We start from the raw sequence: 138,292 nt of genomic DNA on the forward strand, positions 1-138,292 counted from the left end.
TTTCACGCGACCAGAAGCTTCCCCAAACAAGGTGGTGATGCCTCTGGGAGGCCTGCCTCCTTGTGTCCTCCGGGTCCCACTGTGTGCCGAGGGGACCGTGAAACCTGACGTTCCCGGGTGGGGAGAAGCAGCAGAAACCGGCCTCACGGTGCCTTGAAGGGAGAGAGAAAAGCGACGCCCGCGCTTCTCTAGCCCGCGCACCGAGGTTACTCCGCCGTAGGTGCTTAAATATATGAATTCTCCACATGCACTCAGCACCCTAAAGTAGACGTCATTTGCATTTTGTAGGTGAGGAAACACACTCAGGGAGGTTAAGTAGTTTTCCCAAAGTCGCTCAGCCAGGAAACGGCAGGGAAGCGATATAAGCAGCTGTCTCACCCTCACAGGCCCGCTCCTTCCGCTGGATCGGCCGCCGTGGCGGCTGGGAGGGGTCACCCCCGGGGCTGCAGAGTCCGGGGCTCCCCCTCGGGCAGCACGCGCCCTGGTGCAGGCCTCCCCGTGACCTGCATCCTGCCGAGCACCTCCCGGTGCAGGTGCCCTGGGAGACCGATGGGGTGCCCCCCCCCACCCCCCACCCCCGCTGCAGCCCCCACTCAGCCAACAAGCCTGAGAGTTTCGAAAGGGCAGAGAGGCCCCAGCTGAATTAGCATAAAAGCCATTACCAAGCTGTCAGGTCACAGTGGAGGCCCAGGCGTGTCGACAACTATCAAGACATCTCTTTAAAATATTTAATTCCACTTGTATCATTCCAGCTGGGGCATCAGGCTACTTCTGCTTAGTTAGAGATGTTCTTCGGGGGGGAAAAAGCATTAACAGGGCCAAAGGTGTTTATTTTTTCCACATGATGAGCAAACACACGCGCGCAGTGGAGACGCCTGCGTAGACGCTCGTGCAGATGGATCCTGTGGCATCTGCTCAGTTATCCGGAGGATTCCTCTTGGTTCCTCGTGCGCGAGTTCGAGGTGGTGCCGTGCGCAGTAGACATGCTACTGGACAAAGGGTTCTTACCCAGGTCTCCAAAGACATGAACTTTAAATAAGTAAGTGTAAGATTTAAAATGCATCACACCCAAGTCTCTCAGGTAATTTACAGCACTTGCTGCCTGTAGATTTACTGCCGTGACACCCCAGGATCTCCCTTTCACCCCAAAACCTCTGAATGACTGTGGGCAGGCAGCCGCCAGCCCTGCCGCTTCCAGGGGAGCAGCCGCCGGCGACGCTTTCCCAGCATGTCCCTCCGACAGCGTTCCCGAGGTACCTCTTTCTTTCTTTTAAAAAAAATACAAACGGAGTCATACCGTATGCAGCCTTTGGGGACTGATTCTTCTTTTAACGCCTTTCTCTCCCGCTACTTGGTCTCAGCTGTCTGACCCGGGGGGAGAATACAAGGGCTGGCTGGAGCTGGGCCACCGTGGGACTAGGATGTGCTCCCCAGATCTCCTGGAATGCTCCAGGTTAGCTTTGCCTTTTGCACCACTACCTGTGAATTTTTCAGCGGGCACAATCTACCACGAAATATCTGAGGCTCGCTAAAAGCAAGGCAAAAAGAAGGGTGCTGTCAATTTTCTAAACTCTTTTATTTGTTTATATTTTATTCACATTACCTCCCTCCCCCCCTGCCCCACAGCCACCAACTTGTTCTCTAAATCTATGGATCTGTCCATTATGTTTTGTTTCTTTCTTTCTTTCTTTTTTTATTCTACGTATAAGTGAAATTATATGGCATTTGTCTTTCTCGGTCTGATTTATTTTACTTGGCGTGATACCCTTTAGGTCCAACCATGTTTTTGCAAACGGCAAGATCTGGTTGTTCACTGCGGAGTAGCGCTCCATCGTATATACGTGCCGCATCTTCTTTATCCACTCCCCGTTGGCGGACATCTAGGCTGCTTCCATATCTTGGCTATTGCTAGAAATGCTGCAATGAACACAGGGCGCATATATCTTTTCCAGTTAGTGTTTTTGTTTTCTTTGGATAAATGCCTAGAAGTGGAATTGCTGGAGCCCATGGCAGTTATATTTTTAATTTTTTGAGGAAACTCCATATTGTTTTCCATAGTGGCTGCACCAATTTACAATCCCATCAACAACGTATGAGGGGTCCCTTTCTCCACAGTCCCGCCAACATTTGTTGTTTGCTGATGTGCTGATGGTGGCCGTTCTGACAGGGGTGAGGCGATAGCTCACTGTGGTTTCGACCTGCATCTCCTGATGGCTAGTGACGTTGAGCATCTTTTCCCATGCCTGTTGGCCATCTATGTGTCCTCCTTGGAGAAATGTCTCTTCAGGTCCTCTGCCCATTTTTTGACTGAATTGTTTGTTTTTTGGTGTGTCCAGGGTCTCTCTTTCTGATAACACGTTCCGGCCAGGCTCATGCAGGCACCGTCTTCTCCTAGAGCCTGCTTCTAAATGGCAATAAACTTCTCAGTTCAAAGAGCCTTTTCCAGTCCAGCCCAGCCACGGTGTCTCCCGAAATGACCTTGAAGACAGCACTGGCCAGTTACTTTCAAGTTTGGGTGCTCTCTGTCTTCAAGTCTTTCCAAGAGTGGACATAGATACAGATATTTTCCCGAGCGTTGGACATTAAGAAAACCTTCCTAGTTCCTTGTCTAAAGCAAGTATATCATTTGAGCCCGATAAAGACAGTACAGATATAAGAAAACTACGGACCAGTGTCGCTCATGAATATCTATGCAAAAGTGCTACATAAAATATTAGCCTGCAGAACCCAATACCACGTTAAGAAAATATTTAAGAAATGAACAAGTAGACTTCATTCCAGCAATGCAATATTTATAACACATGTGTCTACACAAATCAACCACAGGGCTCCTTCCTACAGGGTTTGCCAAGGCATCGTGATATAGTAGAAAACCAACTTGTCAAATGAAAGGATGACTATAAATGAAATACCTCAACAGCCACCCAGACAGGGCGCAAAGCTTTTAGAAGGAGATGATGTGTGTTAAAATTGAATTAGTGGAAACACTTGTACAGTCAAAAGCACTTTTAAGGCAGGACACCTTTGTCCCCATGTTAGCCCTGCCTCCCTCTCCGGGCTGTGTTGAGATAATAGACGTGGTTGTGGTGGCTGTCTGCCCACAAGGGCAGGGTCCAGCCATCCGAAGGTGTGCTCGCGGCAGCTGCCCTTCCAGGCCCTGGCCTCCTGCGATCTGGACTCGGCGGCCTCTGCCTGTAGCCTGAGCTACCCTAGTAGGCTTGGTGGGTGCCCATCCCTCCTGGCCCCTCTCTCATCAGGCTCACCCTGGTTCAAAGGAAAACGGCATGGGGGCAGTGGGAAGAGGCCAGAGGCTTATTCCAGGCCCAGCTGTGCCACTGAGCAGGTGTGAGACTTAGCCAAGCCACCGAATGCCTTCCCACCTCCGCCTCCGCCTCCTCGCCCATAACTGGGCCTTCGCCCTTCGTTCACAGGGCTGTCAGGAGGACTCGCCGACCCGGCCCTTTTCAAGGAAGGAGGGGCCCGTCGCGTGGGGCCGGCTGAGCAAGGGAAGCAAACGTGTGGTCTCCGTGCGAGACTGTGGCCAGGGAATCTGTCAGTTATTACAGTTCCATCAAGGATACATCCCAGTTTCCCCCCAAAACCTAAATTTACAATTTCACAATAGCTGCTTCACCCAGGAACCTGCGAGTGCTTTCATTCAATCAAGTCAAATGAATGTCTCATTTCACTCATCCTTTCAAGCAGACACGGTCCCTGTGAAAAACCACAGGGTGCAAACGTGAGAGAGACACCCCTCGGTGACTAATCCTGTGGAATAACTGTCTTTCTCCTCCCGGGCTGCTGAACGATCTGCCCACTGAGAACAAAGCCCACTGGTGCTCTCCCGCCCACGCAGAGAATTCACAGGCTCGTTCCCAAAGCCCGAACACCCACCAGCTCTCCAACAAACAAGGGCCTGACATTTGTGCAGGTGCTTTTTTTTTTTTAAGGTCAAAATCCCAAATAAAGATCAAAGAAATTTGAATTTTAAATATAAAAAAACCTTGCTATTTTCAACCAGGGTCTCCACGGGGACCGTGAAGGAACAGTCAGGTCCTCGGAAGCACATCTGTAGGAAAAGTCCTTGTCGAGAGGTTCTGTATGAGGCGGGCCCATTCCTGTCCTGGAGGTTGGCTGGATGACACAAAATCTCCTCAACGACTTAGTCATTTGTTCAAAAAGTTCACTGAGTTCCTATTTCGTGTCAGTCATGGAGCTGTGTGCCAAGAGCCCCGTGCAGACCACACAGATGAGATTGCTGCCGGCTGAGATCTGACAGTCAGGCATTAGTCAGATAATCACACAGACACGTTTTTGCAAACTGTGATGTCAGGGAAGGAAAAGACCAGGACCAGCTCTGTCTCAGGGTGAGGTTGTCACAGAAGGTGTCACTGCCACCAGCCCAGGGCCTTGCATGTAATACGTGTTCAATAAATGCAGTGGACTAAGTGCTCATGTCCCCCCAAATTTATAGGTTGAAATCCTAATTCTCAATGGATGGTATTAGGAAGTGGGGCCTTTGGGGCTCCACCTCATGAGTGGGGACCCCAGAGAGCTCTCTCGTCCTCTTTGTCCATGTGCGAGGAATGGCACGAAGACCACCACCCCTGAACCAGGAGAACTCTCGTCTCGTTCCCAGAACCAAGCACTGACCGGGAGCTCTGTCAGTTCGCCCCGTTTTGATCAGCTCCACCAACACATCTTCACTCTTCGGGTACAGGTGTTGGAAACTAACAGATCAGCGAGACTCGGCTGCCCTCCAGGGTTCCCCCCCTTGTGAACAGCAGCTTTCTTCAAAATGCACAGCAAGTAGAAAATTCCTGGACAGAGGTACCAGGCATAATATTGGCACAAATAAACGCCAACTGTAGGAATAAAATACGATCGTTTGAGCGCCACTCTATACATACCCGCTGCTATTTACGTGGTAGCATCCTTGACAAAATGCCCCTGGCCTACAGCACTTCCCAGCCCTGCTGAGTTTCTCAGGCCAGCATTACCCCGAACCCCGAAAGGACACAGACTAAACTTACAAGGGGAGCATCTCGCAAGGCCTTCATCCAGGTACAAACATTCTAGGCCACGCACCTCTGTTAGCAGAGAAATACATGGCAGAGGGGTTCTCCCCTCTGGAGAGGGGGCGGCGATGCTGTTACACCCCCAGACAGCCCAAGCGGGGTAAGGGGGTTCAGAGTCACTGACTGTGAGAGCTGAGAGGGACCCCAAAGAGAGTGTTCTTCCAACCTTCCTTCCCATGGATGAAAAGACCAAGGCCCGAGAAGGCAAGCGCCCCTCACAAGCTCACTCATGAAGTTAGTGGAAAGAGGGGCCTACACTGTAGTCCGGTGCTCCCTCCATATCACCACACTCGCTCCTGGTATGAATATAGGCAACATGGTGGGTTCGAGGGGAAGACACCTGAGCTGGCCTCTCTGGCCTTTTTGTGTCGTCATTAATTACAGACTTCCCTTCCTCCCCTGTAAGTCAGTGACCTCCTGACTTTGAAGCTCCCCGTGTGACATTACTACATGCACAAAGACCCAGGAAGAAGAGAGATGTGGAGGGATCTATTTTTAAGTCATTTTCTTCTCTATCAGTGGGGATGCCGTCAGTAGCAGAAAGAAAAAAAAATGAGTATCTTACCTAATAAAACTTTCCAAGGAAAGATGAGCCCAGAATTGGTTAACTCAGTGACTCGATAACATCTCCAAACACCCCAATTATTTCCGCCTCCCCCCTTTGGCACACTCAGCAGCCGAGCTGTCTCCAGGCTAGCTCTCCTCACGGTTGCAAGACGGCTGCAGCTGTCTAAGCATCACATCCAAACCAAACAGGCTCTCATTGCCCAGCGTTGTTTCTCAGACCTGTACCCTAAACCGATCATGAGCAAGGAGAATGACACCCCAGTGACTGACCTTGGCCTCCCCTGAGTCCTGTGGGTGGACGGGACATTTGGACAAAATCAGCCAAGATGAAAGAGAGATGGATTTGAAATGAGGAGCCAGCAGCCCACTGTCCCCTACTGGGTTCCAAGCATCTCTTTTTCCCTCTGTGCCATTTCCTTTTTAGTCACTGTCAGCGAGGAGTTAGAACCCAACAGCACAGGCTTCACAAAGGAATTCTGCTGCACCGAGACACTCGGCATGCCCTGTGCAGGTTATGGTAATGGATTTAAATTCCAGTTCATTCTGTTGAAAAGTCATATTCAAAACTCACATTTTCCTCCCCTCCAGGGGCCTCCGCTGTTCAGATTCCTACTACCAGGGGCACCACTAAAAGCCTGTCGGATCATATAAATGGAAATGAGAACAAGAGAGCTTTCTGTGCTATTTGTCCTTAGTATCCTGGGGCAGGACTGGGATTTATTTGTTTGGAGCAATATCGTGGCTTGCAAAGCGTATGCCAACTCCCAGTACTGTAAAAATAACTGACAAATGCATCTCTCACATGCAAAATTCTTGCAGGAATTGAGTTTCTTTGTTACTCGGTAGCTTTAAAAAAACTAACAAATAAAAATAATGGGCTGCCTCTAACTTGACAGCATCGGATGGCCTCAGTGTCGGTGCCATAGTCTAAGATGCTGTTTCACAAAATTTGCAAAAACGGTGACATCTGCCCACTTCATAAGAGCACTTCGTGTGTGTGTGGAAATACACAATATCCACCCTGGTCGGGTGGTGCAGTTGGTTGGGGCGTCGTCCTGTCCACCAAAAGGTTGCAGGTTCAATCCCCAGTCAGGGCACAAACCTAGGTTGCAGGTTCCATCACTGGTCGGGGCGCCAATGGGAGGCAACCAATCGCTGTTTCTCTCTCTCTCCCCACCTCTTCTCTCTCTAAAATCAATAAAGACATGTCCTTGGGTGAAGGTTAAAAACAAAACACATTATCCAAGGAGGCTCTGACCTCTCCTCCTATTTATAGTGTTGGCTTTAATTGACTGTAAACACCCCTCCCTGGTTCCCATCCTGTTCTCGGTGACGCCCCCGGGCCCCCCTCCCACCCTCCCACCTTGTTGGCCAGAGTCCGACGTGCTTCTCCGGACTGTATCTTCCCTCCTGCCTGTTCCTTCGCATAGATTCCCCTCTGTCTAGAATACCCTCCCCACCGCCCCCTTTGCCTGCATGATCGAGGCTAATGAAAGACTGGCTCCCGGAGCCCAGCGGCTGCCGCCAGGTCCTCGGCACCCGCAAACGGCAGGCTTGAGGGGTTGCCTTGGGCCTCAAAGCGACAGCAACAGGGCTCGCGGCCTCACGGCCTCTTCAAAGAGTTGGCCTGTCAGGATAATCCGAGCGGCTGGACATTTTCCACATTTAAGAAAGAGCCTGGCAACAGCCCTTAGAATGCAGGTGCCCCCATCTGCGGTGGAATCGCGCTGGCAAAGAGAACGTGGCATTTCTGCAGCCGTCTGCTTCTGAGGCAATAATAGGCCATTACAAGAGGAAAAGGCCCCCATTCCATTACCACCTCTTTAACGCAAGAGCACAAAAAAGCTTTTCAAGCTTCAAGAGCGAACACACGAATTTTCTCTCAAAAAAAAGTCCCCAAATGAATGCTCTGCCTTTAGAATGGTCCCCAGATGATGGCTTTTTTGCCATTAATTCCGCAGGCGTCATGCATCAGCCTGCTCTCCACGGTTCCTCCAGTAAAGCTCGCGCACAGACACGTCTGTCCCGAGATGACTTGGGAGATGGGACCTGCTTTCAGGGGTGGCTACCGCCCTCCCCCAGAATCGCTGCTTCTTTCCGGCAGAAGGAGCTCCGGACTCGCCCAGTTGCCTCCTTGTCTCCGACTCCTGCCGGCCGATAGCCCCCATCCTGAATTCCAAGCACATAGCACCCCTCTCTACATTATTTTGTAAAATGCACTTTTCCCTTGGACTTTCCTTCCTAGATACCCTGATTTCCTGTCACCCTGGTATTTCTGTGGAGCAAAGGAAGGGTCCCCATTATTAAATTTCAGCTCTCAACCTAAAGATATTTTTGGGTCTACCAGTTCTCTGCCCTAAAAGCAACCAGTGTCACCCTTTCCTGGGTGTCCCTCCAGAGAGACTCTGCATGGATAAACAGGCCTGGGTACATAGATACTTCTTAAACACGATGTTTACAAACTATATAGCATCTTATCAGCGTTTCACAGGATCCGGGAAATAACCTGTTCTTGGTTTCTTCCGTATTTTCCCCAAGGTTCCCTCGTAAATCTAGAGTCAAAGAGGTGGGCCAGTAAACATTCGCTATGTCCTCAGGGCTAAGACAGCAGAGAGGCCTGGCCTTAAGGCCAAGGGCGATGGCCACCCAGGCCTGAGCAGGGACAAGTGCGATGACCAGCACAGTGAGCAGGGCTGCCTGGGCCCTTCCCAAAACCAGCCCAGTGTAAATACAGGACTTGGTGGACTATTATACAGCTATGAAAAGGAATGGAATTTTGATATATGCTACAGTGAGCACGGACCTTGAAAACATGGTGAGTAAAAGAAACCAGACACGGACAAATACCGCATGATACCACTTCTATGAGGGACTTAGAGTTGGCAAAGTTATAGAAACAGAAAGCGGAGTAGAGGTCGCCAGGGGCTGGGGGGAGGGAAGGGAGAGTTGGCGTTCAGTGGGTACAGGTTCTATGGGGGGACGACAAAAACGTTTGAGGTGTAGATAGTGGTGATAGTTGCACAACACTGCATGTGTTCACTGCCATTGAATTGTACATGTACAAACGGTTAAATTCAGAAATATCATGTTATGTATATTTTACCCCAATTAAAAAAACACAACCTACTGGGCCAGGAATGGGCGCTTGTTCCTGGCATCAGAAGTGAGGCGAGGGGTGGGAGGGAGCAGTTTGCTGGGAGCGGGAAGGTCAAGCCTGGGCTTAGCACACAGTCAGGCACAGACCTAGGCCGGGCCAGGGTGCGAGGAGACCTGGAGAGGCAATGCCCTGGGCGTTGCTGCGACTAGACGTAGCCCCCAGGTGCCTGCAGCACTGCTGGGAGTACACCGCTCGCCCTGACAGTCATCTTTCTCTTAGCAGATCAGGCAAATAGGCAGTGCCAGCCGGTGCCTCTGCCACCAGCAGGTGACAAATGATCACCATCAAGGACAAAAGCACGATCCATTTGTCATGTTGACACTGGGAGTCCAGAAGGTCTTGTTGAGCTTGGAGCTCCCTCCCCACTGGCTGTGACAGGCCACTTACAGAGCCAGCAGCCAGCACCGAGGTCTTTTATAGTCAATTTACACGCAGCAAGCACAGCTTGGGGGATTGAAGCGATGTAATTTTAACACTTAATTACTCTGCTTCCTCATTGACGAGACAGCTGCATCCGATGCAATTTGTCATTTCATTAGGCAATAAATATTGCAAACAGCAAACAAACCAACGTGTGCGAGCAGAGCTCTGGCCCGGGGGCAGCTGCCTGAGCTGGTGCAGGGGGACCAGGGCCACCCGCAGCCTCACCCCTCGCCCCTTCCTCGAGAGTTCATGCTGCATTAGCCACCACATTCCCAGTCCACAGGCACACAGGCGATGAGACACCAAACCGCTGGTCCTTGGTTATAAAGACATGGAGCCCCCCTTCCTCGTGTCCCTGGAAGACAGCCCGCTCAGAAAGCAGAATTGTCTCCCTGACTCCCTGTTTGCAGGCTGTGGAGGTCCTCACCTGGTGTGGGAGGCAGGACAGAGTGGCCAATGGGGGTAGAGCCTGGGGGATTCGGGACAGGGAACGCAATGATACTGGTGCGGCCAAGGAGCCCCGGGCTGGGAAACTTGGTAGGACTGGGAGGGAGTGGCGGGGGATGGAAGGTCACTCCAGACCAGGGGAACAGTGACTTGACAAGGATGCACAGCGTGGCCCTGGGACAGTGAGGAGACCCGCAGACCAGAGCAGAGTGACTGCTGGGGGCCAGGCTGTGCGAGAAGGTGGGCAGGATTAGGCAGGGCCTTGAAGCCAGCCGAGGACCAAGGCTGGACCTGCCTGTGGAGAGAGCCCGCTGAGCACCCCCTGCAGACAGGTGGTCAGTAAGAGGGGTGACCCAGAATTCACCTCGCTCTCAGGCGCCCATCTAGCCTCCACGTGACGTCAGCTGTTAGCACTCACTGTGCATGGACCGTGCCCTGAGCACCGCGTACAGGCTCCACAAGCCCCCCCGCCCCTCTCAGCTGGTTGGGGTGACTGAGGCAGAAACAGTGCCAGGCAGACCCCTGCCGCGTTCTTGCCACTCACGCTCTGTGCCGCGAGTGGTGCCTAAAATCTGAAAACTCAACCAAATAAACCCTGCTTGGGAAGTATTTCGCAGAGCTGACTCCCTAAAGGGAATCCACAGTGAAACGTATGAAAAGCCCAAGAGGCACCCAGCGATCTCTCTGTGGGAGAAAATGCTTATTGCAGGGCTTGTGGCATCCTGGGCCCTCCCGGTTCAGCCATCTGAAGCAATGAACGATTGCTAATCACATACTGAGTGGCAGGCGCCACGCTTGTTCGATCATTCACTCGACATCCACCCACCCGCAGCAGACAATGGTCCAGACAGGCCCTGCCCTCCAAGAGCTCACCCCTGTACCCAAATAACCACCAGGTGGTGACCACAGTGCCAGTCATGCCCAAGCTCTGCAGGTAGCCGACATCGCCCCCATCTCGAGGGTGGTCAGACAGGTTTCTCAGAAGTGTGGCATCTCAAGCCCTGGTCGGAGACCTGCTCAGAACCTGGAACTAACCAGATCCCCAGCTGATTCCTATGGGCCTGAGGGCTGGAGCAGCACTGGCCTGAACTCTGACTTCCGTTAGGTCTCGTGTACAGTGTGGCATCACTGCCGGCAGTGCCTCTGGACACCTCACATGAGCACGAGCACGGGTTCCATCTGCCACACAGAGGCCGTCTCGAACACACTGCCTCCCAGGGCTGTCGGGATCGACGATCTGTGAAGACCTGAGATTCATCGAGTACTTACTCAGCACCAGGCACTGGGCGAGGGGCTCTCCCACCCATCACTCCCCTGGTCCCCACGCAGCATCTGAGCAGGGGCTCTCCCACCCATCACTCCCCTGGTCCCCACGCAGCATCTGAGCAGGGGCTCTCTCACCCATCACTCCCCTGGTCCCCATGCAGGCATCTGAGCAGGGGCTCTCCCACCCATCACTCCCCTGGTCCCCACACAGCATCTGAGCAAGGGCTCTCCCACCCATCACTCCCCTGGTCCCCACACAGCATCTGAGCAAGGGCTCTCCCACCCATCACTCCCCTGGTCCCCACACAGCATCTGAGCAAGGGCTCTCCCACCCATCACCTCCCCTGGTCCCCACGCAGCATCTGAGCAAGGGCTCTCCCACCCATCACTCCCCTGGTCCCCACGCAGCATCTGAGCAGGGGCTCTCCCACCCATCACTCCCCTGGTCCCCACGCAGCATCTGAGCAGGGGCTCTCCCACCCATCACTCCCCTGGTCCCCACACAGGCATCTGAGCAGGGGCTCTCCCACCCATCACTCCCCTGGTCCCCACGCAGCATCTGAGCAGGGGCTCTCCCACCCATCACTCCCCTGGTCCCCACACAGCATCTGAGCAGGGGCTCTCCCACCCATCACTCCCCTGGTCCCCACGCAGCATCTGAGCAGGGGCTCTCCCACCCATCACTCCCCTGGTCCCCACACAGCATCTGAGCAGGGGCTCTCCCACTCATCACTCCCCTGGTCCCCACGCAGCATCTGAGCAGGGGCTCTCCCACCCATCACCTCCCCTGGTCCCCACGCAGGCATCTGAGCAGGGGCTCTCCCACCCATCACCTCCCCTGGTCCCCACGCAGCATCTGAGCAGGGGCTCTCCCACCCATCACTCCCCTGGTCCCCACGCAGCATCTGAACAGGCCGCTGTTAGTCTGGATTCCAATGGCTGCAAGTCCCTGAACAAACAGTGGCACTTAAGGGGTCTAATGGCTCATGAGCGACTGAGGAGCCAGGAGAAAAGAAAATTCAATTAAGCCAATGGGCGATTTTCCTTCATAATTAAGGTATTTCTTTTAAAATCCACCTAATTGGAATTTATCCACTGCAGCTGGAGCATGGATGGCAGTTTTTTTCCCCTAATGTAATAAGGACAAGCATGTCTGTTGTTTCTGGTGAGTGAAGAAGCTCATGTCCCTCGCGGTCTTTGTGAATAAACATGTCCTGAGTCTCTTGGTTTCTACTTAAAAGGTAATTCGTCCAGGCCCCACATGTGGCCTCCTCTGCCCAAGAGCTGAGCAGAGCCACCCGTGACAATCCAGGGACAGACACCTGTTCCCCGCAGTGTCGTCGGAGGCTGGCTTCAAGACTGTGCACCTTCTTGGTTACTGCACTAGATAAGAGGGTGTCATTGCCAAATGAGGACATACACGATCCCCAACCCCTGAGCCCAGGGGAGGGTGCACGACCCTCTTTTCCTGGTCAGCAACCTGCAGAGGGAGCAAGTTGAACAAAGGAGCCCTGATGTCGCCCAGCATCCCAGCCCCGGAGCCCTGGTGGAGGAGGGACAGCATCTGGGTGCTCTCAGCCAAGTCTCACATCTCGGGGCTCCTGGCACCAGCCAGTGCCAGATGGTCACAGAGACAGCTCCCCATCTCCGGCCCCATGCCAGGCACTGTCTTAGCTCGTAGCCCTCCAGAGCCACCATGGGGAACGTCGGTGTTCTCAGACACCCATGTCCCCTAGATTCTCCTAACACCCAGGTTGTTGGGCCCTGGCCCAGACATGGCCACAGACTTAGCAAATAAACATACAGGACACCCAGTTCCATTAGAATTTCAGAGAAGGGCAACTAATGTTTTAACGTAACTGGTCCCAGGGGTTGCATGGGTAGTTTCCATCGTGTGAGATTCAAATGTACCTGGGTGTCCTGTCATTTACCTGGCAACCCGCCCTCAGGGATTCTGAAGCAGCAGGTCTGGGGTGGGGCTGGTGGACCTGCACGTCCTGTAAGTGAGGATGTTCTGGCCCAAGGGCCTCGCTTTGAGAACTACTGAGGAAGGTAACTCTATTATCCCCATTGTACAGGCGAGTAAAATGGGGCACAGAGAGCTTCAGCATCTTGTCCAGGACACACAGCCGTGGTTGGGATCCAGCAGCCTGCTCCAGGCTGGCTCATCGCCTCGGTGCCACATCTCCCCAACAAGACCATGTATCCAAAGAAGTGCAGCGGCCTCCCCTGCCAGGCTGTCTCCTTACACACTTGCCCCCTCCCCAACCTATTCCCCACACAAAGCCAGGATGAAGCCGAGTCACATCGCTCCTCTGCTCAAGCCCCTGAGAGGGCCCCCATCTTCCTCAGGGTAAAATCTGCAATGTGGCCCTCAAGTCCATCTGATCTGGCCCTGGCTTCCTCTCCAATCTTATTTCCTCACCCCCTCCCCCATTCACTCTGCTCCAGGACACTGGCCTTCTTGCTGGTCTTCGGACCCTCCAGACAGACTCCTGCCTCAGGGCCTTTGCACTTGCTGTTCCCATTCCTGAAGGTTCTTTCTCTACACATGACATCACTCCCTCATTTCATTCAGGTCTGTCCTGCAGTGTCACTTCCTCAGACCCCTCCCCATCACCCTACCTAAGACGGCACCCTCCATCACTCCCGATCCCCCGGTCCTGACATATTTATTGGCAGCCCTTCTCACCACCTGGCATTTTGTGTGTATTAGGCACTTAGGGATATACCTGTTTATTGTTTGTCTTATTTGTCTGCACCCACTAAAAACTAAGCTTTGTAAAAGCAAGTATCTGCATATTCAGTGCCTAGAACAGTGCTGGCATAGAGAGAGCACTTGAGAAAAAGCATTAAATGAACGGATTATGTATCCATCCTGCCATCACCCCGCACTGCGAGTGAGCGATGCCAACCTGTTATACGAATAGAGTTGGAAATGTTATACAAAATCACCAAAGTAACGGTCAGAAATGCCTGAGAAATACCAGTCACCATGTTAGCCCGGCCCTGGGAAGTAAACACAGAGTCGAAATATGGGGAGTACGTCCCAGCCTCACTTACAAAAATTGGTGTCAGTTCTACACTGCCGACCGCGTGCTCAGCACCTCATGTGTTAACACACAGGGGCTGCTCCCTAGCAGCAGCTCAGCGTTCGGGCAGAGGCCTGGAATTAAAGCGTCTCCACTTTCCTTTGGCCAAATGGTGGCTCTAATTATAGCACAGGCTGGCATGCATATTTATTTACTCATCGCTGGCCTGGCTGATGATTGAAAGTTAGTGCAGTCTACCTAGGAAACGGTGACAAATGATGACAGTGAGTTCTGGGGCTGGATGTGATCAGAGAAGGGGGTTAAGGACACCTGGGGTGTCACCTTCTCCTATAACCATGCCATCATGTCACATTTAACGTGCATGCCCAGCACCCAGGCACACGTGCGGGGAATGAACCTGCCAGTCTACATTCCATGGAACAGAAAGCTGGGTGGTCTGTGGAACACTGAGGACAGGAGCCAGGAGTCTTCAGTTCTGGCCCCGCTGAGCCCTAACTGGCTGGTGACCCCAGAGGAGCCAGTTAGCATCTGGCTGGGGAGCTCATGACACCCCCTTCATGAGCCTTTGTCTGGCCTTTGGCATAGCAAATAGCAGGTGCTCACTAAACAGTAAAAGGAAGAGAGTGTGTGACTAAATGCATGCCAACCTGTTATACAAATAAAGGTGGAAATGTTATGCAAAATCGCCAAAGTAACTGTCAGAAATGCATGAGAAATACTAATCACCACTTTAGCCTGGCCCCGGGAAGTAAACATAGAGCCGAAATGCGGGGAGTACGAAAGGCACTTGGCCCCACTGTGAATTTTCATCGCTGACAGCGTGTCCCTTACTGACACTGCCCGCGGTGGTGACATCCCTGGGAGGGAGGCAGAGAACATTCTCTCTGGGCCAACTGCAGAGGACAGCTTAGGGGCACGGGCCTGCGAGAGGCCATGCAAGTCACAGGCACCTGTCCTGCTCCCAGGGCTGGGCACTGAGGGGTAAGCCCAGCGCTTTCCTCTCCTGCTGAGCCTGCACCCAGCCTGTGTGAAGGGGAGCACCCCGGGCGTGGGGTTGGGTGAGGACGGAGAGCTCCATGGGCCACCAGGTGGGGAGGGGGCCTGGCTTACTCTGCCAGGCATCTGTTGGAGAAATGCTATCCACGTACCCCATGTGAGCTGGGACACCCCTGTGAGGTGGAGGGCGGGTGCAGGTAGGGTGCTGGGAGATCAGCCCCTGCCAGGGGTGAGGGTGCAGGGTGGGCAGGTCAGGAAGCAGGTGGCCTCAGCTAGAATCCCTGGAGGCTGGGGTTGGGGCGCCTGCATATGGTCCTGAGCGCAGGCAGCTGGCCGGGCGCCCCAGACCACAGCAATCAGTGCAGCGGGCGGCCCCTGGGAGGGCTTGAGCTTGGGCCTGGCCTGTGATTCCCAGGGATGTCACCAGATGCCAGCCACCAGCAGGCGGCATTCCTAGCAGGGTGGGTGGGGGGCTGAGTGACTCGTCTAGATTGGGGGAAGGGGAACTAGGAAGGCTCCTCGGTGATGGTGACAGGTGAGTCCTGCAGAATAAGGCTCATTATGGGAAGGTGACACCCCAGGCACTCGGGCACATCTTGGAAAGGACACCTGGGTTGGTGCTGCTGGAGCAAAAGGAGGCCAGGTGAGAAGCAGGAAGGAGGTGAAAAGTGGGGGGCCGGTGCCAAATGTGAAGGGTGAAGTGCAAGCCGAGGGGTGGGCAGAGGGGCCAGGGGCCACAGGCTGGGGTTGGGGTGGCTCCCTGGATGCTGGGCCCTGGGTGGTGGTGGCGGTGAGTGAATGGGTCTCCGAGGGCAATGAAGAGACTGGAGCCTTGGAGGAAGAAGCTGCACCCCCAGACCTGGGGCAGACTCCGACCACGGGCCTCAAGCCGCCCTGGGGGCCCCTCGCAGTGAAGGCGCCATCAGAAGCAGCCCGGAGGCCGTTCTGGGAGGGCACAGTGCCCTCGGGAGCCCTCCACCGCATTGCTTCACAGCCGCCGCCACGCTCCTGAGCCAGAGCACGTCCCGTCTGCGAGCAGTGGAGGGGATTCCACGCGCAAACGTGGCGCAGACCGTCAGCCGCGGCCGCTCACGGGCCTGAGCAGTGAGCGCCAACCGCTGTCCGCGTTCCCGGCTGAAGTATGCAAAGAAATACTTTTGTGCTGTGGAATTTCAGTCTCTGCTTTGCCAGGATCTTGCTGTAATTGCAACAAATTTCTGGGGAAGGCTAGGAACCGGCCCAGGCGGCGAGTTCGGGGAGGGAGCAGGGCAGCCTCACCGACTCGCACCATCAGCCGCTGCCCCGGCCGGGGCTGCCTCCTGTCCTCACGCTCGGCCGTAAGGCCTCCCGCGCAGCCTAAAGGAGGGCGCGGACAGAGCCGGACGGACGCCCGGGCACCAGCCACCGCAGCAGCCGCCTCCGCGGCCGGGCCTGGCCTCCCGCCTCACGGCCGCTGGAATCGTAACCCTGGTCGGGGGCCCTGGGGTCCCAGTCAGCCAACCCTCACCTCGTTCTACAGGGGCAAAGACATGGTGCTTTGTGCATAGCGAGCAATAAAAATAAACTGTTGTTAAAAGGCGGGTGAGTGCAAGATGGCGAATATGTAATTACATTCCGCGGGTTAAAAGGCTATGGAAGGAGAAACAAGATGGCGGCGCGGGTAAGAGCTGCGCCCCGCCTCCCGCAGCACCTCACAATCACAACTAAAGCACAGAGCCAGCCTCCTCAGAGCCTCCTGGGGGCCGGCTGCACAGAAGCCCCGCAGCCGGGGAGCTGAAGCACCGAGACCGAGGAGGGGCGGAGATGCGGCCTGGTCGGGGCTGGATCCTGGAGAGGCAGCCTCGGCCCCACCCGGTGCCGCGGGGTAAACCCGGGAGGGAATCTCGGCGGCGGCGGGGGTTTCCCGGAGGAGGGAGGGGTCCCAGCCCCACGTCATCCCCCAGCCCAGGGCTCCAGGCCGGGAAGAGACGTCCCCACAACTCCGGGCTGTGAACCCAGCGGGGACTGTCCCTGAGGGTCGCGGAGGCCGCGGGAGCCCCAGCAGCTCCTCTAAAGGGCCCGGCGCGGACTCACTCGGACGCTCCCTCTGAGCCCAGCGCCGGGAGCAGCCGGAAAGGACCCGGGACACTCGGGGGGAACTAACCTGCCTGGGATCCGGGCGAGAGGCGGAGGGCGGCTTCCTCCAGGCAGAAGGGCTGGCGGAGGCCATGGCTCCTGTGGCGAGTCCTCCCCGCACAGCCGGCAGGCAGGTGCCATGTTTAAGTCGCCAGCACCTGACTCACGCCTCTGGCCCCGCCCCGTGATTCCCGGAGGCCCCGCCCCCCACCTGCAGCTCATCCGGGCCATTTCCAGGGGCTTTTCTGTGCACGTGGCCTCTCGAGCCTCATGCTTAGGACTTTCCTAAAATCTCTCAAACAATCAGGAGCTGCCCCATATGGCTTGATAAGTGGCCCTGGGCCTGGCACTAGCGGCAGCTGCATTGGCTCATAGCTGGGCCTCTCCTGGGCACCTCCAAGCCCAGCACAAGGAGCAGCCAACTACGGTTTGCTGAGTAGCTCATGCTGGGTGGCCCTGGGCAAGGCACTGGCACAGGCTGACTTTGCACCTCCCGGGAGGCCCCAGAGACAGTGCACCTGGTGGTGAGACTCGACCACGCTGGATTACAGCCCTACCACATCCACGAGTGACACTCAAGGGGCGCACTTGGTGAACATCAAAGCCCCACTGAAGTAAATCCTGCTCCATAGGGGTGTCTCCAGCACAGCAGCTCTTTGGCTATAGTTCAGCTGGTCCTCACAGCCGATTGGCCTGGGGGTCAGTTCCTCCCAGGGACACCAACAGCAACCAAGGCTCAACTACAGCAGGACAGTGCACACAGCCCACACAGGGGAGCACCCAGAAGGCCCAGCTCAGGTGACTGGGGAGGCTGAGCCGCTGGACCCTACGGGACACCTACTACACAAAGCCACTCTACAAATTCCAGGAGACATAGCAGGTCTACCTAATACATAGAAACAAACACCTGGAAGCAGCCAAAATGTGGAGGCAAAGAAACAAGTCACAAAGGAAAGAACAGAAGAAATCTCTAGAAGAGGAACTAAATGAAATAGATCCAAGCAAGCTAACAGATACAGAGTTCAGAATTTTGTTTATAAGGATGTTTAAGCAGACTATTAGGGAAATAACTGAGAAAATCGATAACATAATAAAGTACCAATTTGAAATGAAGGCTACACAAACTGAAATAAAGAATTATTTACAGGGAATCAACAGTCGAGTAGAGGACGCTGAGAATCAAATCAGCAATTTGGAACATGAGGAAACAAAAAACACCCAACTAGAAGAGCAAAGAGAAAAAAGAATCCAGAAATATGAAGATAGTATAAGGAGCCTCTGGGACAACTTTAAGAGGCCCAACATTGGTATTATTGTGGTGCCAGAAGGGGAAGAAAGAGACCAAGAAATTGAAAACCTATTTGAAAAAATAATTACAGAAAACTTCCCCTACCTGGGGAAAGAAATAGACTTACAAGTCCAGGAAGCACAGAGGGTCCCAAACAAGAGGAACTCAAAGAGGCCCACAGCAAGACACATCGTAATTAAAATGCCAAAGGTTAAAGACAAAGAGAGAATCTTAAAAGCAGCAAGAGAAAAGCAGTTACTTACCTACAAGGGAGCACCCATATGACTGTCAGCTGATTTCTCAACAGAAACTTTGCAGGCCAGAAGGGAGTTGCAAGAAATATTCAAAGTGATGAAAAACATGGAACTACAACCAAGATTGCTCTACCCAGCAAAGCTGTCATTTAGAACTGAAGGTCAGATAAAGAGCTTCTCAGACAAGGAAAAGCTAAAGGGGTTCATCACCACCAGACCAGCACTACAGGAAATGTTGAAGGGTCTTCTTTAAGAAGAAGCTAATGAACAAAAGAATCTGATGAACTAAATGGATCCAGAGACATTGACGCAGGCAACAGATGATCATATTTCAGAGAGAAGAGAGAAGGGGGTGGAGGGTGGGAAGAGATTAACCAAAGAAGTTATATGCATATATGCATAACCCATGGACACAGACAATGATGGGGTGAAGGCCTGGGGAGGGGGTGGGAGCAAAGTGGAGGGGGTCAATTGGGGGGGGGAAATGGGACACTGTAATACTCTCAACAATAAAGATAAATTAAAAAAATAAAAACAAGCAAACAAACAAAAAAAGACTAGCTGGAGGCAGCCGTCCCCAGTCCTGCTCAGGCTAAACTACATGCCAGAGGCTGCTGCTGGCAGCTGTGGGATTTGTGGGAGGGTCAGGCATGTGACCTGAGAAAGGAGGGAGCTGAGAGCTTACAGTCCCTTCCCCTTCTCTCCCTCCCCTCTCCTGGTCTGGAGATTTCACCTGAAACCTATTTAGTTGGGGGTGGGGCTCCTTTCTTCCACGAGCTCAGTCCTTACCCTTGCCTGGCTGACCTGACCCATCCACTGATGGAAATACAAAGGGTACACCCCCAGCCCTGGCCTGTGCCCCCACCAGGCTGAGAGAGCTCGTGCCCTTAGGGGCTCTCAAGGTGTGCACTGCTGTAAGCAGGTGTCCTCACCTCGACCAAAGCCATCAGGCACCTGCACCCCCAAAACACTTCAGTCGGACCTGCCAGTCAGGTCACCGTGACCAGCCTTTCTGCCCACTCCAGCCTCACCTAAGGGCCGGGCAGGCAAGGCCAGGCTGCCTCCTGCCCCGGCAGGACAGGGCAGCGCAAAGGTGGGCTCCCACCCGAGGTCTCCTGGTTGCTGGGGCCTCCCCTGCTTCTCCTGCCTGCCTGGCCTCAGAACCATGCGGCACGTAGGCAGTGGGCCAGGCCTGGGGGTCCCCGTAAAAGACAGAAGTACAGGAAACTACAGCCAGGTTACAAGTCTGCAGGTGAGGGTCTCCTCAGAACTGCAAACTGAGAGCGGCTGAGCCAGAGGAAGGAGGGCCTCGCCTCCGCAGCTCAGAGGAGGGGAACCTGCCCCCGGGCCTTGAAGAATGTGAACACCTGAACTTCCCCCTGCCCGCTGCAGTCCCAGAGACCCGCCTCCTCTGCCCAGTTAACCCCTCCTGGCTCCGCCCTCTGTCACTCACCCCAGCGCCCCACGCTGGCCATCAGGGGCTGGTTCTCCCTGACTGCGCCCAGCTCCTTGAGCTCTGTGGCCGGCCTGGCTTCAGCCAGCGACCACCTGGGAGGCCCCTGACCTCTGCCACGGCCACAACCAGCTGAGCCAGCTCTGCTCTCAAGGGCTCAGCCCCATCTGCTGTTTAACATTTAAAACGTCCCCTGCCCAGATCCACTGTTACCTGAGGGCCTTGGGCAGCACCAGTCTCCCCGGGCCCTGCTGGCTTCCTCCATGGACACCTTCTCCAGACGTTACACTCATTTTCTGTCTTAGATCGGAAGTGGCCATAGTAAGTCAAAGTGCCTCAGGTCTTCGAGGCGCCTCAGGTCTTCGAGGCGCCTGGCTCCTTTGGGTGCCCCCAGGGGGAGAGTTAACTGCCAATTCCAGACCAGAGGGCGGGTGCAAAGCTACAGGCTGCCCCCTGCTGCCCCACACATGCGTTGCAGTCGCTCCCGATTCCACCTCTTTCCTAAAACGCTTTCGGCTACAGAACAAAGATAAAAAAGATGAGCCCGGAACGTTTTCCCCAAAGCTTAAAGTGGCCCCGACCCAGGAATCCAGAGTCTTCAGAACGTAACTGTTGAGTGTGTATTTTCCACAGCCAACATAAAACCGCTCATGTGCGATGCTATTCCTCTGCAAACGGCATCTTAAGAAGAGGCCAGGAACGGCAGGGGGTCTGGTCCTGACCCGGCGTTTCCTGCCCGTGTGACTGGTGAGAGGGTCGTGGTTTCCTGAGCCCCCAGGTTTTGCACTCGAATCCAGATATGACCCCCCACCCCCACCCCAGGGCTGTGAGATCCCACTGAGAAATGCAGGTGGCACACTCTCGAACTTGAAATGCAATTCAACTTCTATTTTTAATGTAGTGCCTATCAGGGAAGATTTAAATGATCCTCCGGAGGCTAGATTGGTATAGAAAATGTGGGATCTAATTGCTGGAAGTGATCGAGGCAGCTCCAGGGGAATGAAGGGAAGGGGGGATGTGTCAGGCAGCTGAGGCACAGCCCTGGCCTTGGCGGAGAGCACAGGCCCCGGACGTGAGACCTGAGTGGGCTCCACGGCTGGCCCTCCGCTCGCTGCCTCTGTCCTTGGACAAGTCACTCGGCCTCCTGGAGCTTTTGTTTTCTCATCCGTGAAATGAAACCGACACCCTTCACCTGCTGAGACGGGGCGACAAAGGAAGCCAGTGCAGAAGATGCCCGGCACACAGCAGGACTGAACATAGATAGTTTTATACATAATACATCCCAGAAGGAGCCTGAATCTGTATAATCTGTGGGTTGAATCATGTCCACCCAAAATCCATATTCTGAAGGCCTAACCCCCCGGGCCCCAGAATGTGACCTTCCTTGGAAATAGGGTCCTTGTAGATGCAGTTAGTTCAGGTGAGGTTATACTGGGGTCGGGTGGGCCCTACCAGTGCACCTCTAAAAAGATGGCCATGTGGAGATAAAGAACCGGGGGAGGCCTTGTGATGGTGGAGGCAGAGGTCGGTGGGTGCAACTGCCGACCAGGGGACCCCGGGGCTGCCAGCAGCCACCAGCGCCAGGAAGGGGCAGGAAACCTGCATGTTTCAGAGGGACCCTGGCCCTGCAGACACCTTGATTCCAGGGGTGAAAGCAGCCAGTTTCCAGGCAGCTTTCTCCAGTGAGCCCTTAACCTTTAATTTTGGACAGACCCCTGCTACCGATGGCATCTCCACTCCGTGGCTGGGGCAGTGTCCCTCGGGTCAGGTGGCCTGTCCTTGCTGTACTGGGGCACAGACACCTGGGCCCAGGTTCCCACACGTCATCATTACTGGGAAAAGGTCCGAGTCACTGAAAGCCAGCCGGTCTCAGCCCAACCCTGGGAGGCGGAACAGAGGAGAGAAGAGAGTCCCAGCCCCACAGCTCCTGTCCTTAGACTAATGTCCCAGGAGGTCATAGTCACTCCGCCCCTTCCTCATGCCAGCGCCGAAAGACAGAGCCAGCACCTCCACCCCCGTGCCCCCCATATCTTCTGCCCCCTCCTGCTCTCCAGTGATGTGCTGAGGTCTCCAGCCAGGGGGCCAGGCACAGCTGAGGGGCAGCTGAGCTGGGAGAGACACAGACCCAGGGACCCTCCCCACCCCACCCTGGGGCTCAGACCTACCACACACACACACACACACACACACACACACACACACACACACACACACACACACACGGTGCCGCTTCCTGGGCACCCTGGGGAGCTGCCCTGTTCCCAGGGCAACAGTCAACACAAGGGGGAGCTCGAAACACAGCCAGGCTCAACTGCTCTCCCAGCCACTCTGAGCTCGGGGTCCAGGGGGCAGTGAGGGGGACCCCTGCAGGCTCTGCTGGTATTAGGAGGGAGGGGGCGTCCAGAAGAGGTCCAGGCAGGAATTCCCCCCCAACACACACATACACTCTGTGCCCATGGGAAGCCACCCCATCTCTGGGCCCCAGAAAACCACACCAGCTGGTTACCGACGGCCCGCCACCAGGCCCCCAGTTCTAGTCTCTCCACCTGCCAGGGGTGGCCTTGTCTCAGGCAGGGGCCTCGCTGGTGGCCGGGCCCCGAGGGCGGAGCAGGCGGCCCTGGCAGCCGACAGAGTGCAGCAGGACCAGCTATGGAGGGAGCTCCTGGAGGCGGAGAAGCGGGGCCAGCGGCTCTGGTGAGTGCCCCCCTCCTCCCCTACCTGGCCTGACTCAGGGTCCAGGAAGCTTCTGGAGAGAGAGACCGAGAGGCGGAGAGGGAAGCCAGGTCACGGGCACTGATGGCAAAGGGCTGGGGCCAAGGGGGTTAGGGGGGCAGCCCAGAGAGTGGGAGGGAGAGCAGGGGGGCCAGGTAACTCAGCCAGTGCAGCCCCCCGGGGTCACGCTGGGGGCCCATCAGTCCCTCGGGAAAACCCTGCAGCTGGACCTGGCAGGACAGAGTGGGGGGGGGGAGCGGGAGCCCAGACAGCCGTCGGGGAGTGATGCCGGCAGGCAGACCCGCAGGGAAGGTGTCCCTTAGAGCATTCGCTGAATCCGACAGCTCCTAGGAGAGCTGCTCAGCCAGCTGCTTGGGGACAGGCCGGGCCTGGCTGGGCGGAGCCCCATCCCCAGGACAGGGGCCCAGAGCAAGGGCAGAAACAGCTGGAAGACAGGCCGGACTCCAGCCCATGGGGCTCGGGGCTGTGAGGACTGGGGCGGAGAGGACTATTGTTATTATGTGTCTTATGGAACTGTGTGACTTTTACAGAATAGATTAAAATAAGAATTAAATTTCAGCAGGTGACGGTCCCCTCGAGGTCGCTCTCTCTCCTCGCCACGCCCCTGGAAGGTTACAAAGGTTTGGGGACGTGAAAACCAGTTTTCCTCACAAAATACTGAGGACTGCCCAGTGGCCTGGGGACCAGGCAGTCGCTCGCGGCCAACTGTCCTCACAATCCTGTCCCCTAGAGTCCCAGTTTCCACGCCAGGAAACGCCACTGCCCACGGACACGTGTTCCTTTCCTAAGATACGTCCTACACACTTGGTTGAAACATGGCGTTTGTCTCGCTTAAAAATTATTTCCATCCCTCCATGAGGTAATGAGCGCGTCCGTGACACCGAGTGACAGACCTGACACAGCAAAAGTCACCTGTGAAAGTGTCACCGGGGGCACTCACGCAGCCAACGTGTCTCTGTTCCAGGGCTCAGAACTGGAGCTTCCTGAGCGACTATGACCCCATGGTAAGAAAGCCTGTTCCCGTCGGGCAGACTCGCACTTGGGACATTTATGGGGACTTTCCGAGTGCCAGATGTTGGGCTGTACAGAGACACATAAAACCCAGTCTCGTTCCATGAACCCCGGAGTCTGGTGGGAAAGGAAATACGTACGTGGCACGTTTAGAAAGTAATTTTTCCCAGTGTTTCCTGATTTTATTAAGATGAACCAACTGGGAATGGTGGGCATCTCCTGCTGAACTTTTCCCCCCGGTCAAGGATGTCAGCGGTGTATGGGGACGAGTGACGTGCCCCACGCACCCCACATGGACCATGAGTGGGGGTGGAGATACTTCGTAAATTAATTCCAGCCTCTAGGAACACTGCCTCCATCTAGCCTACTTGAGTAATTTTCCTAAACTGCAGGCCTGACCATATCTCTCCCCAGCTTAAAATCCTTCAAGGAGTCTGCTTTTCTCAGACTTACTGAGGATTTTAATCCTGCCTCCCTTGCTCACCCCACCCGGAACACCCCTCACTCTCTCATCCATGCCTTTGTGCATGCTGTTCCCTGCCTGAAATGCCCTTCCCACCTTGTCAGCCTGACGGACTCTTATTCATCCTTCAAGAGCCCGCTCAAGTGCCTCCTCTCCCGGGAAGTCTCCCTTCCTGAGGGGCTTGGCCAGTCCACCGTTCTTTCCTGCGCAGCACACCTGACACATTCCCTGGCTGTAGCGCGTCACGTTGCAGCGATCGGTTTCACCAGGCTGCGGGCTCCCTGAGAGAGGACGAAGATGACTTCATTCCCGTACCCCACACGCGGCCCCCAGTAACCGGACACCCAGCTGTGCTGGAAGAATGGGCGAGTGGGGGAAGGAATCGGCCGCAAGAAGAGCAGTCAGGGAACTGCCTGGAAGAAGAGCAGCAGTGAGGCAGCCAAGGCGGTGGCCACGCTGACAGGGACCTCGAGAGGCCTAGGGAAGGTTTCCCATCTGCGTGGCTGGCCTTGCTGGGCTTCTGTCTGTCCCGGGATAGAACATTTAGTTCACGGGACCTGAAGTCCTACCCTGAGCTCCTTTTCCAGGCTTCCAGCCCACAGAGTCTCTCCATCCTGCGGGCCGAGTAGCAACCTGACCACCGAGACCCGCATCACGCCCAGCGGTGCGGCCACCCGGGCCCGGCTTTCCCAGGTGAAAGCCAGGATCTCATTACACGGCTGGTCCTGTCACTTCACCGAAGAAGCACAGCGTTAACCGCAGACAGGGGCCGGGAGGCCGAGGGCTTTGCCCCCCTCGTCGGATTATTCGGGATCCCCATGTGTGTTCGTGGAGTCGTCCCTCAGTTAGAGGTCCCGGAACGCACGTGCGCGAATGCTCAGAGCGCGCTCCTCCTAGGGCCCCAAACAGCAACAACGCAAATGCAGACGGGTAACCGGAGGAACCTTCTGACAGGGCGCACAACAGAATGCCCTACGCGGGGGGAACGCGGGGCCGCCACCCGCACAAAACACTCACCAGACCTCCAGATGTTCCTGAGTGAGAGAAGCCAGGCACAATGCCATTTAGATCAAGTTCAAAACCAGGCCAAACCCACCCACAGAGTTAGCGACGAGATCAGCGGCCTGGGGGCGGAGACAGAGGTGAGGGGTTAGAGGAGGCTGGAGGCCAGGTGGCCTGGGGGCGGAGACAGAGGTCAGGGGTTAGAGGAGGCTGGAGGCCAGGTGGCCTGGGGGCGGAGACAGAGGTGAGGGGTTAGAGGAGGCTGGAGGCCAGGTGGCCTGGGGGCGGAGACAGAGGTGAGGGGTTAGAGGAGGCTGGAGGCCAGGTGGCCTGGGGGTGGAGACAGAGGTGAGGGGTTAGAGGAGGCTGGAGGCCAGGTGGCCTGGGGGTGGAGACAGAGGTGAGGGGTTAGAGGAGGCTGGAGGCCAGGTGGCCTGGGGGTGGAGACAGAGGTCAGGGGTTAGAGGAGGCATCTGGAGGTCCTACCTCCTGGTCTGGGTGGGGCAAAACAGGCCTGCACACCTGTGCAAGTTCGGGGAGCTGTACACTTATGATTTATATACTCTTCTGTGTGTTTGTTAAACTTCAAGTAAAAATTCACCGAAAAATAAGACCAACCCCCATGGCTGCCCAGCTCAGCGCTCCAGCGAGCATTAAAGACTGGTCTTTCCGTGCTCTCCCGCTCAGAGCGGGCACTGTTTAAATGGAAAAACGGGTGGGTTGTTTACTTTTCTTGGAAAAGTGGTTTTCAGTGTTCTGCTTGAGGCTCGGGTGCTCCTGTTTGCACTTGTGAACAGTAATCGCCGTCACTCTGATGATCCACGTCAGATGGTGCGCACTGCCGCAACAACGCCGAGGAAACGCCTCTTTCTTTAAAAACCAAAACCCCAAAACACAGTGGCACGGCCACCATGTGGAAGCAGTGTCTTAGGTGGCCCCCTTGTGACAGGACTGTCCCCTCTCCTCAGGGCAACAAGAAGGAGCCCTCAAAGCTGCCGGAGCACGTGCCTCTCTTTTCCAACGCTGTCCCGATTTCCACCAACCGGGCGGTGGGCAGCCGGGTGGACACGCCTCTGGGGAAGACCCTCGCCCGCCTGGACCTCTTCTTTGTGGAAGGAGTTCGGAAGAAGAAGCTGGAGGAGGAGCTGCTGCCGGTCTAGGAGGAGGGCTCCAGCCTGCACCAGGTGGGGGGGGGACTCTGCAGCTGGCCTGGCCCCAGGGCCCTGTCACCGTCCTGAAGGGTCCTTCCACGTGAAGAGCTATCCCAGGGGTGTGCACTGCAGACCCCCACCTGGCTCTCCTCACCCCCTGAGGATACAGACGAGCCAACCCACCGCAGGCCACTGGGGTGTCCCAGCTGGGCTGTGGGAGCTGGGACACCTTCCCGCAGGGCCCGTGCCTGGCACCCCCTGGAGGAACCCACCCCCACAGCTTCAGGAGCAAAGCCAGTGCCCACAAATCTGTACCTGGTAGGGAAGTGGCATATACTGAGCACCCATCGTGTGCCTCTCAGTAACTTAACGGGGTGGGTGTGATTATCTCCGTTTTAAACAGTAGAAACAGGCCTGGGGAAGGTAAGGGCTTGCCCAAGACCATGCAGCCTGCAAGGGCCAATGCCGGGGGGGCCACAGAGGCTGCGTGACACCCGAGTCCCACTCCCCACATGAGGCACATCCCGGCTCACACAAAGCAGCCAGGGCAGGGAGAGGCTGGTAGCAGGTGAAAATCCTTGCCCTGCAGCCCGGCCTCAGCCGCTGGCCCCGGGCAGGCAGCTCCTGTCCTTGGCCCGTCAGGGGTCAGCGTTTGTTCCACACCAGGGAAGGAGGCCCCTTCATCACAGAGGCCCCATAACGGGAAGGGCAGCGGGTCCTGGGGCCCGGGTCCTGGCCACCCCTAGAATAAACAGAGCCCAGGACAGATGGGCAGGGAGAAGGGGGAGCCCCCGCCCTGTGTCTGGACCAGGGACTTCCAACCAGGACCACGTCGAATTAGGAACAGCCTCCCCGCCTTGACGGAAAACCAAAATGACGTAATGAGAGGAACACCTGACCCGCAGCAGGCACCGCAGTTTCTAGACGCTTCGGTAGTTGTCACTGCTGCTGCTGCTAAGCCCTCTGCACCCGTAAGAAAGCTCTTGCCTCCCTCTCTGCCTTTTCCCGGGAGCAGTAACTGTCCGCTGATTCGCAATCTAACCAGGGCGCAGGCCGGTGCGGCTTTCACCACGCAGCTCACGCCAGAATCATAGTACCTGAGAATCGGCTGATTTTACTGAAGCCCTGGGGGACACTCACGTCAACTGTCTAGATTCCCCTTGCAAATAAAGCCTGAAACTACACCTCCACGTACCCGAGACTCAGCCCAGGGGGAGCAGCAGTGCTCCGCTGTGCTCCCGACCAGTTGGCTCAGCTCTCCTGCCTCCGTGACTTTCTTCCTAAAAGGCCAAGGCAGCTCTCCGGGCAGCCTGCTTCCCTGTGTGCTTTCGCGTCGCTGGCTAAATAAACTTCCTCTCGTGCGAGAGTTCCTGGCTCTGAATTCTTTCTTTGCCAAACTCAAGAACCGAGAGCCGACATGGCTGGTAACACTGGTGGGTGATTCAGCGCACTGCCTAATGCCCTCGGTAATAATTCATAAGCTTACTAAAGGAGACTGTATGGTCTGTAATCGAACTCTCACCAATGCAGTCTTGGCAGAGATCTTTCTGACCCCCCTTCGTTCCAGAACATTCCACTGTCTCTTGGGACCCTGTCCAGGCGGCTCACCCAGGACTCATTTCGAATTTACCATAGCGAGTAAGCTCCCAAGCATGCACATCTGTGACCCAAAGAAGAGTGGTGTTGACCCTTCGGTTCCCAAGGGCTGTGCTGAAAGTGGGCGGCCTGCTCTTGAGGCCACTCAATTTTTATATGATGATGCAATAGGGTCTCAGCGCAGCCAACTGTAAGGAAGACACTCCTGCACTCGGGCACTTGGCTGTCCCTGCCAATTAGGTGCATTTTAAATCACTGCCAGGGAGTGGCATTTCAAAATCACTGCGGTCCATTATACAGAAGGCAAGTCTGGCCAAGAGAATCAGTATTGATGAAAGGGTCCCGTAGGGACTGCAGTCCTGCTCCTCAACTTGGTGTGCATGCAAAGCGGGAGTTTTGTTGAAAGGAAGATTCTAGGCCCAGCTGGTGTGGCTCAGTGGTTGAGCCTTGACCCATGAACCAAGAGGTAACTGGTAGGATTCCCAGTCGGGGCACATGCCGGGTTGCAGCCGGTTCCCCAGTAAGGGGTGTGCAGGAGGCAGCCAATTGATGTCTCTCTCACCGATGTTTCTATCCTGCCCTTCCTCTCTCTCAATAAAAACATATTTTTTATTTTTATTTATTTATTTATTTTAAAATATGTCTTTATTCATTTCAGAGAGAGGAAGGGAGAGGGGGAGAGAGATAGAAACATCAATGATGAGAGTCATTGATCGGCTGCCCCCTGCCTGCCTCCAACTGGGGATCGAGCCCACAACCCGGGCATGTGCCCCGACTATGAATCGAACCCGATCGCCTGGATCCTAGGTCGACGCTCAACCGCTGAGCCACGCCCAGCCGGGCAAAACATATTTTTTAAAAAGGATGAATCTGGGCCAGCATGTGTGTGTGATATACATCATATACATGATGTATGTGAGGAGGTGCAGAAAATGTGTGTGCCTATATATGTGTATGTATATACGTGTGTATGTATATGTGTATATACCTGTGTATGCATGCACGTGTGTGTACGTGTGTATGTACATATGTATGTATGTATGTATGTATATATGTGACTGAATCATGTCCCCATATTATTATCGTAACCAACTTCAAAAATGATCACCTCTCACTAATCTTGTTTCATTTACAGCCCCACCGTCCCACCCAAACCCCCAATATTTTAAGGCAAATTCCAGACACCATACTATTTCACCTGTGACTATTTCAGGACGTCTAGGAGGTAAGGAATCAGCACATCACAGAAGCGGAACCCGATTTCCTCTTAAGTTTCCTTGTAAACATCCTGGTCTCCTTGAGCTTCCGAGGGAGGACTCGGCACCCCACCCGCGTTCCTTTCCAGAGGGGGGGTGAGGGCTGGGGAGTGGGCGAGGGGGAGGGGCTGGGGATCGGAGCACAGGACCAGCCCCCGGCTCTGGGGGGACCAGGTGAGGGCGGGGAGGGGGGAGGGCCTGGGGATCGCAGCACACAACCAGCCCCCCGGCCCTGGGGGGACCAGGTGAGGGCGGGGGGGGGGGCCTGGGGATCGCAGCACACGACCAGCCCCCGGCCCTGGGGGGACCAGGTGAGGGCGGGGAGGGGGGAGGGGGGTAGGGAGGCTTGGGGATCGGAGCACACGACCAGCCCCCCGGCCCTGGGGGGACCAGGTGAGGGCGGGGAGGGGGCAGGGCCTGGGGATCGCAGCACACGACCAGCCCCCGGCCCTGGGGGGACCAGGTGAGGGCGGGGGGGGGGCCTGGGGATCGCAGCACACGACCAGCCCCCGGCTCTGGGGGGACCAGGTGAGGGCGGGGAGGGGGCAGGGCCTGGGGATCGCAGCACACGACCAGCCCCCGGCCCTGGGGGGACCAGGTGAGGGCGGGGAGGGGGGAGGGGGGTGGGGAGGCTTGGGGATCGCAGCACACGACCAGCCCCCGGCTCTGGGGGGACCAGGTGAGGGCAGGGAGGGGGGGGAGCGGGGGGGGGGAGGGCCTGGGGATCGCAGCACACGACCAGCCCCCGGCCCTGGCGCCGCACTGGGGGGTTTTCTGCTTCACAGCCTCAACACCCACGCGAGTGTGAAAACTGCACCCACCCCCTCACTTTGTGCGTCCAAGTTGCCCCTCTTATGGATAGAAGCCTGTTACCTCCCTAAGAAAAGCGCCCGCTCTGGGTGCTGAGCGCGAGGCGCGGGCGGGCGGGACGGGCTTCGGTCCAAGGCCCGGCCCCCAGCGAGGAAGCCTCGGGTTGGGGGCCCGCAGGAGCCGTCCCCCAGGGCAGCGGCGAGCCCTCCGCCCCGCCTGCGAGGGAGGGGACGCGCGCGGACGCAGGCGGGCGGTCAGGGCCTTTGCCGCCCCTTTCCTCTCTGAGACGCTTAGCGAGGAAACAAAGAAAAACACTTCTAGGGGCTGAAAAATCCCAACAAAGTGGCCCGCCCCGCGAGGGGCGCCCGGGTGCCCTCCCAGGGTTCCGCTTCTGCCCGGCCGGCCCGGGGAGGCGGGGCCGTGGGTGTGGGGGGCGGTCTCCGGGGGGCTCAGGACCCGCGGGTCCGCGGGGCGCGCAGGAGGGAGCGGGGGGTTTGGGGCCCCGGGCGGGGCTGACTCACTGCGGGCCTGGGAGGGGCGGGGCCGTGGGCGGGGCTATCGGAGAGGGGCGGGGCGAGCAGGGGAGGGGTGGGGCTACCCAGGGCGAGGTGGACGCGGATTCGACCATGAGGCCGGGGGCGGGGCGGACCGGACCAATTGGGTCCCAGGGTGGACGGGACCAGTCGCGGGGGGCGGGGCCGGGCGGGGCCGGGCGGGAGGCGGGGACCTGGGCTGGGCCGGGGGCGGAGACCCGGGCGGAGGCGGGGAGCCGGGCTGGGCGGACCCCGGCTGGGCGGACCCCGGCAGGAAGGGCTGGGGCGCGGCGGCCGCGGGCTCGGGGAAGGCGGAAGGACTGGGCGAGCCCGGCGTCCGAGGGCTGAGCGGCGGGATCCGCGGAGCCCGAGCCCCGAGCGCCCCGATCCTCGAGCCCCGACGCCGAGCGGCGGCGCCATGGCCTCGGGGCTGCTGTGGTTCTGCAACTGGAGCACGCTGGCCGCGAGCGCGGCCGTCAAGCTGCCGCAGATCTCCGCCCTGCTGGCGGCGCGCAGCGCGCGGGGCCTCAGCCTCCCGAGTCTGCTCCTGGAGCTGGCGGGGTAAGGGCCTGGCGGCCGCGCCCCTCCCTGCCGCGGGCGTAACGGGGGGGGCGCGGGGCCCACAGCCCCTGACCGCGGGGGGGCGCTTCCCGGGGCCGCTCCCCGCGCTCCGCGTTGGCCGCCCCGCGGCGCGGGTGGTGAGGAAGTGACCGCGCACGCCCACCTTGCGGACGAGCGACCGGCGCCCCGCGCCCCCCCCCCCGTGGGTGACGGGACCGGCCGCCTGGCTTGAGCGGGGCCGTCCGCGCCCGGAGACCCGCACACTCCGTCCCCTGGCGCACCGCGGCGTGGAGGTCCGCAGGGGACCGCGAACCCCACGGTGGCCCCATAAGATTAAGGTGGAGCGGAGCCGTTTGCCGCCTAGCGAGTGGCCTCGTGGCCGCGGTCGCGTCTTAGGCGGCCGCGTCGCTCGCGCGTTCGTGGGGAGGGGGGCGCGAGCGAACCTGCCGCGGGGCCGTGGGAGCGCGCCCCGCCCGCCCGCCCCGCCTCGGGGCGCTCCGGGCCCAGCGGGCGGACCTGCGCGGCCATGACGCCCCTAGAGGGGCGTGTTCATCACCCCCGAGCCCCCCCAGCCTCAGGCCTCGGTTTCTCGCCTGTAACACGAGGGGCTGGGCTCTCTGAGGCCCCCGAGGCTCGTTAAAGCGGGACCTTGGGGGCGGGGCGGGCGGAGTGGAGGAGGGGCGCTCGGCGGGCCCTGCGGGCGCGGGAGGCCGGCAGAGGCGGGTCCTGGGGACGGCGCGCCCACCAGAAGCCCCGCGCGGGCGCCCTGGGCGGTGCCGACGGCCTCACGCCGCGCCCCGCGGCGGCTCCTGCTGGGCGGACCCAGGTTAGCGGCGAGACCTAGCGGTCCGGGCCCGGCCTGTGGCTGCGCGGGGCCCCCCGCCCCGAGCCCCCCGTGGGAGGCCCGCCCTGCGGGGCTGGCCCGGGACGGGAAGGAGGGAGGCGGGGGGCCCCGGCGGTCAGGGCGCAGCCTGGCCTGGAGAGGGTCAGGGGCCCTGCGCGGGGACACGGGCGCAGAGCGGCCTTAGCGCTGTTGGGGCGTGGGGAGGCGAGGGGCGGAGGGCCTGCGGGGCGGGGGGCCGGGGAGGGCCCTGAGCTGGGGAAGGCGAGTGTGAGCCGGGCACGTGGGGGGAAGGCGGGCGGACGCCGGAGCTGGGAGCCCGGCCGCAGCCGCCCCGCCCCCCGGAGGGAAAGAGGTGAGGGCTGGGCCTGTACGCAGCCTGGCACCCGGCACCGTACCGACAGTCACTTAGCAGACGGGCCCCTGGCGGTGAGACCCAGCCCCTCGGGACCGAGCGCCTGAGGGTGCGGCGCGGGCGGCCCTCCGAGGGCCTGGGGGGCTGGCACGCACCGCGCCCGCGGCGCAGGGATGCCGCTGAGAGGCAGGGGCCGGCAGGGGTGCGGGGGCTGGGGGTCGGGCCCCCGGAGGCGGCTGCTGTCAGTTTTGCTCTTACTGGAACCGCCACAGGGCAGGTTTCCTCCCGGCTCTGGGGACAGGCAGACCTGTCTCCAGTCCTGGCTGTCGGATTGCCCTCTGCAAAGTCGTTTGTAAGCGACCATCCTAAGGGACTGGACACCCGTGGGCTGCACCACCAGTCCCAAGGCTTTAGGAAGGAGCCTGTGCCCTTGGGTGTGCGGGCCTCCCTGTCCGCAGCCGGAGCTCAGGGGCGCCCCTCCCTGTCCCCAGGTTCCTGGTGTTTCTCCGGTACCAGTGTTACTACGAGTACCCGCTGCTGACCTACCTGGAGTACCCCATCCTCATCGCACAAGGTACCCGAGCCCGCGTGCCCGAGCCCCCGTGCCCAGTGCCCCGGCCCTCCTCCGGCTCACTGGGCGCCTTTCCCTCCAGACATCGTCCTCCTGCTCTGCGTGTTCCACTTCCACGGGAACGTGTACCGGGCCGCGCCCTACATCGCCCTGTATCCTTGTGGCTGGGACCTGGAGAGGGAGGGGGGGTCTCGGAGCCGGGCCGGGCGCTGCCCTGGCACCATGCATTCTTCAGCAGCCCTTTACCAACACAGGCCGTTTGGTTAAACTAGAAAGCAGCCCGAATGCGGGACTGCACGTGAGCGATCGTGTCTCCGAGGCCCAGAGGTGGCCCAGAGGTGCCCTCCCGAGTCCCCTGCGCAGTGATGTCCCCGGGCCAGGGCGACTGTGGGGCCGCGGGGCACATGGGCTGTAGGTCCAGACCTCACTGCTGGGCGTGCTGAGCGACACTGCCGGCCTCATGAGGGCAGGGAGACGTCCCCTCCCTTCCCCGAAGTATCCCCAGTGTTCAGGCACAGTGGTGAGAACGCCTGACGTTTGGCGCAGTGCCGCCACACCCGGTCCCCTGGCCTGTCCGCGGCTGGGGTGGGCTCGTGACAGCTGAGTCACATCCCTCCTGAAGACGTTCGGAGGGTCTCCGTGGGGGTGCGGGCATCACACAGACATGGCCCCGCTCACGGTGTCGCCCGTGAACGAGATCCTGGCTTTCAGTTCAACTCTGTGAAAACTCAGTTACCCTCCTGTTGAATGTCACGCTCCTCAAAAGGCAGGGGCGCCCTCAGTGAGTCAGCGAAGCTGTCACCCCTGTGACTCCACCTGCCACGGAGAGGAAAGGGAGGTGCCGCAGGCCTGTCTGCCCCAGCCCTGGAGGCCCCCCCAGCCCAGGCCACGAGCCTCACGGTCTGCGAAGTGGGCTGACGCCTCTTCAGGGTCACTGAGGGAACCAGGGAGTCCCAGGAGCACAGGACAAGCTGAGGACGTGGCACGGTCACGGTGGCTGTTCTTCTAGAAGCCTGTGCAGAGGAGCTGGGTGCGCGCTCCGTCCTGACCTCCTGCCTTTCTGGTGACGGCCAGGTTGCTGGTAGTCAGTCTGCTGACTTTCGCACAGAGCGCTATTCCGGTCCTTCCTTTAAACTTGTTCATCACACTCACAGCAGCCTGCTGGGCCCCTACAGTGAGCCGCAGGCACTGAGTGGGGAGGCGGGGAAGGACCGTTAAGTCCGTTTTGCAGATAAGCAAACCAAGGTCGAAGATGGAAATGAGCTTGCCCCGTCACAGCAGAGGTGCAGGGTGTCCCTCGCTGCCTGGCCCCTTCCCCTCCTGGGTGTCAGCTTCCCTGGCTGCCCTCTATCCCTCAGCATCACCCGAGTCCAGCATCAGCCCTCCCGTCCGCTTGGCTTCGCTGCTCTCTGTATGCTTTTCGCACTGGAGTCAGTGCAAAAGGGGGAAATCGGTAAAGAGTTTCACGTGACAGGTTTTGCAGGACATGCCTACCTTGTAACGTCGGCCCCCGGGTAAGACCCGACTTGTGACATTTCATGGGCGACATCTACATGGCAGGGAATTAAGCCAGGAGTGAAATCGGGGCATTTCCCAACCCTGGGAACAGTCCGTGCGCACAGGGCTCTGTCACCATCTCCCATAACCTGCTTCTGTTCTCTCAGACGCCTGGCGCGTGTGCACTTGAAACCGGTTTTGTCTTTTCCAAGTCTGACAAGTCCTAGCAGAGCCACCCCAGTCCCACACTTGGCTCCAAGGAGGAACCGCTGTGGTCTGGGTGTTCCATGGGCTCGGGGCGCAGGTTGCTGAGGCCGCCAGCCCAGCCGCTTCCTTAACGCTTGGGAAGATTTGTGGCGTCTTGGTTTGTCCTTGCCCTGCAGAGGTGGATCATGGACCTGGCCATGGTGAGTGCCTGTTGCTCCCACCCCTCCCTGCTGCCTGCCGCGCAAGGAACTTGCACTCGTTACTCGCCCAGCAGTGGCGCTGGCGGGTCGTTATAAACAGGTGTCTCTCGGCTGCATTTTTTCACTAAATTGGGTTTTGCCCTCGTACAGGTGGGTTATTTGTTGACTTAAGACTTTGGCTTCAAAGGCGCTTTCAGTCTCTGGTGCTCCTTTTTAACGACGGGTCTCCTAACGTTCTCCCGCTTTATCTGCGAACAGAATTTGTGCACTTTCATCAGTGCGGCCAGTAAGTTTGCGCAGCTGCAGTACCTGTGGAAGACCCGGGACTCGGGGGCTGTGAGCACTCTGACCTGGGTCCTCGCGTCCTACACCTGCGTCAGTAAGAGCAAAACTCCGAGGGCGGGGAGTCCTCTCTACCCAGAGGTGGCGGTCACTGGGGGTCCAAGTGTCACAGCCCCCCAAGCTTCAGTCCTTTGCAGACAGCTGTTCAGATAGGACCTCCTCGTGGGCCCCTGGGTACAAGGCTGGCTCGGTGCAGACTGCTCTCCACTTCCTGCAAGAGCCAGGCTCCAGGGGCTGGGGTAGAATTCAGTGATTTAACATGGTTTTTAGTTAGTGGGAGCCTTTCTTTCAATGGAATCTTATCCAAAGCTCCGTATGTAAATGGGATTTTCAAAAGCCGATTTCTGGGGCGGGGGAGTGTGGGTGGGCACAGAGTGGAAGGGGAGCTCGGCCTCTGCCGGGGGCTTCTGCCCACGAGAAGCCTCAGGCCACTAGCGGGCAGCAGGCTGGCCTGGCTGCTTTATGAAGTCCAGTACTGTTTAGCGTTCTGTACTACCAACGTCCTTCATGAACAGTCAGCATATAGTCCTGTATTTAAAATGGAGGCATTAGCAAAAAACCAAAATGTCTGAGTTGATATTGCTAAATATTTTCTTTTACAGCAAGAATAATAACAACCTTAATGACCACCAATGATCTTACAAGTAAGCAAAATATTTTCCTGCCCACGTCTTTGCAAATGTTGTGCCATTCTGCCTCCTTTGTTTGTAAACATTTTAGGGTTTAACAGATTCACTTGGCTGCACTGGATAAATTTAGGGGCCAGTCCTGGTTACCACTGGTCACCGTTTTGTACTGAGCATCTTTTTTTTTTTTTAAATCCTCACCAGAGAATATTTTTTGCACTGCTTTTCAGAGAGAGTGGAAGGGGAGAGAGAGACACATCGATTGTCTGCCTCCCACACATGCCCCAACTGGGGCGGAGCCTGTAATTGAGGTATGTGCCTTTGGCCAGAATCGAACCTGGGACCCTTGTCTGTGGGCCGACGCTCTAACCACTGAGCCAAACTGGCCAGGGCCAGCATCTCCTTTTGTGGTACCTGATAGTCGATTCCTACCTTCGTGGAGCTCCCACACCACCAGTGGAAATGGATAGTAAAACAATCAACTAGCTATTGAAAACCATTGTGCTTTGAAAGGGACAGGGTGAGCGCGAGCGGGAACCTGACCTAGCTGGGGGGAGCTGGGGAGACTGTCACAAGGGCAGCGCGTGAAGGTCAGGAGCAAGGAGGATGCCCGCCCAGCGTCCGAGGGCGCACCTGGAGGGTGGGATAGCGCACGGGGAGCCGGAGAAGGGGCGGCAAGGAGGCGTCTGGCCACAGGGCCCAGCGCCTCAGAGGACAGCCCACAGGCAGCAGGCCTTGTGCAAGCCTCAGTGTAAACCAGGCTTTGACATTTGTGCACTTTTCAGAATTATCTTAACAGTGCTCTTTCCTTAACATGCTGTGTTTTGAGACACCACTTACTGCCTTCAAGAGTTTAAAATGACTAAAGGGGGTTTAAAAAGTTATAATATTTCTTATCAGCCAGAGCCAGATTCCTCCAATTCAAACATTGAAGATGATAAAATTATCAAAGTCAATGGTAGTCATGGGGGGGGAGGTCATTTTCCCAGAAATATCTGGAACCATATTTGGAACCCAGGTTGTTCAACAGTGATCATGATCTATATAGTTCTTTCATTATTTAGGGTGGGGTGGGATGGGGTGAGGCTTTATTTAGGCTCCTGGAGCAGCATGATTTTGCTCTATGATGTGAAGACAGCATTTAACATGTACCTTTTCTCTTTCCGACTGGCCTCAGTCCTTGTGCGTTTCGTGGTCATGCTGGCGTTAAACCTGTGGGTGACAGCTACAGTCCTTCGCTACAGGAAGACGGTTGTCAAGGCTGAATGACGGACACGTGGTTCTTACACAAAGTGCATTATGAGAAATGAACCAGAGGAGAGCTTGTTGCTAAATCAAGTTCTTTTATAAATGTAGTCAATCGCTTCCGAAACTTTTGAGGCCAAAGGTATTTTAGACTTGAAAGAGCCATTTGAACACGTGCTTAAAAATTATTCCTCCCCCCTCCCCCCACTTTATTAGGCCAAGTTAGGGCTTAGACATCTGCAGTGTTGAGAAAGTTGGTGGTTATTGAAAATCATCCAAGAACCCATTTGGAGATCACTTTGACTCTTAAATCTTAAAAGTCATGATTAAGGTCTCTCCAAAGAGCTGACGACATCTATTTTCAGCTTTTGGAATCTTTTTAGAAATAAGCCCTCTCCACAGCACAGAAGAGCATGGGGCGGGATTGTGCTCTGTCAGAAGTAGAACTGTAATAAATTACCAGGGTTCACTTTCTGGGACTAATGTCTGACTGTAACAGGATGGCCTTCTTGTATCATAATACTTACTTACAGTATAATACTTACTTAGTTATAAGCAAGTCTACCAGGGCAAGCAAAAATGTAACCTGTAACCAGCTTGAGTTCATACACCAAAGTAGTCCTTTACCTTCACACGTGCCTTTAAGTAATTACTAACAGAAGGTACTACGGGATGCAATCTCTATGATAAAGCCATTCACAGTGATTTGAGCACTGTGCTGTCATTTTATTTTTACTTTTTGAAAGATTTTTTTTTTTTAATTATATCTTTATTGATTTTAGAGAGAGGAAGGGAGAGGGAGAGAGTTGAAACATCAATGATGAGAGAGTCATTGATCGGCTGTGAGCCCGCAACCCAGGCATGCGCCCTGACCAGGAATCGAACCTCGATCTCCTGCATCCTAGGTCGATGCTCGACCGCTCAGCCACGCCCGGCCGGGCGCCACATCCATACAACTAACCATTATTAGAATTTAGTACAATATACAGCTCACCCCGACCGGGTTTTGTGTATTAAAAATATATGCAGTAAAGGGTATTGCTGGGTTCTGCCAAGTTCTTACAGATTTTATTCTCATTACGGCATCATATTCTAAACATCACAAGATTATTGTACGTGGCATTTTTCTGTAAAATTTTATAAACCCTAAGATTTAAAACTCTCTTTCCCCTTATAATTGAATGGCATTATGCTGGTGTGTATATATACGCAGGAAGTAAATGATGCTCACTAGATGTTTTGGTTTCCTGTGTAAAATAAACTTACATATTTTGATCTCTGCTGAGTCTTAAAACTGCTTTAATGCAATTAGTTTTTAGTTATGTAAAGTGCCATTTAAAAAATATAAACTGTGGTTAATCCTTCAAGAACTACTGCTTGGGACCAGCAACATGGTATCTAAAAGGAAATCGTTCATTCTATAGTTTTTAAAATCATAGTTGTCACTTTAAAAAAAATCCAAGTAAATCTTTTCTCATATGCAGTTACAACTGATTAGTATAAATAGAGATTATGTGACTTTAGTCCAACAAACATTTAAATATGCTTTTTTGAACTGGCACTTTTTGCCATTGTTTAAAGTAACTCCCTTAAGGATGTTCTACCTCAAGTGAAGAGATCTCCATCTTTTCCCTTTGGGAGGGAAGGGAACAAACGGCTAAACCATTCCAGATACTCCACAAGCTTCCTAGTTAATCCCACAACCACCCCACGAGTGAACAATCTCCATTTTACAGAGGAAAGCACTCAGGCTCAGTGAATGACCTGTCCGAGATCAGATACCCAAGAAATGTCCTCGAAAGAACCCACTGAGTACCAAAGAAATGCTTTTTAGAACACCTCTTGCCCACACACCACTTCTGACAACAAAGGCACCTGCCCCTTTGCTTTACCCTTGGCCCAACACGCAGGTTTGCACCCCTTAAAATCCAACATCAAGTCAGACAGACTCCTGGTTGAAATTCTGTGTTTTGTATTTCTCCGTGTGTTAACTGACAGGGCCAAGGTTCACAAGTCTGTGAGCTTAGTTGTGACTTGTTGGCTATACCCACCTTTTATACCCATCTTTTAGGGAAAGCAAATTTTGGGGATAAATTTTAGGTTGCAGCTTTCCAGGAGTGTTTCACAGGAAAAGTAGGAAAATGCTTATGTCTTAATTATTTATTTTTTTAATATAAAAAGCAGGCATAAAATACAATTACATTACTACAAAGATGCAACAAATTTTAAAAAAAGGAAAATCGGGGGATATGATTTTTGTTCAAAGGGGACAGCTGATCAAACATTTATGATTATCTAAACCATGCAGTTCATAACTTATTACAACTTCAAACAAAACCCATCATGGGGAAGGGAATGAAGGAGCGGACAGTCCCCCCAGCATAATATTCGGCACTGTCACACAGCACCTGTCTTCAAAGTGCTTTATGAATCAGCCACGGTGTCTTCCCAACCTGGGGAAACTGAGGCCTTATCCCAGGAAGGACAGGTGAGTCAGTAGCAGTGTCCACACAGACTAAGAAACAGATGTGACCTCCTCTCATCAGAATTTTAAAACCATGTTCCTTAAAGCTTCTGCAAGGTAACAGTGCCTAAGTTCCCTGTCTCACCACCAGAAACCCAGGAGAGCAGATCAGCAGCAGCATAACTTCCTAAACTGTGGCTGGCAACCTAGAGCACTTCTCCTCAGGACCTGCCGACAGACAGAGGAAGGAGATCCTGCAGAGCCAGATTCCTGTAGCTCTAAGTGCAGGTTAGCTTTAAAAACACTAACCTGCATTTTAGATTTATTGGTACACATATCCTTTAGCTGTGGCATTTTAAATGTTCAGATAGGTTTTTAAAAAATTCTTGCTTCTAGATAGCATTTTTTAAATACTTTTCAAAAATACACTAATTTTCAACAGTAATACCAATTTTACTTCTACTCGTCTAGCTATCCCCGCGAAAGTACAAAAATCCAACTAAGAAAATCCCAGTTTTCACTACTTCTTAGTTCTCAGTAGGAGGTATTTATGGCTCTAGGAGAAATAAGGTGTGAGGAAAGAGGCCTCTTTTGGTCTTATATTTATTGTGGAAGCTTTAGAGCCTCAAGAAAGAGAAGCTGGCACAAAATTTGGTTGTTTAACCAAGTCAGAATCACATTTAATGAGTACTGGAAAGAGAACATTTGGGTGAGTGCAGGCATCATTCATGTATGTACATGAAACCAGCAACAGGGTAAAAAGCAAATTCTTACCCAAGGTCAGAATCCTTTACATTCCCACTGTTGGACAAACAACCTTATAAATCCTTATGTCAAGCCACATAATGTGAATAATCTCCATGGGAGAGATTTTTTTCACCCCTTAGAATATCCCCTCCCCCGGAATCACACTGATCTTCCTCTATAGTTGCATCACACCATGATTCTCCACATTCTCTAATATATACAGCTTCAAAATTTAAACTTTTGCCATTTTTACTCAAATATGTCAATTACTCATGTGTAAACTTCAAATTATTTCACCTTAATAAAGTTTATTAAAAATATATATATATACTCTCCAATTCAGAATAATATGATAGAACCTCCCATAGTGTAACAAAATCTTTATATAAAATATTAATTCAGTCTCCTTTTAACAAGTCTAATGAATGGAAATATTTATTCTATATAAATTTTATATATTTTTCATTTTTAAATCTTACTTTAAAAAAAAAAATCTGTGCCCCCAAACCGGAACTGCAGAATACCCCTGCGAGGGACCGCCCACATCTCGTCTCAGCACAGACAGTGTGAGAGAGTGCAGGCTGGACCCTGGAAGCATAGTGAGAGGCAGTTTCAGCATTAGGAGCCACAGGCCACTCCTCAGTTTCCACAACAGGATCTGTAACTGGGAACCTAACTTTAAACATCTCCACACTGACCGCCGAGGGAACAATGAAAAATGTCTCAGTTCCTTCACTGAAATATCAGATGATGTATTTCAGTATCACACCAAACTGTGTATGTGTTGTATGTATACAGAGACCGATAAAAGACTACACAATTTTTTTACTCGATGCTTCTCATGATGCATACTGTCGCAGCATAGGATATACATCTCTGTGGGATGAGAAATACAGCAGGAATGGTCCTGCACACGCTGTAACTTCCACAGCATTTCAAGAATTAAAAAGTTAAGTGCCTCTGAGGCCACTTCCCAGTCACCAGTTTTCAAACCCAACACTGAAATATTGCCATACACAATTGTGTGTTTAAGGGCTCACATTTAAATACTTAAAATATATCTAGAGTATATTTTAGTTTTCTTTATATTTGAGATAATTTTTGAATGCTGAGTGTGAAATGTAAAAACAGTCACAAATGTACTTACCAGGAATAAAAACGTATCTAGGGCTGTCAGCAAATTCCAAGCAAAGGAAACATTTCATAGTCACGCACTAATACTGAGGTCTGTAAAAAGGCTTGGATGAATAATATACATAAAAGATATATTAGTTCTAATACTATCCATTATTGTTTCTATCACCAATACTTTAAAAAATTCTGTTATACAATCAAAATAGGCTGACACTGATAACTATTACGTGTAAAAATAGTGCACTATTTTCTTCTGCAAAGCAAATTTGCATCCTAAGAGCTGGTAAACACTTGTTCTTTAATACAGAAAAGGGCTAAGACTGAAAAAAATTAAATTAAGGCATTCAACATGGGTAAAGTTGCCTATCATGAAGCATTAGGAAACTGATATAATTGTTCAAACTTTGTTACAATAACATGAACATGCAGCTCCATCAGGAACACATATAAGTGATATGAACCCCAATGTTATGGCTTTATACAAGTGCATAGTTGCAACTGTAGTAATGATAGCTGATTAATGAGTATAAAAAAATAAAGTGGGAAGTTTAAAAAACCCTCTTGCCGTATTACAGTACTATATATGTGAGTGTACATGTATACACACACACACACATATACACACACACAGTATAATGGTCACTTCTCAAAGATGCAGTCTGTATCACTGTAGTGAAATCCGTCCCCGATTCTTACGGTGAGTATGCTGGTGAAACCTCTCTGTTGAAGCTGAAAAGGTGATTTCTTGAACTCTCCTGAATCCTTCTGTGCAATGTAGTGTGAGTGACTGCCAAGAGAGCTTTATGGAACAAGTTTGGAAGAGCCGCATATGATGTCCCTATACTATTAACAAGTCACTGTTAGTTCAACCTGTTGCTCCAAAGGAGCCTAGAAAAATCTCTCCCAAGATTTATAATTTATGTTGCAGGAATAAAGGGAATATGTATGTGTGTGTATCAGTCTCTCAGGAAAATACAGCTTCTCAATAAATTTTGGGCCATCATATTTCAGTCTTGTTTTAACTGGAAGAACAGGATCACCTTGAATAATGGATGCGTTCATAGAAGGCAGTTAGCTGGAAAGGAAGGAAAAATAAAGTTAGTTGAGACAGTGAAATAATTTAAGATATTGTTAAATTCTTTGAAAGGCATTCCATGTACGCCACTAAACTATATAGTCTTCCAACTCCAATATTTTTAACACCTAAATCATGCATAAAACATATTTACTATGCTACTTTTCTTATTTTTAGGTACATGCAATTGTAGTCTTTCTCGTATATTCCCATACTGGTTATAAACATGACACAGTTTTAATGTTAACTCACTATCAGGGTTAGACAGTATGTCACTGAATAATTCATGTGAACGTAAGTTGGACTTGGAGTTTAACTGCTAGCTGCCTCATGTAGCTGAAGGAACAGTGGACTTATGGATCAGGTTCTATCTTAAAATCTATGAAATGGGAACATAACCACTGTTGTAGAAAATATATGTAAAAATACTCTGTATATCCTGGTTATAAACCCATCCCCAATATTACATGATTTAAGTATGTTTTGCAGTGTGCTTATTTAGGTTAAGATAGACCTTCCTTTAAATCCATTCCATGCAAAACATTTAACTCATGAGGTTCAATTTTCATTGAAATCGACTTCAGCCACTATTAACCAAACTATTTTACATGTTCTAAAAGCACAAGAACTTTCACACCACATCACCGGCATTCTTCAGCAGGAGAAACGTTACATTTACAAAAAGCAAACATTCCACAGCATCACAAAGAAAACCAGATCAGAAAGCACTATTCCACAGCACTTATTAGACTTACAAAGTTTTAACTGTTTCAGTTCTTGCAAGTCAGAAAGAAGCAAAGAGGAGGGAGGAAGGGAGGGAAGGAGAGGAGGATGGCGGGAGAAAGGAGTCTCATGCTATGTTCACAAACTAATACAGTTGTAGGAACTTAAAAACACTGCAAATTGTACTTCTATGAATATGGCTTCTGTAGAATAAACAGAAAGTGCCATATTTAGCTCTTTTTGTTATTTCTACATTTTTCATTCCTTAGAAAATTATAATTCCAACTGTATTGAAAAATATATAGCCAATAAAGAATCTGAACATAGCATTTCACACTTCTAATTAACATAAAAATTTTAGTTAGAAACTTTTCTAAAAACTACTTTTCAAATACATACTATTAAAAACTTAATAAAATTTCAAAACTAGTCAGAAATAATGAAACCCAAGTACAAACCACATGCGCTACTTGGAAGTACTAAAATAACTGTTTTCACTTTTAGATTTACCCCATTTCTTCAGAAATCAAAAACATCGTCATCATCATCACCACCATCAACATCATCAAATGACCAATCCCAGTCTTTAAATGCCAAATCAAGCAATCTGCAATAGGAGGTTTGCACATTTATACTCTCAGAACACTCTTCAGCAACAGCAGTTTAATAAGCTACGATCTAGAAATCACACTTTGAATGTGCTGTAAGCATGTTTACTTTTCCCTCCATCGATAAAAACATGATGAAATTAAGATGGAAAGAGACAGGAAATCTTCTTTCTCTGTATATATAAATGCATGTAACCATGCTGGTGAGATATGCCTTCCAGAATACCAGAGAACTGAGGACAAAGTTGATATTTGGTGGTAAGATGCAATCGTCTCTCCACCAGTCCCAGATGAAGAGAGAACCATTCTGATGACGTCTGATTTGAGAACTATGAAAGCTCAAAATTTGTCAACATTCCCTTCACACAAGTGCCCAGATCATCAGCTCAGTTTTCTAGAATAGCACCATGAGCCCTAGTAAAAAAGGGAAGTAGTATTAAGCATGTAGCTTTCTCCACTCCCGCAGGACCCTACTTGCTCAATGGGTCACCAACAGTTATGTGCTCCATGAAAAATTACGGATGAGGGAAAATCCACAAGTATATAAACAGCGTTAGCAACTTATCTTGGCTAAATAAAATGGACTCCGAGCAGAGGCATATCTGGTCTTCTTTCCAATCCAATCCAATCATCTAATATTGCAATTATCTTTATTTTAAAAATAGGAATAATTTTTTCATGGTTCATAACTGTGATGTTCATGAATCGACTTATGCTAAGGAACTCATCTGGTCCCTAAAGTCTCATCTGTGATCACTGTCATTGGTTCTTAAATTTTAGTATATATGGTTTTCCCAATGCTATTTATAATGTGTATTCCCAGAACACATCCCAAGAGATTCTGATATAATTGGACTGAAGAAAAGGAGGGCAAGTATTTGCATTTTAAATAAAACCCCGAGATAAATTCTGATGCAGCTGTTGGCTCCAAGAATCACTGACAGAGTAGGCGGAAGGATGATCATCCTAATTTAAAAGTAAACAAACCAACTCAAATTACTCTATTTCAAAATGTGGGAATGCATAACAATATCTGAAAAAATATACAAACTCAGAGATAATTATTTAATCATTTAACATGTATCACAACCTAGTATATACTAATTTTTCTAGGCTTACATATAAAGTAAATTTTAGCTATGGTTTCGACTCTCCTGCTCGAGAGATTGAGATCAGTAGGCTTTCCTGGGTGTCCAAACCCCAATTTTAGCCTATGTTATGAAAAATCTGCATTTCAAATCCTTCCAAACCTCTGAAGTATGTGCAAAGTATGTATCTTTCAAATTGTAAAAGTCTTATCACTAGTTCTTAGAGCAACGCATGACAAGGCTTCCCTTAAAACCTCTCCCTCATCCCCTCCCAGTCATGTAATTCTTGTCATTTCAACTTAAGAAATCTTTCTTTAACTTGGTTTCTTCCACTGTCAGTTCTTTAGAGCAGGACTTCATCAAGTCTAAACATACCAATCTCCTGTTGAAAGACTTCATCTGAAGAACAAAATAAAAACTCCTACAGCATAATGTACACGGTCCCTTTTCAACCCGGCTCAGGGCTTCCTCTCCTGCGCCACCCTCCACCACTCCAGTCCTTGTCCTCCCCACCCTCACCCAATAAAAGACTACAAACACTAAGCAGTTCTGACAAGCTGGTCTCTCTGTACATCACATTTTGCCTGGAACTCTTTTCCCAGAAAATTAATGACACTCCATTTTTGGGACACCTTTCTTGATGCCTTCAGGCAGAATTCCCCATGCTTCCCTTCGGCCTCCATAACACTCAGTCATGAATCTATTATAAACATTTAAATAGTACTGTAAACATTTTAAACATCTGTTTAATTGTCTATCTCCTGCATTTAATCAGTCAGCTCAGGTCTGTGAAATGTACTGCTTCAGAAAGGGTACAGTTTAATTCTGAGTTCTACTAGCAGAACATGAGAGTGCCCACTTCCTTATATCCTGTCAATACTACGTTTCTTGCCTGTACCAGTTTGGCAGGTGAGAATGATTTTAACATTATAGTTTTAATTTCTCTGCTTAATAATTAGGTTGATCACTTTTTCACAATCTGAAGAACAAAATAATGCCTGAACATTTCACACTAATTTTTATATTGGGAAGAGGAAATCTCCTTTTTCTTAATGATTTCTTTGAGAACTCTAGATAAAAGATACTCTATTGCAAATATATGGTGTTTTTTAAATTTACGAGGCTTCACTTTTGGTTAGGCAATCCCTGGCTTTTCTTTGTTTTTATTCTTAGGAAGTTCTCCAATCCAAGATCAGATATATATTTTCTTCTATACAATTTTTTTTTGACACTTCAACTTGTGTATAACCTATTAGCTTTTCCCAAATAATTACTCTATTAATGTTCTGCTATTTAGAAAAAGAAAAGAAGAACGATGACATAATAGCTGCCTTCACTCCTAGTTCAAACTGTATTGGCAATGCCTCACTTCTTGAAACTGGATAAATGAGGATGTTTTGCATTTCTGCTTTATGCTTTTCTACTTGGCTTAAATATTGCATTAAAAAAAAAGATCTTGCCCTGGACGGTTTGGTTCGGCAATTAGAGCATCAGCCCTCGGATGAAAGGGTCCTGGGATTCGATTCCAGCCAAGGGCACGTACCTCGGTTGCAGGCTCAATCCCTGGCACTGGTTGGGGCTCATGCAGGGGGCAACCAATCTATGTGTCTCTGTCACATCAATGTTTCTCCCCCACCCCACCCCCCTCTGAAAAGCAATGGAAAAAATATCCTCGGGTGAGGTTTGAAAAAAAAACAAAAACTAAAAAAAAAGATCTTTGGAGGGGGTGAAGGAGGCCTAATATATGGTGACGAAAGATTTGACTTGGGTGGTGGGGACACAGTGCAATATACAAATCTTGTATCATAGAAGTCTACACCTGAAACCTACATGAGCCTACTAACCAATGTCACCCAATAAATTAATGTTAAAAAAAAAGATCTTCAAAAGAAAAGTAATTACAGAGAAATAAGCCTCAGCAGAGACCACTATTTTGTGCCTGGCATTAGAACAAATTGAGGATCTCCCCAAACTGTCTTCATCAAAAGTCAGCATTTTATTCACAAATTTCCTAATTTTCCAACACAGTATTTCAATTTTAATTCAAAATTACCAAGAAAACATTTATCTGGAATAGCATTTCTACACGTTTTATAAACTATCAATTTGTTTCTCCTCACGTGACTGTGAGGCAGGGGTGCACTGCAGGTGACAAGGTGGAATCGGGAACTAGACTAGAGTGTGCATCTGAACTCATGGCCCTGCCACTCATCAGCTGTGTGACCCTGGGCACACAATGCTCTGTGTCTCGGTATCCTCATCTGTTAAATGGAGACATTAATAGCTAAATCACAGGCTGGTGTTGAGGATAAATAAGTACAGTTAAAGAAGAGTGCCTAGCATAAAATATGCCCTTGAAAATGTTAATGATCATAATAGCTAACACTTATTTAACTATTAAACAATTCACCATAGAAAAAGTGTTGCAAAGATAGTTAACAGGAGGATCAGAACCAGGAATGCTGCAGAAGCCAAAGAGGAAAATGTAATGGTGCAGTTGTTAACAAAACAGACACTGAGAAAAAGTTTTTTTAAAGAAGATTAGGTGTGTCCTGGCGGATGTGGCTCAGTTGGTTGGGCGCCATCCTATGCATGGAAAGGTTGCCTGTTGACTCCCGGTCAGGACATGGGCCCAGGTTGTGGGCTTGATCCCTGGTAGGGGGTGTGCAGGAGGCAGCCAATCAATATCTCGCTCTCACACAGATGTTTCTCTCTCTCCCTCTCTCTTCCTTTCTCTCTCAAAAAATTAATTAAAAAATCTTAAAAAAAAAAAAGATTAGGGGTATTGTTTTAGTGTATGATGATATCTAACAAAGTTAAACATCTGTTTTAAAAAAGACACCACATAAATTAGTTGAATTAAAGCTAGATTGACTAGTGCCAAGACTATTATTAAGTAAACATGCATAAAGAGCTAGATATTAAATTACTGCTGAGATACACCAGAAATTCTGTTCCTAAGTTTTCTTGGATGATCTTTTAACAGCTCTCCCCACCTTTCTATAGGAATATGCTGTAAATTAGTAGAATATTAAAGGCTATCTAGTCAATGCTTGACTAGTTCATGGAGCCATGCTGCTCAATGTCAGGCTGCACACATAACAAAATGAGAGCACTGCACCCCTCAGTGTTACCAAGCAGCAGCTAAATCAGGTACACACCTGTGGTGACAGGACACTCTCTCTTCTAGAGAAGCCAATTCTTCCCATTTTAGAACTTCTGATTGCCTGACAGCTTTCCCTTCCTGAGTTAAAAATGTCCCTCTCTGCTTGGTTCTTGTTCTAATACATATTCTAAAGAAGGTACTTTATACTTAACATCTTTATTGTTGTTTATGATCGCCCATCCTTTCAAATAATTTCTTCAGAAGACTAAATATCCTTAGTTTCTTCACTTGCTACATGTATAATACTTTCAAATGACCCACTACTACCTCAGTGATTCTCTTTGTACACCCTCCAATTTGTGCTACTTAAAATGTGACACCCCAAAATGAGTGCAAATTGTAGTTATTCACGTAAGACAGACACAGATACAATTTTATGAGTCAATGAAGTGATGGAGGCATAGATGTTAAAAACAATGGAAATAGTTGCAGAGGCATAATAAAATACAAAATTATATTTTTAATGTGCCCATTTTTACATTTAAAATTTCAGAGTATATTAAAAATTTTTCACAAAAATATCCTATACATTTTATAGTCAGTTTTGCTATTAGTTTTATCTACCACACATAGCTGTGAGAGAAAGAAATCCCTATTACTTACTGTTGGCTATGCAAAATGTATTTTTTTAAAAATCAATGAAGAATGATTCAAAGGGCAGGGCCAGAACTAAAACAAAACAAAAAGTAACAAAAATCACAAGTAAATATGCTTTCAAATAGACCATGATGCTGAACTGGGGGAGGAGAAGGAAAGTCGGTAAACATGAAATGATTATGTAAGTGAAATATGCCTCACTGTGTCTGAAAATTGCTTCTTTATATAAACTAATTCTATGTGTTATCATATGTAGTAAAATCATTACCTTGTCAAACGAGACAAAAAAATAAAATATATTAAAAAGACTAACATTCTTATAGTCCCGAAACTGAACAAATTATTTGCCCTTCTAGAGTCTGAATCAAAAAGAAAGAGAATACCAAATCTACTCCACAGGAGTATTTTAAAGATCCAATAAGAGAATATCTAAAACAGTTAAATTATATTCGGAAGCACCTCAGAAGCCGTAAAGCACTATATATTGTGAAGTATTAAAATGGCATTTATGCATTAATAGTTCTACAATATTAATACTAGAAACTTAATAATTTTTAGATGTTTGGCACATGGCACATGGAATGACCTTGAGTGTCTCGGAGTTCTTTAAGTTTCTTCAGCCTAATTATTATCACATAATTACTAATTTTATAATATTTTTAGCATACCTCACAAAAATTCAACATTTTCACTGCTGAAACACCAGTTCTACCTTTGTCATTCTAAATTATTTCCTTGAGATATTAGTTTCAAGAAAAGTTTCATATAAGATGTTTGTGGTTAGAATGAAAAGATTTCTGATAACACAGCCAATACACATCATCATTCATACACTGAAGGTCCCGTGTTAGGGAACAAAAAGGATATCTGAAATTAGATCCCTGATCTAAGTATATACTTCACCCTTTAGCTAACCAAATCTTCATGTTCATTTTAATGAACAGCAATGCTTGTAAGTGCTGTAGTGTCCAGTAAGACAAGAAGTGGTTGATTCTGAATGAAGAACTACGTTACTATAATGCAGCTGTATTAAAATGGCTCCCCCAAAGTATTTTTGTGCATTAGTGATCCTCTCTGAACATATTCCATATTCCCAACTCCACCTCAATTACAAGGAATGTCCACTTTACCTCTTAGTTAATATCTGCATTTTTAAAGCTGATCTATATTGCTCTTTAAATCAAAGACAAATTCTTATTTTAAACTTAGAAATTTGAATTAAGAATGAGGATTTCAGTCCTGCCTCTCAAGTCCTCTAACATAAAAGAGGTTTAAGAAGTCTGTTGTATCAAACAATGTGTGTACCTGACCCTCAGAGATCTGTGTGTGCATCCTGTCTACTAAATCACTGAGTCAGTCAATGTGCTTATATAATCCTAAATGTTATGATTATATACATAAACATGACAAAAATGAGCCCTTTATATATTTTTGGTTGAGTGTAATATGTGTGATTTAGTTAAATTAATATTACATTCACCTAAATCAATAAATGAGACATGAAAGCTTAAATAGTTTCAAACATTTGGTTTCCATAGTTCATTAAAATATTAAGGGAAAGAAAACTGTAATTAGAAAAATTTGTAGTTTAAATATGAAGAGTAAGATATTTCTAAAAACACTTTAACCTTTACCACATGTTTAGTCATTACCTTGGTTTATTTGGGGCAAGCTGTCGACTTGGCCGTCTAACAGACTGGTTTTGCTGTATCTTCATTGAAGTTCTAGGAGACGACCGTGCAAAAGGGTCTGGAGCTGGAGGCTTTTTAGGTATCTTTTTCACCAACCGACTAACCCACTTTTGCTGCTCTTCTGTAGAATTTGCTAATATCAACAGATTCTTTGCCGTTGAAATATCATAATACACTACAAAAAATATTTGAAAAAAAATTAATGTGTTTAAAATGACATGAACATAAATAATATTGATGGAGCAAGTAATTTAGTATTTACCTTTGCAAGGAGCTATAATCTCCTCCTTTTTGTCCATGTGGTCTTTATGACATTTAATATGGCAGCGACGGCACTCCAAAGCAGGAGGAGGTTTGAACATATGCCACAAGGGCTTCATACAAGCCTCACAGTTGGTTGGGAAATGATAGAGAGTAGGAATAAATTCATGTCCTTTGTGGCAAATATAATTTGACTTTTCTCCCACTGGCTCCACTGGAAATTCTTGTTCCTTCTTACTTTCTCCTTCATTGGCATACAGAATCTATAAATACCAAAAAGCACAATGAGTGGTTTCTAAACATAAGTTATTTTTTACATAGTAATAATTCCTATAGTACAAATAAAATAAATCTGAACTATTCATTAAGGAGAAAATGCACGAGATGCTCAAATTTCAGTAGGTTCTGTCTCATTAAGAGCTTCTATGAGAAGTCTTTATACAGTCACTTTGGTTCATTTCAAAAGAATCCTGTTCAAATAGTGCCTCCTTTCTCCCTCCATGATATCTATGTTCCAGCAGAACAGGCTAGCAAAAGGTAAGTTTGCACCTGATGGGTGTTAGAAAGTTCTTCTGGGAGGGAGTGTTCAAAATAATCACCTGAAGAGATATGACAATTATATGCCTTGATGCTTTATGATTCTCAAAAACAGACAACTGGTGATAAATGCAAAAACAGCTATAACTGATAAGACTTTTGTTTAGAGAGTTGAGGAAGAAAGAGAGGAAAAGATGTAGAATATACTCCAAATAGACATGATAAGCACCAGAAAATAATTTCCCCATAGTACAGCAAGTACAATGGTTTTTACATAGAAGGAGTTCAATAACTAATTGTTGGTTTGACTTATTTTAAAATGGAAGTGGTATAAAGAAAAATTTGGCTTCACTTTAAATCAGAAGGAAAGGGCTATTGGGTGCAAAATTTAACTTCACAAGCAACTTTTTTTATTTTCTAGGGAACTGAGCATAAAACCAAAAACAGGAGGAGAAAGTTTATGCTTAAAAAAATGTCATAAGCAACCTTAAACAAAAGGATTACTACCCAGAAACATGATATAAATACACAACAGACTTTAAAATGTAAAATGGAGAGAGGAATGAAGATATAGCCAAAAAGAACAGGCACAGAATTCACAAAAGAATAAACCACCTTTAAATGGCACAACAACTGAAATGTAATCTGAAGATAGCCCAAGAATAAAAAAATTTGATATGTCACGCCACTCTTAGAATCTCTAAAGGTGAACGCAAAAAAAACCCCCAAAAAACAAACAACCCCCAAAACAACAATAAACAACCACCAACCAAAACAAAACTATATTTACCTGAAATATCCTTGGAATTTCTTTAGCATCTGCTCTGTATACATCTGTCTGTGTAACTGGTCGGACATGAAACAATTTGCTAGAAAAGATTTTTAATAAGAAATAAAATATTACCCAAAGATCAAATTACATTAGTTATCTTATACTAGTCATAAGTTAAAACTGACTACTTCGATCCATGTCAGAAGGTCAGATAATATCTTGCTCTATTACATCAATCACTCCTAAAGATTTGGAGAAATTCTCAGTAAGTCAGAAAATTTTTTAATTAGTTTCAGAAAACAACATAGTAAAGACCCATGAAATAAAAATGCTTTAGCTAGCTGAATATCCCAGACTTCCATATGTATGAAGCAAATATAAGAAAATGTAACGAGAGTACAGCAGGAGCTATACTGTATGAGTAAATATATGTACCATGTGACCAATATATTGCACTCGCTTGACAAAAAATGTCATGTTACTCTATTACACATTGAAAACTGAAGTTCCTAAAAGAGAAAGAACTCACTGAGACAGATAACAGTGTGGTGACTGTGGGGGCGGGTGGAGGTGGAAGAGGGTATAGGGAGTATAAATGGTGATGTAAAAGAAAATAAAGTTAAATTAAGTTTTAAAAAACTGAAGTTCCTAAATATTCTAATAAAAACACTTACTCTATATCTAAAACCATGTAAGGATTAGAATGTTCTTTATCCTGTTCACTGTCATAGAAAAGAATCTTCTTACTGCTGACGATCACATACTGTTAAAAAAAGGAAGGGAGGAAATTAAACAATGATTAAAGTTGATATATATCTTATTTATTTTCTTGGAAAGTAAATTCTCTATCAACAATAAAAATCACATAAAATACCTAAGTTAAATAACTAAAACATTCTTAATATACCCTTAGAAAAAGTCTTCCTTAAAATAGTAAGAAACTTTGTTTGTATGTAATTTAATTAAGCAAACTGAAAACAAATTCAAAGTTTTTGGATTGATTTAGCTTAAGATCCAACAGCATCGGTTAACCTATTGCTATGGTTTGAATGCTTATGTTCCCCCCAAATTCATATGTTAGATCCTAACACCTAACAGATGGTATGAGGAGGAGGGGCCTCTGGAAGGTGATTAGGTCATGAGAGCAAAGCCCTCATGAATGGAATTAATGGTCTTATAAAAGGGGTTCTGGAGAGATGCCTAGCCCCTTCTACCATGTGAGCACATAGCGGGGAGTCTGAAACCTGAAAGAGGGCCTTTAAAGCCGGCACTCTGGACTTCCAGCCTCCAGAACTGTGAGAAATAAGTTGGTTTTTCATAAGCTACAGAGTCTGTAATATTTTGTTATAGTGACCTGAATGAACTAAGACACATCAAAAATGAACATAGCCTGGCCGGGCGTGGCTCAGAGGTTGAGCGTCGACCTAGGATCCAGGTGATCGGGGCTCGATTCCTGGTCAGGGCACATGCCCGGGTTGCAGGCTCCATCCCCAGTTGGGGGCGTGCAGGCGGCAGCCAATCAATGACTCTCTCATCATTGATGTTTCTGTCTCTCTCTCCCTCTCCCTTTCTCTCTCTGAAATCAATAAAGATATACTAAAAACAAAAACAAAAACAAAAAAAGAACATAGCATCAATAATCATAGTAACACAGGAAAAGAAAGAAATGGGTTGTTCTGTCATATCCAGGATTGTTTTCCCACCAAAAAAGCAAAAGCACCAAGGTCCACGGGTTTCTATTTTCCTAATACCAAAACTTGTTTTATTTTCAATACATTAATGATAACAGTTATTTTTTACAAAGATATATAAAATCATGTCATTCCAAATCAGAAAGTGCAAAAGAGTTTTATGTGTCTCAATGTCCTAGTTATATGTATCTTACACCTACAAAAGTAAAACGGCTGCAGGTAGCTAAACAAACTAAAAGCGAAGCAGAAGAACCATATTCAAATGTGCCATTTACCTTTCTAACCCACCCAAACTTCTTAGTGTTGTTTCTCACAGGCAATGAGAGCCATCCCTCTAGTCTTGACTCTATAAAGAAACATATGAGGATAAACATAACAATTCTAAGAAAATGAGGAATTTAATAAAATTTGAATATAGAAGTCACAAATCAAATCAATTATGGCCTTCAGAATTTACCACTGCACATTATCTAGGCTATTGTAACAACGCAGGATCAATATAAGCAAGTTACAGGACGCAAAACAAAATCCAGGTTATATCACATTGGAAATATACCTTATATAGTTTATAAAGTCAAATACCACTGATTAAGTTCATGCATTTGCAGACTTCAGCAGAAAAGTTGCAAAAAAGAGAAGCAGCTCTTTATTCTCACTATTACACCTGTGTTGGAATCCTTTGTTTTTCCTTTGGAAGGAGCCCTAACTATAAATATACTGCACATTTTCTTTGAAGAGAAAACTTATTTTTAAATAATTGCATGTTCAGAAAAAATGAACTTTCAGAATGGCTATAATAAAATAAAACTATGTAAATTACAGGTAAAATTTGATTAATGAGTAGCAATATAACCAAAATATTTCTAAATTCCAAAACATCAAAATCAAATAAAATTCTAGTAAAGGAAATTGAATCCTTAGAATTTGTTCTACTGGCATTTGATCAGCATCTTTAAATGAAATCATTTAAGTAAAACAGGCATTTTTTGGACATTATTCTAATAATAAAAGTAGCTATCACTTGTTTCACATCTACTAAATGTCCGAATGGTGCTGGATGCTTTACCTAAACCTAGTTTAATCCTCACTGTCCACAGAAAGGTCATAAAGGGACAAGTTTCTGACCCCAGCACCTATACACTCTCTCACATCAACCTTCTGAACTGTCTGAACAGAATTGCTGTCATTACAAACAGCCCACCTGCTCACCTGTCTGGACATGGTCCTATACCAGTTCAAGGGACTAAATCAGATGACCTCTAACACTATGCATAAGACTGAAATAGCCCAGCGCGTGGCTCAGCGGTTGAGCATCGACCTAGGATCTGGGAGATCGTGGTTTGATCCCGGTCAGGGCACATGCCCGGGTTGTGGGCTCGATCCCCAGTCAGGGTCGTGCAGGAGGCAGCTGATTAATGACTCTCTCATCACTGATGTTTCTCTCTCTCCTCCCCCCTTCCTCTCTCTGAAATCAATAAAGATATATTAAAAAAAAAGACTGAAATAATTTTATTGCTAAGCTCTAAAACGACTTCAATACAATCACTTATGATTTATATTATATACTGATATACATACACCTGGGAAATGTGGTGACAATGTAAGTAACTATAGTTACTTTACTTTGATTTCAATTCATAAAAGACTAAATTTTACCTTACATTCAACTGGTCATACACTAATTTCCTGTGGCATTTACATTACGTTTTTTGTATTTATACTAACTTTGTGTTGAACATAATTTTATGTTTTTTCTATCCGGTTCTTCATTTCAATTGTAAGGGCAAGGATCAGGTCAAATTGTCTTGAACTCTCTTCTAAGACCTAGCAAAATGTTGCCTAGGTAAGTACTCAATGAAAACTCAAACACATCCTCTGAAACAGTCTATATGCTTTTTCTGTACTGTCACTCTTGATATGAAACTTCAGTTTCTTCTTGGTTGAAAATGTCTAAAACAGGTAGTGAAACCATATCCTCCTAAATGATACAAAGTACTGCCTCTTGTAAGCTGACAAAATAAATCTATCAATTGTAATAGCAAAGCCATGTGCAAATACCCTAAAAACAAACTCTTTGTTCATGCAGCAGTCTCTCTCTAGAGACTAGAACAACTTGCTAGAGTTAGTGAGTATTAGTTAATGTTATAAAAGTTTTTCACAAGGACTAAAATTAAAGATAGTGAGAAAAACCCCAAAGGTGAAAGATTTTCAGGATATCACCTGTATCACTAGGTTCCGATGAAATAGGTAAGTAAGGCAAAGATTCTTCTTCTGAGTCAGAATCAGAGCCAAGAAGCACATGAGAGCTGGAAGGCTTAGTGGCAATACTGAGAGAGGCAGAGGAACGTTGGTAGGTGAATGACATGGATTCCATAGTGTGTGACTGAGTGATATGAACTAAACACCCGACATAAAGGAAGTAAGAATGCAGAAAAGAGTTAAGAGAAAATAAAACGAAAGCTTAAAAAGAGAGCTAACTATAATATATAATGAGTTAATTTAAATAACTAAATATGTGGAATTTTCTTTTGCATTTTTATGAAAAATGTTGTCAAAGGTCACTAAATAAAATAAGTTTAAACTGTTGTCTGAATCCCTACTCCAAGGAGTAGGTTTTTCCGTTAAAGAAATGACAAACATTTTTCTTCACGAACAGTCACAGGGCTTAAACAATCCACAGATTTATATTTAAGACAAAAGGCTTCTAGTAAAAATAAACACAAGGGCTGAAAACAAGTCTGTACCTGGGAAGCCATCATCTGCCTCAGCGTCCCCTGGTCCACTGCCTATGCTGGAACTGTCCATACCCATGTGTAAGGCCTGGAGCTGTGACCGCAGCTGCTCAATGTCACTGTCCTTGCTGTCCAGTGTCATCTGTAGTTCAATTCGAATCTGGCTCTCTTCAGCTATTTGCTATGAGGAATTAAATTATATTAAATTAATTGGATGCCATATGTCTCATAATTTTGCTTCTTAGTTCAATAATTATTAATAGAAATGTTCTATAACCAATAAAGTATATATAGACATGAAAATAATTCTACTTCTTAAAAAAGAAGTTTTAATCTAGAGTTCAAAACATATTCTTACAGCCTGCATTTCATTCAGTTCTTTCTGATATTTGATCATCTGCTGGGTCAATTTTTCACGTTCAGATTTAAGCTCCATATGTAGCTTTCTATTCTCCTTCTCTTTTCTCCGCACATCTGTGTCACTACCACGCTTGATAGGTTCTTTTCGATTCATGATCTCAGCCAACTTATTCACAGCCTTAAAAACATAAAAATAAGTATATAAATAAATGAAATACATTATATTGATGGTTTCTTGGTAACTCACCAATAGCAAGTTATATAAGCACTAATAATCTCCTTTCCTACACATACAGGGCTACAAAGAAACATCTTATGTATTAAGTAACATACCTCCTATATTCTATTCGTTTTTCACTCATGTTTTCTGAGAACTGTGATTTTAAATGTTTATAGGTTTAGCCTGGCCAGCGTGGCTCAGAGGTTGAGCATCGACCTATGATCCGGGAGATCAAGGTTCGACTCCCGGTCAGGGCACATGCCAGGGTTGCAGGCTCCATCCCCACTAGGGGGCACGCAGGAGGCAGCCAATCGATGACTCATCATTGATGTTTCTCTCTCCTTTCCTCTCTCTGAAATCAATAAAGACATGTGGTTTTTGTTTTGTTTTTAAATGTTTATAGGTTTGATCTGATGTCACCTCCTACCACTTTGAGTTTTTAGTTTCAAGAGAGACTTTTACTGGGCAGATCTTTTATCCTGAAGAGAATTTTGCAGTAGTATCACATTAATAAAATACATGTCAAACCACAGAGCAGAGCATCTGGGACCCACAAGTATTGGTGCAGTAGATATAACCATGAGAGTTGGCAGAAGGATGGTCAATAATCACAGGTATCTTCAAACTGACCCTTTTTCAGGATGTCAGCAAATGATCATTCCCTACAGTTTCTTAAAAAGCAGAAAAACTTTATCAGATTACAATAAAAAATTAGGAGGGAATGTGATTCCATATGAAAAAATTAACAACAACAAAAATTTAATAAACACTGAACTAGACAAGGTTAATCCAATCTAGCCTCTACTAACCTGACAAAAATCAGGTTACTGTGACTATTCATAAATACTGACACAGTCACTGACAGCTGTGGCCAATCTGTAACACCAGAAGTCAACTGTAAAAGACAAACTAAAATAATTTCAAAATCCTATTGAGAGTTTATTATACGTACTTGAGTTTTGAGTGTTCTCTCTGTTAGTAGCTGCTTCTCAAATTGTGCTTTAATAGCTGCTGCGCTTATCTCTTCGTCTTTCAACCTTGATAGTTCTGTAGCACAGAAAAATGTCAACATTATTATTGATTAACTAAGCTACTGCCCACCATAAGGTATATTTAAAATCAACTTTTTTTTTTGTTAATACATACGTTCTTGGGCATCTTTCAATTTGTTATTTAATTCTTCTTTCTCATTTGCAAGATTGGCAACATCACTAGTTAGTGTCCTGTTAGTTTCTTCAAGCTAAGGAATTAAAGTGGAATAAATATCATATCCCAACTTACAAATGTTAAGTTATCAAGCAAGAATTCAAAATGAATATATCCTAGAATGTTGCTTAAACTCCTGTTTTTCTAAGTACATCTCTCTCTACACTTTGTCTTTGTGCTACCTACCAAACTTCACTCTTATAAAGAAAATTTCATTAACCATAAGAGACTTCAAATGCACGCCAGGAAGCCAAAAAAGTGCCCTTCTCTCAAATATCCTCAGCAGTATTTTTAATGGGAAAAACATTTAATAAACTAAAAAAAAAAGAGCAAATACTGTAACAAAGCTCTGCATTCCATCATGCAGAATAAACAAAATTTAAACTGCAGTAATTCTTTCAGAACATTATTTTAAAACAGAAAATAAAATTTTACTAAAGAAACTGATGTCCTTTTGTATTCTCTCAAAATCCTAATCTCCCTTCCTGAAGGAATTTTTACTGTGAACTTTGGATTCTTCCTTTCCATTCATGATAGCAAACTCTTATGACATACACATAAAATAATATATAGTGGAGTTTTTATGTCTGTCCACAAATAGCACCATGCTGTATTTATCTTTCTGTAACTGCTTTCACTCGACACTGTATTAAGTTGTTGATAGAAAGACCTAATTAATTCATTTTAACTGATACAGTGGTTCCATCTTCTACCAGATCTCATCCACACACTCATTCATCTATTGAGGAGATATTTGAAGTTTTGCTATTACAAACACGTTTGCTGCTGTGAGCATTGTGTCTGAATTCTTCTAGCACATTTACCTTAATGTGGACTTTCTTTGGATAATATATTTAAAATTTACTGGAAATTGCCATACTATTTACTGTACTATTCTATGCCATACTAAATTTACACTCCCCATAGTAGTAAATACAAATTCTGTTTTCCAGATGCCCTTCAAACATTTAAAATTACCCAAGATACTAAATTTCTGTCACTGTGATGGGTGGAAACAACACTGAGCATCTGATGGGTAAGTGGAATGAAAATCTTGTAGCCAGCACGTGCAATTTTCATCTGGATCTATGTTATTTTCCTTCTGCTTCTGAGGAAGGTTTATGATACAGTAGTTTAATTATAATAAAAAAAGAACCAAAAATTTTACTTACGGATGCAATTGTAGCATCTTTCTCACTGAGTTCCTGTTTGTGCCTTGCCATCATCTCTTTGATCTCCAGCTCTTTCATGATTTTCTCTTTCTCCAAATCAGAATACTGTTCTTCAGCAATTGAACGAGCCAGCTGCTCAGAATCTGCTTTGGTCAAGGTGATCTCCAGCTGTGCAGCCAAGGAGTCCCTACATTTTAGAGATATATCATCATATCATCTTCAATTTCACTATGAAGTCAAAGTTTCTGTCTAATTCACTTCATCAACAATTTTTATTTGGAGTACAGCAGGCACTCTTCTAAGGGGCAGGACATGTGGCTATGAACAGGAGAGACAGGATCCTGTCCTTACCTTTCATCCTGTAGTTCCTGTTTCTTCTGCTGTAATTCTTTACAAAGTTTGGTCTTTTCTTCACACTCTTCTTTCAGTTCCCTAACCTGTGTTTTATAGAGGGTCTACACAGCAAAACATAACAGAAACATCATCATCATCATCATTAAGATTATTATTTCTACATTCAAAATCTATCCAGACAGAAAGTTGATACAAATATATTCATAACACTGAGTAATGGTGAGCCCCTGAGCAAATTAATACGCTTATTAGTCAACCAATTAATAAAGTTCAGCTAATAATTTAGAAGCGTGATTTTCAACTGAATATCATACTGAAATTTCTCATGAAATGACACAGGTTGGTAGGAATAAAGAGACCAAAAATTACTAATTTAGACAAGATAATTTTGTTGGTTTAAATCAATGAAGCAGAGGTGATGGCTACTATTTCCTATTTGAAAACTGAGCTCAAAAAAGTACAAATGTTAAAATGACAATTTTATTTCTTTCATTACGAAAACAGTCTTCCTCTAAAAGCAATACTTTTAATCAACTTTGTAAGGTATGGGTGTGTGCTTAGAACTATTTTTCTAACAATGATAATAGGAACTATTCTAAAGACAAGAATCATTCTCCTGGCTCTGCAGCAAAAATTTTAATTCTACAAATACAACTATTTTCAAATTGATGTGTCTGGAACTTACGGAGAAATACTGTTCTGCTTCAAGCTGATCTTGGAGCTCTTTCATTTGCCCATCCGCATCTTGCCGTTCTCTGTGGTAACATTGAGTCAAATGTTTAGATAAGTTATACACATATTAAACCAGCGATTCTTAAAATGTGGTCTGGGGAACCCCTAGGAGTCCCCAAGACACTTTTAGACAATCCACGAGATCATATCATTTTCAAAATACTAAATAAGCATTATTGTGTGTTTTTTAAAACTCTCATTCTCTCGCTAGTGTATATGGACTTTTCTTGAGGCTAAAGGCATATCATGATGTTATCCCTCCAAGAGCTAATGAAATGTGTACTTTTATGTCTTAAAATTCTGTTTTAATTTCTAAGACAAAAAATATCATTAGATATAAATCACATAAACAAACATTCTTTGGCCTTTGATAATTCTTGAGAGTATAAAGGGATCCTGAGACCAAATAGTGCTCTATTAAACCAGTAACACTAAATTACATATTTTCATACATGCACTGTAATCAGCCACTTATGCCAGCCAAGTTTTAGAATGAAAAGAGCAGCCCCAAATTGGTTATCTTATATGAGTGAAGAAATGACTTATATGAGGGAAGAAGGCCTGAGAAGAGGTAAGGAGTTCAGGGTTTTATATCTAAATGTGACGGTAACTGCACAGATTTGTACACTTTGTAAAAACCCAGTGAGCTCTAACACTTATCATTTGCATACCTTTTCTGTACGTATGTTAATCTTCAATAAAGAAATAAAAAATAAAATTAAAAGCAAACCTAATACCCCATTTAAGAGGTTAGGTTAAAATAAGTTAATTCTAGGCTTATTAATAAACACAAAAGTTACAGCTTTTCAAAAACATATCTTAGTATGTTTTCTATTTTCTAATTAAATTAAATAATATATATTTTTTAATCCTCACTGGAGGATATTTTTTCCATTGCTTTTCAGAGAGAGTGGAAGAGAGAGAGAGGGAGAGAAACACCAATGTGAGAGAGGCACATTGATTTGGCTGCCGCCTGCACACACTCCAACAGGCCGGGGATCGAGCCTGCAACCGAGGTACTTGCCTTTGGCCAGAATCGAACCCAAGACCTCTCATTCCGCAGGCCGATGCTCTAACCACTGAGTCAAATCGGTTAGGGCACTGAAGTATATCCTTAAAAGGTGATTTAAAAATGTATATGGTATTTGCTTAACAGTGAAACATTTCCAAGTCCCAGGCACTAAAGGACAAACAAAACATGCATGGACTAAGCTTGAGGAACAGTTCCGAGAGGAATCTTAAGAGCATGGGGTGAAAGTCCCAGACATTTTCTTCCGTCCAACACCACCACTCTTTCTATCATTGTATCAGACTAAGGTGGCAGTAGTAAAAAACTGTTGGGGAAGCAAATACAATCTTCTTGAAGAACAGCAGCATTCAACACATTACTTGTACAGAAAAAAGAGACAATATGGTCAAGAAAATAAAATGGTCAAAAAAAAATCCCCAGATAACCAAAATTACAGTAATTTACATGTGGATAGTTGTGCATATTAGCAAAACTTTGTCAAAACGATTAACTTACTTTCGAAGTTCACCATTCTGTTTTTCCAAGTTCATTTTCATTTCCATGAGATGATTATTCTCTTGTTTTAACTGCTTTTCTGACATTTTTAGTGTGTTAACTTGCTGTGTTTGCATCTTCAAGTCATTTTGTGTGAGGCAGCGCTTTTGAGTTTCCTGCTCTATTTTTAATGTCAAGTTTCTAACCTAAAAAATAAATTGTGTACTTGATATGTAAGTAAATTATTTTGATTTTTTTAAATCAATGAAGTTGGCAGCATATATGATGATGCAAAACAGATTTTTGTCCTCAGGCAGTGAATTCATTTCACAGTAAAATACTTTTTGTATTTTTGATGTTATATTTTAAAAATGAAATATGGCTTTTACAGTAAAAATAACTTTAAAGTTTTAAAAATTATGATTCATTTAGTATATTATCCAAATTAAAAATTGGTAAAATATTATTTTATATTTAAAAAATTTTTAATTATGAAACCATCATTGTACCTTTATAAATAAACCTAGTTTACTATTAATTCATTAAGTAGTTTATTATTTATTAGCAAACATACTTACATCTTCATTTAGCACATCTTTCTGCTTAAGGAGTTCATTTATTTTCTGCTGTGACTGTTTGAGGTCACAGTCTAATATAGAGCATTTTTTCTCAGCTTCCAGCAATAGGTTCTCCACTTTCTGTTTTAAAGTCCTTTCCTCCAAGAGCTTTTTTTCCATTTCTAAAGGCACAAAAATGAATATAATTTTGAATTTACAAACAAAAGAAGTATATTAAATACATGACGTAGTGCTAATAAAAATTCTAGAGGACAGGCCTCTGGGAGCAAATTTCCAAAGTTTAAACCCTGGCTCCAACACTTCGTAATTATTTGACGGGTCAAGTCAATTAACCTTTCTGAGGCTCAGTTCCCTCATCTCTAAAATGGAGATAACAGTACCTACTCTTAGAGGGACATTATACAGATTTTGAGTTAATATATGTGTAGCGCTTCAATGCTGCCTGGCGTATAGCAAACACTTGATAAATGCTCACTATTAAAAAAGAATTTCTAATGACCTAAGAAATGTTCATAATATTTTTAAAAGAAAAAAGCAGAACTATAAAAAATTGAGAAAATACACAAACGTCACCCCGATTATTAGGGCTGTGATTAATCCTTACTTCTTTATACTTTCTATATTTTCTAAATCATTTGCAATAGCTTTTGTTTATTATTAATCAGAAAAGGCTTTTAAAAGCCTCTTTCAATCTCAAAGTATAAAGCACGCAAAGTTTATGTCTAATCAAGGGATTCCCTATTGAATGTCAAGTTACTACAGTTAAAGGGTTACCTTTTAATATTCCGATTAGAAAATCTGTTCAAATCCAACTAGGCTCCTCTGCTCCTTCATACCTAATGCTCAATACTTAACTGTCATTTACTACAGAGTTAAGTAAAAATTAAACCTATGAATATTTAGTTTTTAATGAACTGTCTTCAAAAGTATGGAAAAATGAAACTATTCTTCACATGCTATTAATAGCTAGCATGGTTTTCACAACAACCTAATACTTTAATTGTCCCTTTATCGGAAACAAAGCACAAAAAGTTAAGTAACTAGACAAGGTCACATAACTAGTAAGTCATTGATGGTTAAGTCATATTCTTAATCAACGGAGACAATGATCTACAGTGAAAATATCAAAGGCTTTAGACCCAGATTTGAGTATCATCTACAACATTTAAGTTTTGTGTACTCCTGTAAAACACCAAAGTCATCATGCATCTTATGTTAGTGTTGTAAAAAGGAGTTTGAAAAAAATGGCAGTTATTATGCTGAGTTTATTTATTTTCTTCAGTTCAGAGAATAACCTATGAACGAATATACTCATTTTTAAAAACCAATCACCCTACTGTGGGCACAAAAACCAGAAAGAGGTGTAAGTGGATTTGCTGAGGTGATGGAGAGGCAGATTCTATACCTTGTATGGGTGATGGTTACACGTGTACTCTATGAATGTGAAAACTGTTGGCACCTTTTCTGTTACGAGTTTTACGAATCCTTCACAAGAATATTGATTTCCTTTGGAATTTCAAATCCATCATAATTATAAAGTCAGTTTGGAAAACAAGTAATTAGCCTAAGAGAATTCCAAGACACAGGCTGGTTTGTGAAAAAGTTAACTTTGTTATCTTACCCTACATTCATTAGTATTGCATGTTTTTAACCAAATCTAGTTAGTATCTTCATCATGCCAGAGCTCAAAATATTTAGTGAGCTTCTATTCTAGTTAAGTCACCTACTATTTTAAAATCTTTATCTTGAAGAAAGTGGCAGGAACCATTAAACTGATGAAATGTTAAACTAAGTATTTAAAAAAAGAGCACCTCTCCCAAATCTGAGTAGATACACCTAGAATTTCACATTCTGTATGCCTGCCTGTAACTATCGATACCACGAAATCATTAATTTTGCTCTGGTCTAAAAATGTGGTTGCATAATTTTGTCTGGGCCATCCTGTTTTAGAAATGATTGTTGCCACGGGGGCAGGGTGTATACATGTAAAGCTTCCCCAATAGTGCTTCCCCTCCAGTATTTAGCAATAAAGTATAAACGAATATTTTCAAAACCAAAGAACTGACTGCAGAGTCAATGCTTACTAAAAGCTACTGGAAACCCTCTTATAAGAGTGCGTACCTTTCATGGCTTCTGATTTGGCTTCTTCAATGGATTCGTAGATCTTATTTTTATCTGCCAGCCGTGCTTTTGTAGTCTTGTGCTCGGCTTCTTCTTGTTCTAAGCTCTGCTGTATAACTTTCAGCTGGTATGTCATATCTATCTCCAGGTTGTTCTTCTCCTATTAAAGATTCAAAGGGCAGCTATCAACAAAAAAGACTGCTGACAATTTCAAAAGCTTACGAAGGTTTTTTTTAATAGACTTTCTAAGAAGGTCCAATACTTTCCCTCTTCTATTCATTCAAACTTCTTGTATAAGTAATCTATGCACTCTACCAGTTTTCTTTCCACAGTACCCATCTCCCACACCTACACTCTACTAATCTGAGATCTGTATTGAGATCATTTGCTCTCAAGTGATCAATGATATTCTCAATATCAAATTCAAATGGCACTTTTTAGTCTTTACCTCTTTTGAACTCGCTGTTGCTCTTGAAACTATTTCCTTGAACTACCTGACACTGAATTCACTTGGTTCTCCCCATCCTGCTCTCATCTGTTGTGTCGCTTGTGATATTCTAATTTGGCTGTCTCACAGGCTCCTCACAGGACAAAAATGGACTTACCACTGTTTCCTCTAAAACAGCTACTTTTCCTTTACTCTTTATTAATGGCGCCACTATGTATCCCATCACAAACTGGGAACCTGAACTCATCCCTTCAGTACTTACTACTCACGTGCCACATCTAACCAGTTACTAATTGCTGCCAAACATTCCTCCTCTAAATATTTCTCAGATTCATCCCTACTTTCCACCCTTTTAACCACTGCATTAGTTAAGTCTCTATTATCTGCATACTAAAAGAGCCTGATTTTTGTCTCCTGACCATTCATCTTACCCTCCTCAAATCTATTCTCCTCATGGTACACAGTGATCTACCAAGTTAAAGATCCTCAGTGGCCAGTCCATTACTTAAAGAAACTGTTTCCTAACAAAGTATTCAAAATCTTGCATGATCTAGCTCATGGTTAGCTCTGTGTCCTCACTCTGGTCACTGAATTCTCACTCTTACAGGAGGACTATACTGGCCTGCTATTTTTGTAAAATTTCATTGGAACACAGTCACGCCCATTCCTTTATGTACTGCAGCAGAAATGAGTAGTTGCAACAGAGAGGCTAAGGTCTTCAAAGCCTAAAATATTTACTGTCTTTCCCTTAAAACACTGGAATTTGTTGCCCCTGCTCTATACTCCAGAAATATTGAACAGTTTACACTGAAACAGACTAGACCTTTTTTATTTCCCACCCTCTGTGCCTTGCTCATGCTGTCCTCCCCAACTCAGAACGTGCCTTTACCCTGTCAATCAATCCTGCCGTCAGATTAGGGATTCATCCTGTGCACCTACTACTCTATGCCTTGTCCATACCTCTACCATTCGATTTACCACACTGCCTTATAATTATCTCTGTGAATTATTACTACTTTAGAAATTACCCATTAGATTGTGAGGTTGTTAAAGGCAAGGAATGCATCCTGATATTTCTACCACAGATGACACACTAAACACATAAATGAATGAATAAGTGAAATAAAAGATTAACTGCAAAGAGCCTAGAAATCATACAGTGTTTTTAAAGAAAAACTTCTGGATGCCAAAAGTCATAACTTTATGTAATTTTTAAGACATGTTATGAGTGAAAATCTGAGTTTTCCTTGGACCCCGAGAGAGAAGCACCTTCATCATACACACTCCTCACCCCTCCCTCCATAAGCATCTAACATACTAAAGGCTGCTTATGTAGAGCTATGACAAGCCTTAAGAAATATATATCCTGCCCTGGCTGGTGTGGCTCAGTTGGTTCAAGTGTCCCATACCAAAAGGTTGCAGGTCCCATCCCCAGTCGAGTATGTTTCTCTCTCTCTCTCCCCCTTCTTCTCTAAAATTAATGGAAACATGTCCTCAGGTGAGGATTAAAAAGAAAAAAAGAAATACATAGCCCTAGTCTACACAACCAAGTCTAAATATAAGAGTCCATAAGTATGCAGAAGTAAATGGTTTCTCTTATTATAGAATAAGCTTTCCAATTTGAAACTCTATAGTAGTTTTCTTACACAAATATAAAGCTTAACATATTTTACCTTTTCCAAATCAGTGAATCTCTCCTGTAGTTGTCTCTTCTCCATCTCTACTTTTGCTAATAAGATTTTGCCATTCTTTACATCTTCTTCTAGGCCAGATATTCTACCTAAAATTGCAACATTTTAGAAAACAATAAACCCACAAAGTGTGTGTGTGTGTGTGTGTGTGTGTGTGTTAAGAATAAAAAATTTGGATGTCACCTCATACTTTGAAGCTGTTATTTATGAGAAGTTTTATAATTTTAGATACAGTTGAGATCCTGTTGTACAGTTAATGCAACTGGAACCCAATTTACCACCTTGGGAGGTAGCTTGATACTTAAAATACCTCAAACTATTTGAAAGTAAATTTTTTGCTCACAAAATTTCATATTAATAATGTACTTCTAACACCCCAACTTTACACATTCTGAAACGTGCTACCCCAGCACATTAGGCATCATCTAAAGTTATTTCCAAAACATGCATCATTAAGATGAATTCAAGTGCAATATACCTTGTAAATCATTAATTATCTCGGATCCATGGGTTCGGTCCCTCCTTTCAGATTCTAGAATCGACTGAAGATTGATAAATTCCTTTTCGAGTTTTAACTTGGCAGTCTCCAACAGGCAATTTTTATCTTGTAGATCTCTGTTGTTAGATTCCAACTGCTGAATCTGTTTTGAACTTTCTGCCTGGCTTTTTCTTAACCGGGCTGAAGTATCAGACTCTGTTCGCAGCAAAGCACTGGTTTCATCCAGCTGTTATTCCATTCAAAATCAAACAACAACAAACAAACAAACACAGGTGTATATAATGAAAACATCTCAATTTCTTACCCCATTACAAAGTATTTAAAACAAACAAAAATCTAAAAATACTTCATGATTTCCCTTTAAAATTAGAGGTAAAATCCTTTTGTAACATGTCAATTAAAACTGTTAATATAGGCAATCATAAATAAAATTCAATATCCTGATTACAAACTGAGATCAACTTACTTGTTTCTGGAGCTGATTCACTTTCTCAGTGGATATTTGAGAGCTCTGGTTTCTTTTTTTCAAATCTTCAAGTTGATCTTTTAAACTGTTAACTATAACAAAAAGCATTTCAGTAGCAAGCTTCAACACAACACACACATACTTAATTTTTTCTTGGTAAGTAATTAATATTCTACACCACAAACCATCATTTTCCAAATTTCGTTTCTTGTCTGCTTCGTGATCAGCTTTCCTCTGATATTCTGCATTTTTGTGCTGAAGAAGTGCCTTCTCTCTTTCTAATTGTCTTAATGCTGATTCCGCATTTTTCCTTAAGGTAATCTGAAATGAAGCTTTACGTTATTATTAGAAAAAAGTATGTATGAAAATCATAATAAAAACAAAAAACTATTTATTTCAGGCAGATAAGAAAACCTAAATAAAAGCTTTAACTGCTGTATCATTGAAACTACAATAATGTTTTCCATATTTTAAAAATAGTACACTACTCTTAATACTGTGTTTTGTTTAGTAATGAAAGTCAAACTTTCTGTCACCAGTGAACCATCTTTATGAGATTAAAAGCATGGGTCAAAAATGTTATGAATAAGCATTTATAAAAAGAAACAATGGTCACTTTTTGTTTTTAAGCCACGTTATTAATACAAAAGGTATTTTTTACTTGAAATATCTACACATACTAAATTAACTAAAGTTTTGCAAAAACATAACAAAAATGAAGCCTATTAATCATGATTATCCTATAACTTTAGTCCTGTCCATCTATGCTACAAGGTACGTTTTATTATAGATCAAGATATGTATTAATATGGTCCTAAGAAAACACTGTAGATAAATCAGGCATCAAAACTTTTTATGAACAAAAATGTTAAAAAAAAGTGCAGAGCAACTTTACCTCTTCTTCTAGTTCCTTTGATACTTTCTCTAGGCGAGTATTAGCAGATCTAAAGAATTTCAAAAGAAACAGCAAGTAAAATAACTCCTAATTTACAATAAAAGCATTTACCATAAATTTTAAAATAATCATATAATTACATTTTTAGTAATATGTTTAAATTTAAATTTTATAATATACTGTTTAATTATCTACAAAACATACTTGCACTTCTGCTCTATTTCCTCTTTGGCTTGTATCTCAGTGCTAAGGTGTTCTTCTAATGTGTACAGTTTTTTCTGAATCTGTCAGAAAAGAAAAAAACTAATTATAAAATTACAGTCACACTTAAAAGATGAGAGACTTAAAGAAAACAATTATAATCTTCTATTTTCTTTTAACTTAATATAATCTCCTCTATAATGGTATAGTATTTATACCTTCCAATGTGACTTTTATTGACAGGGAAAAATTCTCCATCTCTTGCTTTCTGTCAAGGACAGTACACATGTATGTACGATCACACTAGGTAAACATAGGAATGAGAGGCTCTAATCTTGGCAGAATTCTTAATGAGAAATTAAGTTTCTCATTAATTATGAATAAAGGATAGCCTCCACCGTTCTCCCACAGATTTAAAAATACTGTTAGCATTTGTGCTTATAAAAGGTCTATATCCAAAACAAATATTTGGAATATTTGATTGAACATGCTCAAATATATACTTGTGTTCCTAAAAATAAGAATATAAGCTCTTCTTTATATCTTTCTACACAGTACTGTAAAGAGTTGTCATCAATAACTCTTTTGAATAAATGACAGCTAATAAATTACAAGTCATCTTGTCAATTCTTTAAATCTTTCTAAGCCATATCTGTCAGTCTTTAAACAAACTAAAATTACAGAAAGTATTAAACAATCCATTTTTGGAGCATTACCACCTTCAAAAAGACTTAACTTTTTGAGTTCCTTTTTGCCTTAGGGACAGTGGCAGGCACATGACAAATGTGGTCTCATTAATCCTAACAAAAACCCTAAAAAGTTGGTAATATATCTACTCAATAAACTAAGATCCAAAGAAGATGAATAACTGGGTCAAGATAGCACAGCTAATAAGTGGGAGTACCAAAAAAAAAAAAAAAGTCAACCTAAGTCTGTTAGATTCCAAGGCCAATATTCTTTCCACTAATTCTTCCTAGTGATCAGGTTATCCACTGGTTTCTTAAATATTTCATATACCTTAAGCAAAACTATATATTTTTCTCCTAGTAAGAATATATAGGTCAACGAAGTAGTCAAATTTAACTACTACTGCATTAATGTAACTTGATCACAGTAGTTATCACGTGCTAATCAGAAGTTCTTGCTGCTAATCATATGTGTCCTTGATAAATAAAAACAAAAATACATACTACATATGTTAAATAACAGATCCATAGGAGCAATAATAAAAGGGATACTTGGTAGAAAAAAAGGTTGGAAACTTCTGTCTTGGGAAATGTAGCTCCAAATGCTAAGTGGCATAAGGCTATATCAAACACTGCTAGAGTGATGGGTCTGTCTCAGTTTTTCAAGATATATGACATCAACATACCTCTTGACTTTCCTATTTAAAACAAACAAAGAAAAAACACAGAAAACATTAAAATGCTTGTTTTATTTCATAAAATTCCTAAAACACAAATCATACCAAAATTATCCAACCAAATACTGTAAAAATTTGATAAAATTGTCCTTTAGATAAATTCATTGCTAAATACTCAAAATTTGAATCTCTCCACTATTTCTGTACACTTTCAATTTATTATCTGTACTTCCATAGGACTAAGATTATAAAATTTTCTAACTGGTATTATAGCTGTTCATAAACCTACTCTGTCACTTTTGCTACCAAAACTAAGCCTAACACCATCGTTTTAGTAGCCATTGTATCTTACATAATGATACTTGTCAAAGAAATAAATTATTTCAATGTTATGCTGAACTGTATCGCAACAGAGAATGCCATTTAATGACTCAAAAAGTAGCATCAAATAAACTTTTAAAAATACATGGACATTACTAAAATACTTGGACATATGATTAAAATAGAATAGTAAAAATTTATACACACTTCATTTTTTCTTGATTGCACTGAATCATTTTCTCTACAAGATGGAAAGTCACTTAATAACCTAGAAGGAAAGGCAGGAGAATAAGTTATTTTACATGTCATTTTAATCCATTTTCTAATACCAACTTCTTAGAATTAAATTCCAATCACAAAGATTTCTTTTTTTTTAACTTCAACTTATTTTTATTTTATTTTATTATTTTTTATTTTATTTTTTTAAAATATATCTTTATTGATTTCAGAGAGAGGAAGGGAGACGGAAAGAGAGAGAGACAGAAACCTCAATTATGAGTTATTGATCAGTTGCCTCCTGCACACCCCCTACTGGGGATGGAGCCCACAACCCGGGCATGTGCTCCGACAGGAATTGAATCACAATCTCCTAGATCCTAGGTCGATGCTCAACCGCTAAGCCACGTCCTGCCGGGAGTTTCAACTTATTTTAAATTATAAATGAAGCAACATATTCTCCTTTAGACGCTTATACTGTTTTCAATAATTTAAAATGCAAAACTTTTCTTGCCTCTTACTCTTACCAGATACTGTTATTTAACACTGTTGAGACTGGAGTCACTAAATGAAACTATACTTTCTCCCTCTTCATCGAGTTCCTGTAATTATTTTATTCTTCTTTTCTAGACATTTTCTAGAAAGAGACTTCTCCTTTTCAAAGATAGCAAGCATCTCTTGATCTCCAGGTCTTAACACATAAGTGATCACTTCTATTTAATTGTCAAATTCTCTCTTAACCGGATCCTTCCTCACCTGCCTATAAACATTTGTGGGTATCTCCTGACACTGATATCCTCATTTTAGTCAGCATTACGATAGTTTTGAGAACACTGCTGGTACCCGGGTGACCAATTCCTGGTTTCTCTGGGATTTGTCCCAGTTTTAGGATGAAAGTCTAATGCCACATCCTAGGAAACCACTCAGGCCTGGGTAAATCATAATGGTTTGCCACCCCCATTATTACACATGGAAGTACCAAAAAGTTTCTCCGATGTCTTTAATGCTTCACTCAATTATTTAAAACCCTTTGCGGTCGTTTGTCTACTCTCAGCCACCAAAGTTTTTTTACCGTTCCGGTCGTATGTCTGCTCTCAGCCACCACAGCAAGGAACCGTACGAATCTTAACTCTATTCATTCATATATCAGTTCAAAATTTCTCTGAAAGCTCTTAATTCCGACCAGTACGTCACCCATGTCCAAATTTAATACGACCGCAAAGGGTTAACACTTTTCAGTGGCTCCTCACTGCCTGTAAATTCAAAAGTTCCTTAGTACAGCACACAACGATCATCTGTGGCATTATTCTTCCCCTAACCTCCAACTTCAATCTATTTTCTAATCTTACCCCCAAAACTCACTTCATTCGACCAATATTTATTGAATGACCTGTGCCAGGCTCTGTGCTAGATGAAAGGATTTGGGCAAGAAAACTAGTCTTATCAAGTCCTCCAAATGGTTATAAGTCAGTAATATATACCCTATGTTTGAGCCCCACTGCATTACACTACTCTGCTCTCAATGTAAACTTACATTCCAAACTTTTGCTTCCACTACTCACCTCCCCACATCTCGGCCACTCAAAAGCCCCTTTCTTATCTTTAAATTTGGCTAAAATGCTACCTCTGCCCCGAGGTCTTCCCTAACTTCTCCCTACCCTCAACCCAAAGAAACATGACTTTTATTTTTCTTCCAAACCACCTTAGATTTTTCTGGATACCTTACTTAAGGCAAATATCACATTCTGCCCTTCATTATGAGTATATAATCTTCTCATATCCCCTCATTAGTTGACAAACTCCTTCAAAAGCAGGTATTTGGTCTTATCTATAACCCAAAATAATACAGAGCATTGCCTTGCATTCATTTGTAAATGAAGGTCATATAGCATTCAAAAATAAAATAATGAAATTAAATGAAAAATAACTCTTTTGACAGTCCTTTTGGAAAAACTCTAAGTTTAAAACAAATTAATGCTTTTAAAAAAATATAATTCAGTCCCAAAGCAAGACAACTCTTTATAGCTAGACTCTGAAATAATAAAAATGTAACAAATCACATACAAATTTTCTCTGTAGTAGGTAAATCCTATAAAGGGCAGCTGATTTCCCACAAAAGCTTTAGGAATTGGGAAGGTTTCTACATCTCCTTTATCATCTTCAATGTCATCAAAATTGCTGCTGTCTATGTCACTGCTGAGTTCAGGTACTACTGGAGCCGCCGCTATTAAAAGAAAGAAATTATTTCATTCATAATCAAAAACTAAATAAACCACCCTTATTTTGTTTTATATTAACAATATATTATATTGATATTAATGTACTATATATTAATTATAACATTTTTATGATTTACTATAAAAATTTTAGAAATACATTTTCTATTTTATCATTTCAAAGAATTAAAATTTTATAAGAACATTATTACTACATTAAATCAGTTGCAAATATAGGTAAATCAATTAAACAAAAAAAGCAGTATGATATTACTCTAGGTATTAAAATCACAAGCAGCAATAATCTGCACATACATTTTTTTCAGTTTTCTACATTCTTTAAATAGAAATATTTCTTATTCTTCAAATTAAAAGTTTGTATTTCCCCATTCTGCAAATTACTGAGATCCATAAAATTTAAGTCAACAAATAAAGAAACCTATAATGTTTGTTATAAAAGTATTGGGAAATATTGCTAATAAATACATATTTATCGGATGCTTAGTTTGCTAAAATACTGAGGTAATATTAACATAGTTATAAATATTACCACTGGACAAAGTTGAAATAAAAACTCTAAATTTTAAAATTAGCTAGCATTAAGTATATGAAACATGCTTATTAATTCAAAAGAGAAATCAATTTAAAATGTGATGGAATGGAAATATTTAAATATATTGACTTACTCTCTCTTATGTTATCCCAATTCCATTGATCATTCTTAAAGAAAGGATGTTGTTTGATTTCTTCTACCCCATTTCTCCCAAGTCGTACCTCCCTAAGCAATGCAGTTAAAGATTATATAAAAATAAGGTTATGAAAAGACAAAAATATTAACTCTTTATCTTGACAATAAACATAAGGATCACAAGTGAGTTTGAGATATCTTTTTAAAAGCTTCAGCATGAATGTTTCTCAAACAAAAAGCAATCTCAATTTTATAGTATATAACCTCTAAAGATAAATTCAAAAGACTACAGTGTATATAGTAAATGCCATGGAAAGTGAAATATGTTTCAACCTGTAGCTTGTGCCAAACAAAAATACAAATACACGAGACTTCCAAATGAAAAATTCACCTGCGTGTGCCAAAAATGAATGACCAACTTTAGGACGTAAAACAGATGAGGATCTGACTTCTGGCCCAGAACAATTATCAAAACCTTTCTAATAAAATTGTTATTTTAAAACCTCTCCCCTTCTTAAAAAGAAATCATATATTGTACTTGAAGCTATCCATATTTACTCTGATAAATCATATCTATATTTATATTAAAATTATTCTGAATACAAAAAATGTTAACTAATAATTTCATTCTTTGATCCTTTGAGTCTTTGATAAAGACTTATGAAAATAAAAAGCATGTTTTTTATATGCCTTGGAGCAATGTTTAAGAGAAAAACCTGTGAACATTAGAGGGAAGTGCTCCTAGCCACACTGATGGCATTACATTCTTTTCAAAATATCTTTTCTTCACCTACAATCACTCTTTACTGAAACCTCCCTCCCAAAAAATTGCTAAGGCAAATCTTTCATGAATGGTACTCTTTTCAGTAACATATGCTACATCCTAATTTTATATTTGATCTTTCAGTACAAATTATGGTCATCCCATCAAATCAAAACACGATACAGGATTTGTTTTGAATTTATCAGCATGGATTGTACATTAGTCATATAATTAACGAGGCTTAAAGTTTTATTCTACAAATGACTGGTAAACATATAAAAATGATTAACCTCTTAATCAGGAACAATAAAAATAACTTTTCTTACTTCAGATAGAAAAACAAATTCCTAATATTCAGTTCGATGAGAATGAGGAAAACAATTATTGTTAAAAAATATCCCCTGATGGGACTTCTCTAGGTCAATTTTGCAACATCACTACAATTCCCAGAATTCTGCCTTTAAGATTTTATCCTACAAAAAGTATGAAAGATGATGCAGGAGGATGGTCACTACAGTACTTTTAACAGCAACTAGCTAACAAACATAAGGTGTGCTAAGAAATCAACATTTTAGAGCTATAAATGCTCTTACTTTAATCTATTCTGATCCCATCATTTTATGGGTAAATAAAATTATTTCCAAAAATAGTAAAATAATTCCCCTAAGAAAATAAACCTAGTAAGTAAGGTTTGGATGGGGGAGCAAGTACCCTCTTGTATGTGTTGATCCTTTGATAGGATGACTCCTGTCACAAATATAAATGGGAAACCAGAAAAGAACTGAATGGAGAGGCCGAGGAAGAAACTCTGAATAGCTTTCTAGCTTCTCTTTTTGAGGCAGGTTTTCAAAACATTGTTCATCTATTTTGTTTTAAGAAATATAGAATTTCCAGGACAGACTTGCTCATATTCAAATGCAAATAAAAACAGGTTGGAAAGGAGGCACTCCCAAGTCAAACACAAACTTAGTTTTTAAGATTTTAACCTGTTGAGTATTTCTCTGCACAAAATGCTCTTCTCTAAAAAATTGTACAATCAAGGGTAGTGTGGCTTAAGCCACCTTAGAGGAGAAAACATGAATACAAGTTTTATTTCTCTCAAATGCATTATTTTACAAAGTTCTTTCTTCTTAGACATGAGGGTTAAGGTTAGAGTTAAATTACAATTGGGCTGCATACACAAAATGACGAGGGTAACCCAAAACCAGGCTTAGAAGTCTTAAAAAAAAAAAAAAAAAAAGCTAATCCAGGATTAAGTGCAATTTAGATAAGGAGAGAGATTGATTTCATATGTAAATAAGAGTTAGGTATGCTTTCTTTTCTACAAGTTTAAAAGGTAAAGGTGTCATCTCTATAAAGACATTCAATGCATTATTACCTATCTGTTAGGAAGGCACAGATGAGATTCTTCGCATGTTTAGAGATTTCTGCATCTTCAGGGAAACATAGTGAGTTCTTATGATCCATAATTTTGCTATATGTTCCTACAAGTGAATCTGCATAAAATGGAGTATCCCCTAAAATTATAAGAAAGAAGACATTGACTGTAATAGAGAATGCAAATTAAACACTTTTCATCTAATGTTTAAACAGGTTAAGTTTAAATTTGTCACATGCATGAAAGAATGGTTATGGGCCAGAAGTCTCAGTCAAAACAATCAGGCACACACCAAGAATAGATTTAAATTTTAACCATACCCATGAACCATCATCAACCCTTATGAGCAAAATAAAGTCAATGCTAACTCTAGAATTTTGTGGGGGAGTTTTAAATAATGGGAAAGGAAACAATTTACTGAATAAAGAAAAAGATCACTAAGTGATGTCAGAGTCCTCTAATGCTTGAGTTGGATCATGGATCAGCCTTTGGAGATTACTCTCTAGAGCTCTGTTATACAATACAGTAGCCACTAATCACATGTGGCAATTTAAAGTTAAATTAATTACAATTAAACAAAATGAAAAATTCAGTTCCCTAGTACACCAACTGCATTTCAAGTGCTCAATGTGGCCAGTGCCTACCATAGTGGACGCACAGCTACAAACCATTTTCATCATGACAGCCTGGACAGTGCAGCTCTAAGAGGTAGATCAGCCCTATTAGTTTCTATATGAGGAAGCCGTGCACAGAAAGATGACATGATTTGCCTAAGATGACACATATCTAGAGATGAAATGGCAGAAATGGTCTCCCAATGCAGTGTTCCGCTGACTAATGACTGTGATAAAGAGGCAGTCAAACAAGTGTAAAGACAGAAAAGTTGAAGGCATCATTTTGGCCAGTACGCATGTAAAGCCATAGGCCTAAAGGTCCTGCTAGTATGCCTTAACTACAAGTCACCTTAGTACAAAACAGACTCACAAAGCAGCCAAGCCAAAACTTCAAAAGGGGTATTCAGGTACGTAGCTTTTATTCGTTTTCAAAGGGGAGTGGAGGTAAGCTTTGAATTCGAGATTCTTCTAGTGCCATTTTTAATTGCAATAGAGTCTTTTAAATTGACTCCAGTGCCAACCAACCTGAGCAAGCATCAGGGCAAGCTCAGAATACTGCAAATCAGTGCCATTCAAACCCATTAAATTCAGCTTTCAGAGTTGAAAACAGTAGCAGAGGTTTAAATCTCTTCAAATGACCCATGTCACTTCTTACAAAGTATGTTATTTTCTAAGTCCTTAGGAGTCTAGGCAAATAATAGAATGTATTCTACTTTCAAAAGATTACAAGACACACCCAGTGCATCATCAGATGGGGCTAGAGGTGGGGAGAATGGACAGCTGCCTGGAAACATGGTGAATACAGAGAGACCCACTACAAAGACAAAGGTCTAAACAAAGCAGGTCATACTATGACACAACACTAAGCATAGCAAGGCCAATGCTCATGACCAGGATGGTCATCAAGAGAAGGCGATTTAGCCCTGGCTGGTGTGGCTCAGTTGGTTGGAGTGGCGTCCCATACACTAAAGGTCTCGGGTTCTATTCCAGGTCAGGGCACATACCCAGGTTTCAGGTTCAATCCCAGTCGGGGCATGTGCAGGAGGCAACAGATTGACTTTGCACTTTCACACATCAATGTTTCTCTCTCCCCTTCTCCCTTCCTCTCTAAAATCAATAAAAGCATTTCTTTGAGCGAGGATTTAAGAGAGAGAGAGAGAGGGAGAGAGAGAGGTAGAGAGAGAGAAGGCAACATACGTTACAAAAAAGTTCCCTGCCTAATTATTATTTAAATTTGGGATTTAGCAAAATGTTCTGATTTTTTTTTAAGCAATAACTATACTCAGCTATCATATACATTTTCTAGATTTTTCTACTACCAATTTCTTTTAGGGCAATCATCTATAAAATAAATTCCCCATTTTCAAAATATATATTCTCAACTTTAAAGTCATTTCATATAACATTATTAGCCTTATTACAGTTGCCCCAGAAAGTGGATTTGGCTACATCTCTCTCCCCAAGCCAGATGACTCAGTCACTGACTTCCTTAGCCAGAGATATTTATATGTCCCTAGTACTTAGGAATGGGAAAACTTAAGAATGAAATCTATGATGTAAAGAAAAATTTTAAAACACTTAAGCCTTTTAAATTTTGATTTGATGAAAGTAAAAGAAATTATTAAATTTGACTGAGCTTCTTGAGACTGAAATATAAAATATATTTATATTGATAGTCAAATGGTCAATAACTATATGATCTATTTTACTAGAAATTCAAACCAAATATATAAACAAGGAATAAATACAAGAAATACAGTAACAAAAATTACTAACATAATTAAACAAACTAAAAAGTACTTTCAGTCCTCTATTATTATTGGAACAAATATGAATAGCTTTATATTTAAGATATTTACAAATACTATTAAATTAAAAAATCTTAGAATGGAGGCCCATTATAGCTGTAAACTTGCTTCTTGTAGTATTTTCTTAATACAACAAGGTCTACTGGAGGAATATTTCATAGCAGTATACTTTCAATTGCTTTCATATTCTACTCAATTTTACAGTATGAGGTTTGGTTTTAATTCCCCAATTAACACATCAGACACTAATTCAAAGTTTTCATAAATTCTATTTCTCCCCTAGGACACATTTAATTAATATTCCCAAATTCTTGAACTAGAACCAAAGTGTCATTAGATGGGTTTTAAAAAAAGAACATTAAATATTTACTTACCCACCAGCATCTCAAAAAGGAAAACACCCACAGACCACCAATCGCATTCTCGCCCATAGTAGCCATCGCCCCCTTGTGATTTTAGAACCTCGGGTGATATATAATCAGGTGTTCCAACTGCTGTATCACAATGCACCATGCCTGTCTGGGTAAATAGCAGAGATAAAGAAACAAAGATGTGTCTAAAAACATACTCACATAAATGCAATTAATTCAATTATTCATGTAAGTAATATAAACTGCTACCAATGGAACTTCATTGCTTACAAGGCTTTGGGAGGAGAGAGGAAAAATGCATTATGAAATGCATTAAAATCTGGATATTTTATTATCTTGTTTGAGTCATGTACAGTAAGCAAAACTAAATTTATCTTTGTTTAAAACTATAAAGTCTGGATTAGAAGTGTTTCTTTTATTTTTGTTTCTCAAAAACCAGCAGCATTTTTTACTTGCTTATTACTTACTTCATCCATCTTCATACATGTGCCAAAATCTGCTAATTTTAGATGTCCATGTTTATCCAAAAGCATGTTGTCAGGCTTCACATCTCTGTGAATTAAGCCCATGGAGTGTATGGCATCCAGGGCAAGAACAACTTCAGCAGTATAAAATTTGGCCCATTTTTCAGGTACATCATAGTTACTCATAAGGTTTACAAGGTCTCCACCAGGCATGTACTCCATTACCATGTACAGATACTTATCATCTTGAAAAGCACAAAAGAGCTGAAAAATAAAATGAAAAGAAAAAATTTTAAAAAAAGAAAGAAAACCAAAACCATAAACAGAACAAAACCCCAAAACTGCTATTACTATTGAAATAAGACAAATTATTTTATGTCCAAAACTAACTTGAACTTTATGAAATCTTTGATTTTGGACCTGGACATCTTTAAGGGAAAAACAGTTATCAGACAAAACTTCGGTCTGGGTACCGTCCTCACACTTGACCAACAACATGTGTGTAAACAAATCACATTCCCCCTGGAGAATACAAGGGTCTATTTAAATGGAAATATTGTAAAAGAAAAAAGAACAAGACAAAAGAGGACAAACTAAAAAGCTCACAAAGAAGGGAGCTGAGGAGGTGGGAGCAGCTCAGAAAACCTGAAAGATCCCAGACTCGATGGCCACGAGAAAAGGGACAGGCCCCACCACTGGAGGAGCGGGCGGGGGCAGCCCCGGAAGACTGCCCTCCTCCTCTCTCCCCGTCCCCACCCTCCTGCTCATAATGAGCAGCAAGTGGCAGTGTGACAGGCATCCACACAAACAGTGGCATTGGGACCAGAGAAATAAGACAACAAGCTAGGCTGCTACGGACCCCCAGGGAGAGACGACAGAGAAATCACAAATTCAGAAGGAAAGCTATCCACATTCCACCCCAAAACATGTCCCACCTGTCCCAGAAGCAAGCAATTGCAAACAAAAAAGGTTTCCACGGAGTAAAAGAGCGCAAAACCAACAAATTAACATTTCTGAAAAACCAAAATCATGACATACAGACAAAGCAATTCAAGAAACAAAATTGCCCATATACACGTGAGTCTATATTGGGGTTTTCTATTCCATTTAGTTATTTTATTTGTCTGTTCTTGCCACCAAGTACTGTAGTGTTTTAATTAGTTCTGTTTAACTTGCTTGATATCGACTGAGCTTTTTAGATCTATAGGTTTATCGATTTCATCAAATCTGGAAAAATTTTCGCCATTATTTCTTCAAGTATTTTTTCTGTCTCAGCTCCTGTCACACAACCCTCCTGCCCCTTTCTCAGACTAGAGTTACATATATAATCTGCTTAGTGTTGTCCTACGGGTAACTGATACTCTGTTTTTTTCCCCGTCTTTTTTCTTTTCCCAGTATTTTTTCCCCCGATATACCTCATCTTGTATAGTTTTTATGCTGTCTAGAGAAATGAAATAAAAGACTTGTATGCAAATATTCACTATTTATAATAGCCCAAAGTGGAAGCAATTCAAATGTCTATCAACCAACAGGTGGACAAAAAAAAGTATTGTGCTTATACTGTGTTTCTACCCAACTAGGTATACTGCAATACAATTCTGATGCTAAACACCTAGAGTTAGCATCTGATCCCACAAGTTAAAAGCTTAGTCTTCTATAAGACTCCCCTCACTTCAGTCATTAAGTCACACTTCCGGAGTCCCCAGGCCACCTACATTTCTGACTAAATTACTAAAAATTCAGGAGTTTCATGACCCCCTAAAGTACAACAATTCACCAGGATGACTCACAGGACTCAGGAAAGCACTATACTTATGATGACAGTTTTAATATTGTTATTTTTTAAATTCTCACTCAATAGTATTTTTTCCATTGCTTTTCAGGGGGGTGGGAGTGAGAGAGAGAGACATCGATGTGAGAGAGACACACTGATTGGCTGCCTCCCGTATGCGACCCCCAGGGCTGGGTATTGAACCTACAACTGAGGTTCATGCCCTTGGCCAGAACTGAACCCAGGACCCTTCAGTCCAAGGGCCGATGTTCTAACCACCGAGCCAAACCAGCTAGGGCTGATCACAGTTTTACTTTAAAGGATACACATAGGGTGAAGTCTGGGAAAAAGCACACAGCTTCTGTGCCTTTTCCTTGTAGAATCAGGGTGCATCACACTCTGCAAATCAATATGTTAACCAATCAGGAAGCTCCACTGAGTGTGGATGTGCAGAATTTTATTTAGGGTCTCATTACATAGGCATCATTAAACAAATCATTGGCCATGGAATTAAACCCAGTCTTCAGGTCTGTTCTCCCTGGGTGATCAGTTCTCATCTCAAAGCTATCCAGGAGTTGCCTCATTAGCATAACAAAGACACTCCTATCACTCTGGAAATCCAAGCACTTTTAAAAGCTCTGCTAGGAACTGGGGACAAGGAGAATATATTCTTTATTATACCACACCACACAATGGAATATTATTCAGCACTAAAAAGAAATGAAGTGCAGTACATGCTACAATATGCATGAACTTCAAAACAGTATACTAAGGGAAAGAGACCAGATCCAAAAGATACTATTGTATGATTCCATTTATCTGAAATGTCAAGAAAAAGCAAATCTATAGAGACAGAAAGCACATTAGTGGTTGCCTGGGGCTGGAGAGAAAATGGAGGACGACTATGGGTACAAGTTACCACTTGAGGATAGTAAAAATATTCTAAAATAAGATTTTAGTATGGGTGCACAACTGAAGATCACTGAATTATACAAGGTGATCGTTAAATAACTAAATAATGCACAGGAGACAAAAGCTGGAAATAACCCAAATGTCCATGTACAGATGAATGGATAAACAAATTACCCTACATCCATGTAATGGAATACTATTCAGCAATAAGAAGGAATAAACTATTGATATATTGCATCATGGATAAAGCTCAAAACAATTTTGCTGAATAAAAGAAGCCAGGTAGGATGGGATTAAAGTTAGAATGGACACTGTAGAAGAAAAGATCAGTAAATCTAAAGACATAGCATAAAAATTATACAAAATGAGGCACACCAGAACAACAGAAGACTGGGAAAAAATAAAAAAACAAACAGAAAGAATATCAGTTACTCACAAGACAACACCAAGCAGATTATATATGTGTAACTCAAGTCTGAGAAAGAGGCTGAGAATTATTAAGAGACAGGAGCTGAGAAAGAAAAAATACTTGAAGAAATAATGGCGAAAATTTTTCCAAATTTGATGAAATCAATAAACCCATAGATCTAAAAAGCTCAACTGATATCAAGCAAGTTAATCAAAACTAATTAAAACACTATGGTACGTGGTGGCAAGAACAGACAAATAAAATGACTAAATGGAATAGAAACCCCCAATATAGACCTATGCATACATGGTCAACTGTATTACAGCAAAAGGAGGCAAGCTATACCAGTGGGGAAGGAAAGTTTTTTCAATATGTTATGTTGGGACAACTAGATATCCACATGGAAACAAAACATGTAATCCTTAAATAAAACCCTATTTTAAAAAATCAATTCTGGTCTGATCGTAGGCAAAAAAATAAAAAGTCAAATGGATTATAACATAATGGATCTTCATCAAGTTTAAGGTAGGATATTAACAAGGTAGTAAAAAAACTCTTAAATGCACCAAAAGGCATTATAATCATAAAAGTTTGATTAAATTGTACTACATAAGAGTTACAAATTTCTAGCCATCAAAACATGCTATTAAAGGAGTCAAAAGGCAAGCAGCACATAGGGTCTCAGAGCTCTACAGTGTAAGGAAGAATGTTCATGCATGAGGATGGCTGCCGTGGGGTGCTAAGGCCCAAGCAGGGTGATGAGGAATCGAGACAGAGGGAAGTCTGGCCTGGGATAGCAGAGCCCAAAGGGATGAGGAGGGGAGAAACATCCAGGAAGGAAGAATCAGAGCCCAAGTAGAGAAAAGAGGGGGGTTCACAGAGGGAGGAGCCGGGGGCAGCAAAGACAGAGACTGGTTATGCAGGCTACACGCAGGTGGATTGATCAGCAACTGAAATAGATAATGGAAGCCTCATTTCCCACAAATACAGACAGGAATAAAACTAAAATGAACCTTATGGAGTTAGACTAAGAAGTATCAATGTGAACTTATGGTTTTCAATATCTGTAGTGGACATAGAAAAAAATACAGCTGTGTGTGTGTGTGCGCGTGCGCAAACAACCCACTGAGAATGTCTGGGAGCACTGACATCCCAATAGCCATGAGCACACAATATCAATGAACACTTTATAAAGGTCCATTTAGCAGAATTAAAGATCAAAGACACCAATTTACAAAATAATAAACTAGAAATGTCAATGATTCTGCTACTATGTAAGTAATTTAAAGCTAAAAATGGAATGAACAATTTATTACAATTATTCCTTAACTCAGGTAAATTACCTTGATACAATTTGCTATAAAAATTTTAGTTTTAGCACATTATCAGAATTTCTATTCACTGACTACAATAAAAAAATAAAGTAGGAGGAGGGTGGGGATTGAAGCTCAATATCATAAATTATAGTCATTAATGTGGCAATTTTTTTTCTACCTCCAAATTGCCATCCACAAGCAAGGTATCAAACTCCCAGTCATTTAAGCATTTTGAACATACATTGGTATATACCTAATCTTACTCATGACAATTGTTCAAAATGTTTGTAAAATTAGATATTAGTATAAAGAACTCTTTAGAGAAACAAAGCTAGTGAAGGATATAATTGAAAAGAAGATAAAACAGAACCATCAATTCTTTATTTAAGAGTCAAATATGAGGCTGAATTAGGAACTCCAAGACTCTCTTAAATTATAGGTAATATATAAAGGACTGTAGAATTTTCAAAATCCTTATTGCATGAAGTTTATTATTGTCTTTATTACATAAATCACAAGAAAGAGTAGGCAGGAAATAATGGCATACTTTTAACCAATCCAACACAATTCTTTATAAAGGAATTAAAAAAGAAAAGGTTGCAAGTAATGCTTGCTTCCATACACAAATGTATTAAACGTCATGTCTACATGACATACTATTTAGGAACATTAAACAAGTGTATTGAATCAGATCTTATTAAAAATAACTGCCCTGTCACTATGTAAAGGAAATATAGGATATCTGGCACACAAAATCAATAATTAGGAATGAAAAGCACTTATAAAAGAGGGAAATAAACTTAAAAAAGTTAGTATGCTTACCTGAACCACCCAGGGACTGTTGGCAAAGGCCATAATATCTCTTTCTTCCCAGAAAAAAGCAGAATCTGATCTTTTAATCATTTCAAACTTACTAAGAAGCTTCATAGCATAAACCTTCTGTGACGCTTTATGACGAACCTGTTGATTTTTAAAACACAAAAATTATTAATATTAACTTTATGAAAAAGGTGAACGGCAACCCCTGGAACGCTATTATCAAAGCACTTCAGTTACAAGACACAGTGGCCCTCGGCAGTGAGAAGTAAAGGCGCAGCGTCGTTGTTGGTCCGGGCCCACGGGTATTTCCCATAGACTTTTTCAAAGGGAAGGGGTGGGAGGGGGAGAGGGAGAGACAGAGACAAAAATCAATGTGAGAGACACGTGGATAGGCTGCCTCCCGCATGTGCCCTTCTCCTCTCAGCTGAAACACAAACTCCTCAAATGAGTGACCGCCCTATCCAAAGCAGAAATCCACTGTTCTCTACCACAGAACTCTCTGTTTCCTTCCTAGCAGACACCATACTTGCAATTTTTTGACACTGTTTCCTTGCATTTATTGCCTGCCTCCCATATTGGAATGTAAGCTCAATGACAGTGAAGGTTATTCATGCCTGTTTTACTCTCCATTATAAGCTCAGTGCCAAGTACAATGCTATTACTGGCAATTAAAAGACACTCACTAAATATGTGATGCATAAATTAATGTGTGAAAAAAACTTACATTTGATAACTGGCCAAACTATAAATTTCCAATTATAAGAAAATAATCAACAGGTAATACTTCTAGAAAGTACCAGAAGTTCACCAGAGAGCGACTGCTAGGGGTTGATAAAAGAACAGATACGGTACCGTTTATAAACAGCATTGGAGGGACATTCAATTTCCAGCGAAACAAGAGTGGAGAAGCCTTGTCAATTTTCTGGACATCCAGGTGAGATTAGGAGAAAGAACCATGCTCTAAACCAAGGCCTACACTAGCACTCCCTAACAAAGCTTAATAATACCACACCCTAGAAGAGCAAAAGGGGAGCAGAGTTGAGAGGTTCAGTCCTGCCAGTGAAAAGAACTTGCGAAACAACTTGCTCTTTTCACACATCTACATTTACAAAGTATAAAACTAACCCTACAACAAGGCAAGGATGATCAGCAAGTAACTGGACAGCTTGTTAGAATGAAAGTAAACATTCATCGAAGAAAAACAACAAAATCCAGTCTCTATCACATATCAAGGACCAACATATAAATTTAAAAATTACTTGATAGGCAAAGAGGAAATGTGATTCATCCTCAAGAAAAAAAGCAGTCAATAGAAAACCCCAATAGATGTTGGACTTAGCTAACAAAAACTTTAAAAAATTTAAAAATAGCCTTGAGTGAACAAAAGGAGATATCTACAGAGAAATGGCAACTATAAAAAAGAACCAGTGGGAAATTTTATAGCTGAAAAAAGACTAAAATGAAAAATTCATTGGCAGGGCTAAGCAGAGAATGGAGATGGAAGGAGCAAGTGAACTTGAATACAAATCAATCTGAAGAATAAAGAAAAAGATGAATAAATGAAAATAAAGACTCGGGCCTGTAAGACTATTTTAAATAGTCTAAAATGTGTGTAAATATAAGTGGATTAAACATACCAATTCATAGGCAAAAATTATGAGAACTGATTAAAAAGCAAAACCTAACTTTATATATTTATTTATTTTTAATTCTCACCCAAGGGTAATTTTTCCATTGCTTTTCTAAGAGAGAATGGAAGGGGGAGAGGGAGAGAGACACATTGATTGGTTGACTTCCACACATACCCCGACTGTGACCGGGGATGGAACCTGCAACCAAGGTACATGCCCTTGGCCAGAATCAAACCCGGGACCCTTCAGTCCTTGGGCCGACGCTTTAACCACTGAGCCAAACTGGCCAGGGCCTAACCTTATATATTTTCAATATAAGACCAAATGGATTGATAACGGAAGAATGGAAAAAGACATACCATGAAAACAACAAGGATAAGAAGTGGGCAGAGCAATATTAGTAACACACAAAGTAGACTTCAAAGCAAAGAATAAAAGGATAATTCAGATTAAAAAAGTATAATGCATCAGGAAGGCATAAAAATTCTAAATATGTATGCATCTAATAAATCAGCTTGAAAATTCATGAAGCAAAAACTGACAAGAAAAAAAACACACAGACAACTCCATAATTTCAGCTGGAAATTTTAACATCCCCTCTCAGTACTTGATATAACAAGTAAACAAACCTTTCAGTATGGCCATAAAGAAAATACAGCCCAGAATGAAAACTGCCTAATCAGATTAGAAGTATAAAGGTTACTACATCAATAGGTTACATCACTTATCACTGAAGTACTCTGACATACTGTAACTGTACATGAAAGGAATCATGGGTCAAAGATTAGATCCATTTTCTATATTAACTTATTAAGCTGGGATAACAATTCTTTTGATTTATATAGTGTTATGAAATTTATAGAATGCTGAAAATAAATGCATGGGAAAGCAACATGAAAACACAGGTGGAGAGCAGGGGATTAAGGGATAAAGGATCCTATAAATACCTTCCACAGCAGATAGACCAGATTTTTAATTGATTTATGTTGAATTAGCAAATTATCTCAAAGCAAATGCTCATTACAGCACTGCTATTATATGTTGTTTTAAAAAAATGTTAAAAATGTTGCTAAGGTAGTCCGTCTTCTACATTTATGCCACTGTTAAAACCCTCACTTAATCTAAGGACAAATTAAATTTTGAATGTTTCCTAACTTCATTAGAAAAAGCAATCCATATAACATTATGAGTTAACCAATTAATTTATGCTGTAATATTATTTATGCTTGACTCAGACCATAAGAGAGTTTTAAGAATTCTGTTGTAAAGAACAGCTATGAACAGAAACTAGAAGATATTTGTCAGCTGGTAAAAAAATAGTTAAGTATTTGTATGTTTAGGTTTTATAGATGAATTAACTAAACAACAAACAAAAACAAAACTAGAAGGAAAAGGCCATTCAAATAAACAAACAAAAAGTTACACAACACAGTCTTCAGGTAATTTTTTAAACATGAAGAAATGCTTACTGGCTTTACTCTGGTGATTCTTTATGCAAAACTACTTCCCTCTTAGTGCTTCCACAGTACTTATAATAAACTAATATTATTAGTTGTGCACATGTCTGTTCCATAAGCTTCTTTAGGAACAAAATATAAACTCTCATGTGTAGTGATTGGCATGACGCTGAATTGTCCAATTCAACAAAATCATATCTATGTCAGATTAAACTTTTAATAAATAAAGACTATTTTGGGTAGGTGCTCTAGTTAATGAGGCCTGAATTTCACTTAAACTACTATGATAGATGCCTGGCTGGGCGCGTATCAGTGGTTGAGCATCGACCTATGATCCAGGAGATCTCGTTCAATTCCAGGTCAGGGCACATGCCTGGGCTGAAGGCTGGATCCCCAGAAGGGGGCTCTCTCATCATTGATGTTTCTATCTCTCTCTCCGAAATCAATAAAGATATATTTTAAAAATAATAAAATAAAATAAACTTCTGTGATAGGATACCTAAGTGGCTCATAACAAAATAGGGCAGAACCACCAGCTTATAGTCTTTGACTTGAACTACAGAACAAACGTTAAGAGGCAGTAGTTGTAATTCAAGCCAAACATCCACTTTTAAAATTCATTAGCACTAGTGTTACAAAGTACTACAATAAAGCACTATTACATTAGGAAAGCTGGTTTACATTGATCTTCCCTCTGAAGATGCCCCTTTCTGAATGACTCTCAGAATAATCTCCCTCAGAATCTTTTTCCATTCCCCTTCTTTCTTTAGCTCCTTCTCTTCTATTCAACATGGATGGATAAACAGATATAGTAGCTATTCATTATCACACTGTACAAAGTATTGCTTAGAAGCATTGCTTTAGATGTCAACAAACCTGGGCAAAAATCCTAGCTACTTATGAACTATGTAGCCAATTAACCCCCTCTAAATTTAAGTGCCTTCACCTACGTAAGAATCGCATAGAAATGTTGCAAAGATAAAATGAGATAAAGAATATAAAGACTTAGAGCATAGATTAGCACACAGAATACACTTAACGAAAATGTTAGTTAACTGTAGCACAGGCAAATGGAACTTAACTCATTCTATTACGGGGCTTTAAATGTGTCTCTGATGTCACTAGTCTGAGCTCCTGGAGGACAAAAGCATTGCTCTCAACCCAGTGTTTCCATTTGTCAGAGAAAAGACTGTGATTCCTCAGCGGATGAACACAAAAATACCATATAACTGACTGTATATACATCAAATAAGATTAAAAACTAATAACAACAAAGGTCAACAAGGGTCAAAAGAGTTAACAGTGGTTTCATCTCAGCTGATGGAAGTCTGGTGATTTTTATTTTCTTCTATTTGTTTATTTGTATTATCTACAGCTAAATGGAACATTCTTACATGTAGCTAGAGACATGCTTGGAATATTTGAAGAACAATGCATATATATTTTATTAATAGAGATGAAAACTATATATTTAACTTAAGAAAGCATTCAAAAGGCTAAAATTTGTAACCTTCTTTTTCAAAGTAAACAGGGTTATATCCAAGATAAGTCAGCAAACATAAAAAAAAAGCAAGTATTCATACTGTGGTCAAAAGGGTAATGTCACTGAAGTTCATCCCAACATACATATATGTATACCGTTATGGACTGAATTGTGTGTTGTTCTTTCCCCCCACCACTAAAGTCATATTTTGAAGCCCTAATCTCCAGTACCTCAGAATGACTGTATGTGGAGATAGGGCCTTTAAATAGGTGATTAAGTTAAAGTGAGGTTGGAAACCTAATGCAACCTGACTGGTGTCCTTATAAGAAGAGAAACTTAGAATCAGACAGTCCAAACTTTATTTGTTATTATTTACCACATCACCAATAACTCTTGCCTTGTTTACATTCAAGGAAAATTGTTCTTTAATCCATAATTACCAGTAAGCAATCTATTCCTGAATTCTTCACATCCAAGTATAGGTCATTACTCTGGTTAAATTTCACTTTAGCCAATCATCTTCTTAACTGATGATTTCTGGATGGGGGCTCATCATCTAAAATTATCCTCATACTTCAGTTTTAACTCATTTGCAAAATTATTCAATATTCTACCACTGCCTCCATAAAATTTATTAATAAAATGTTTAATAAGAGAGGAGAGAACCCTAGAACCTGTCCCTGGGGATCTCTGTCCAAGGTACTATTCATGCCTTCATCAGCCTCATTAGAATACAGCTATTAAATTAGTATAAAGCTGCCTACCTGTATACTTATTCATTGACATTTCTCTTTATCATCCTCATGCATGTCAGACTTTTTCAAATCTACTGTAGATATATATTATACCTATTATATTACCCTGATCTATAAGTTCAATAAACATATCAAAGAGAGAGGGAACAAAAGGGAAGAAAAAGACAGTCTGTCATGACTTGTTCCTAGAGAAACCCAGACTGGTACATGGTAATCACCGCTTTTCTCGGTGCTCAGTCAAGAAGAGTAAAACACTGTTCAGCGAAAACAGAAATGGACTCCATACTTCAACTATAAGGACACAAACAGAGAAGTTTCATACACAGGTGATGGAAACAGGAATATTATTATAGTTCTTCATTTAATACTACAAATGAAATATTTACTGCAAACATTTACAATATTTCTAGTTGGTACCACTCTGACCTGTAAAGATAAATTTCAGTTATTCAAGTGTATATGTTGGGTTTCTCATATATCTGAATAAACCTCAGTTAATTAATCAGAGATGTTATTAATCTGATACTAAATAAAACACAGTAGTTCTGGTGGAATATTCACTATGCAGATCATGTGTGAAGCCAAGCTGGCCTTCTTCTAAATCTCATTGTTTCAAAGCTAGTAAGAGATGTGGTGTTTATAGCACAATTGCCTCCTTTTATAGATGAGCACACTGAGGCTCTCTGAGATGGAATGACTTGACCAACCTCAGAAAGCTAACTCTGGCATGGCCAGGCAAAGAAATTAGATCTACTCCAGGGCTATTGATAATGTTTCACAAAATGATGTCATCAAAAAATAGTAATAAGAACAATACAAATATTTTCTTACCAACTGGACTTCACCAAAAGCACCTCTTCCAATAACTTTTACAACATCATAGTCTTCTGCCTTCATCTGTAGACCTCTGATTTTTTTCACAATTTTCTCATCTACAATAAAAAGACCACCATATTTATAATATTAATCATCACATTTATAAATAATATTTTTAAATAATCACCGTATTTGTAAACAAATTTTTATTTCAAGAAACTGGGCTTAGTTTTCAGCTAAATCTGTCAAGTTTTTAAAGATTGCTATTTAAAAATATAAGATACACATTAACTTTACATCAAAGAACCAAAATGCTATGGTTTATTAACACAAAAAAACAAACACTGCTGACTACCAAAAAGTAGCAGTTAAGCCATTCTGTTTCTGACTCTGCTGCTTGGCAAGTTAGATGACAGCTGAAACAGTGATGACCCAAGCAATCCTGAGTGCATTCTAAGTCATGGAAGAAAGCTACTATAAAATTACTTGCAGGGCTAATCTTAGTAATGAATTTTTGTAAGCCTACTTCTTTAGTAATCACATATTGTAGATATGGTAACTATAGACAAAATTGCTGAATTAGGAAAACAATCCCATCTCTGACAATTCCAAATTAAAGAGCTTACTGTGTTGAAATAAAGTGCATATTAGTTATTTTAAAATTTTCTTATTCTTAGAATTCACCTTCGTTACACCTTCATGGCAACATCAATACTGACAAATATTAAGAGTTACCATATATATGGCAATAATTGTTATTACATTATCTTTTGCTAACTAGACTGAAATGTCTACATTTATACAAACATAAAGCTCATTAAGTAGTCCGGATAATGTAAAGGCAAGTCTTAAGAGTTGGTAATATTCATTTAAAACTTCTCTTGGAAGTGCCATAAATAATCTGTCCTGAAGCCACTAGTCTTAATAACTTACACAAAATCTTGTACTTTACCTACTTTGTGTGCTACAATTGGTTCTGCAGTTTTTCTTTGAAAAATAAAGAATATTAGTATTTAAATAAATCAAGCGGCAAGCTAAAAACTACTTAAGTTTAGTAAGTTAATAAGTTTATGGATTTTAATACTATTAACCAAACATAAAAGTCTCATGAAAGTATAGTTATAGGATGAAACATGAAGTTTAACATACTTACATCTGTTTAAGAAATTATCTATATTCTTGTTTTTCCTCAAAGCAGGAAAATCCAAATCAAGGACCAAGGAATTTAAGCCATCCTATTTAACAAAAAATAAAAAAGAGGAAAAAGAAAGTTGTTACAATTCCCAAGCATTCAAAAAAAAGGCCTTTCATTTTATCATAGATTGTTCACGCTGAATAAATGTCAATCCACTTTCATATGAAACTGCCCAGTGGCTCAATATCCAACACCTTTAACTGACCTTCTGTCAGAAAGTATCAGGATTGATCCTATCATGGTTTCCTTTGTTCTCTTAGCTAACAGAAACAAGTCATTTAAAAATATGTATCCACTATTATTTTTGTTGGTTAGATGACTTTTCTCTCTTCAAATGCCCAGTAAAATTTCACCAAGATTTTGACTTTTAGAAATACACTCAGACTAAGGAAGTTGCCGTTCACTCAACAATCATTAATTTTGTGCCTAGTGCAAAGAATAGAAAATCCAAAAATAAGTAAGACACTAACTATCCTTACCTTCAGAGAACTCAGCCTCAAAACTAAATTTCCCATAAAAACATGAAAACGGGATGATGCACTGTTCAGATTTCTATTTTCTTCTTAAAGTTTTCTGTATTTTCCAGACTTTCTACAAGAATGCATTAAATTTATAATCAAAATAGGAAAAAGTACATACATATAACTTGGTAGGGGTGAAAAAAAACTAAGAAACAAGTTACTCAGTGAATATGCTTGTGTAGGAAACCATGTTTCTAAAACACTATCATATATATTGTCCCATCCCCAAGTAACTCTGAGGAGGGCAGAATAAAATATATTCATTTTAAAAAATAAACAAACTAAGGCTTATATTAAGTGACTTAGACTTGCCCAAGGTCATGCTATTAGGAAATGACTAGCAGGATACTACCTAAATCTTAGAGACCCAATAAACTTAACTCATCCCCCTACTCTCAATGACCAGACTCACATCAACAGGAGCTTGGAAGGGTAAAGAAGGAAGCTGGAGGATTGCAGAAAACAAATCAGCAATAAAGAGACCTTTTGGGGATCTGGGTAGAGGGAAAATTACATGCAAAACTTAGAAAGGTAACTTGGGGTTTTAAGTTACTAATTCTAGAAGAACTGCACATTCTATATTTTACCATTCATTTATACTTCACATTTGAAATTTTCATTCTTTAAAAAATGTCAATACTTTATGAAAACATTAATAACAGACACCAGAGGTGCTCAGAGTAACTATAAACATTTCAATTGCAATTAAAATGATTTAGACACAGAAAACAATCTAGATTTTCCTTAACTGAAAAAGAATTCATTAAAAATAATAAATATCCAACTTCCAGTCAAGTTGAGACTGTTAAATTCACTTTGAGACTACCCCACCCTCCAGTGCCCACAATTCCCACTCCAGGACAGCTGAACTAGGGTTTTTTTTCCAGTCTCACCTGAGGATATTTTTTCCATTGCTTTTCAGAGAGAGTGGAAGGGGAGAGGGAGAGAGGGAGGGAGGGAGGCAGGGAGACAATGTGAGACAGGCATATCGACTGGTTGCCTCCTGCACTCGCCCTGAACAGGGCCTGGAGGTGGGGATCCAGCTTGCAACTGAGGTACGTATGTGCCCTGGGCCAAAATTGAACCCAGGACCCTTCAGTCCACAGGCTGACGCTCTAACACTGAGCGAAACCCACCAGGGCTGAACTGCTTTTCAAAGATTCCAGCATTTTATCATACTAGGATACTTTTAAGTAACAAAATATCAATATATCTTTACTGATATAATTTTGATATTTTAAAAAGTTTAAAACGTAAAATCTGAATCACTTATATTTTTAGATATATCCATATTTATACTCTGTATTCAATTTTCAAATCAAAGAAAGGTGTTTTCATGTGGAAAGCATTCTTCTATGCCTCCATTAACCTCCAAAAGAAGAAAAAATTTAAATTGGTAAGGCATAAGCTTCTATTATTGCAAGAATATTAACAAAATTACATTGCCTCAGTTTTTGTAATTACAATAATATAGTTCACCAGCATCTTTTTCTTAAGCCAAGTGGTTCAGCATCAATATTCTAAGTGCATTGGTGGCAAGGTCTGTTTATACTGTGCTCCATCAGAGAGGCACTCCAGGGAAGACTGGATTACTTAAAAGGAAGTAAGGGCATCTAAGAACAGAATAACCTATACTTTATTGACTTTTTGGAGCTGAAAGGAGTGAAAAAGAGAAAGAAACAACTTTTACTGCAAAGTCTATTTAGTAACTAAGGATGCTGAAGATGATGATGACCAACACCATTAAGTGGGGGAGAAGCCATGTTGAAAACAGAACTATTCCAGCTTTTTTTTTTTTAATTTTGAAAGTAAACTAAACAGACAAAGCTTTGTTTACTGGTGCTTTGTTTACAGAAGGTAAACAACTTGGTTACATTTCTGCTCAAGGACAAAAAACAGTCCTCCAAACCCATTTCCAGTCAATTGTTCAGTTAATTAAACCAAGAGAACCTTCTCTTTCATTTTATAACTAGAAGTCTGCCCACATGGTTTCCACCCACCAAGAACCTAAATATAGAAAATCCTTTTTCCACAAGTTGTGAAGTTAAAGTTCCGTTTTATCTCCAAAGAGTCCCTAAAATAAGATCAATCACTCAATAAATGTTGGTCATTATTATTTCCATTATTTTCAATGTTACCTAAATACAAACTTGGCATTCAAGGATTAAGTCATTCAAGAGATGTAGAGTTTAAAGGTGTTTTAAATGTGGCTTTAACATCTAAACCTATCAGCACATCTTTGATACGAACAGATAGAACCAAAAAACGTTTCCTCACTGTGTTCCATAAAGAAATCTATTTTACTTTTAAAATTTTCATTCTCAACATCTGTATCACAGGGCTAGTCTGACAACTAATCAAGTATTGTTTATGAAGCCAAATGAAACAAAGGTAAATCTGAAAAGTACTAGTCACTACCTCCTTCTGTTATAAATGTACTTTACTGTAATCAATTTTAAAAACTCTTTTCAATCTTACTACAATTTTATATAGCTTGAAATTTTATTTCAGCCAATTAAAATCTTAGAGATTGCATACAACATGTAAGCATTTCGAGCAACACTATTTACAGTAGCAAAAATTCAAAGCAACCTAAAAATCTTGAACAAAAAAACTTATATAAATTTTACTAAAGCTTGTTAGAGCTATATGAAGCAATCATTTAAAATGATGGTTATAGTACAGAGTAGGGATTATAGTCAATAATACTGTAATAACTATGTGTGGTGCCAGCTGGATACTAGACTTGCCAGGGGGATCACTTTGTAAATTATAGAAATGTCTAACCACTATGCTGTACACCTGAAACTAATATAAAATAATATTGAATGTCAACTAGAATTTAAAAATCTAAAAGTAAAATTTAAAAAAATAATAAATTTTAAAAGTGATGGTTAAAAAGACTATAATATAACATCAATGTCAAAAAAAAAGTACACTATATAAAATTGAATGTATGGTAATTCTACTTAAAGGAAGTATGCATATAAGAATTTTTAAATGAAAACACAGCAAAGTGAATACAGTAATTGTGATAGTATGGTGGAGTTATATGGTTTTATTCTTTTATTTTCCTAAATTCTAACATTTTTGCAGTGCCATTTTGTAACGCATAATAAAATAGAATAAAACCTAAGTGGACAAGATCTAAAGTATTAGAGAACACACCTTAATAAATTCATACTTAAAAAATACTCATGTAGTATAGCTCTCCATATTTCTACTGAAACATATCCTATTTTAAATTCCTATAAAGATCACAATAAAGATTCAAGTTCTGGGCAGAAGCAACATTTATTTGAATTCCACAGAACTTTGGGAAAAGGAGGGGGGAGAACATAAGACTTGTAGGAGGCAGAGGAGTGATATCTAATATTGTGGAACTCTCACTCCTGTGGTCTCCTTAACCTTATCATTTCCAATAACTGCAACACCTCCATAATCCCAATTTTAAACATCCTAGTCATTGCTCACCATCCTCTCATCTTTCCAGCTCCCTCTCACTAATACCTCCCACTCCAACAACCTTTTGACTCATCAGGGGCCTTCAATCCAGACCCGATCATTTCCCACTATCCTTCACCTTCCCCACTACTGTTTTACTCTTTATATACTTAAAGTCCAGTCCATCATCATAATCACTGCCCTGCACTTACCCTCTTGTTCTTCTCATTTAATCATACTCTCCTGGAAAATTATGTCATTGGTTAATCCAATTCTCTTTCTAGGTCTGACTTAGGAGAAGCACACAACCATGCTCAAGCGGCCCTTTGCTGAGTGGCAACCCTGGCCTACTTCCCGGGGCCATTTTCTCTCCCAGCCTCCTCCTGGATGATTCCAAATTTTTTCCCCTCAAACTTCAAAAATCTCCTCTCCTAATGTCATTCTCAGCTACAGTCCTGGTATATCTCATTACGAGCTTGCACAAGCTCTTATCACCAAGTAGTCTATACTCCTGCATCTGTACCCACATAGTCTTTCTTTCCTGCTGTTATAGTATAGTCCTAACCATAGAGCCAATCTCTCCACCTATGCCCTAATCTCCCATCCCCTCTCACCTACTAAAAGACAACACTACAATCCTCTGGTCCCCCTACCATAGCCATCCCATCATCTCCCCTCTCTCTCTCTCTGATTACTGCCATTGGCATTTCTCTTGCCCTTAAAAAAATAAAATCCCTTGACTCCACTTCCCATACAGCTTTCATCTCATTTCTCCCCTTTTCTTTACAGGGAAATTCCTTGAAAGAGGCACCTATACTATCTGCTTTTAGCTTTTCTGCTCCTACTCTCTTTAGAACTCACTCCAGTTGCCCCCCATCCCACCACGTCCACAAACAAATTATCTGAATTGTTCTTCTCAAGCCTATCACACTGCTAACCCAATTATCATTTCTGGTTCCACATTTTACTTGACCTATAAACATCTTTGAACAATCAATCCTTTACTATCTATTTCTTGAAAAACTTTCCTCATTTGACTATGATGGCAATGCATTCTCATGGTTTTCTATGCATGTCTCTGGCTGCCCTTTCTCAGTCTTCTTTGCTGGTTTTCTCCTCAGTCCTTGGGCTCTCATCTTGTCTCTAAGTGCTAACAGCTTCCATATTTATTATCTCTATCCCAGATACCTAAAATAATGAATTCTAGACCCCTATCTTCACTTGCCTATGTGCTACCCAGTTTATCTGGATGTCTAATAAATATCTCAAATGATGATGTCCAAAACTGTACCTACCCATTTCCACTGCAACCACTTCACCATTCAGTCCCACATCTCAGCAAATGGCAATTTCATCCTGCCAAATGCTCAGGCCAACATCTTTGGTGTCAACCTTGACTTCTCTCTCTCTCTCTCTCTCTCTCTCTCTCTCTCTCTCTCAAGAACCTAAATCCAAACACCTACAAACCCTGCAAGCATTACCTTCAAAATAAATTCAGAATTCCACCAGTTTTCACTACTCCCACTGCCACCACTCTAGTTCAAGACTTCATCATTTTACTTGAATTATGGCAAAAGCCTACTATCATGTCTCCCTACCTGCAGCTTTGCCCTCTCCTTTACCCTTCAGATTATTTTCAATGCAACAGAGATGATCCCATCACTCCTCTGTTCAAAACCTCTAATGGCTTCCACTTCATTGAGAGTAAAGTACAAATATCCAGCTATAACCTATGAGGCTCTTTATGATCAGCCCTTACCCACTTAACACCTCGCTGCCCGGCTATCTAGAGCCAGAACTCACCCACGCAGCCAGGTACTTTGGTCAGCAAGGTGTTTAAACTTAGTTAAATTAATGTAAGTGCAGACTCAAGTTATCTCATGGCTGGTCAGCAATGTTCAGACACGAAAACACGTGTATACTGGTGACCGGTCAGCAAGGTGTTTAATTAACTCTCAAACCTCACCCCCTATTACTTTATTTCTCATTCATTCTGCTCCAGCCACACTGGCCTTCCAAATGTTTTAAAAATCACAACAGGGGTCCTGCGCAAGGAGTAAGAGGAATGGGGTATGAAGTAGGAAGGTAGCAGCCTTCACAAGTACTGAGCAGCACCACAGTACTATGGGGTGGGGAGCTGGCTACATACGGAGAAACTGAGCAAATTAGTAACTATATGATAACAGATACCAGCTCTTACTATTGGGAGAAGTATAAATATGGCGGGGGAGGGGGGTGCCTAGAATGAACACATGGTGTTGGCCTGAAATTGGAGGTATCAGTGTAAATTTATGGTTTTCAATATGTAAAGACAGATATATAGATGTATATGCCTGTGTGGATCTTAGGTGCAAAGACACTCCAATAGCAATGAACCCACCTAGCACCCAGACTGTGATTCTGAAATACTACTCTCCACCAAAAGAAATTAGGGTTCCTTGGGGAAACGGCTGATTCCAGAACTAGAACAGGAAAATTATGACTCTGTATCATCTTGAGCCGAAAATAAGGAGGTGCACGGGTGTAAAATGACACAGAACTACACATATGCATTGCATCCATGCCAGTGTCCTGATTTTGGTGATGTACTATAGTTGTGTAAGACATAAGCAGTAGGGGACTGGGTTAAGGGTGCACGGGACCTCCTGTATTATTTTTGCAACTTCCTATGAACTTACAATTATTTCAAGATAAACGTTTTTTTAAAAAGTAAAGAAGTACAAAATGACTGATGGAAACATGACAAAAGAACGTACAAGCCAGCTTGAAAGCGCTCCAGGTGGGAAATCTGGGACAATCTGAGTATTAAAATAAATGATGATAGTAATGGAGTATAACCCACTGATAAAACAAGAATTCCTGATATAAAATGATATGAATGAATTTGTTAATTAACTCTCTTCCTTACAGTAAAATGCTAACTAATAAACGTAGAATGAATACTTGAATCAGAATATCACCATCAGCCAACCATCATGGTAAAAATTAATTTAGCTGAAAAACACTAGTGGATGCTAAAACTAGTGGGTAAAAGTGGGAATAGAAACACGATTTTACATAGTCGCAAAGTAGCCCCACAAAATACTTATTAATGACAAAGGAAGAGGAGTAATAGAAACCTAGTAGACATCATCTCCAGTCAAGTAATCAAAGTTAACACTTCCTAATGAAATGAACTGTATGCCACCAAATGGGATTCATTAACAACACAGCCCCTCTGTGAAACTGTACCCAAAACACAAATCTTGGGTCTAATCATCAGGCAGCATTAGGCAAACCCAAACTGAGGGATACTCTACAAAATGAGTGGTATGTAATCTTCAAAACTAAGAACAGCATGAAAATCAAGGAAGACCGAGGAACTGTTTCAAATCTAAGGAGATTCAAGACACGCGAGAGCTGGATGCCACACACGGCCCTGGATTAGAACCTTTTGGCCTGAGCATTACTGTTCAGGAAATTAACAAAACCTGAGTGAGGTCTCTAAGCAAAGTGTATACAGAAGTTTTAAAAACTTTTCTGTAAATCTGAAATTGTTTCCAATAAAAAGTTGGATTTTGTTTATTTTTAAATCACACCAAGGTATATTCCTGACTCACGGCTTTTAGATGTGCTACTTCCTTCTGTCTGAAATGCTCATATCCATTTATCTGTATGGTTAACTCTACCATTCCCCCGAGTTTTTATTTAAAAGTCACCTTTTAGAGTCGTATCTTTCTGTTTTACTTTTTCTCTCCTTACCATAAATCATTATCTTAGATACAATTAAGTTAATTATTTATTATTTTCCAGCTCCCCATTAAAATGTAAACTGATGGCAGGGAATTTTTATCTGTTTTGTTCACTGCTATGTTCCCAGGGCCTAATCCAGGGCCGAAACCAGGGTTTGGCATGTGGTAGTTGCTAAATAAATATTTACTAAATGACAATGTACACAAAGTCCTTGGAACACAAAGGACTTAAGATACAATTACAAAATAAGTTCACTTTCCAATCACAGCAAGGGAATACTGAAACAGGTAAAAAGAACACTGTTAATCTGATAGCTCTGGGACATCCGGCCAACAAATATGTCTCTAGCATAAATGAATGAGCTAATGTTCCTGGCTCTAAGGAGCTTAGTGAACAAACCTATTTCCACCAGAAAGCAAAGCTGTAATGCTGCAGCCAGCTAATATAGCGAGAAAATATCTATCAACAGCATGTGAGAAGTACAATAGAAACAATCCAAATGCTGACAAACAAGAATTAACGTATCAGACTTGACTGAAAAACACTGATATATAGAGAAAGCAAATTTTCTCCAGGAAAAAGAATGACAATAAACTCATATTCAAATAAAGTAAGTCGACCACAGGACATATATAATCGAGGTCTCATATTTTACTACGCCATTTCCTTGGAAAACTGGCAAGACTATAAACGCTAACCACAATTAGCTTACAGTATTAAAAACATACTAAATAGGTCATATTTAAGAAAAAAGTATAACTCAAAAGTATGCAAAATGATCTTATGATTTCTACACATGAAGTGACCAGGCAGTAGCATCTCATTTTATAAATGCTTTTTTCTCCTGTGCCACCAAATAATACAATTGGCTTTCCTTTTTGTAACCAAAAGGACAACATTATCTTAAAAGAAATTCCTATAAACAAATATATCTGAATCTAACCCAATGCTTCTGAAAATGAAACACTCGCAAAAAAAACTGTGTGCGTCTACATGTAAGTATATTATACATACGTATTCATAAACATGGATTGATTATTATTAATTGAGCTATACACATGACCCCCCCATCCATCTGACAACTTAACTGGTTGCTTGGTAGTGAATGAAATTCAAATTTATAAATCAAACTCTAATTTCCAACAGAAATAGTATTACAAATTAGGATTCTAAACCTGAAAACCTATTTCAGTCACCTTCCTCACCAACCATGCCCCCATCACAAAAATTAAAGAGTATAAAACATAAAAATGTAGTTTAACATTCCTAAGTATGAAACCAATCATTTAATATAAAAGCTATGTCAAAATTTTTTCTTTGAGGGATTTTATGAATGAGCTGCACTAATTATGCAAAAAAGAAGTCAAATGAGGATGGCCTGAAAATACTTTCTTTTCCTGGTAAATCTCCCTGTAAATAGGTTTTGCAGGATTATTTTTCTCCTGTTAATTTAGTCCACATTATGGTAATCTGGTCCCAAAATTTGGTGAAATTTTTTTTAATCCTCACCTAAGGATATTTTTCCCATTGATTTTTAGAGAGAGTGGAAGGGGGGGAGAGAGAAACATCGATGTGACAGAGACACATCGACTGGCTGCCTCCCAAAAGTGCCCCAACGGGGGGAGGGCGGGAGATGGGCCTGCAACCCAGGTACGTGTCCCTGACCAGGAATCAAACCCTCAATCCTCCAATGCTCAGGCCGAATTTTTTTTTTAAGGAAAGTAGCCTGTCGGTATTTGTGTTACCTAATGTTACCACTGACTGCAACCTTTAGGAAATCCTAAACATGTGTTTGGCCATTAAAAGAAAGTCTTATTTGCAATTAAAAAATAAATAAAAGGTTAAAGTTGGAGTTGGGGATCACAAGTCCAGCAGATGTCAGTGGGAGATTCCTGTACTTCCTATGCTTGGTCATATAGTTCAGGCTTCATAAAAGATACTGCCTGTTTTATTATGATATATGCAATACTGAGAGAACTCTGAGGATACAACAGTCACTGACTCTTAATAAAAATTATGAATTTAAAAGGCAAATAACTGGATTATGAAAATGTCATATTGCAAGCATGGTCACCACAAAATATTCCATTTTATAATTATCCTTGAGAATGAACATTACAACATATTATAAATCCAAAAATATTAAGTTCTGTTGAAGGAAGAATCATAGGTTGTATATAACAGACACTTAGTGATTACAACCTGGTACCTTCTTCAGGTTACAATCTGATTGGCTGCATTTCAGATACTCAGTAGATGTTCTATTTCTGTGCTGTCCAATATGGTAGCCCCTAGCCACATGTGACTATTGAGCACTTGAAATAAGGCTAGTGCAGCTGAAGAACTAAACTTATTTTATTGTAATTATTTTAATTAACTGAGCCATGTGTAGCTAACAGCTACCACACTGGGCAGAGGCATATTTTGATACATTCTAAGACAGCTCTCTTTAAAAACACTACTGAATACAGCTACCCTTAACTGGTAGCAGTCAAACTTAAAAAGTTGGAAAAGCAGGTTAAGTACTGTAAAAGCAGAAGAGGAAAACTCACAACATATACTCAATATCGAAGGTTGGTGAGAGGGAGGCAATGGGTAGGTTTTAAAGTTCAAAAAAATTCAGAATTTATACAGCATCTGTATATATAATATTACCAGTTTTAAACAATTTCCTTGTTAAATTTACATCCATACATTGTCAAGTACTAAAGAAAAAAAGCATGCTAGATTTATAAAATAATAAAAGTAGCCCTGAGAAATTCTACAGCGTAGTGAACATGTGACCAGCTGGGAATGGCAAATTCTTCCATAGTATTTAATTTCCTGTACTCCAAAAAACAGAAAGACTCAACAAACTAAAAGGTTACACAAACAAGGACTTATTCTCAATGGTTCTGGCATCTGTCTCTTCCACCAGTAAATTTCTCTTTTAGGTATGCAATCAGCCCTCATTTCACTTGAGACAACAGGTAAAACAGGTTCTAAAATGCCCAGACTTTAAAATTATTTTGCCATAACAAATTATAAAAATTAAGTTTCTTTAAAAAGTAAATGTTTTATGTGATCATGTACTTTAAGTAATTCTTGGCACTCTTATGCTCCTATGATGTGATGTTTGTCCTGTGACTGCTATTATGTCACTACAGAACAATAAGAGTAGGCTAAAACAAAATAGTAAGAGAATGACAACCAAAAATATATCAAAATTTGGAGGGGGGGAATGAAGAGAGACATCTGTAATACTTTCAACAATAAAGATTAAATTAAAAAAAAATTTTCTCAATGAATTAAGAGATATAGAATTGACTAAAAGAATCGAGCTGTTTTCCTCAGATCCTAAGTACAACAATTTAAAAATCATCACACCTAAAACTAAATCTTCAATTGAAGAAGGACATTAGCATAGCTGAGGCCTCCGGCATACCTCTCATCCATGGTCAGGGACTATGGTGGTTTTCCACTTTGTAGATTAGGAGAAGCTTAACTTCTCACTCTTCTTCAACAAGCAAACAAAAATAAGTGCCCTGAAACAATTTAGTCACTTGTGCAGCATCCCCTAAGTAAAGGGATTAATTTACCAACCAGAAGGTGTCCCAGGAATAAAGATTCAAAACAAAGGCATCAGAAAAGTCATGGCTTAGTGAGAAAAGCATGAGATTTGGACTCAGAAAGATCTGAAAAGGAATACGAACTCTACTACTACCACCAGCTGGCATAACTTCTTAACCTCCACAGGATCAGTAAACAGAGAGAATACTATGACTCTGCAGGATTGCTGTAAAAAAGACAAGGAGCCCTGGCCAGTGGGTCAGTTGGTTGGAGAGCCATCCCTGTACACCAAAACTTCGCAGGTTCAATTCCTGGTCAGGCACATACCTAGACTGCAGGTTCAATCCCCAGTTGGGATGCATATGGGAGGCAACCAATTGACGTTTCTCTCTCATATTGATGTTTTTCTCTCTCTCCTCTCCTTCTTCCTCTTGCTCTCGCTCTAAAAATCAAAAAGGCAAGGAGGAATTAAAATGTCTGTAAAACATGCCTGGCTGGCATGGCTCAGCAGTTGAGCACCAACCTAGGATCCAGGAGATGGCGGTTCGTTTCCCTGTCAGGGCACATGCCCAGGTTTCGGCCTTGATTCCCAGCAGGGGGGCATGCAGGAGGCAACAGATCAATGACTCTCTATCATCACTGATGTTTCTCTCCCTCTCCCTCTCTGAAATCAATAAAAACATATAAAAAAAAAAAGTCTGTAAAACAGAAGTCATATACATAAAAAAAACTCTAATGAAGGGTAACTATGAATTTTTAAAAGCTATTAAAAAACGCAAACAAATTGCCTTTGCTACACATTTCTAAACATTTCCTTGGCAATAGTAAAGAAAGGATGGTAATTTTAAAATATCTTAGTTTGAATTAGGTTCGGCTGCAAGAAACAAAATGTCCCTCATAACTGTTTAAAACAGTTAAGGTATGGATACAGTAGCACCAATGATCATCAGGGACCCAGACTCCTCAGCTCTGTTACCATCAACCTGAATGCACTACTTTCACCTCGTGATGCAGGACAGCTAGTACCAACAGCAGCCATTAAAAAGAAATGACAAGAAACTGGAACCCTGTACACTGTTGGTGGAACTGTAAAATGGTGCAGCCACTGTGGAAAACTGTATGATGGTTCCTCAAAAACCTGAAAATAGGATCCAGCAATTCCACTCCTTGGTATACTGATAAGAATTGAAAGCAGGGTCTCTAAGAGATGTTTGTAATACTGTGTTTATAGCAGCACTATTTACAATAGTGAAAAGGTAGAAACCCACATGTCCATCTACAAATGAATAGATAATGGAGCATATACACACAATGGAATATTATTCAGCCTTGAAAAAGAAAATTCTAATGTTAGAATTTTGAGAGCACTATGCTAAGTGAAATAAGTCAGTCACACAAAGACAAATACTGTAGATCCCACTTACATAAGGTACCTAAAACAGTCAGATTCAGAGACAAAAAGTAGAAGGGTGGTTGCCACAGGGAGGAGGAAATGGGGAGCTGTTTTTTAATGGGATTGGAGTTTCAGTTTTGCAAGATGGAAGAGCTCTGGATCTTGGGTGCAAGACAATGTGAATATGCTTAATCCTCCTGAACTGAACATTTGGTTACGACGATAAATTGTGTTATGTGGTTTTTACACAATAATAAATAAACCTAGCATTTGTTCAAGGCTTATAATACCTACGTGCTTTAGATTTCCTCATTTAAACTTAACTTTATAAAGGAAGCATTATCATTAACTCCCATTCTACTGAGAGGTAACTGATAGGTTCAAAGGTTAAGTAATTTATAAGGTGATACAAGATAAGAAATAAACCCAGCCCGGCCAGGTGTGGCTCAGCGGTTGAGCATCGACCTGGGATCCAGGCGATCGGGGTTCGACTGCCGGTCAGGGCACATGCGCGGTTGCGGGCTTGATCAATGACTCTCTCATCATTGATGTTTCTATCTCTCTCTTTCCTCTCTCTGAAATCAATAAAGATATATTTAAAAAAAAAAAAAAAAAAAAAAGAAACTCAAATATGACTCCAGAGCCCAAGTCTTTAGACACTGTTATATTACCTTTGTTAAATGGTTATTACTTTTATGAAGGAAGGATTAATTTTAAAATGTTCATCATAAATATAGGGGGATGCCCGGCAGGCCGTGGCTCAGAGGTTGAGCATTGACCTAGGATCCAGGTGATCGGGGTTCGATTCCCGGTCAGGGCACATGCCTGGGTTGCGGGCTGCAGCCAATCAATGACTCTCTCACCACTGATGTTTCTATCTCTCTCTCCCTCTCCTTTCCTCTCTCTGAAATCAATAAAGATATATTTAAAAATAAAAAATAAATAAATAAAAAATAAATAAATATGGGGGGAGGATTCCTGACTAAAGCAATTATGTGTTTTAATAATACAGCATGATACTTAAGATTCTATATACAATGGAAGAATTCCATGTTTATATTCCAAACAATATTAAGTATTTTACTATATGTTGATTGTTATGCAATAATACCTATCAGCAACATTGTAAATTGTCTACATAAAGATCACTATTTTTGGTGGTCCTATAAAATTTTACAAATACATACATATACAAGGGTACGACTAGATCTTTTGATTTGTTTTAATCCAATGTCAATGATTTTTAAGAACTTTCAACAGTCCTTTCTTCAATTTCTTCATTAGTTTTCTAAATAATTACACAGTACCAATTATTTTTAAATGCAAAAGAATTGTTACACATTTATTCTCAATAGACAGTTTTACTCAAATGCCCTAATACAATATGATAAAAATGACACTGGTTAAAAAAAAAAATTTCCATTCAAAAAGGTTAAAATATGTCCTCTTTTTTATTTAGAAAAAAAAAGAATCTGCTTTGAGAGTTTTTAAGTTTTCCTTACTGAAAACACATGTTATCTTGGAAGAAAAAAAGACTTTAACCAAAACTTCACAGAACAAAAGCCTGTGGCCTGGATAAGAGCTTATTTTCCACTCAGAGATATGGCCATTCCAAAGGCCTACACAAAGTTCCACAGAACCAAGTAAGGCAAAGGAAGCAGACCCTCCCTGTTCCCCACAGTCCTTTACAACCCTACTGTGTGAGACGCAGAGTAGCCTAACCAAAGAAACTGAGACTACACTGCAGAATCCCAGCTCCGCCACTTAGAAGCAGTGTGACCGTAATCGTTATTTAACCCCTCTTTCCTTCAATTTCCTTATCAGGACTGTCAAGAAAATAATAGTATTTCATAGAGCTGTAGGAAGAACCAAATGAGTTAATACATATTAAACTGCCAGAAACAGGAGGTACATATTTGCTGCTATTATCGTAATTGCCTTCATCACTATCATCGTCAAAACAAGTCCCGCTTTTCCTTAATGCTTTTCTACTTCCAAAGCCCAGTGACTGCTACCTTTTCTTAATTCACAATGTTCACCGCTGCTCAAACAGCAAGACACTATTTTATATTATTGTATTTATTGCTCTTTAAATCATCATTTAACTTTCCATTTGATAACAAGCTATTTCTTCTCAAATAAACTATAACTTCTTAAAAGTACCTGGATTATGTCTCAACCATTATATGTGGTAGAAAGTAAAACAACCAAAAAACAATGCTTACTTTATCATTACGGCTGATTTAATCATTATGGGATACCACAGCTGTGCAGAGCTCCTTTCCCCTTTCTGAGTTAGACATTCTGTTTCCTCTCTGGCTTAGTCAATGGTCCGTGAATAGTATCTACACTAACACTAGTGGGTTTTAAAGATACCATAATTTCTTAATCATCACTTCAGTCCTTAATTTTGCTATTCAAACATAAATAAAAGATTGAAGCTTCCATCATCTCCTTTATTTTAAAAGACATCATTACCATTTTCATTTGTATCCCAGCCAGATCTATAAGAGATTTGAGGATATTTCAATTTAAGCGCTTACCTTAGCTACCTTAGCTGCCCTGCAGTCTGACCGCAAACCAGGGTGAGAGAAAGCAACAGCAGTTGGGAGCTAATGACGCTCATCACCAGCAGTGACAAAAAAGTCAGTGCCAAGAAAGAGGGAAAACAAGACAGATAAAAGTCCAGAATTCAGATTGCAGCTTCATTATCTTAAAATTTATTAATTTGCAGAATTCCACACATACCCATATTCAAAAGTTCCACGCAAACCCTTAAAAGCCTTAAATCAATAGCGATCATTAGATAACTGACTGTTCTTGAATTGCCTATCGTACTACAGACCTCCAGTAAGTGCACATCATACAGGTTAAACACTGTCTCCGCTGTGGACATTTAAAAAACAAAACAAACAAAAAACAAAAACAAACAAAAAACTACTCTCTTTGAGATCAACATGAACCTAAGGGCAATTTTAGAATAAGTTGAATAATCACTGATTTTTAAAATATTCTGAAATTTGAAGTCCTCTTAATGTTAAAACACTTAATATAATCACCTAAGATATCCCATCTAGACTGTCCAAAAATAACACCTATCAATGTCTTTTTCTTTTCTTTTTTGGTTAACCCTCACCTGAGGATATTTTTTCCATTGATTTGTTTTGTTTCAGAGAGGCTTTTGAACAAGTTTAGCAAGATGAGAAAGAATCAGAATTAAGGGAAAGATTAAAGAAACAGACAAAGCACAGTTGGAGAACCAGCCTGAGACAGAAGTATGGGCATCTCATCCGCTGAAACAGAAGGAAAGGGAAGAACAAACGGTACAGAGGAGATAAACTGGTGAGTCAAGTAACAGGAAACTTAAGGGATCTCTTTTTGATGGCTTCTATTTTCTCATAAAGTAGGAATGTCATCTGTGGAGAATACTTGGTTTCTTAAGTTTAAAGAAAGGAAAAAATGTTTAAAATAGCCCCAACAGAAAATGAAAGAATTGTTCTGCAGCCCTGACAGCTCGAGCAGAAACTGGTGACTGAATTCAAAGCATCACTAATCTGGGTAGTTGTGTGATTTCTCTCCATTAGTGCTCAACAAACACCTTTTATGTAGGCCAAAGAGACAAACTGATCCAAAATCTAGGTTTTGCCAGATGCATCTGATAGAAATTCAACAGGGCAAGGAAACTGATAAATCAGCAAGAGGTAAGAAGCATTTGGTGGAGAGAGGTGTCAAGAACTGCATATCTCAAAAGCATCAATGAACAGTTAGTAAAAGAAAAAAAGAATAGTGTCAGGAGCAGAATGTTTAATAATTTCAAAGGTAAAGCTGATTTCAGGTGAGACCCAGAGTAACTTCATGGAAGTGCATGAATTAAGTGAAGATGAAGACCACCATAGATGAGGAAACTGTGAGGCTAAGGGTCCTGGAACTCTGGAACATAAACACTAAATCCACCTGGAATGGTGGCACAGCCTTGAATGGAAAGAAACACCGTGAGCGAGAAGCCCACGTCTTCAATGAGCAAGAGATGTGCACTCCAACTACGTGAGACTCAACAGGAAGGTTTTGTTGGCACCGTGGTGCAAAGTAAGAAGGAAAGCCCCTCCTACCCTTTCCTACACTGAGATATGTAGAGAGTAAAAGAAGGTACAAGTCCCACTAGAGAGACGGCTTTACCTCAGGAGAAAGACAGGTGTTATTCACACAAAGATAAAGTAACACTCAGTAAGGAGTTTGAAGGTGCAGGTAATTATGTTAACCCTAGAACAAGGGTGAGATGTTTGAAAAGGGGGGAAGAATAAGCGGGGGAACAAGAGGAAGATGAGCTGTGTATTAGGGGCTTGTATCCCAGGCAGCAAAAAGCAACAGTGAAATGAGATTTGGTGAGATCCCTTCATGGGAAGGTGGCTACTGGAGAGGTTTCAAGAGTTCTCTGGAAGAAAAGACATCAGCCCTCTCAGGAGTCAGCCAGTGCTTGGAGTAACTGCAATTAGAAAAGTCTTTCTATTATGTGAGAAGACCCATACCTCTTTGGAAGGAGCCAAATGAAGTCTGGATTAATTGTGCTGGCTTAAGTCTGCATAAGGCCATCAGGCAAAAGCCTCATTTGTTGGGCCTAGTTGGTAAGAACTGAAAAATGGTCATCCTCTATATCAAATTGTAGAAATCAACATTTGTCCTTGACCATAAGTGACCACAGTTTGGAGCTTTGCATATTTCACAACAACTAGTCGGGTGTGGTAAAGCAATAAAAACACCTCATATCCAAATAAGACATTCCTCCTTTGCAAAATGAAAGGGTAGAACTAGAGCTACTACCATTAAGTTAAGAGCCAACCCTCCCCCCACCCCAAAAGGAGGAGGCAACAAGCCTGACATATAGACACCCAGTTGCAAATGAGGCTAACCATTTGATAAAGCTTCCTAAACCCATACTAAATGATACAGGCGCTGTGCTAGATACTGGAAAGAGAAAGAAAAACGACTACTACACGACATGAGATGATGGGTATTAACTAAACTTATTGTGGTAATCATTTTGCAATACATGTAAGTCATTATGCTGTATACCTTAAACTTATACAATGCTACAATCCATTATATCTCAATAAAACGGAAAGAAAAATAAAATTTAAAGAACTATGCCCCTTTACACTAAAAACTAGGTTTTAGTCCCCATATTGCCAATAAACTGAGATGTAAAAGTTAAAAAAAAAAAAAATACTACATGTTCACAACCCTAGAGGACCTCCTAATCTAGTATATAAGTAAATAATCATAATACAGTATAATTATAATTGCTTATAACAGAGATATAAAGTGGTATGTGAGCAAACAAGAGGAAGAAAGTCACTGCCTAGGATTGGGGGAAACAGGAATTAGAGAAGACCTCAAAGAGAAAATAAATTTAAGGTAGATCTTAAAGGAGAATTAAAACCCAGGAATGACTGCTCAATCTCATTAGTAATCAAATATTAAAATGCATATAAAAACAAAGGGATATAGTGGCTTTTTTTTCACCTATCAGATTGGCAAATAATGTAAAAAGCTGATGATACTCAGCCTGGCAAAGATATGAGAGTATGCATATCACATCACCATTGGGAGAGTTCAATTTGCTAGTCTTTAAAAAGGACAAAATGAGATTATTATGGAATTTTAAATTTGCACACACTTTAACAATTCCATTTCTAAAAATCTACAAAAATATCCACATATATGCTCATAAATATTTACAATGATGTTCACTCCAGCAATGTTTATAACAGAAGAAAACAACCTAAATGTCTATCAATATTGTTACAGTAAAATAAATTATGGCAAATCCAGTTAATGGAACACTCCACAGCCCTTAAAAAGAATTAGCTGAAGTATAAGTTCTGACTGGACAACCTCCAAAATAAATTTAAAAAGCAAATACAGAACAATAGATATGGTATATTTGCATTTTGGTATTAATGAAACAACCCTACAAATATTAGTGAGTTTTTTATATGCAATGAAAATGGATATACCATTATGTTGTTATATGCAGAGAAAAGGCAAAGTGAACACTAACATGTTACAAAGTAGTTGTCTTCAAAGACTGACAGAGAGAGAGGGCTAAGAAGAGAACTTGTATATTATATACACTTCTGTAATTTTTCATTTTTTAAACAGGCATGTATTACTTTTGTAACTTAAAACATGAAGTTTGTTTTGTTTGTTTTTGTAAGCCAACAAAGCAGAGGAGAGGGACAACAAAGCAGAGCAGGTAGAGACAAAAGCAAAGAGTATAAAACTACATGGTATTCAGTAATCAGCAAAAGCATGTGTGCCTCTATCCCTGGTCCTGCTCACTGGAGCCTCTATGCCCCAAAGCCCATCACCCTAGAGCCACAAGCCCCACCCAGACTTTGCCCTGCTATTCTCTCCTGATCCGAAGGGCCCTCCAAAATCCCATCCCTTCCTTCACTTCTAATGGAGGAGACAGAGAGGTAGGCACCTAAGCACAGACAAACCACAAGAGAGAAAGCAGCCTGCTGAAGTCTCTATTCTAAGAAAAACCACAGAAACATATTTTTTAAAAGTAGAAGTGGATAAATTCACTTCCTAATTCATAAATGCCACAACAGGGACCGTGTGCAATGTATCGCCCCCAACAGCGGGCTTCTCCCCACATTCATTTTCATTATACCTGGACACTAACCCAGTTTTCCTAGCCAACAGAAGTACAAATTCTAATCCCCTGAGGTTGTTATATGGTTGGCAATAGACTTAAGCAAAACCTAGCTGTTACCAAATCCTAAACTCTAAAATCAGCTTTGAGACGACATGAACCAAGAATCTTAAAGTTACTGGTTACTACAATGGCGATCAATGCAGAAGGATCCTATCATATACGAACTACTGCGCTATTTGTATATCTTTTTCTACATAGTAAATTATAATTACCCTGGTATGCCTAACGACCAAAATCTGTATCACAGGTTAAGACAGCACAACATATGCAGTGTGCATCTTCCAAACTATTCTTCAGAGTAGTTCCAAAACTTACCTTTTTTAAAAAACACACACAATATCTTTATTGATTCCAGAGAGAGGAAGGGAGAAGGAGAGAGAGAGAGAGAGAGAGAAACATCAATGATGACAGAGTCATTGACCAGCTGCCTCCTGCACGCCCCCTACTGGGGATCGAGCCCGCAACCCGGGCATGTGCCCTGACTGGGAATCGAACCTTGATCGCCTGGATCCTAGGTCGATGCTCAACTGCTGAGCCACCCCGGCCGGGACAAAACTTACCTTTTGTACTAAATGTAGCACAAAAGCTGCTTAATTCAACCACAGATAAGAATAGTTGATACAACCCAAATGCTCCTTCAAACCTTATATGAAGCATGATTAACGTTTTTACAAATCAACAATGCAAAGGTTTAAAAATTCTATCCTGACTTTTCCTTATACTTAGATATCAGGATTGCTGAATTTTTATATTACATAAGAACATCAGACTCTGTTTTGATCTTCAATATCATAATTACTCAAAAAGAATAAAATACCTGGGAACAGTGACATTTGGAATGTAACAGAATAATCAAAAAACTGAATATAAGCAAATATTCACCCAATGCGATTAATTACCCTCAGTGAATTAAAAAATAAAAATGCCAACTAATTTTCATTCATTGATTTTACACTTTAGAGAACCTAGTATGTGCCAAGTAATGTGTTACCTCTTTGGGGGGGAAACCGGTGAACCTCAGAAGACTGATTCTGTATGCTGAAGACCTTTTCGAAGACACTTACAGGCATAGACAACATATGCTGTTTCACAAGTAGTTCCTCCACAGTCTGTGAAAAGCTCACGTTTGGTGCAGTCGACAGAACACTAGCACATAGTTTCTTACTGGATTTAAATCCATACCTTCAGGCAGACACATATAGTCTTATAAAACATCACTTGCAGCCAAAAAAAATAATACATCTAACTAATTAATACCAGTCTTAGCTCTTCTGAGTACTAAGCCAGTGTTCTTTCCATTATACTACTCTGCTTCTCTTTTAAAAATACACTTGAAAGTAATCAAGTCATTTCCCTTCATTTGTATCCATCTTTACTATCCTAGAGCCCCCAAAAAAATTCTTAAGAAAAAAAATTAACTTGTATTTTCATATTAACTAATTAATACAGGTAAAACAGAACCCATTTTGACTTATTTTAATGGAATTTTACTTATAAAAATCATTTGAAATAAGAAAGCCATTATTCGGACTTTTAAACTTTTACTCAATAGATGTGTTGTAATTTGAACCAAAGTGAACAATTTTGTTTATGAGAAAAAAAGCAGCACAGTAAAACACAGTCCTCACATCTTGAAAGAAAAAACTTTCCTATGCTAAAACTTGTCCCAATCCTCTCTTCTCAATCCACTCCCCAAATCAGTAATTAACTTTTAAAAAATTTATTCAGTGTTTTACATTATGACTTTCCTCTAAAGGAAATTTCATAAGCCAATTCTGTACTAGTTTCCCTTTATTAGTTCTAAATTTAGTTTTATTTGTATCATCCGTTGTTCTATTATGGAAATGTCTCAAATATGGAAAACAAATCTGTTTTCAGTAATGCCTTCAATTTATAATATTACAGCTTCTCCCCTATTTACAAAAATATATGGTTGCAGAAGAAATTATGTTTTAGAACTACCAGTAAAATCCTCTCGGTGAGTTTTCTCATTAGTTTGTAGTGGATCATCTGTCTTTTGTGACTAAAGTCTCCTTTAGCCTAAATACAACATTAACAAAACATATGTTCTAATTTTAAGTGTGGCAATCATGAATTACATATTCCATTTAAGCTGTAGTCAGAAATAATGCCTTAGAATTTTTTAGCATGGACATACCGTAACAAATCATGAAGCATAAAATTAGATTACATTTTGTTAAATATTTTTAAATGATGGCGCATGCTGTCCACTGAGGTATTATGGAACAGGAAGTCTAATCACCAGACTGTAAAATGTTTCTAAATCAGAAAAGCACTTCCAGTGAAATGTTAGGACGTATAACAGACTTCTAAAGATAACTGCAGAAGTTTAAGTCATTGAGAGAAGGGCCACCTAGTTTCAAATGTTTCACATTTTAGTTACCTTTTTCCTCAGCAATAATTTGGAAAGGATGGATACATTTAAAAAGATAAAACTGTCACAAATCTCTATTTCTTAAAGATACTCTTACTATTTGTCATAAATACTAATTAATTGTGCCTTGGCCACAAACATGTGCAATTTTATTAGCCACAAGATAAAATCTACAAAAAGTGAGTTGATAGATATTTCAAATACTAAAAGGAGACAAAAATCACAATCGTATAACTATTATGACAAGAATCAATAAATGTAAATTTTAATTTTCAAATTTCTGAAATATGTACCCAACCCTTAACCACCAAAATTAAAAAGCCCAAACAGCAGGAAATCTGATATACAAATACTTTAAGAGGATAAAAAATATGGATACTTTATCTATTGCCTATATATCGTTTGGTCGCCTCTTAAAGATGATTACTTAATGTAACCTAACTTAAAGGCCCCTTTGAAAATAAAATTTCAAAATAGTTTAATATAAGGGTTTTGAGCATTTTGCTTGCTTTTAAAGAGACCACAAAATAATTTTTAAATTATTTTCTTATTTTTTAAATACAAGCATAATCACAAATATACATGATGCCATCCTGCTTTAGGTGCTATGCTCTGAAGGACAATACATTTTTAAATTAAATAAACTGTCAATGATTAAACAAACTCATTGTTTTCCTCTCGCCATTTATTAAATGTGAAACATCAAAATTATATAGTTCCAGGCCAATAAGTCTCTGTAAACTATATTTCTCACAGAAGGATAAGATGTAGTAACATTACTACATAGGAATTTTATATTATATTTACCACAATAAAAAAAGTTATTTCATTTCTATTTAGTGTATCTTGTCGGGTGCTCTCTTCATAAATGCTTGGTAAATGAAATTTCCTTCTAAGATAAGAAAAAGAGCATTGGTCTGATTCCTATGGAGCTCTCAAAGAAGACATAAAGTGTAATGACCCCTGACAGTTCAGAAAACCTTGCATCTCTCCACATGCCAGCCTTTTCCACATATACAATTCTGTGTGCTAAAGAGATCTCAACTAGCATTTGTTTGTGGTTTTCTCCATCAGTCAGTATGAGAGAAACAACACCTACAGTGTTTCTCAAACTCTGACCTGTAGATTACCGCATCAGAATCACTTGAGATGTTTGTTTAAATGCAAATTCCTGGCCCCCACAGACGATCTAAATCAGAAGATCTGACACCATTTCCACCAAGTATCCTAAGTGTGATTCTGGCTTCCATCAGATAATTCTGACTTTCTGGCTTCATCCAAGCCTCAGTGTGCCATAAAAATAAAGGAAGAAAAAATAAGTGTTCTCCTTTTCTCAGATACATTTGGGACCCAAAGGCCCCTCTGCCAATCTTTGAATTACAATACTGCACCCCTCAGCTCAGTGGTTCCCACACTTTCATGCACTTGAGAATCACCTGTGGAACTTTTAAAACTCCTGAACACCAGGTAGCACCACATAGCAATTATATTAGAAAGTCTGGGGGTGAAAACCAGTCTTTAATATTTCTAAAGCTCTCCAGTTGAGACCTATGTATACCAAGGTTTGGAAATCACTGCCTAAGCTACTGGATTTAGCAGATACAGATTAGAAAAATCTTAACTAAAAATGATGTAAACTATTCTGGTATTAAGTTTTTTAACACACACACACACACACACACACACACACACAGAGTATTCTTTTTGTTTCAATCCAATAGGATAATTTTTTCGATGCATTTATTAAATTAAAGCTCCTTGCCCTAGCAGGTTTTCTCAGTGGTTAGAGCTTCGGCCTGCATCCTGAAGGGTCCCAGGTTCAATTCCGGCCAAGGCCACGTCAGTTGAGGGCTAGATCCCTGGGCGAGGTCAGGGAGCGTGTGGGAGGCAACCAATTGACAACACATCAATGATTCTCTCCCTCCCCTCTCTCCCTTCCACTCTTTCTGAAAAACAATGGAAAAAATATCCTCAGGTGAGGATTAAAAAAAAAATTAAAATTAAAGCTCCTGTAAGATTACCTTTTCTGAATGTAAGACAAAAAATATTGTTTCCTGCTGAATGCAATATAGGATCATAACATGCATCTAAATTTCAGAGAAAAGTTCATCATTATTTCATTTGCACATTAATTTCAGTCATTCTACTTTAAGAAATATATCAAGAAGCCAAAACTCAAAAATTCAAAGTTCCCATTTTAGATATTTAAAAGCAACTCTGAATATTCAAATGTTTCTAAATTTAGGATAGTTGCAACATTGTTATTGCTAATATATATAAAGTTACTAATATAAAGTTAGTACTTTATATTTTGCACTATCTCTTTTCCCTGTTTCTGACCTGGCATCTCATTTCCTTGAAAGCATAATTTTTATATGTTCTTCTCATCTTTACTAATTCCCATAGATGCTGATTGTATGACCATTAACACCTGATCAAATCTAATGGTCCACAAAGAAAAATTTTTTTAAATCCTGATTCTTTCTTCAACAAAGGCAAACTAGTCAACCATACACCATTTTTAAACATTCAACTTCGACCTGAATTTAATTCACTATGGAACACAATAAAATACGCCCATATATGTTCAAATGTATAAAATTCCAAAGTGCCACAAATGTAACTCTATAATAATGTTATTCCAAAATGGGGAAACATTTTTCAAAATCATACTAATATTTAGACATCTAATACTTTAAATATTTGTGCTGAGGTTTCACATACAAAAACACATTTCACTAGATCTTGCAGGCCTTAAAGTTCATGACAACTGTGCTAGTACATTTTCCTTTTAGAAAAATAATTATCACTACAAACCAAAAATGTTTTCATTCTTCTTTAGCATATTTAGGCATCTTAAATTTTAAAAGAATTATCTCCCCAAATTTCCTTCACTGCTCAAATATCCCATAAAAACCTACTTTTGCCCAAACCCTGTATTTTAAAGCTAAATAAAACTGCTAGTGCCCTCACCAGTGCTGCTCAGCTGGCTGGAGCATCATCCCGAGCACCGAAAGGTCTTGGGTTAGGCTCCTCACCAGGGAACATGCCCAGGCTGCAGGTTCCACCCCCAGTCGGGGTACATACAGGAAGCAACCGACCCAAGTTTCTCCCTCCTACCCTCCCTCCCTCCCTCTCTAAAATCAATAAAACATATCCTCAGGTGAGGATTAAAAAAACACACCTGCTAGCAATCAGAATTCTTGATAATATCTGATAAATTTTCAAAATGGTTCATTCAGAGCAACTTGTAATAACACTTGATTTCTGATCAAAATCTCTCACGTTCTTTGGTGCTGGTTTTACTTTCGCTAACAAATACTTCCTTGTTATTAATAAGAGCCAATATGCCATTTTAAAGAATTTTAAAATGAATAAAAAATAAACCGCTGAATAGACACCGTGAACACACCACCAGCATTTCATCCGCCTTTCTCACAAAGTACAGTTTCAACACAGGCATCATCAAGGTACATAAGAAGGAACTGGATATGTTTAACCAGAAGAAATGTTAGGGGGTAGGGGGACAAATGACACGACAGACAATAAAGGCTGTTCAGCCCTCCACACGAGGTGTCTTTATTTCACCTAAAACACTAACTAAAATGAGCTTAAATCCTTTCTACAACAAACTGTTTCAGCACAATCCAGAAAATACCAAAATCTCAATTCATTTTTCCTGCTTGACCTCCAATTAATTCTGCCACCCAAACCTATCCTCTCTGCATATGCAGACATTTACTTATCTGTCTTCCTATAGACAGATAAGAAATACATTTACATAGATCAAAATGTTTACTTCGTAAATACTTTACTATCTCTTCAAGTAGGGATATATTTCTACAGGTAGCTCCTGTTACTTAAAAAAGAACTGTTAGTTCATTCAACAAGTATTTACAGAACACAGCAACAGGAAGACAAAAAAGACCCACCTCCTTAAAGAGCCTGTATTCAGTCCATTAGATAAACTAAAAAACTAAGAAGTATGTATATGAGACGCCACTTAGTATAGTAAGCATTCCTCCTCACACTCACCCAGGTAATTGAGATGAAGCCAACCAGGCCTTTTCTGTTTCCGTCTAAATAAAGCATTGCTGGAGGAGGCTCTGCTATTCATTTCTATGGCATGAAAAACAACTCCAATAATGAATTGCTAGAAATCAGTTCCAAGTCTATAATCTCTTTAAAATAATAAAGGAAATTAGACATTGAGTACTAACTGATCAATCAACTGTAACAAAAAAAAAGCTGTAAGGCCCTTTGGTATCTGAAGAAACCACCTGAATCTTACCAAAACCAATCAATGACCCAAACAGTCATTCTTGGACTTAGAAACATTCTCCAAGAGATTATCAATGATCAGCCAAAACAAATCCTAGTATCTCCTTTTAGTCACACAACATGTGTGAAGAGAAATGCTAACCACTGTGACCCAAAGGCTTTCCAGAAGATAACTGAGGGTCACTCGGGACAACCGACTGCAGAATTCACAAGTAGGTCTCCAAAACTTAATCACAGTTTGGGGGGCAGTACAGGTGAGAGGACAGGAGAATGACTCTCCCATCAGGGGTAAAATGAGAAGAGACAGTGTCAGCAGAATCCCAAATGCCACCATGACTTCACGTCAATTTGAATACTAAGCTACATACAAGCTAACCTACCAATGGAAAATGTTTTGTGTTTTTCCCCCAAAGCTGATAAAACTGCTCTGCGTCATGCACATCCTGTTCCCCAGCAACCAGTATCACTGACAGCTCACGTGCACTGTCCAAGGTCAGCACAGAAGATTTTAAGTCACTGCAAAGTAGTATTTCCACAAAGAGACCCAAGGAAGCCCAAATGGTGACCAACCCCACAATCATTACTTTCTCTCCCCCAAGCACCACTCTCCAAGTAGAAATTTTTATGACAAAAACACAGAGCTACAAACAGAGGTTCCCAATTAATGCTGAGGGAGCTCTAATACGGAGTCAAATCTTCTGATGAAATTTCTGTACCCCCAGTTCATACTTTCTATCAAAATTCCAAATGGAATAAAAACACCATTCAAAATAAAACCACTAAATAGACGCTTCTCCAAAGAGGACATACAGATGGACAAGAGACGTATGAAAAAATGTTCAGTGTCGCTAATCATCAGAGAGATGCAAATTTAAACCACAATGAGGTATCACTTCACACCTGTCAGAATGTCTACCATCAACAAGACAACAAACAACAAGTGCTGGCGAGGGTGTGGAGAAAGGGGAACCTAGTGCACTGCTGGTGGGAATGCAGACTGGGGCAGCCACTGTAGAAAAGCGTGGCGTTTCCTCAAAAAATTAAAAATGAAACTGCCATTTAGCAGCGATCCCACTTCTAGGAATATATCCTAAGAAACCTGAAACACCAATCAGAAAGAATATATGCTCCCCTATGTTCATAGCAGCACAGTTTACAACAGCTAAGACCTGGAAACAGCCTAAGTGCCCATCAGTAGACGAGTGGATAAAAAGCTGTGGGACATTCACACCATGGAATACTATGCAGCTGTAAAGAAGAAGGGTCTCTTACCCTTTGGGACAGTATGGAGGGAATTGGAGAATATCATGCTAAATGAAACAAGCCAGGCAGCGAAAGACAAGTATCCCATCATCTCACTTTATATGTGGAATCTAATGAACAAAATAAACTAAGGAAGGAAATAGACCCAGAGACATGGAAGCATGCAACAGACTGAAATATTTCAAAGGAAAGGGGTGTGGGGTGGGGGTCTGGAAGAGATTAACCAAAGAACTTACATGCATATATGCATAACCCATGGACACAGAGATAGTGTGGTGAAGGCCTAAGGAGAGGGTGGGCGAGGGGTCAATGGGGGAAGAAGAGGGGACATCTGTAAATGCTTTCAACAATAAAGATAAATTTAAAAAACAAACAAATAAAATAAAAATAAAACAAAACCAGCCCTGGCCAGTTTTATTGCTCAGTTGGTTGAGCACCATCCCAGGCACCAAGCAGTTGCAGGTGAGATTAAGGGTCAGGGCACATGCTGGGGGTTTCAGGCTTGATCCCCAGTAGGGGGCGAGCAGGAAACAGCTGACTGGCGTTTCTCTCTCAAGTCGATGTTTCTCTCTCTCGCTCTCTAGATCCCTCTCTGTTCCTCTCTCTCTAAAACCAATAAAAGATATTAAATAAATAAAACCATTTTAGCACTAAAAGAAAACTCAGGTATATGATATCATAATCTTGGTCATGGAGAATATCCTAAGCATGACATCTAAGCCAGAAATCACTCTACAATGAGAAGACTGATAAATGTGACTACGTAAAAGTTTCTACTAATCACTAAGTGTATAAAAAAAATGACAAAGCACATGTACAGTGTAGTTTTAGTTTTTTTTATTTTAATTTTTTCAGACATATATTTATAGCAAAATGTTAAACAGTGACTCTCTCTATAAGAGAAGACTATACACAGGGTGGGGCAAAAATAGGTTTGCTGCTGTGAGCGCAAGAACCACAGTTTATTCTTGCATGATTATTTACTGTTGTATTATTTTCCGTACAACTGTAAACCTGCTTTTGCCCCGCCCTGTATTTAAACAACTAAAAAGAGCAATGACCACGTCCGATGTCAACTCTCACACCGGCAATACGTCCCCTTAACAAAAGTGTGAAGTGTGCTGGCTGTAAACATTGATTACTGGTCAACAAATGAATGGGCTGAACTGTTCACCGAGTACGTGTGATATTTCATTTTAAAACAGCCTTCACTTGAACAACTCAGAGAACACGTTAATACAGCAGAGCGCGTGACACGTCCACGCAGCTCAGGCTCAAGCTCCGAGAACCCCGAGCCCGACTGCCGTCAGCACAGACCCGAGACGAAGCGTGGACCCCCGTCGGGCCTGAACCTGGCGGACACCGGAGGCTGGCCGCGCTACTTTTAACTGAGCTTTCTGGCCGTAGGTCAAAGTTTCTCTAGCAAAGTGCCGCAGTGGACACGCCGGGGTGAGGCCCGGAGCCCCCGCCGGGCCCGGGAGCGCCGCGCCCTCCGGGGGACCCCCCCACCCCACCCCCACCCCACCCCCACCCCACGCGAAGCCGCCGCCGTCCGCGGCCCGGGACCCCCCCACGCGAAGCCGCGGCGGGCGCACATGCCCGGCCTGGGGACCCGCGGCGCGCCCGCCGCCCCCGGGGCCGAGCGGCACTGAGTCACCGCGACGGCCCCGCACCCTCACGGATCAGCAGCTGCTCCCCAGGAAGAGCCGGCGGGGGGGGGCCGATCCCGGCCGGCAGGCGCGGGCTTCCCGGGGGGCCGAGCAGTCCTGGGAGAGGCGGCCAAGGGGGCCAGGGTCCCCCCGGCCCGGTCCCGCGGCGCCCCTCGCGGGCGAGCGCCGCCCCGCTGTCCCTCCGCCCACACCCCCTTTCCACGAATGCGCCCCGCAGGCGCCCCGCGCACGGAGCAGGCCGCGCGGGCAGCTGGGCGCCGCAGGCAGAGCGGGGCCGGGCCGGGGCGAGGGCGGCGGGAGGGCGGCGGGAGGGGCCGCCCCGCCCGGCCCCGGCCGCCGTGCGCGCGGCGCCGCCCCGGGAAGCGGAATGCAGACGCGAAAACGCGCGGGACCGCGACGGGGAGCGTCCCCAGACGCCCGAAAGCGGGCGGACTCGGGCTCCGCGCTCAGGGCCGGGGACCACGGAGCGCGCGGCTCTTTGTCACGCACCCCGCGCGGGGAGGTGCTCGTCGGGGTCCCCCTCGCCGAGACCCACGTCCCCACGCGGCGTGGCACCGGGGGCTCGAAGGCAGCGGCTCCTCCGCCCCACCCCCGGGCCGAGGCGGGAGAGCGGCGTTTCCCCCCCGCGCTCCCAGGGGGCAGCGGCTGGACCCCCGGCCCGGCCCGGCGCAGACGCAAGGTGGGCTCGCCGGGGAGCTAGGGGCGGCCCGACCCGCCCGGCGCCGGAAGCGGGGCGGGAGGGGCGAGCCCTCCCCCGGGCGGGTGGGACCGAGAGGGGGACGCGGGGGGACGGGGCCGGCCACCTACCAGCAAGCTCTCCACGTTGATGGGCGAGCGGGGGTCTCGGATCAGCGCCTCCAGCTTCCTCTGGCGGCTCGCGCTCGCCCCGTCCCCCGGCGCGTCCTCGGGGGCGCCGGGCATCTTCCCCGTCGGCGGGGGCCGGCTCATGCCGCTGCCGAAGCCGCCGCCGGGCCCGCGCCCCGGCCCCGCCGCCTCGGGGCCTAGCGCCGCCCCCGAACCGCCGGCTCCGGGCGGGGCTCCGCCCGGGCCCTCGGCCGCCTCGAGCTCCGGCTCCGGGTCCCAGCGCCGGTCCGAGGCCTGCGGCTGTCCAAGCGGCCGGCCCGCCCGGCCCGAGCGGCGGGGAGCAGGCGGCGGCGTCCCCGCCCCTCAGTCAGATTCGCGCCGCCCGGTCCGCTCGCCCGCCGCGAGCTCGCTCCCTCAGGGCTCCGGGCGCGGGAGCGGGGAGCGGGGAGCGGCGCCGCCGCCCCGGGGCCCGGGCCGCCCCGCCCTCCGCGGCTCCGGGAGGCTGAAGCCCAGGCTCAGGCGGCTACGGCCGCCGCCAGCCCGCGCCCATGGTCGCCGCGGCCGCCTCCGTCCCACACGCCCGCTGCCCTCACTCGCTCCCGCGCGGCGCCGTCTCCGGCCGCGCGCAGCCGCTTACCCACAAGCCCCTCGGCCGGCCGGCGGCGCGCGCCCGCGCGCCCCGCCCCCGCCCCGCCCTGCGCGCGCCCGCCCCGCCCCGCCCCCGCCGGCGCGCCCCGCCCCCGCCCCCGCCCGGCCGCAGCCCTCCGCCCGCGCCGCTCCCCCGCGTCCTCTCGGTCTCCTCGGGCCGCGCCGCCGAGCGCTGGTCCCTCCTTCCTCCCCCCCCCTTCCCGGGCTCTCCGAGGGTGAACGGCGGGCCGTGCGGTCAGCGCCGGACTTGACCCGCCCGCTCCGCGGGGTCAGAGGAGGGCGCGCCCGCCAGACCCTGCCCGGCGGACGACCCGCGGGCCCGGAGCCGTGGTGCCCGGGAGGGGGGCCCGCGCCCGCGCCCCCGCCCGCACGGCGCGGCTGACTCAGCGCGCAGCTATGCGGGTCTTGCATCACGCGCGCCCGAGCCCTGGCGACTGCGGGCGCTGCCCTCGCCCGCGGAGCCCCGCGCTCGCGAGGGGCCTGCCTGGGCCGCGGCCGTCCTGCCGGGAAGGCTGGGGGCGTGCGGTGCGGGTCGGACCCTGGAGGCCCGGCGGGCTTTCTGCTGGCCCCTGGGCACCAGCCCTGGGACCCCGAAAGCTTTGAGCGCCTGCCCGACGGTCCTGTCCGGCCCGGGCTGCAGCCCCAGACCCGAGACAGCAGGAGGGCAACAGAAGAAGGCTCTCCATCTGCAGGCCTTCCCGAGGTCCTCGCCTTTGGGGGGGCGGGAGAGGGGCGGTTATGGGGGCCGCTCCTCCACATTCCTGGCCCGTGCCATTGGCCAGATCCACCAGGGCGCAATCTGAAAAATATGTGCCAAGAGCTATAAAACTGTTCATTGAACCCCTTTGACCCAGTCGACCCATTTAAGGAAGTGCATGTCTGAGGAAATGATCCGAAGGGGGAGCGAGGGGGCGAGCTGTATGAAGATGTTTATGGCAGGGCTATTCAGACCGCCCCTGGTCGCCAAAACCGGGGACTGGCCCCAGTTGCCCAGCCCTGGGCAAGAGCCCAGGCCAGAAAGTGTCCTGGCACTCGTGCAGGGGGCACGTCCAGCGCACAAAGTTTTGGCAAGCGCCTGAAAAGATGGATCGGAAATAAGGTTAAATGAAACAACAAATAACGAAATCGTTTACGCTGTTTAAAACTATGTAGAATGAGCAGCTGTAAGCACGGAAAGGGAATACTGTTGTTTTTAAGTGGGATTTTTTTTTCTTCTGTAAACACGCTTAAGACAACATTAAAACTTCAATAATTGAAAAACTGTATTCAATTAGATGGGCCACTCCAAAAAAGTACAAGCTGATACCGGTGAAGTAATGAGTCTTAAGGACCATTCTCAACGGCATGGCAGAGATAAACCCACATTTGGCAACTTCGTTCTAAACCCTGACCTTGTAAAAAGTAACATTTTAATCAGTCAGTGTTCCAGGAGCCTCATCTTGGTTTTGTGTTAAAGCTGCCCTCGCTTGGACTTAGGCAGGAGGAGGCCCTGTAGGATCCAATACAGTGTTTTCCTCTCAGATAACAACACTGATCTCTGGTCAAAAGGTAAGTCCTTTAGGCCTGTAGGTCCAGTGACTCATTCATACCTCCACAGACCACACCAAGAGGACAGAGTAGCCTACATCCTGCTTCTGCGCTGCTGCAAAATGAGATAATCCCGGATTACAGATCCTTTTTCCTAATGATAACGTAATATGCAAAGCAAAAGGAACACCATGTGGTTCTCAGGTTCCAGACTAATTTTTTTCAGCGACTGCCTGTATATGTTTATGGAAGTTGGTGGCCTAACAGGAAGCCATGGACCCAAATACCGGACATGAAAATGTTATGTAAAAAGAAAAACGTGGGGATCAACAAGATACAGATAATGGGCACCTTCTGCTACGCACATTTACATAGGCTAGAAAAAGCCATAGTGTAGGAGATTTCTACCCAAGACCTCACCGTTGTCTGTGTGAAAGAAACACAAAACAAAACTAATCTCTTGATATGAGTTAAACCTTTTTCCTTTCCTTTTATTTCATTCTTGGTCAGTAAAACAATTCTTGTTTTACCAAAGTAATGCACAAACGCATTCATGTAAAAGTTCAAACAGACCAGCAATATACAGAATATACCTTGAAAAGTTACTCTCCCATATTTCCCCACACATGCATTCTCGTATCGTTCAAGACCTTTATTCATTCTCATGCCTACGTATTTGTATATACACAGATGTATCTTTTCCCCACATATTTGGCATTATACCATCTCACAGTGTTTTGCAACTTGATTTTTCCCCCTGATCAATAATATGTCTTAGAGATGACACCCCCTCCGTCTTAGAGATATGCCTAATATGTCTTAGAGATGCCAACACAGAGCTCTACCTCATTCTTTTTAACTGCTGTATAATATGTACAGAAGCAGCATATGCTTGTTTATTAGAGAGCATAGTAGTTAAGAGCAGACTCTGGAGACAAAGTGTCTGGGTTAAAACCCAGCCACCACCAAACACTAGCTCTGTGTGTCTGTTTCCTCATAGTGTCTATTATAAAGTGCTTAGAGGAGTACTGGCTCTCAATAAATATTAGTTAGTATTACTATTTTTCTCACCGTCTCAAACATTGTTGCAGTTGATATCCTTGTATTTTTGCCTTGTTTAAAAAGTATCGACTCCTAAAAATGAAACAGTTGTATCAAAGAGGAGACATACTTTAAATAATTGCAGATACTGCCAAACTGTCCTTAAAAAGACTACGCCAGTTTACATTCCCACCCTCAGTAGAAGAAACTGCCAATTTCCCTTTAGCTTTGCCAATATTACATATTATAAATCTTTTTAATTGTTGCCAATTTGATGGGCAAACAAAATGGCATCTTGTTTTAATTCATATTCCCTTAATTACTGCTGGAGAAGAGCATTTCATGCTTCTATTTCTTCTGAAATTACCTGTATCTTTTGTTCATTGGATTTCCCTTTTTTTCACTAATTTATAGGAGCTCTTTGTTTATTCTAATTATTCCTCTTTGTTATAATATAATGTTAAAGCATGTGTTACAGTTTGCAATTTTTTCCTTCCAGTCCGTTGTCACCTAGTTTTGCTCTCGGTCTTTTGTCATTCAAATGTTTTTACCTTTAAGAACTCAAACCCGCCAGTATTTTCCTCACATCTTCTGGGTTTCACGTCTAAATTGGGAAGGATTTTAAACCCAGGTTTTAGAACACACAGAGGACTGGAATTGCAATGGAAAACGGCAGTTTCCTAATAATATCAAGCTCATCTCATCCCAAACGAGCCGCAGAAAGAGGGCCTCCCTGTGCTTGGCCCTCTCGGAGCGATTCCTGCTGCAGCTCTGTGACTCTGTCCCAGGTTGGTGGTTTCCTTTTTAACACTGTCTCTTCTATGCCCTGAGCACAGGTGGGAATTCGACAGAAAACTTTGTCCAGTACTAAGGAGGAATAGCAGGGAAGTAAACACCGAGAACAGAGGGCATTTAAACAGGCCGGCCTGTCTGGGTATAAGGCTTTGATTCTACCGTAACCTGCTTCATCTGCAGGACTTAGGAGCCCCACCCCATTTTAGATGAATTGCGTCTGTGTTTCTTTTCTCTGTCTCTTCCTTCCCAGCCCATCTCTAAGGGGTTGGTGTCAGTTTAGCATCCACTACCCAGCAAGTGTCCTAGCTATCCAGACGCTTCACGGTGTAAACTCAAAGAACAGGGCTCCCTCTCTGGTCTACCTGAGACCCGCCTGCTCTGTTTCCGTCCTTAATTTGTGGGATCTATGCCTTCCCCAGGAACTAACTCACCCTTCAGATGCAACCTTACCCTCTCCACCCATAAATAGGGCTGTACATGAGCCTTTATTTGGGGAGGGGGGTGTCTTTTTATGCGGTACTTGAAATTGCTTGCTTAATGGTAATAATTAGTTATGTATAAGGGCTTACTATGTGCTAGGCAATGTGCTTTATAGAAATTATCTTACTTTTCAAAACAGCCTTTTGCTAATGGTGATGTTACTATGCCCATTTTCCAGTGATGCAATAGGGATTCGAGTAGGTGATGATGGAATGAATAAGTGGGTTAATGAATGAAAACAACAAACTCTGAATGGTCTGGGCATCACCACAGCACGTAGCAGCTTTTCCCATCTCACTTCACATTGCAGAACAACCCAAGCTGGGGTTGTGGCAAGATGCTTCTGCCCCACATAAGCCAAGACGTAACAACAGAATAAAGGACCGAACTCTCGATTCAAGGGTGTCATTATTTTTGTAAACTCCACTACTATAAAGGGTGCAGGGTTTATAGTTTATGAAATAGAGTTTTATCCCAAGTTTCATGCATGGTACTGGTAATGACTCCCAGCACAAATGAGAAAATTGCCGTATGCCTCTGTGAGTCAGTTTCCTCATACACAAAACAGCAGTAATGAAGCTTGGTTGTCATTAAGGCTCCTTAAGATCTCCAGATGAAAAGATACTGGATGCGTCCGAGACAAATTATTCACCAGTATTAAACTATGAAAGATTCTCAGAGGAGAAAGAGCTGGTCACAGCTCCAAAGTATGCTTGGGATAAAACTCTATTTCCTAAACTATTAAACTCTGCACCCTTTATAGTAGTGGAGTTTACAAAAATAATGACACCCTTGAATCGAGAGTTCAGTGGAAGTAACTAGTAAGTCACTCCAAAAATATATACATATATGCAGTTTCCTCAAAAAATTGAAAGTGAAACTGCCATTTGACCCAGTGATCCCACTTCTAAGAATATAGCCTAAGAATCCCGAAACACTAATCAGAAAAAATATATGCGCCCCTGTGTGCATAGCAGCGCAATTTACAATAGCTAAGATCTGGAAACAGCCCCAGTGCCCATCAGTAGATGAGTGGATAGAAAAGCTGTGGGACATTCACACCATGGAATACTACGCAGCTGTAAAGAAGGAGGATCTCGTACCCTTTGGGACAGCGTGGAGGGACCTGGAGAGCATTACTCTAAGCCAAATAAGCCAGACAGAGAAAGACAAGTATCACATTATCTCGCTTTATATGAGGAATCTGATGAACAAAATAGATCCGGAATCTTGGAAGCATGGAACAGGCTGAGGGGTCTCAGAGGGAAGGGGGGAGGAGGGATTGGGAAGGGATTAACCAAAGAACTTTTATGCATAAATGCATAAACCATGGACACAGACGATAGTGCAGTAGGCCTGGGGGGGGGCAGGGGTCAATCCGGGGGGGGGGGGAAGGGGTCATCTCTAATACTTTCGACAATAAAGATAAAATTTTTTGAAAAACCACTTAAATATGTAGGTACATATATATACATCTGAGAAGAGTGGTCCCAGGAAACATCTGGGACCCTGGAAAGCTGAGCTTTGATTCTGGTCCTGCCAGTTTGGTGGGAGACCTTGAGGTCATACCTGACAGTCTCATTGTCCCCATTAGTGGGAGAGAAATGGCCCCAGGACGGTTTGTGTGACTTCTCTGCTCAGGAGCCTTCATTGAATCCTCTGTGATGATGCCTGAAGCCCTTGGCCTGGACTCCAGGCTCTTCCACAGCCTCCCTTTCCAGGCTTTTCTTCCATCTTCTTCTTTATTTTTACTCAAAGTGAATACACTTGACCCTTCCCTTTGCTCCTCGGTTAAGTAAGTTTCCACTCGTGGGAAATGCCACCCACGGGGCGGCTACCCACGCTCCACTGAGGCCTTCTGTTCCTCGGGAAGGGCTTGACTTCCCGGGTTCTGGATCCCCTGTAGCTTTTAACAAAACATTTAGCAAGGTGCTTGCCTCACCTGCGTGAAAAGAGCACTATCTTCATTTTTCTTCCAGCATTTTTAACACGCCCCCCCCCCCCCCGAAAACATGGGTCTGTTACGTGTCCAGAGTAAATTCGTGACGTCTCATCATTTACCACCCACCAGATGAAGGGCGCTTTCCTACGATTCCTTTCTCCAAACACTTTGGTCCAGCAAACTACACACATTATGGGGAGCATGGTTCCCAGAAGAGATAGTGCCACCACCCCCACCGCCGAGCTTTGCTGGTGCCGTGGCCCCCCACCCCCACCCCACACTCTCCCTCCCAGTCCTGCGGTCACGACCCACCCCAGAAGGCCCTGTCCTTCCACCCCAGTAACTGAGTAGGTATCCGTGTTTAATGACTGAATGATGATTACATGAATGGATACACGTAAAAGCCCGCATAATCATCACTCCACACGGGCAAGGGCCCCAAAAAGTGTGCAAGGTGACCTACTAAGAGAGCTCAGGGGATGCTATAGCAAGAGGTGCCTGCTAGCAAGGGGGTCAGGGAAAGGAGGCGGCCTGTGGCCTGGGTCCCTAGGATTCCGTCGGGTGGAAACGGACCCAGAGGACAGTCCTCCAAGCAAAACAAGGGCAGGGGTGGGGAGTGTAAGGCAAATAGGAGGGAAAATATGTAATGACTTGAGAGTGGTGCAGGAGTGGTCAGGAGAGAAGGGAGAGGGTAAGCTGAGGCCAGATCTGGGGAGGCCTAGGGCCTGTGTGAGGTCGCCTGAGCCCCTGCTGTCCTCCAGGACGCGGTGTAGATGACGATACTGGCCGAGGGCACTGTCCTCTGGGTCTGTCACCCTGTGTGGCAGGCACCTCGCAGCAATTATGGGCATGATGGGGTAAGAATTGGGACTTAGCCGGGGGTGTGATGAAGCAAAGCTGAACGAGGCCAGTTGGAAGGCATTTTATTTTATTTTATTTTTCTTTCTTTCAATCATCATCTGAGGATATTTTTTTCACTGATTTTTTAGAGAGAGTGGAAGGGAGAGAGCGAGGGGAAGAGGGGAGACATCGATGTGAGAGAGACACACTGATTGGTTGCCACGTGCATGAGCTTGAACCGAGGCCGGGGACTGAACCTGCAACCCAGGTGCGTGCCCTTGACTGGAATTCAAACCCTTGACCCTTCGGCGTGTGGGCCGACACCGTAACCACCAAACCACACCCCAGGGCTGGGAGGCATTTTCATAATCCACAGGCTACCATTTGCAATTAGGTGGTTTATGATCAGGAGTAATTTAAAACTCACAAAGTACACAAAGGCCAAGACTGTCGTTAAAGTGGTTGGTCCACAGAATACAGGACTAACACTTAGTTTTCATAAACACCCGCCTTATTGTGAAATGAGAACCACTTTAAACTTCCTGGCTGTTAGAGCGGCCCTTCGATTGCTAAGGTTACCCTTGTAATGTTCCACTCAGCACGCCGACCTCTGCGCGAAGCCGGAGCCTCAGGGAGTGCAGGCGGAGGGGCTGGCACCGCTGCCAGTCCAAGCGCAGGCTGGTCCGGGTGGGCGAGCCTTTGGACAGGCAGGGAGTGGTCGTGATGGGGGCACTCGCGGGAGAGCCACAGAACCCTCCTCCCAGCCCAGCTCTGTGCCTTTCGAGCTGTGTGGCCTCAGGGAAGTTAACTCACCTCTCTGAGCTTCAGTTTCTCTCTTAGAGTTTCTGTGAGGAACAAATAAGAGAAGGCTCGGGCAGAGCTAGGCCTGTCGGACAGGCGGGCGGTGCACAAGGCCCGGTTCCTGCTCCCCCAGCAGAAACCGACAGGGCTCCAAGCATTGTTTCTTTCACGTCTCCCTTTATTCAGCCAACAAAGGTATTTATGTGCTGGTGACAGCAGTCGATGGCAGAGAAATAAACCCTGTGGGCCCTTATCAGGCTTAGGATCTAATGGAGGGGACGGATATGACACACATAATATACAAGTAAATAATTAAAATGTGGTGAGTGCTGCCAAGGAATCTATGAGGTGCTGAGATTATAGCGGGGGGTTTAGACCACGTGGGGACCAGGGAATGTTTATAAGAAAGTACTAATTTTAGTGACATCTAAAGGGATAAATAGGGCTAGGAAAAGCTGGGGACCAAGGGGAAGAGGGTGGCCTGGGCTGAGATCAAGGAAATGAACCCTTTTTTTAAAAAACAGGGCATTTCCTACGAGCCGGGCTCGGGCGCAGCGGTCCACCTGCAGCGCAGTTGCCAGGAGCGCCCCGGGAAAGCCGCAGCCCGCCGCGGGGGCCAGGAAACGCTTGCTTCCCGGCTCAGCCCATCGGGCTCAGGGGCCTCACTCCGCCCGCCCACAGCACTGGGAACATGCAGGGGCTTCCGTGGCCACTTTCTAAGCGCTTTTTGTCGTAGCCCTTGGAAGCAGGTGAGTCTGAAAGCACCTGGTCGGACAGACTCCGGCTCTGATCGGACGGACCAGGTCACCATCTGCCTCCCTCATCGGAGGCCAGCAGGACGGACCCAAAGGAAAATGTCAAAGTCGGATGCGTGAGGCCTGGATTCAGGCTCCGGCCCCACCATTTAGGGGCCACGAGGCCTCGGGCGAGTCACCGCCTTGCTGGACCCCAGTCCTCACCTGTAGAAGCTAATCCACGGAGCTGGCTCTTGTCAAAACAGGAAAACGTACGTGAGGTGCTATGTACGAACCTGACTCTCAGCCCACAGCCGAAGTCCCCCTGAAGCCCTGCTGTGCCCCAGCCTGCTTTCTGGGCGTGGAAGAGAGGAGAAAGGGAAAGTCAAGGCCGACCTCCCGGGTTTGCTAGGCTTCACCAATGAAGTAACGAAGGTCGGCTGTTGCATCCAAATGCTGTACATTTATTTTAAGGTGGATAAACACGGATGAGTTAAAAAAAACACACAACAACAAAGCACCGAGGCATGTGGTAGGATAGTCCTTTGCGATTCTTTTGCGCTTTTCCAGAAAATAATATATATATCGTGGCTGAATGCCCACATTCTTCAAGTCCCCAGCTCTTGTTGACATTCTCACTGACAGTGTTTAAACAGGGCTGGGCTGTTTACACACAATTACCCTTCGCTGCAGCCCAGCAGGATGTGTAAGGGAAAGCCGGTCAGACTCTGACATGTGTCGCTCCACATGTGATGCAGAGACGTGAGCCACAGTCTGAAGGAAGGGGGCAAACTCCTCTCTCATCTGCTCCACCAAGACCCTCGGAGAGCTGGAAGGCCTACATGCACCATGGACCGTGACTGGGGGCTCGGAAGTGAGGAAGCCCACGTCATGGACCATATGAGTTGGTGAGGGAATGAGACATGTCCGCAGGGCCTGGCAAGGAGCGAGTGCTCAGCTCACTTACTGCCTGAACGATGGGTGACTAAATGAATGCACATAAGGCCGTAAACGCAAGCCAGCTGCATGGCACAGAAGAAAGCACAGGGTTTGGAGTCTAAAGGTAGAATTGGCATCCTGGCTCACCCACGTTAGAGCTGGGTATCAGACGGATGCTTCTGCTTGGTCTGGAGTCGTTGTCCACCCCGCTCTGTGCCCCAGGGCCTAGCCTCTGTGGACCGCCTCCCTGGGCTCCCTTGCTGTCTGTCTTCTGGTTGGTCTCAGCCACAGGGAGTTCCTGGAGAGAGTCCTGGGATTGAAGGTGGGTTTCCTTCCCCTCCCCGCTGGCTCGTCCTCTAGTGGCAGCTCTGCACCCAGAACCTACAGCCTGCCACCCCCCACACCGCACCCGCTGCCTTCCCTTCTCAATGGGCCCCAGGAACCTTGGGTCTTCCCTTTGCCCTGACGGCCCGAGCTTCGCACTGTTGCGGGCCACTGGGTGCCTCCACATGCCTTGTCTTCCTTGATCCTGTCTGCACCTCTGCAAAGGGTTCCTTCATGGAAACCACCGGAGTCCATTCTGTTCCTGCTGAGACCCAACTCATTCAGTAAATTAGCACAAGCCATGGAACTTCTCAGAGTGTCAGGCTCTTCCACTAGGAAATGGGAACGACAATGCTTAGTATCCAGCACTGTGCTCGAACGTGGGCCCTCAATTAATGTTGGCTGCTTGAGTAAATGAGTGGATGAGTGAATGGATGGATGGATGGACGGATGGATGGATGAATGGACAGATGGGTGGATGGACGGATGGATGGGTGAATGGACAGATGGATGGATGGACGGATGGATAGATGAATGGACAGATGGGTGGATGGACGGATGGATGGGTGAATGGACGGATGGATGGATGGATGGATGGATGGATGGATGGATGGATGGATGGATGGATGGATGGATGGATGGACGGATGGATGGGTCGATGGATGGATGGATGGATGGACGGACGGATGGATGGATGGATACCTATGAGGATTAATGATAAGATGTTAATGTATTGGGCACAAAAATATTGGTTATTATAATTCTTATTAAGTGGTCAGTGAATATAATAGTATTAACTGTCTTGGTATCATAATGGTCGTGGGTCACGAATCAGCAAAACAGGGTCCCAATTTTTCCATTTGTAAATTGTGTGATCTCAGGCAATTTAGTTTCGCATTCTGTGCCTCTGTCTCACTCTCCTGTAAAACAAAAAGAGTTGGGGTTAATCACCTGTACGAGGCCACCCAGCCTGGGCAGGGACAGAGCCTTCGGGAGAAACGTGCGCCTGCGCTGGGGCGCTGAGAGGAGCGCTCGGGCAGAGGCGGGGCCTGGCCGCGCAGTGAGCGCTGGACCAGCAGGAGGACATTCCAGTGAGCGGAGGCTGCAGGGGACCCAGCAGGGGAGAGGTCAGTCCACCCTGGTGACTAAGAATAAACATCTGATCCCAACAGAAGTTGCCCGTGGGGACATCAGGGACCTTGAACGTCAGGTTGAGGAACTAGCGTTGTAAAAGGAAGGAGCCTGACTTCCTCGGGGCCCCAGAGGCCCTGGAGAAGTAGGGTTACAGGCTCTTCTGCTCCACCCTCTGAATGGCCACCAGGGCCCCTGTCTTCACCTCCTGGTGGCGGCTGCCCTGTGCCCCCTGAGAGTCCTTTCTTTGAAGGTCACTTGTCACATTAAGAATGAGGGGAAATTTATTGGGTGAGGAAACCATTTGGAAAGAGGTATTTTTGGCACCGTTCAGATCTTGGCAGAGGACTTGTTCCTGTCAGTAGCCTACTTGCACTTAAAAATCTGTTAGTTTGTAGGAATGCCAAAGGCAAGATCATCAAAAGAAAGCGATATTTTTAAAAAGTGATTGCAAAAACGTAAATCCAGAAAAAAAAATTTTAATGGCTCTTGAGTAAGAAGGATGGTAGGTCTTAAGTCAAAACACTTGGGAAAATTAACAATAAGAATAATAACATTAAACTACTGTAAGACACGGGGAGTTATCTGAAAGTGTGAGTTCAGGCATGTCCCTTCATTCTCAGGCCTCATTTTCCCCGTACGTCAAATAGAGGCGCTTGCCCCCACGGTGGGCTCCAGCAGCCCCTCCTTCCCCGGCGGGGCCCGCAGCTCCGGCGGCCCTGCTCCTTGTCCCGGCCGTGGAGAACCGCATTCCTGGAAGGGCGCAGGAGAACATGCGCAACTTTGAGTCTGCCTTGCTTGACCTCTGTCCCCTGCGTGGCCTCTCAGAGCACAGGAGCGGGAGGGCTCTGGCCTCCGTACAGCTTTGGCCGGAGATGAAAAGGAGTCGCCGCCAGCCTGCAGCCCAGCTGGGCCTCTGTGAAGGGCTCATCTAGACAGGAGCCAGCCTCACCACCCCTGCTGGGGATGGGACGCGGCACCTCTGCTGGAGGTTCACCGGGGTGGCCCCTGACCACGCAGCTGGGTCAGCAGTCATTCTGAAATGCCCCTCTGGCCTCAGTGTTACTCTCCAGCTCAAAGATGTTGGCAACACCCCCTTCTGGGGCCACAGCGGGGTCCCCAAGACACTCCTGTCTTGTGAGATGCTCCCCAGAAACCAGGCCATGCCGCTTGGGTTTGGAGAACGCAGCTTGCTCTGTCCCCCTGTGTGTTGCAGAGTCCCAGCGCTCCAAGAGGGCCCAGAGGCTGGGGCCCTATCCAGGCTCATCGAACCCAGCATATTTCCCAAATACATTTCACCAGGGGACTTTCTGTTGTTTAGTAACTGCAAGCGATGTCCCTCAGAACTGCAGCTCCCAACACTGTGCTCTGGGGAACACTGCCGGAGGGGTTAAAATCCTCACTTTCTAGTGTTTAGATGAAGCCGCCTCAGTCTGGTCTCTGATAACACTCAGCCCCCCTTTTCACTGCTCCTCTGTGCACCCTGAAGTCCCATGCCACTGAATTATTTGTTGGTCGTTGATGATCCGTGTGCATGAATGTTGCAAAAACATAAACTTGGAGAAAGCAAAGAAAAGCAGGGTCGGAGGCAGAAATGTCACCTGAAGGATCCTAGGTTTCAGTTCAGAAGCACTTGAAAAGTTACTTTACACTGAATATTCTCCTGCCCTTTTTTTTTTTTTTTTGTCAATAACTATGTCTTTCCCCCTCCAGGCTTCTGTTCCTGCCATTCCCTCTGTCTGAAAACCCTTCCCCTTACGTTCTCCTAGGAAAAGCCTGTTCATCTTTCCAAGCTTTTCTCAAAATTCCACCTCTTCTGCAGAACCTGCCCCCAAATCCCATCCCAAGAACTTATTACCCACGACTCTGTTCTCACGGCGCTTTTCATGACGTCCCTCAGAGTGCTTTACATTCCGCCCCCCCGCAGTTCTGTGTAAGGAGCTGTCGCTCTCGGCCCCTCTGTGCCGGGACTGGGTGGTGCGCGAGAGCCGGGCCAGCTGAAACACTGAAGACCGTCCCTGCCCTCTGTGTTTCTGGGTCCCCTCCCCTTGCCTGGGAGCCCCTGGGATCACATCTTGGGAACCTCCTCCGCAGACACCCCTCCATCTGCGTCTGTCTCGGCCACATTGGTGGAACTTAGGTGTTTACTTGCCCTGTGGTAAGAAAATCTGTTGAAATCAGAAGGAGGATGGCTCTGAGCCCTGAAAGGAAAGAAATTGAGGTATAAATTAGCAGTATCTCCCAAGTTAGGGGGTTCAGTTATTTGCCACTCAGTCAGGAAGGAAACTGAGAGGGAGGAAATGAGCACAGCAGGTGCCACCTGGATGGGCAGAGGAGACGCCGTGAGGCCCTGGCATCGAAGCGGAGGCTTTCTGCTCGAGTCTTTTCCCCCCGGACCTGGTCCTAACCCAACAGGGACACAGAGACAGGGATGACAAGTGTGGGGTGGCGACGCAGAGAGGCCCTGAGTCAGCAGGATGCAGTAGCTGCCTGGGTGGCACAGGATCAGTGCAAAAGAAAAACAGATTGGGGCCGCTGGGCGGAGGGACAAACGGCCGTCCGACCTTCAGCGGCCTCCGCCTCCGTGGACTGGGCGGCCCAGCACCCAGAGTCACAGAGGTGCCTGAACCATCAAGAAAGCGTTCGACCACCCGCCGTAACCTCGCTTAGAAGGCAGCCAAGTGTACAGAAGCTATTTGGGAAAATTACAGGCGTTTGTTCAAAGGGTCGCGTTCACCCCGGGATATCCTCGCAGTTCATCCCTCCGTCCCCGGGCCTTGGCTCAGACGTGACCTTCCGAGCGCCTGGGTTTGAGCTGCAGCCCCCCTGGCCCGCTTCCCTTAGCTTCCTTCCCGGCACGCTTGCCTCCTGCCAGTCCCCGCCTCGCGCGATACGTTGCTGGCTGTTTGGTCACCGTCTCCGCTCCTGCCCGTGGGGAACGCAAGCCTCCCGAGGTTGGGGTTTGTCCGTCCTGCTCACCGCGGCGTCGCAGGGGACCACGTGCCGGCATCGGGCAGCCTCCTTCTTTATTGAATGACAGCGTGAGGAAGAGATTTAATTATTTAGAAAACATTTAAGTTGTAAACAGTCGTCCTCTGGAAATACTGGCTAAATGCAGAAACGCTATATGAGAATTTTTTATCGTAAAGCGCGTTAATTCAGCGGCAAATATTTATTAAGGTCAGACACTGTGCGTTAGGGATTTGCTTGCTTTTCCACACTCACGCTTTTTTAAAAGTTGATTTTAGAGAGAGAGAGACGTCGATTTGCTGTCCCACTTATTTGTGCATTCATTGGTTGGTCGTCACGTGTGCCCTGACCGGGACGGACCCCTCGACCTGGGCGTATCAGGACGCTGCTCTAAGCAGCGGCGCTACGGGGCCAGGGCCCGCACTCGCACCCTTAGGTGCACCGAGACAGCAAGTGTTCCGCAGGCAGCGTGGCCGCCGCTGGAGACATTTGCGCACACGGGACGTCCTGGCTCCTCCCGCAGGCCAGGCGGCCTCAGATCTTATCGGCTCTCTTCTGTCAAGGTGTGACGAGTCTGGTCTCCGTCTCCGCCAGAAAACTCTTAGAAGTAGGAAGTAATGATATTGATTAGAAACGCAAGTGCTTCCCGTGAGTGAGCCTATAATCAATATTTGGCCCCTGTTTGTTGTGATGTCTGAGGTCTGGAGGCAGATACCCTGTCCTGGAAAGGGCACTGGATACAGAGCCAGGGCCCTGGGTGAGGAGCCCAACGAACTTGGCAAGGTATTAACCACAAATACATGGCTCCCAGGTGCTTTTTTTTACAGGACTTTGTAAACTATGAAGTGCTATACAATTTTATGGAATCATCATTATTTCGTTAAGAAGAAAAAGCGCGTTACATGTCACCAGAAATAGAGGTGGCATCAGGTCCTGATAACTAATGACCCTTGAAATGCATGGGAACCCATCTCGACATCTCGGCCAACTTCACGATTAGGTCCTTTCTGTGTGACCTTCACATTTAAGACCTCGATTTCACCAGGTACCAAAAAAAGATCTTACCTAGCTCCAGCATGCTGGGATGGCATCTCTGATTCTGACGGGAAGGGACAGGGTCTGTAGGCCTGTCGCAGTGAATTGGGATGGGTTGCAATCCTCCTTGGAAGCGTCTCTAAGAGCGAAAGGGTAAACTTCCTTCCTTTGCTCATTCCTTCACTCATTCATTTGCTATCTCACTTATTCTTTCAACAACTACTTGCCGGGCCTCAGTTATGTGGCAGAGGCTGTCTGTCCTAGATGCTGGAGACAGCAGGTGGAAGAAGGCGCCATCAGCGATGGCCCTCCCGTCTGCCCTACTCACACCACAGCTCCTTGCCCACCCCAGGCAGGCGGCACGTCCTCATGACCGTGTTGACAACGGAGAAAGTGCCTTCCACATTTCTGCCCATGATGCTACAGTAATAAAAGCCCACACTATACACACTTACGTGCATATACATAACCACATAAAAGGCTTTTTGGTCATTCGTAAAAAGAGATCACATTATATACAATTGCATGCATCCTACTTTTCTCACTCAACAGTACTTTCTGGAAAATCCAGCCTAGTCGTCTGGTGAAGCTCTGATTTGAACGGTCGCATGTGTCATGGTGTGGAAATAACATACTTTATTCACCTGTTCCTAGGCCTACTGATGTTCCCTTTGTTTCTGTGAACAATGCTCCAGCACACACACATACACACATACACACACACACACCCTCGTTACAGAGACAGTTTTCTTTCTTTGCAATAGATTTTCAGGAATGGGATTTCTGGGTGAAATAGACACAGCCAGTCAACAATATTTCTAACGTATGCCAAGTGCTTAGCAAGTGCCCTTTACATAGTAATTACTCAATAAAATGATACTGTTCTTCTCATTGTTAGCTAAGGAGTTACATTTTGGAAAAGTGTATTCATTTATTAGATCTCCACTTAGCTAAACTCCATTTACCTTAAAGACATGGGTTATCTGTAATCCCCGAGCTAACAGCTGTCCTTTCTTTGTTTATACAAAGTGAAAAGGAAACGGGACTTCGCTGGAACGCTAAAATAGACATGAGAGTTTACCTCCCCGCTTCCTCTTTGCCATTTCAAATCCATTTCCTCAACCAGGCAGGAACTCAGAGGCCGAAAGCTTTACTCCTACAACTGGAGACTCTCGTTGCTGTTGTTTTCAATTGTTATCAGCTTATTTGAGTATCTGATTTGAAAAAGAAAAAGAGAGCTCGTTAAAGCGGTTTCCCTGATGTGAGAAAGGAACCAACTTGTAGCCTTTGAATGAGATGAAGGGGTGCGTTCCGGTGTCCGCAGCCTCGCCTCCCGGGGCGCAGGCTGCAGGGGGGACACCCGGCCATTTCCAGCGGGAAGGTCCTCCTGATATGCAGGTGCCCCCACAAAAGCTGAGGCTGCACCTGGTGAGAGGGCGGTGTGCAGAACGATGCTGGATCCGGGACACGAGTGCTCCTCAGCCCTTGGATTTCAAAATCGACACTGCCTGGAAACTCGGGCGCTGGCCAAGGGCCAGGGGGCCGGGGCTGGACACGGCTGGGCCGAGCGTCAGAGCGACTCTGGGAGTGACCAGGCGCATGCACGCGTTTAATGAGACGGGAAACAGGAACCTCCGTTTGCTGCTTTGTTCCGTTTTCGTCTGGATGCCAGTGAGCCGAGGGCAGTGGGGAGGCCTGTGTGGTGCCCTCTGATTC

General features: G+C 43.8%; 3 protein-coding genes across 3 annotated transcripts; 2 read left to right on the top strand and 1 right to left on the bottom strand.

Moving 5' to 3' along the window:
• The first annotated feature begins 22,552 nt into the window (after positions 1 to 22,552).
• Positions 22,553 to 26,466, top strand: CIMIP5 (ciliary microtubule inner protein 5). Its single transcript, XM_016219700.2, has 3 exons — positions 22,553 to 22,791; positions 23,795 to 23,834; positions 26,275 to 26,466. Exons 1-3 carry the CDS (start codon positions 22,553 to 22,555, stop codon positions 26,464 to 26,466), a joined length of 471 nt encoding a protein of 156 aa, XP_016075186.2.
• Positions 26,467 to 30,980: 4,514 nt separating this feature from the next.
• SLC66A3 (solute carrier family 66 member 3) lies at positions 30,981 to 38,377 on the top strand. The gene is made up of 7 exons (XM_087823345.1): positions 30,981 to 31,213; positions 32,901 to 32,983; positions 33,063 to 33,132; positions 34,827 to 34,884; positions 35,143 to 35,263; positions 35,829 to 35,870; positions 37,030 to 38,377. Exons 1-7 carry the CDS (start codon positions 31,071 to 31,073, stop codon positions 37,119 to 37,121), a joined length of 609 nt encoding a protein of 202 aa, XP_087679471.1. The 5' UTR covers positions 30,981 to 31,070; the 3' UTR covers positions 37,122 to 38,377.
• A 5,280-nt stretch (positions 38,378 to 43,657) lies between these two features.
• On the bottom strand, positions 43,658 to 121,513 carry ROCK2 (Rho associated coiled-coil containing protein kinase 2). Its single transcript, XM_087823346.1, has 34 exons — positions 121,373 to 121,513; positions 91,555 to 91,636; positions 90,417 to 90,517; positions 84,263 to 84,400; positions 79,036 to 79,296; positions 78,572 to 78,716; positions 75,776 to 75,914; positions 73,633 to 73,724; positions 72,795 to 72,954; positions 70,722 to 70,782; positions 70,203 to 70,214; positions 68,834 to 68,913; positions 68,630 to 68,678; positions 67,920 to 68,055; positions 67,735 to 67,826; positions 67,248 to 67,494; positions 66,752 to 66,858; positions 64,631 to 64,790; positions 62,510 to 62,670; positions 61,953 to 62,137; positions 60,381 to 60,450; positions 59,693 to 59,796; positions 59,342 to 59,528; positions 58,110 to 58,203; positions 57,916 to 58,010; positions 56,742 to 56,921; positions 56,396 to 56,564; positions 55,872 to 56,048; positions 53,927 to 53,997; positions 52,635 to 52,723; positions 51,979 to 52,057; positions 50,653 to 50,914; positions 50,352 to 50,565; positions 43,658 to 43,847 (listed from the first exon to the last, which is right to left on the bottom strand). The coding sequence occupies exons 1-34, from the start codon at positions 121,511 to 121,513 to the stop codon at positions 43,760 to 43,762; spliced, it is 4,428 nt and encodes a 1,475-aa protein (XP_087679472.1). The 3' UTR covers positions 43,658 to 43,759.
• Between the last annotated feature and the right edge of the window lie 16,779 nt (positions 121,514 to 138,292).

Source organism: Miniopterus natalensis, chromosome 13 (genome assembly GCF_054644295.1).
Source record: "Miniopterus natalensis isolate mMinNat1 chromosome 13, mMinNat1.hap1, whole genome shotgun sequence".
Classification (NCBI taxonomy): Eukaryota; Metazoa; Chordata; class Mammalia; order Chiroptera; family Miniopteridae; genus Miniopterus; species Miniopterus natalensis.

Excerpts from the sequence above, each read along its gene's own strand:
- SLC66A3 (XM_087823345.1), top strand. The coding sequence starts at position 31,071 with ATGGCCTCGGGGCTGCTGTGGTTCTGCAACTGGAGCACGCTGGCCGCG. Across the intron at positions 32,984-33,062 it reads CCCCATCCTCATCGCACAAG|ACATCGTCCTCCTGCTCTGC; the intron begins GTACCCGAGCCC and ends CTTTCCCTCCAG. Across the intron at positions 35,871-37,029 it reads GACCACCAATGATCTTACAA|TCCTTGTGCGTTTCGTGGTC; the intron begins GTAAGCAAAATA and ends GACTGGCCTCAG.
- CIMIP5 (XM_016219700.2), top strand. The coding sequence starts at position 22,553 with ATGGGAAGCCACCCCATCTCTGGGCCCCAGAAAACCACACCAGCTGGT. Across the intron at positions 22,792-23,794 it reads AAGCGGGGCCAGCGGCTCTG|GGCTCAGAACTGGAGCTTCC; the intron begins GTGAGTGCCCCC and ends TCTCTGTTCCAG. Across the intron at positions 23,835-26,274 it reads TGAGCGACTATGACCCCATG|GGCAACAAGAAGGAGCCCTC; the intron begins GTAAGAAAGCCT and ends CCCTCTCCTCAG.
- ROCK2 (XM_087823346.1), bottom strand. The coding sequence starts at position 121,513 with ATGAGCCGGCCCCCGCCGACGGGGAAGATGCCCGGCGCCCCCGAGGAC. Across the intron at positions 84,401-90,416 it reads CTTTTGGTGAAGTCCAGTTG|GTTCGTCATAAAGCGTCACA; the intron begins GTAAGAAAATAT and ends AAAAATCAACAG. Across the intron at positions 50,915-51,978 it reads AAATTCCAAGGATATTTCAG|ATTCTGTATGCCAATGAAGG; the intron begins GTAAATATAGTT and ends TGGTATTTATAG.